Source organism: Rattus rattus, chromosome 7 (genome assembly GCF_011064425.1).
Source record: "Rattus rattus isolate New Zealand chromosome 7, Rrattus_CSIRO_v1, whole genome shotgun sequence".
Classification (NCBI taxonomy): Eukaryota; Metazoa; Chordata; class Mammalia; order Rodentia; family Muridae; genus Rattus; species Rattus rattus.
The window spans coordinates 90,509,696-90,653,874 of record NC_046160.1 but is presented as its reverse complement, the minus strand read 5'-3'; the positions used below and the strand labels follow the sequence as shown (position 1 = coordinate 90,653,874).

Sequence of the window (144,179 nt, the reverse complement as noted above, 5' to 3'; positions counted from 1 at the left end):
CTCTTTTTTTCCCCCACCTCCTCCTCCTTTCTGAGGCAGGGCCTCCATACCCCAGGGTGGCTTTCAACTCATTATCTTGCCGAATGACTTTGAACTTGTGCTCTCCCTAGCTCCCCGATCCTGAGGGCTGGTATTTCAGCCATTTGCATCATACCCAGTTTTATAGGACGCTGGGAATCTAGTTCAGGGCTTTGTGAGCACAACTAAGACACATACATGCCTAGCCCTACATTTTCTTCTTCTGGAGGCATTTCTCTGCCTTCAGATCAGTGCTGACGACACCCCCCCACACACACACTTCATCCACCCCAGAAGCCTAGGGCCTAAGGAATCCAATACCCACGGACACCACCCTCCCTCAAGCCCAACCTCTCTTCTCTGTTTCTCTCCTCATCCTTCACCATCAGTCATCTTAATGTCTGTGCCCCCAAACATCCAGGAGCTGCAAGGCCCTTCTGCATCTACTGCATGTTGAAAGGCCACACTCCAGGAACGGGTATCCTCGGGTCTACCAGAGAGGCAACTTGGTTTCAGAAAGGAGGGCAGAGGCCCAGGGGAGGAGAGTAGCAATGCATAGAAAATATTCCTTAGGGATACGAGCTCCCTTCATGGGAGAACTTTTTCTCAGGGTTATTGGCTCTTTGACAAAGAGACCTTAAACTAATGGTTCTCAACTGTCCTAATGCTGCGACCCTTTAACACAGTTCCTCAGGTGTGGTGACCCCCAACCATAAAATAATTTTGTTGCTACTTTGTAACTGTAATTTTGCTGCCATTAGGAATTATAGTGTAAATATCTGATGGTCTTAAAGGGTCTTTTGATCCCTGACAAAGGGGTCCCAAGCCACCATTTGAGAATCCTTGCCTTAGGTTATGTCAATTTTTTTCTTTTTCCTTTTTTTGTTTTTTGTTTGTTCATTTGTTTGTTTTGCTTTGAGACAAGGTCTCCTGCAGGCTGCTGGGACAACAAAACCAGAAAGCAATCTTCTAACATTTGCTTGAGACTGGAGACTGAATTTGGAGCCTTTGTTCCTACTAATATTTTCTCTTAAAGAATTGTTTTCTTTATGATGCTAATGATGTTTTGGTTATTTTGGGTCTTTGAGACAGGGTTTCCTCTGTATAACCCTCTTTGGCTGTCCCAGAACTTTCGCTGTAGACCTCAAACTCAAAGAAATATACCTGCTTCACTCTCCTGAGTTCCGAGATTAAAGGCAATAACTGCCGCCACCACCCAACTTAACTTTTTCATTTTTTTGAGGCAGGATCTCACTCGGTCACTGTGTAGATCTGGCTGGCTCAGAACTACTGTGAACATTAGATTGGTCTCGAATTCAAAGAGGTCTGTCTACCTTCGCGTCCCAAAAGACTGGGATTAAAGGCGTGTGCACCACACCACACCAGTTCCTAGATCATAGGTCCTAGATCATACTGTTTTTATTTTTTACATACTTTTTAATTTTGTGGGGGGTGCGACACACACGTGCCGGCAAGCCCAGGTGTGTCAGGCTTGACAGCAGGAGCCTTTACCTCTGAGACTTCTTACTGGTCCCGAGATCATATTTCAACCTAAAGAGAAAGCACACGAACTATCTTCTTTTCTGGTGGCCCCTGAGCATTTGTTTTCTTGTAAAAGTTTGGAGAAGGCTGAAGGCTCAATCCCAAAGAATGGACAAGTGGCTCGCTTCTGCCCCCTAGAGGACATGGAGAAAGATGCTGGGGAACTAAATACGTGCTCCGAAATCTCTACATAAACAAGAATGAAAAACCCTCAATCTAAAGAGACCATCATTTAGTTCCGGAAAGGAAGGTAGGCTGGAAGCAGGTTATCCAGACCAAGAGTAAGAACACCATATCAGGGTAGACACAACCAGACAGGGAGCGCTCACCCCCACCCTTCCCCCTCTCACCCCTCCCACCCCCACCCCCACACAGTGTTTGTCTGTGTAGCCCTGGCTGTCCGGGGTGTCACTCTACAGACCAGGCTGGCCTCAAACTCAGAGATACCCGCCTGCCCCTGCCTCTTGAGTGCTGGGATTAAAGGCATGAACCCCAGCCCCCAGAAGCACTCATCTTAACACAAATCCCAGATTTTTTTTTTTTTTTAAGATTGTTTTATTTCATGTGTTTGAGGCCTTTGCATGTGCACCATGCATATGCAGGTGACCATAGGGGTCAGAAGCCGGCATCGGATTCCTGGAACTGGAGCTAAGAAGAACGGTTTGAGTTACAGTGTAGGTGCTGGGAAAGGAGCCCGAGTCCTCTGCAAGAACAACGGGTTCTCTTAACCCCCGGAGCTATCGCTCCATCTCTCCAGGCTCTCTGCTCCCCAACACCTTTATACCAGGGCAAGCCTGGGAAACAAACACACATCATTCATGCACCTACAAAAGCTACCAGAACACCTCTCATCTACAAGGTTACTGTAGACTGAGGGGTGGCGGGGGTAGGGGTGGGGATTTAACTGAGCTGAGTCTCGGGTCCTTGCTCTAGGGAGGATAGGCCAAGTAGATTATCTTGAGATACTTGGCTTGCGATTAAGAAAAGAGACCATGGGGTTGGGGATTTAGCTCAGTGGTAGAGCACTTGCCTAGCAAGTACAAGGCCCTGGGTTCGGTCCCCAGCTCGAAAAAAAATAATAAAAAAAAAAAAAAGAAAGAAAGAAAAGAGACCATTTGCAAAATGCTGTGGGAGTTAGGATGCCACCTCGTGCTTGCTGGCATGATTTCACCTGTTCTATTCGTCCTCAGTTTCTTTAGTTATAATAGCAGAATGTAGCTCACTGGACCTTCCTGCTCTCTTCTGCAAAGCCTTTGTTAGTGCCTTCCGTCCCTCAAAGAGGCCTCAGGGAAACTTGTCTATGTGCACTGCCTAGAATGCTGGTCTCCATACCTGTGCAGATTTACCTCCCCTCAAATAGTTTCTGAAAATCCGAGCAGCTGCGGGAGCCTGTGCCCTCCCTGTCCCCTACCCTCACCTCTTTGGGTGTCCCTGTTGCTGGCATTCCCAGCCACGCTGTAGCTTTCTTTTTGCTGCTATCTGAGTTGGAATGTGGATTTTCGTTTCACAAGGGAGTCCTTGGGAAATCCAGAAATTTTGAGATCTGAAATCCATTAGCCCAGGCTTAACCCTACTTAATAAACATGTGATTTGGAACAAGTTACCCAATCCAGGCTTGGTTTCCTCATCTATAGAAGGGGCATAAGAAAAATGTCTAAACGCTGTGGGAAAAGAGACAACCACATTGTACTTGCAAACAAGGTGGGTGGTTTACTTTTTCTCCCCAGACCTCTGGGTTTTTTGTCTGTAATAACCAGAGGATGTGGGCGCACACATTTCTGCTTGGAATCCAAAATGTCTACTTGTAGATCCTAAGCATCTCCTACCCACAGCATTTGGGGGACTGAAGCAGGAGACAGGGGGACTTTGAAGTCAACCTGGGTTGCGTAACAAGAACCCCTCTCAAATCATCACACCCACTCACACTCATTCACACACATAAACACACATAAACACACATAAACACACACATATACACACAAGCATTCACCCACACACACACAAAGATACACTCATAAAGACAACACACACACACACACACACACACACACATAAATACTCTTCCAAACACTCACACACAAGCACTCACACAGACACAGACACAAACATACACAAGCACTCAAACACATACACAAACACAGATATCTCCCCCACACACACACACACAAAGACACACAGAGACATTCACACACAGAGACTCACATGGACATCAGAGGACAATTTTTCCTTTCACTGTGTGGGTCCAAGGATGGAACTTGGGTCATGAGGCTTGGTGGCACGTGCCTTTATTCCCTGAACAGCCTTGAAGGAGCCGGTCTGGATTTTCTCATTATTTTTCTGCTTCTCAGAAAGGGTCTGTGCCAAAGATCTGTCCTCTCTACTTTGCCTTAGAACAGAAACATCCAAAGAGACTAGCCCCCAAAATGTCATTTCTTCAACCAACAAAACAAGGCCCTCTGAACACATCTACAGGGAAGTGTCTGCCCCTGCTTCTTATATCCATGCTTCTAGGCCTGGCACTGTACACAGCCATTTTGTTGGGTGTGCTCGATTGCTTCAGAGCAGAGACCACCAGCGTGCTTCCTTTCACCTCTTAGGTAAATGTGTCACCAACAAAGTCAATGACAATTCCACCTGGGACTTTTAACACACACTTACACTTCTCTCTTTCACATACACACATACACTCACACATATGCCCTTTCTCACGCATGCACATACAGTAACACACACACACACACACACACACACACACACACACATATGTTCACATGTTCACTTGCCTGTTTAAAATGATGTATTTGGCCTGAGGTCAGGTAAGGGCTTTTTGTTAGTCTGAAGTCATTTTCAGGACTGGGAGAAGCCATTTCCACCTCTGACTTCCTCTCTAAAGGTTAATAAAAATGTCAGTGATGGACCAAATCCAGGGGTTGCTGGCAGCCCTTACAGCATCACTGATAAAGCCCAGCCACACCCTTTTCTCACACCAGGTGCCAACACGGCAACCTTCAGAGGAAAACTTTTCTCATGAACTGGAGCTAGCAGGAAAATCCAGAAAGGCTGGGGGTGGATCCAGAGCCCTGATTTGCTATCTTTTCCAGCGATGAGTCACTCACTCATCCAGCATATATAAACATAAGGCAGTAGATGAGTCACTCGCCCATCCAGCATATATAAACATGAGGCAGTGGGTTTTTTCTCCCTGAACTAGGAGACAACTCACATAACAGATTCATCATTTTAAAGTTTACAAGTCAGTGTTTTGAATATGTCAGTCCGCATACCACACCACCACACTCATGTTCTTGAGCCCTTCCATCATCAGAAGGAGGCCAGTACCCAACCTCCCATCTCTCCCTGGTACCTTCCTCCCCCAGTCTCTGGCAACCAGTACTCTCCTTTCTGTCATTATAATGCTGGTGTCTGGAAAATTGTATGAAAATGCAATCAGAAAATATGTGCTCTTTTATATGTGGCTTATTTAGCATAGTGTTTCAAAAGTTTGTTAGTGTCTGTGGTATCTGACAGCACCATCTTATTTCTTATTTCAAAAAAAAAAAAAAAAAAAAAAAAACCCATTGTATCTACACACACCTTTTATTTATCCATTCATCAGCTGATGGACATTTGGGTTGTTTCTACTTAATAGCTTTCATGGATTCTGCCTAGATGTATATGCGTGTACGAGTGTTCCAGTGGTTTTGATTCTCTTGGACATTGTCTTTGTGCTGTGAAGAGACACCATGACCAATGACCAAGGCAATCTTTTTTTTTTTTTTTTTAAGATTTATTTATTATATATGAGACACTGTAGCTGTCTTCAGACACACCAGAAAAGGGCATCGGATCTCATTATAGATGGTTACCATGTGGTCGCTGGGAATTGAACTCAGGATCTCTGGAAGAGCAGTCAGTGCTCTTAACCATTGAGCCATCTCACCAGCCCCTGGCATGGACTTTTGAAACTTCAAAACTCACCCTGAATGACATACTCCTCTAACTAGACCACACCTCCTAATCCTTTCCAAACAGTTCCACCAACTGGGCACAAAACATTTAAATACATGAACCTATAGGGTTATTCCCATTCAAACCAACACAGACATACACCATGAGAAAAACTTCTGGGCTGCATGGTAGAGTTAACTGAGAACCTGCCAGGCTGTTTTCATCTCTCCCCTGTGGCTGTGCTAGGAGGCTACAGTAAAACAGTGGGCCAGACAGCCTGGTCACTGACTGCTAGAGTCTGGAACTCAGCACAGTGGGAAGCATAAAACAGACAAATGCAAAAGTAGGTGTTAGTGTAGTTGCAGAAATGCCAGGATGGGGAAGTGTAGGCTGCACTGAGGCCGTCCTGTAAGAAGACCTATCTGAGGGCATGGTGGTGTCCTAGTTTGCTTTCTATTGCTGTGATAAAGATCATGAAGAAGAGGGACTTGGGGAAGAGAGGGTTTATTTAATCTTACAGCTTTACAGTCCACTGGAAGGGAAGTTAGGGCAGGCGCTCAAGGCAGGAACCCAGAGACAGGAACTGAAGCAGAGGCCACAGAGGAACACTGCTTGTTGATTTGCTCTGTACACTTTCTTATACAATGCAGGACCACTGCCCAGAAGTAATACTGCCCACATCAATCACTAATCAAGAACATGCCCCACAGGCTTGTCTTTCACTGATCAGATAGAAGCATTTTCTCAGTTGAGGTTTCCTCCTCACAGAAGACTCTCAAGCACAGAGAGCATAAACGCAGATCTCCTGGGACCATCAGCCCCAAGGCTAGCTGCCACAACAAATGGAACCACTCCCAATCAACCAACATGGAGGAGTTCTGATTTGGTGGTTTTCAGAAAGTCCCCACCATTTGAGGGCATAGAAACTCTACCCAGGGGCTCTGGGTAACCTTTGAGTAATTTATGGAAACGTTTAGAAATGGAAATACAAGTTAGAAAATGGGGATAAGGCATGAGAGTGATTATTATATTCTGTTTTATTTGGGATGCTGGGGATTGAACCCAGGACTCTATGAAGGCTAGGCACATGCTGTGCTCTACCACTGAGCTACACCCTATACAAAGGTGTCATTGAAGAGCCTCTCATGCTGACTTGCTCTGGGTCACTCATTGTGAAGAATCCCAGGCCACACCCCTCTTTAAGGTCAAAGAGAACCGATTCCTCTCCTGGCCCACTCACCTGCAGCCTGAGACCGGTACCGACGTCCGTCAGCTGTTCTCAGCCTTCATCCTAAAAGCACCTCCCTCCCATCATGTAAAGCAGGATGCATTGGTCTAGCTCTCACTGGGCAGATAGAGGGTCACTGTGAAAATGTTAGCTATCCTCCAGTAACATGGAACTTTAGCCTTAGAGGGCTAAAGTTACTTTTTTTTTTTTCTTTTCAAGACAAGGTCTCACTATGTAGCTCTGGCTGTCCTGGAACTATGTAGACCAGGCTAGCCTTAAACTCATAGAGATCCACCTGCCTCTGCCTTCTGAGTGCTAGGATGAAAGGTGTACACCATTATACTTGGTGTGGTGAGTTTAGTTTTTATTTTGTTTGCACTTAAAGTTTCTAATTTAAAATTGGTCTTTAAGAGGGGCCAACTACTATGATAGAATGACAAGAAAGGAAATGGTATGTGGCCTCTTGCACTTTTTCCCAAACTTCACCCTTGGTGTGAGAAATGGCCAATAAACTGAGGGGCCCATCACAAAGATGATAGCAGGTATTGAACAGGATCTTTGATCAATTGCTTCTGGCTGATGTAAGATCCCTGGGGTCACAGGTTAGGAGTTCCTCCGAGGTTTCTGGAAAGGTAGGACTCCTTTCTCACCATGATCAGCAGTTCCTCCCGATCAGCTGTGGCGTCATTGGCTGGTTTTTTTTTTTTTCATTACCTTCCCTTCTTTAGTGGGTCGCAGTGGGAGCATTTTAGAAATTCACAGGGACCTTTAGCTATTACCCCCTCACACTCACTGGCTCAGACGAGAGAGGGGTTAGTTTGGGCTTTGGATGGGAGAGACAGGACATCTGAGTCCTCCTGCAACAGTTAGGAAAGTACTCAAAAGTTGGCCCATGCTGTTTGTATATCTTTCTATGATGTTCTGAGCCTTAAAATCAAACTCCACCCTTTGTTTCTTGCCCAGCTCTGGTGGGAAGGCAACCATCACAGAAACAGAGGGAGCATCGACCTCATCTTGTGAAGAAGTTATAGTCATCTGTTTAGAGTCCCCGTCCTTTGCCCCCTCCACACCCACAGCAGCCCCTTAGTCTTCTGGACTTACAGTGCTCACATTTGAAGTGACTCTGGGTACAGTCACAGGACCTCTGGCTGTTCTCCTCTATCTTCTGTGTAGCCCTGTTGCATGTGCCCCGGACTACTGGCTGCCCGACCCTATCTGCTCTTAGGGATTGGAGGTCAACAACATAGACTTGGGGAGTGGATGAGAAATGCTATAGGAAGCTCATCTGAACACTGATGCAAGCTCCCTTAATACCCTCCACCCATGCTCCATTGGTCCCAAGAAAGCATCTCTTCTAAACAGCAGTTCCCGATTGGCTGGCATTGTCTGCACCAGCAATCCTTGGTCTCTCAGGCAGTCCTCAATTAGGTCCTCCTGTAGAAGATGCTTTTGTGGCTGTAGCCTGAGGTGTTTATGAAGAGGTGGCCCCAACATTCCTGCTACACAGCCTGACCTGGAACTCCTATTGAAAGACTTAACATTGTGCATCTCTGTGAGTTCAAGGCCAGCCTGGTCTACAGAGCAAGTTCCAGGAGAGGCAGAGCTACACGAGAAATCTTATCTCAGAAAACAAACAAATAAACACATTTCATTATAAACTTTTTCTTACAATACAGCTGAGTGTGCGTGCCAGATTGAATTCCCCAGAGTTGTGACACAGTTACACCGTGCATCACTCCTCACACAATACTGCCATTCCTGCTGTGAGAGAAGACATCCATAGTCTCTCCCCGGGACGCTGAATGGACTTTTATAATTGCCTCTGCTAATAGAAATCAGCACAATTATGATCTACAGCTGCTGAAACCAGGTGAGGCAGTTTTATGGCTGGACCACAGCGATGCTCCCATGAGGGTATTTTGAGGCCCTGTATATATAACACCTCATGGAACTCTTAAAATATCCTCTAAAGCAGGTACAGGATGAACTCCATCACACAGATGAAGCAGCAGCTTTGGACTTCGGTGCTGGTCCAATGGGTGCCCCCTTTCCTGCCTAGCTCAGTCTTAGCCCACACCCAAAGGCAGAGTGGTCTTTCAGACACTAGTATTTGTCTGTGACTTCCCAGATATGAAGACATGTTGTCACTCGGCCACAGCACAACTACCACAGCATGACACTGACACCAGTTCAAAGATACCCTCTAATCCATAAACTGCAGTCACATGTCACAGTCCGCCGACACTCCAGCTGGGATCCAGGTCTGCATCCTGCGTCTAGCTGTAGTTGCCATTGGTCTCTTTCAGTTAGAACAGCCCCTCAGGCCCTGCTCATCTTTTATGACCTTGACATTCTGCAGAGCACGGGGATGTGCCCCAGTTTGAATTCATCTGATAGCTTCCTCGTGGTTTTTGTATTTTTGGCAGGGAAGCTACAGAAGCTGTAGTCGGTCTTGTGAATGTGTCATGCTCTGAGGCTTGTGACATCTATTAGGCTCATTACTGGTAGTTGCTGGAGGACTTTCAACCAAGGACTTGGGGTTGTATAATGAAAAAGAAAGCTACAACTGCTGGGAAGTCTGTTAGATTGTTACACTGTTGCACTGCTTGACTTAGACTGTTAGACTGTTACAGTGTTGCACTGTTTGACTTAGACTGTTAGACTGTTACAGTGTTGCACTGTTTGACTTAGACTGTTACACTGTTACACTGTTGCACTGTTTGACTTAGACTGTTAGACTGTTACACTGTTGCACTGTTTGACTTAGACTGTTAGACTGTTACACTGTTGCACTGTTTGACTTAGACTGTTACACTGTTACACTGTTGCACTGTTTGACTTAGACTGTTAGACTGTTACAGTGTTGCACTGTTTGACTTAGACTGTTAGACTGTTACACTGTTGCACTGTTTGACTTAGACTGTTACACTGTTACACTGTTGCACTGTTTGACTTAGACTGTTAGACTGTTACAGTGTTGCACTGTTTGACTTAGACTGTTAGACTGTTACACTGTTGCACTGTTTGACTTAGACTGTTAGACTGTTGCACTGTTACTGGTGGGCTATTACTGTTCACCTCAACAAATCCTTTAAGGATATGGAGAGTGGTCCAGTTTGACAGAGGACAGAGGACAGTGTGTAAGGGGAGCCGCCGCTGCCACCCTTAAAGACTGGGTGTGTAACCTTCTCCCAGGAGTGGTTGAAAGGAATTCTTCAGTAAGCCACTCAGAGATGAGGGGAGACCTCACATAGCGTTCTCAGGTAGAGGAGAGAGTAAGGAGCTGGGTGCTGGGTAAGAGAGGATGAAACTGGCAGGATACAGAAACAAGTCAAAGGGAAACAGTAGCTCAGAGGGCAATAGGAGGCAGCAGAGGCAGCTACAGAGGCAGAAAGACTGGGAGATCCAGGCCAGCCTGCAACTCTGACTCATAAACAAAATTACACAAAAGCAAAATTTTGAGGAGAGCACAAAACTGAGCAGCTCAGAATTCTTTTGTTAAAAGTTGTGATAGAGCTGGTTGTGGTTAATCCCAACACTCAGGAAACAGAAGCAGACAGATCTCTGTGAATTCGAGGTCTGGTCTAAAGATAGATTTCCCAGACCAGGTCAGGACTTCTTAGAGAAATATTGTCCCAAAAAACCAATGATGATGATGATAATAATAATAATAACAACAACAACAACAACAACAACGATAATTACAAGATCGCTATACTGATGGAAACGGAAATGCTGTTAAAAGAAATTAAAGAACATCAAATGAACAGACAGCCATTCAGAGTCTACCCATACTGAGCACTCAATGCTGTTAAAAATGGCAACTTTCTTTTTTGGCAACTCCTGACAGTTGTAGCCGCATATTTAGCTCTCCCTCTCCCTGCCCGCCCTCTGCCTCAAAAACACAGTATCAAGACTGCACTCCAGAGGCAGAGGCAGGTGGATCTATCTAAGGGCAGCCTGCTCTACAGAGTGAGCTTCCTGTCAACGAGGGCTACACAGAGAGACCCTGTCTCAAACAAGCTCATATACATAAAATAAATAAATAAATAAATAAATTTTTAAAAAAACAATATAGCTCAGCATTTATTATTTTATTATTTATTTATTATTTTAATCATTCATAAGTGCACAATCCATGGCCATTAAATACGTCTGCCATATTTTGTAATCATTATGTCTATGAATACCTAAAACCCTTTATTGTCCCCTAACAAAGATTCCATACCCATCAGAGGGCCCCCACATCTGTCTCTGGTGTCTGCTGACCCCTCCTCATCCTGCTTTCTGCCCCTCTGAGCTGATAACTTGAAACAGTTTGCCTCACCCACCGATAGTCAAGAGCAGAGAAATAGCTCGATGTTTCCAGGGCTCAGCCTGTCTCTACATTTCCACAGTCCAGGACCCAAATCCGGGGACTGGTGGTGGCCATAATGGGTGGGTCTTCCCATTTTAATTAATGTAACCAGGAACAATCCTGACAGGCTTGCTATACACAGGCCTACCCAATCTGTTGCTCTGAGACTCTCTGCCCAGGTGATTCGAGATTGTGTCAAGTTGCTAATTAAAACTAGCCATCCCAGCTGCTACGGACGTCAGAGAACAGATGTCCAAGTCCTTGATGTGAATTCTCTTAGGTCTACCCGTGGAAATATAATTCCTGGTAGCTCTCCAGTTGCCTTGTGTGTGTGGGAGGTGTGTTTGGGGGTGGTTCTGCTTTGGGGTTTTTATTTGTTTTTACTTTAAATATTTATTTTATTTTTATTTGTGAGTCTGTGTGAACGTAGGCCCTGTGTGTACAGGTCGCTCAGAGTCGAGATAGGGCATCAAATCCCCTGAGCTGCTGCTGGGAACCAAACTCGGGTTCTTTGCTTTTGTGTCTTGTATTTAATCAGGCTGAGCCACTGCCAGGCAAGTTCCTTCTCATCCTTCGCCAATGCCTTCCACAGGACGATTCCCCTCTGGGGTCTCTATTTCTGCTGGAGCCCTGCTGCCACTCCAGATCAAACACTTCATACAGGCCTCGCAATATGTGAACCAAGTGGCTGCTGCACCCAGACCTCAGCCCCAGGCAGCTTTAGATGTTCTGAGGGCAACCTTCTCAATTTCCAGAAGAGAAAAGAGTAAGACTCTAAGAGGTTAAACGTCCTGTGGAAAGACATGGCTGTGTACAGAGCAGTCTGAAATTCAAACTCCCAGTCCTCACACCAATGCTATTCTTCCTGGATTCTACACCCTTTATTTCCATAACATGCCTCCCTTTGCTCAGCTATGCAGACTTTGTTTGGGAAACATGCAGGCCGGCTGCATAAAGACCTTATTTTCCTCATTCTTTCAAAAGTATTTTAGAGTTACTCAGCTGTACGCTCCTGTAGGCCGACAGTACTATTTCGTGCGTGGTCTTGAACGTGGAGGGGAAGGCATCAGTTGTGATGGGGTGACATGTCCCAAGCCCCGCTGCTGAAGTTGTGTGGCTTATTTTAGAAAGTTTTCCATCAGTTGCTTCCTCAGAGAGAAGTGTTGTTTCCTGGATTCCTTGGATGATTTTTAAATTTCTGTTTAAGGGTTAGTACACAGACGAGTCTACGTGATCTCAGCACAGCCAGGCTTGGGGGGGAGGGTGGGGGCGAATGTGATATTAGCAGCCTGTGAAGGAGCCTGCTTCACAAATATTTACCCAGTTCCCTGTCATAGTAGCCTGGGACAGGTCTACAGTCTGCTGCAGCTGGCCTTCTGTCTTGATGTTAACATGAATTCAGCTGCTTGCTTTTTTGTTTGTTTTGTTTTTCCAGACTGGGTTTCTCTTTATAGCTCTGGCTATGCTAGAACTCACTTTGAAGACCAGGCCGGCCTTGAACTCACAGAGTTCTGTCTGCCTCTGCTTCCCCAGTGGGAACTAAAGGCATGTGCCACCACTGCCCACCTGCCTTTTTATTTCCTACCATATTTTCTCTTTTCCTAAGTCTGCTCCTTCAAAGACACAGCCACTCCCCAGCCCACCCCCACTCACGTGCCTGTAGTCACTATAGATGCACACATTGGTTTGCAGGACTTCTTGTTATTTTCCCATGTATGTCTGGTACACGCAGATGGACCATCCCTAGAAGCAGCCTGGCAGACCCTGGCAGAATATTTCATCATCATCATCATCATCATCATCATCATCATCGTTATCATTGTTATTTAGAATGTTATATTTATTGATTGGTTGATGATGTACATGTGTGTGTGGGCACATGTGGGTACTTGTGTGGAGATCAAAGGTCATCTTGCAAGAATTAGTTCTCTTTTTCTAACATGTGGGTCTGGGGATTGAATTTAGATCTTCTGGTTTAAAGCAAGTTTAGTTTAGTTAGTGTGTATGTATGTGTGTTCATCACAGTGTGGGTGTGTGTGTATGAGTGTGCTTGTGTGTCTGTACTCACCAGGGTATGTGTATGTGCATGCGTGTGTACATGTGCATGGTACATGTGTACCATGATGTGTGTATACATGTGTGCAGCCTCACCACAATGTGTGTGTATGTGTGTATGCATATGTGTACACATGAACTCACCATGCTGCTTCGACTGCTGGTGTGTGTATGTGAACAGCCATCAGGCTCAGCTTCAAGCACTTTTACCCACTGAGCTGTGAGGATCTGCTTTCTGGCTGGGGCAAAGGATCTGGCAAGTTACACTGGCTGTGATGGAAGGCTCAGTTGTTGCTGCATGGACTCTACAGGACCGTCTGAGTCTCCTCATGGCGCACAACAGGCTTACCTCAGCCGGTGATCCCACAGACCAAGGATGGCAGCCTTAGAGTTTCACGGGCTGTCTGATTTAGGGTTTTACTGCTGTGAACAGACACCATGACCAAGGCAACTCTTATAAAGGAGATTTAATTGGAGCTGGTTTTTCAGGTTCATCAGCTAGTATCATCAAAGTGGGAGCATGGCAGCATCCAGGCAGGCATGGAACAGGAGGAGCTGAGAGTTCTACATCTTCTTCTGAAGGCTGCTGGGAGAAGACTGTCTTCCAATTAGCTAGGAAAAGAGTCTCAAAGCCCATGCCCACAGTGACACACTTCCTCCAACAAGGCCATACCTACTCCAACAAGGCCACACCTCCAATAGTGACACTCCCTGAGCTAAGCATATTCAAACCACCACAATCACTTCTTGGCCCCCAAAGACTTGCTCAAACACGAGTCAATGGGAGCCATTTATAGCCATAGCAAAATGCAGAAATAAATTTAGTACAGATTCAAAAATTCCATAGACTATCACAGTCTGAATAATGCTAAAAATCCAAAGTTCAAAGTCTCTTGTGAGATCCATGCAATCTCCTAACTGTAATTCCCCTATAAAATCACAGAAGCACAATTCTCTTTGGCTGGTTCTACTTCCTGTTAGCGGCTTTCCTCAGCAGGTATCCCATGGCTCTAGCATCTCTAACATTTTTGGGTCTCCAAGGCAATTCCAATTTTATATCTTCTTGTTTCAATGCCTAGGATCTACATGTGATCTCCTGGGTTCCTCCAAAGGGCGGTGTCACTTCTCCAACTCTGCCCTCTGTAGGCTCTGGTTGACTCCATTCCACTGCTGCTGCTGTTCTTGGTGATCATCCCATGGTACTGGCATCTACAGTACACTGGAGTCTTCAACTGCAACTAGGCTTCACCAATAACCTCTTATAGCTTCCCTTCACGGTGCCAAGCCTCAACATCTTTGCATGACCCCTTCAGTCCTGGGCTGTCTGCAAATGAGGCTGCACCTTCACCAAGGGCCTTCCCTGACTTCTCACAATGCCAAGCCTCAGCTGCTCTTCATGACCCTTTCATGCCTTCAAAACCAGTACTACCTGGGTGACTCACATATTACCAAGTCCAGCTGCAGCATGAGGTACAACCTTGGCTGTCTCTGGAACACAGCTTCTTTGTGCTCTCAGAAAACACTCCCCAGATTTCACCCCAGTGATGCTGGTCTCTTCTTTTTTTTTTTTTTTTTTTTCTTTTTTTTTTTTTGGAGCTGGGGACTGAACCCAGGGCCTTGCACTTCCTAGGCAAGCGCTCTACCACTGAGCTAAATCCCCAACCCCTGCTGGTCTCTTCTTAATCACCACTAACTTCTTAGCTCCAGCTGACCAGCATCATCAATTTTCCCACTAGTCTCCTACTACTCTTGATTCTAAAGCCAGAGCCACATGGCCAAAGTTGCCAAGTTGTACTCTTACCGGGGCTGGAACATGGCCCCCTTGTTCTATTACATTATTACCAGTTTTCTGTTTTCCAGTGGTTTCCTTCACTGCCTAAGCTTAGCTGTCCTGGAACTTTCTCTGTAGATTGAACTCAGAGATCTACATGGCGCAGTCACCTGAATGCTGTGATTAAAGACGTTTTCTCTACTTAGAACTTGCTCTGTTCCAAACTAGACTTGAACTCAGGGATCTGCTTGCCTCTGTCTCTTGGAATTAAAGGCGTACTACCACGCCCGGACCTAAGCTTTTCATGGTCACTATCCCTCAAGATCCAGATCAAAAGTCTGTGTCTTCCAGCCTCACGATCTGGATCACAAGTGTTCCATCTATTTCTGGTTTGTAGTTCAATCCAGATTAAAAGTCCAAACTTTTCATTCCCCTTACAACAGCAAATGCATAAACAATAAACTTAGCTGGGTGGGATCTTGCCCCAAAGTCACCATTCCCTTAATATGTTTCTTTTCTCGAACACAGGGTTCAGCTCCGTTTCACTTCCTGGTGCCTCTTTGTGAGGTGAGCATCCATTCTGTATTTACTCGTCTTAAGCTTGCTGTGCTTCATCAAAACATTCTTTATGAATCTAAACCACAGTACAGAGTTTAAATTGGATTGTTTTGCAACCTTCTTTGTCAACGCAATTAATCTGAATCTCTTCACTTTAGTCTCAGGCAGACTCTTCAGACGAGGGCAAAAAGCAGCCACATTCTTCTCCAAAATATCACAATAACAGTCTCTAGGCCACACACACTAACATTCTTGTCCTCTGGGCCAGGTCTGCACAGTTCAAATCACCCCCACACCAATCTCTTCCATATTCCTAGGATGGCTCATTAAGCCCCACTTAAAGCATTCCATGGCTTTCCAAATTCAAAGTCCCCAAATCTACATTCCTCCAAACAAAAGCATGGTCAGGTCTATCACAGCGATACCCCTGTCCCTGGTACTAACTTCTGCCTTAGTTAGGGTTTTCCTGCTTTGAACAGACGCCATGACTAAGACAACTCTTATGAGGAGATTTAATTGGGGCTGGTTTACAGGTTCAGAGGTTCAGTCCAATATCATCAAGGTGGGAGCATGGCAGCATCCAGGCAGGCATGCTGCAGGAGGAGCTGAGAGTTCTCCATCTTGATCTGAAGACCTCCAGGAGACTATCTTCCAGTCAGCTAGGAAAAGGGGCTCAAAGCACACGCCCACAGTGACACACTTCTTCCAACATTGCTTTCCCTGCACTCTCAGATCTCAGGCAGGTATTTCTTCTGAGTGTAATCTCATGCTAAGACTGTGCAGCACCCAGCATCCAAGAAAGCCCTGGTGGACCTTGCTAGCATCATGCTCTCACACTGTCGCTTCTGTGCTAACCTTGGAGGTGGTGTGTTATGACTGGCTGTTTCAGAAGGGGAAAGGGGAAATTCTGAGGCTGCCACCCTCATCACAACCTCCAGTCTATGGGGTCATCTGCCCTCAGAGGAGTCTGTTGTTGTATTGTGAGGAGATTTGAATAGCCTCATGGAGGAGTCCATGTTGCAGCAAGCAAGCCTCCCCCGCCATAGCCAGAGTAACTTGTCAAGTATGTGAGGACATCTTTCGGCCCCAGCCTAGAAGAGGGCTGGAGTCCCTGATGCCCTGTTACAATTGCCCGATATTCTTGAGCCAGAACTGTTCAATGGAGCTACTCCCAAATGCCGAATTGTGTGAGACGATAAACTCTTACTCTTCTTGTAAAATGAAGTTTTCAGAGTCTTTTGCTATACATCAATAGGTAGGTAAGTAAAGCCCTGGGCACCATGCAGACAACTTTACTGAGGTTACACAGATGTGGCCAAGTTTCTCAGGCCATCTCAGTCATGGGTACAAGAAAAGAACACAGTAATGTACAGATCTCATTGGCTCTTGATGCTAACACCAAAGCAAGCAAGATCTTCCTGGAACATGCTTGTGAGATGACATCATAACCTAGCAGTCACTTTACCTTTCTTTCTTTCTTTCTCTCTTTCTCTTTCTCTTTCCTTCTTTCTTTTCTTCTTTTTTCCTTCCTTCCTTCCTTCCTTCCTTCCTTTCTTTCTTTCCTTCCTTCCTTTCTAAATATTTATTTATTTCATGTCTATGAATACATTTTAGATGTCTTCAGACACACCAGAAGAGGGCATCAGATCCCATTACAGATGGTTGTGAGCCACCATGTGGTTGCTGAGAATTGAACTCAGGACCTCTGGAAGAACAGTCAGTGCTCTTAACCACTGAGCCATCTCTCCAGTCTCCACTTTAAATTTCTAATGTAAGAGTTGACAAGTTTTGTTTTGTTTTGTTTTTCTGGAAAGGACTAAATAACATATATTTTAGCTGTTGAAGGCCCCATGGTTTGTCTTATAAAATATGATTTGGCAAGGGGGTACCTGCAGACCCCTGCCAAGGGGAACCCCTGAGTAATTTCACCATTCAGCAGAGCTGATATAAGGAGGTTTATTGGGGGAAGGGAGAAGAAGGAGGACCTGGAGAAGGGGTAGAGACAGATGGGTAGACATGTAGACAGGCAGACAAATGAAAGAGAGAGAGAAAGAGAGAGAGAGAGAGAGAGAGAGAGAGAGAGAGAGAGAGAGAGAGAGAGAGAGGTAAGCAGTCATATTCCACACATGGCACATCTGGCCCCTGTGGCAGGTGATGATGTAAGCTGTTACTAGGTCCCTGGAAGCACCTAGTGGAATCTGTAAGTAACCAGTTTGTCAGTTCTTCAGCCTTGAGGATGCCGTGCAAAAGCAGGTATAGATAACATGCACACGAGTGGGCATGGTTGTATTCCAATATAACTTTATTTATAAATCAGGAAGCAGGCTTCCTTTGGCCCATGGCATGAGTTATGGTTTGCCAGTTTCAGCTCTATTGAAAAAACAAAACAAACCGAGAGAGGTGAGGAGGAGAACAACAAAGCGTTGACAGCCATTGAAAAGTTGGGGACTGGGCCAACCCAAAAAGTGGTGGTTCGTGGCCCACTTCTCCCTGTTATTTCCCTCACACCCTTCACTTCTGCGTACAAATGCTTTCATTTCAAGCTGGTGTTTAATCAGAATGAACCTCCCAGAAGCTGAAGAACGCAGCAGAACTCTGCAGTCTTGTTGAGGTCTTGTATTTCCCAGGAGGCTCACAGACGAATTTCCTTTCGGAGTCTTACACCCTGGTAAACAGTTTTCCAAAAATGGAGATTCTAGTGCTCAGGGATGGAGCTCACCGCCCTCAGGGAAGCAGTGTTGTTCTCTTATTTCTCTGTGGGAAATCGGAATGTCCCGGGGTGGACTAGAAATTCACCAGAAGCTCTGTGAAGCACTGGGAACTCAGGAAGTTGGACTCTAGTCAGAACATCTGGGAGTTTAAAGAAGAAAATAAAGTTAAGCTATTCATCAGACTCCATAAATTCTCTCAAAAGCAGATACTGTAATTACACAGAGACGAGACAATGGACCATGTTGTCAGCAGAAAGGAATCACATGCACCTCAACTGAAACTGTGCTGAGTTCTTACCTAATTTTGGATCATGGGTGGCAGATCTTTTATTTTAAGAAAGGAATCGGTCTCCTCGCTCCCCACAAGGTTTTTCACAGTGCCCGTGGAAGCTGGTCTTTATCACCTGGTCCCCAGCAGGATCTGTGCAGTTTGTCCTCCAACAGGGTCAGCCCCATGCCTCCGTGCCTACTTGGCAGGATCTCACTCCGGAAACTGCATAAACTCTACTCACCACTCGACTCCAGCCTCAGCTAGGAAGCCTCAGAAGTTCTTTTGTTTTGGTTTGGTTTTGGTTTGCTTTGCGTATTCTGACACTACCTGCCATTGTCCTGTTAACTGTGAATGGCCCTGTCAGTGACCTAGGGTAATTAAATTAATGCTGCTGCCAGAAAGACCACCCCAGTGGGCTGGAGAGATGGCTCAGTGGTTAAAAGGACCGGCTGCTCTATCAGAGGAGCTGGGCTCACTTCCCAGCGCCCACATGGCATCTTATAACCATCCGTTAATTCCAGTTCCGGGGGACCTGCTGCCCCCTTCTGGCCTCCAAGGGCACCAGGCACACATGCGGCACACAGACGACGTGCAGGCAGAACACCCGTACACACAAAGTGAAATGAATGCAAAAAGATGTTACTTCAATTTTTTAAAAAAGACTGTCCCCACTTTTCCGTGGCTTGGCATGTTAAGAACTGTTTTTGCTCATGTCCTAATGCAGTACAGGTGCACATGTTGTGTGTGCCGGAGGTCAAGCTCCTTGTCCATGGCTCCAGTGTCGTGGAGTCTTTGTCACTTTACTGCCTTTATATGTTATTTATTATTATTATTATTATTATTATTATTATTATTATTATTATTGTGTGTGCGTGTATGCAATGCACACCTATGAAGGTCAGAGGACTTTGGGGGCCTGGGTTCTTTCCTGCCACTCTGTATTCAAGGGATGAAGCGTCGGTCCTTGGGGTCACATGGCAATGACCTTTACACACTGGTGAGCCTCCTTACCAGCCCGGTGTCTGTCATTTTAGCTGACAGATGAAGAAAGACAGCCTCAGGAAGTCACACTCACTTACTCTGTGTAAATTGCATCTGTGAGAGTCCCCTGAGTTGTGGTTTGATACGGTCCTCTATTCGCTGTAATTGCTGGAAGCAGTCCATTGCAGTCTTCTTATTCTTGCTCTTCACAATGGGCACTGTACTGTTTTCAGTTTGGGGTATTATCAATAAAAAAAGATTGCGAACACGTCTTTTGGTTCACTATTTCTATTGAATAGAATTGCTGGGTCTTAAGATATCAACAACATCGGGCTGGAGAGATGGCTCAGTGGTTAAGAGCACTGACTGCTCTTCCAGAGGTCCTGAGTTCAATTCCCAGCAACCACATGGTGGCTCACAGCCATCTGTAATGAGATCGGATGCCCTCTTCTGGTGTGTCTGAAGACAGCGACAGTGTACTTATATATAATAAATAAACAAATCTTAAAAAAAAAGATATCAACAACATCAACAAATACTGCCGAATAGTTTTCCAAAGTGATCATAGGCATTGACCTGCCTTCCTACCCCCAAGTATTTCATGAGACTTTCACCTGCTCCAAATACTTGCCAGCACTTGGTATTGTCCGTCCTTTAGCGATTCTGAGTGTAGGTGAGGTGATGTTTTTGTGGTTTGGTTTGCGGATTCCTGATTGCTGAAGCTGCTGAGCACTTTTGTATACACTGCCCACTACATCATTCTGTCTCGAGAACGTCCGGTCTGAGTCATAGCTTCTGTTCTTTAGTGCGGGTAGTCTTTTTCTGAGTGATTTGAAGAAAGTGTCGGTACGTTTGCCTTATGTTAAGTATTTTGATGCAGCTGTATTCTTACTTCCTGTAGATTTCCTTTTCTTTCTCTTAAAAGTAGTTTTGATTAGCAGAAGAAGTTTTACATTTTAATGAACTCTGTCGTTTTCTTCAATCTTTAATGGCTAGGAATTTTTGTGTAGTGGCTCTTCCAAGATCATGAAGATGGTTCGTGTTATCTTTTAGAAGTCTTATTCTTTTACCTTTTACTCTTAGGTCTGTGATTGATCTGGACATGGTTTTTGCATTCGGAGTCATATAGGGAACAAGGGAATACTCAGGAATCAGGGTCATGTGTTGAAAGAACCATGTTTCTTCCTAATGAGTGACACAGGACCTCGGTCTTAAGTCAGGAGATTACCTACTGTTGGTCTATCTAGGGACACCTGATTTATCTATGTTTTCACTGACATCACATGTTTTCAATTGTGGTAGTTTAAAAACTGGTAATTTAATTGGGTGTGGTGGCACACACATAATGTTAGCATTTCTCCTAGGCTCCACCCAACAGTTACCTAGCAACAACAGGTAAGTGCCCGGCTTGCTATAAAAGGACTGTTTGGCCTCTCTCATCCGCTCTCTGACCCTCCCCCTCTCTCTGGCCTCTGTCGCCTTCTCTCCCCTTCTTTCTCCGTGTGTTCCTGGCCCCGCCTTTCCCCTTCTTTCTCTCCCTCTCTGTTCCCTCTTTCTCTGCCTCTACTCCCTTCTCAAACCCCCTTCTCCAGAGGAGAGGAGAGGAGAGGAGAGGAGAGGAGAGGAGAGGAGAGGAGAGGAGAGAAGAGGAGAGGAGAGGGGGGAGAGAGAGAGAGAGAGAGAGAGAGAGAGAGAGAGAGAGAGAGAGAGAGAGAGAGGTGTTAAACAGTCTTTTTATAGCAAGCCAGGCTCCTACCTGGCTGTTGCTAGGTAACTGTTGGGCAGAGCCTAGAAGAAATGCTAACACACATAATCCTAGGATTCCTGAGAGTCTGGGGCTAGAAGATTAAGAGTTAGGGGCCAGCCTGGGCTATATAGTAAGATTCCTGTTGATCATGCTTCAGGGATGGTATCGCACCCAGGAGTCTATGGACAGACACAAATTAGACTCAGTGGGCTGTTTTTTTAAAAAGGACCTGAAGATAGGGGTGGGGAGATGGGAAATGGGTCTGGGAGAGTTAAGGGGGGAGTTGGGATAGACATGATCAAAGCACATTGTCTAAAGTTCTCAGAGAATTAATAAAAATCTTCCTTACAAAGGGGCCGGTGGCTTTCCCTGCCGTCTCACAATGCTGCAAAGGGAGGTAAGGCTCCTCGGGTCTGGAAGCCATGTCCATTCCTCCAGCACACTTCAATCTGAGAATACTGCATTGAAGGTCAAACGATGAACCATGGTATGACTATTACCCTGCGGGAAATGAGCTGTAAAAACATGGACCAAGTAGGTGTGGTGGCTCATGCTGAGGCAGGAGCATGATGAGTAGGAAGCTAGCCTAAGATCAATACCAAAACTCAATCTAAAAACAATAAGATAGGTTGTTAAGGGTGAGAGAGAAGTGAGTCACAGCACAAAGGGTTTCAGGCAAGGAAAGTTCCGGGTTGTTTGGTTTTGTTGTTGGTTTTCTTTTGTGTTTGTTTTTTGTGCGTGTTGCTATATTGGTTGTTTCGACAGAGTCTCCTGTAGTTCAGGCTGGCCTCAAACTTGACACGTAGCCAAGGCTGGCCTTGAACTCCTGACCTACCTCTCAAGTGCTGAGGTTATACGTGTACACAACCACACCAGCCTCCAAACTATTCTGCATGGTATTGTGATGGTGGGCACTTGCCACCAAGCCTGATGACCTGAGTCCCTGGGACCCATGTGGAGGAAGGAGAGACAGGCTCCTGGAAGTTCTCTTCTGATCCCTCTGATCTCCACACTGGAGCTGTGGTGCACACACACACACACACACACACACACACACACACACACACACACTAAATAAATAAATAAATAAATAAATAAATAAATAAATCCAACATAAACTGTGGACATTAGCCCTAGGTTGTATGTTGGAGGCTCACTAGTGGTCATTAATGAACGCCCTTTTTGGTGGAGAATGTGGGTAAGGGAGAAGCTGTGCTCGCTGGGCCAGGGGCACATGGGAATTCTCTGTGTTATCTACTCAATTTTATTATAAACCTCAAACTGCTGTTTAAAGATGAAGTCTGGGGGTTGGGAATTTAGCTCAGTGGTAGAGCGCTTGCCTAGCAAGCGCAAGGCCCTGGGTTCGGTCCCCAGCTCCAAAATAAATAAATAAATAAATAAATAAATAAATAAATAAATAAATAAAATTGAAGATGAAGTCTGTCCCCTGCACCCAAGGCTCAGGGAACACTGTGGAAGAGGAGGGTGAAAGACTGCTGGAGTCCAAGGATGGGGGTTTTCTGGGAGTCTGTGCCTCCTGCAAGTGGAGCTCAGAGGAGCTCCACCCATGAAGTCTCACCACCATGGCTGCCTAAGCATGATTTGAACAAGAAGGACACTGATGGACACACTATGGAAGTCAGGGAGCTCACAAGGCTTCAACCTAAACAAAGAACTACAGGCAACCAAAAGAATGCTGAAAATTGGAGAAATAGTCTTCCGCAGGGACGAGCGCACCAATTGGCGATCCAATACCAAATAGTCAGCCCTGAAAATAGACATTGTACAGTGACAGTATACAGCCGAGCACCTTGTATTTATAGATTTAAGAAACCCCCACACACACATGCACTAACGCACATAGAGCATCACTACCACTACCACCACCATGAACAAGAACAAACTAAGGGAAAAGAGACCATCAATTTGAAAGAGAACAAGAGGATAAATGGGCAGGACTGAAGGGAGGAACAGGAAGGGGGAAGTGATGTAATTATATTATCTCAAAAAGTAAAAGTTATAATTATAAAAAATAAATAAAAATCAGGTTGCTTGCATATTTTTGAAGTAAAGTCAACAATAACATTATTATTATTATTATTATTATTATTATTATTATTATTATTCACCTTGGATAGTTGTCTGGTGTCCAGGTCATTAAAAGCATATATACTACCACCTTAGAATTATGCCCTAGAATTCCATCCACGACAGCAGACATGGAACTGGCCCAGATTCTGCTTGTGTTTCTATGAGTTTTAGTTTGGCGTGGACACTGAGACACAGCACACGCTCCGTAGCCATGCTCTCTACCCAAAGCCACTACTTGTTTCGTTGTAACCTGCAAAGCCAGTGTCACATAGACATAGACAATGTCACAATCCATCAGACCCTGCCACCACCGCTGGCCTCATGTTTTGAATGATACAGTTCACATCTTTTGCTCTTGTAATGTTTCCGTCTAGGTTTTATTTAATTTCTGCTGCCAAACGCCAAGACCTGCTTTTTAGACTGAACTAATTTTCTTACAAAGCGGTGACACATAGGACCATGGTTCAGTCACTGAACTCAGATGACCCGCCTCCAGTACAGCTGAGCTCTGATTGGCTGAATTTGAGGGCGATCCTCAGACTGTCGATAACGCCCGATTATGAGCAGGCAAAACACTGCCAGCGGCTTGGTAGTGATCAGACTGCTCCTGCTTTCTGTTTTACACAGACCCTGATTATGTTTGGGTAGATGCCTGCAGTGTTTATTTCAATGGCTTCCAGAGTCGGGATATTCCAAAATCAAGTGTCTTTTTAGCCACCATCTGAAAGCACCTGTTTCCACTCTGTGTAAATTGTGTTTCTGCAGACAAAGGAGAAAGCTGCGTGTGAATGTTCTCACGCTAAGGCCAGATGTGAGCGAGCCGGCTCGCACCTGGAGCAGACTAGTCCATTGTCTGAACCCCACGGGAGGCTCCAGTGAGTTTGCTATCCAGAGCACACTTTACCTTTGCGGCCTCAGGTCACGCTGCGTGTTCCCACATCATGTCCAGCATGCAGAGGAGGCAGAGGAAATTGAGGGGTTCCCTGGAGAGCTTCCTTCTTCCTTTCCCCCAGCTTCCCCCATCTCCAGCCTCCTCTTCCCTCTCCTTGTCTTCTTGGCAGATGTGTGACAGGCTGAGCTTGCTAACAGTACTCTCTCTCTCTCTCTCTCTCTCTCTCTCTCTCTCTCTCTCTCTCTCTCTCTCTCTCTCTCTCTCTCTCTCTCTCTCTCCAAGCCTGACCACCTAAGAGTAATCACTGGGACCCACAGGGTTGTAGGAGAGAACTAACTCCTAGGCCTCCCCACTTCCCCACCCCCACAATTCTGGTGACCAGTCTAGTTCCTGTTTGACCTGCTCTGTTCTCTCTCTCTCTCTCTCTCTCTCTCTCTCTCTCTCTCTCTCTCTCTCTCTCTCTCTCTCGTCTGCAGAATCGCATATGAGCTTTAATCAGTAGCCTAGACCAAAAATTCTTAAACCAGAAATGAAAGTGTTGAAGGCAAACTGGCCTCCAAGGGTCCAAGAAAAAAAAAAAAAAAAAAAAAAGCCTTGGGCCGCTTCTCCTCCTCTGCTGACCTTTGGGATGGTTTCAGGTACACACGTTCTGCTGGGAATTCTTAGTGGGTGCCCCAGGATGTGAGGTTATTTTGATTTGTTTGTTTTTATTTGCTTGGTTTCAGGAACCCCAAGGCATGGTTACTCCAGAATAACAGGAAGGTAAGACTGTAACGGAATATCCCCACTGTCTGTATCTCACTGAGGGGTTTGTTTGGAGTCATAATGGGTCACTATGCTATCGTGCTTGAATAAAAGCAGTAACCGATCAAGCACTTCTGTGCCACAAGTATTCAGTCCTTAAAACAATACAGAGTAGATGTAACTACGAAGTTAAGGCTTGCCCCATGCCCTATAGCCATCGAGGAGAAGTCTAGGAAAACATTTTGCTTATTGAATCTAATATTGTCTTGTTGGTTGCACTTTGTTTCTTTTTAAAAAGATTTATTGATTTTTACTTTTGTGTATATCTTCACATTTTATGTATGTATGTATGTATGTATGTATTACATGTATGTGGATGGCCAAGGAGATCAGAAGTGCTTCTTTGGATCCTCTGGAGTTAGAAGCACTATGGAAGTGCTGGGAAAGGTGCTCAGGGCCACTGTAAGAGCAACAGGCCCTCTTGATGACTGAGCCATCTCCAGTCTCGCTGTGTAGCCTCTGTCTGGTCTTCACCTTGCGATCCTTCTGCCTCCTGTGTGCTGCGATTACAAGTATGTGCTGTCATGCCCAGCTGTGGTTCTTATTTGTCTGGAGACACTATAACTGTCAGAAAAAATGGGTCAGTTCAGAAAGCGTTACATTTTTCATTTAAAACAGTAATCACCAAGGTTGAAATGAACTCTTAGCTGAATATGTGTACATTCTGGTTAGTTGAATAACTTCTCGGAAGCCATTGTGAAAGTCAGCCATTAGACCTGGAGTCCTGTCTGCTTCTCCTCTCACTCTGGGGAGCAGAGGGGAAGATTGGTTTGGGGTGGGAGACGTGGGGGATAAGAGGGGAGGGTGTGGGAAGAGTATGCCGATGTTATAAAGATGCCCAGCAGGTGGCAGTGTTTCCCACAGCCGCAGCCGCACAGTCCACGGAGTTCACTGCCCAGATGCTTAAGAGACAAGAAGACAAATTTGTGGGAGAAGATCATAGCTCCTGCTTGCATTTTTTGTGTGTGCTGGGAATTGAACCCTTGGCCTTGTAGATACTAGGTAAGTGCTCTACCACTGAGGTACACCCCTAGGCCTCAGTTTTAAAATTTTGTCCATTACATATAATTTTATTTTTATAATTAGCTAATTAATTAGAGACAGGGATGTGTGCTCATCATAGCTAAACCCTCAACTTCCTTGTTTGTTCCCAGCCTGCAGAACTTAGCAGTTTGCTTTGTACTGCCAATGGCTCCTGGTTCCCCCTACAAGTTTGGCACTTATCTGCATCTCTGACAAGGACGCACTAGGAGGTGCTGAAGTTCAGAGTTGGGTAAGGAATGACAAGCGTTAACACGCTGGTGTTCTGATGAGAACAGAGAGCAAGCTCGCCCTGACTGCAGCGAGGCAGGGCAACTGCTCTCAGGCCTGGCAGAAAGGCCCAGACCATTGGGTTTGGCTGCCACAGAACGGGTATGACACTTCGGAATACATTGGACTGGTGTATTTTCTTTCCATTTAAACCAGGGTGCTCTGCGGGTTTCTGTGCTTCAGGGTAAGGGACAAGCCATTGAGAACAACTAGGTCACTGTTCTATTTCAGCTTACAGATTCCTCTATAAAAAATTCCTTGTCTGTAAGTAGTAGTGGGAAGAGGTCGTCAAAGTGGGGTGCATTCAGCATAACACAGAAGGGTCGTGGGAGGAAACTAATACAACTTCTATATTTTCTTCTCATCCTTTAAGACGTCTATTTGTGGGCATATATTTTATGTGACATACACTGTTGGTATAATAAGTATATATTGCTTTGAACTACACATTAATATATACATGTAACATCACCATACATACATATATATGATGGGCGATCATAGATATTACATGTCTACAGTTGACAGTCTATATATCCACACATCCTCAAAAATGTTTAGGACAAAGAGCATTCATACAGACCAAATGACCAGAGGGACCAGTGACACAGAACGACGTAGCCGGGTGACTGAGCGCTCGGCAGAATCAGGAGGTGTTTAGAGAGAAGACCCCCTAACTGCCCACAGGCTGGGTTTTTCACCTCCTGAGGACCCGGCTCATCCCTTTCTCTCCAGATCCACAGGGCCAGACACCATGTCATGGCTTGAATTGTGACCCTTACCCTATTTTCATATGTTGATTTTCTAACTCCTGGGACCGTAGACTGTTGATCTTACTTGGAAATAGGGCTGTTACAGATATCACTAATTAAGATGAGGCCATACGAACGTGCGCCTCTCTTCGGTGTGATCTGTGTGCTTACAAAAGGGTTGGGGATGGGTCTGTTGGTACAGTAGCATGCAGGAAGCCCTGGGGTTGATCCTCAGCACGAAAGAAACTAGCTGTGGTAGCTCTCTATAATGTCTGCAGTCAGGATGGGGAGGAAAGATCAGGAGTTCAAGACCGTTCTCAGCCAAAGAGCAAGTTCAAGGTCAGGCAGCATTCCTCAGCGGGGAGACAAGAACAGATGGACAGAACAGTCTGAAGCGACGGTGCAGACAGACGGCCGTCTACAAGCCAAGGAGAGCAGCCTGGAACCGAACCCATCCTTCCTGTCCTACTGACAACTTGAACTCAGCTTTCTAGCCTTTAGAACCATGAAGAAATATATTCGTATTGTTTAAAGAGGCACACTTAGTTGTGCTTTGCTATAGTAACATTAGCAACCCAAAATACCATTTGCTAAGAAAGTCATAGGGAGGGGAGAAATCTGAAAACTGGGACTCAGGTTTAAAGATATTTAAATTCACTGATGCCTTCTTCAGGTTTCCGACTAGACTGCAGACCAGCGGCTTCCAAGAAAACTCAAGCCTGCAGCACCAGTTCAGGATCACTGAGACATCCAGTCTCATGGACTGTGCAGCCAGGAGGCTCTTAGTCTCTCCCGTGTTAGCCAGCATTTGGTGGGCTATCCAGACGATCTAATAGCCTGCCTCCCTCTCACCGTGTAGCTTTCACATACCTGGGACTCTAAGTGTAGACTAGGCTGGCCTCAAACTCAGAGATCTCAGAGATCCTCCTGAATGCTGGGATTAAAAGTGGAGGATACCACGCCCAGCAGTAATCTACTTTTAAAGTATATGAATTCTGGGTTGGAGAGGTGGCTCTGTGGTTAAGAGCACTGACTGCTCTTGCAGAGGTCCTGAGTTCAATGCTCTCTTCTGGTATGTCTAAATATATATATAAATTCTATCAGTTCTATTTCTCTAGAGAACCTTGACTAGTACACCCTATATAACTCCCTAAAATCAATACTGAAATCTCTTAGAGGCTTGGGTTTCCTGGGTGGCCCTCTTGTGGCCAGAGCCTGCCTTTAGCCTTTCCAGGCCAATCACTGCCTTATGATCCGCTTTGCCACCACACTTCTAGCAGCTCTTCAGTTGAGAGCCACTTGCTGAACACAACCTCTGTTAAAAACGAAACTCCAGAGCCTGGGGGTGGCTCCGAGGTAGAGCACACGCTTGGCATGCCTGAGGCCTTGGGTTCAAACTCAAGTGCCAAGAAATACAAGACAGACACACAGACAACACCTCTCTCTCTCTCTCTCTCTCTCTCTCTCTCTCTCTCTCTCTCTCTCTCTTAACCTTTGAAAGAGGGAGGGAAAGAGAGCAGGACAGACAGACAGGCAGACAGGCTAACTTCTATATCCTTGACTAGCCTCAAACTTGATATTTTCCTCCAACTTATGATTCCCCTGCTTCTGCCTCCCAAATGCTGGGTCACAAGCATGTGCCACTGGGCCTAGTTTTCGAGCAACTAATTTTTTTTTTCCTTTTCTTTTTTTGGAGCTGGGGACCGAACCCAAGGCCTTGCGCATGCTAGGCAAGCGCCCTACCACTGAGCTAAATCCCCAACCCCGAGCAACTAATTTTTAAAGTAATAAGTGACAAAATATCCATTGCTTCTTAGTGTATAGTGAACTCTTACCTATGCTCCAAGGGCACTTGAATCTACGCATCCGTCTGTGGAAACACTGGGAGCTGAGCTATCTCTATGCTCCTCCCTTCTTGACTCTAGGCTCAGTGAAGTCAGGTTGGTTCCTTGAAATCATCTACAACAAAAATGCTTAACCCAGGGAAGTTGTCAAACATGGTAGATCTGCCTCAAGGAGAGCCCGTTGTGAGTCATTTCCCAGCATACCATTCAGCAGATTTTTTTTTTTCCGGAGCTGAGGACCGAACCCAGGACCTCTCGCTCCCAGGTGTACCTGGGAAGACACCTGCTGTGTCTTCTCACAGTGGGACGGGACAGAATGAACAGCTGTCCACTTCCATGCCTTCAGTATGTTTTACTGCTATGGGGTGACAGCGTGGAAGAGGAAATCTCTGAGCTGGCTTTCCTCCAACAACTCTTATGACTGTCAAATGTTAGAGGGACTTTTTCAGTCCTGCTCTAGGCAGCGAGAATAGGGGACCTCTAAAGGCTCAGACTTCCAGCACTTGCAACCGGTGTGTGAGTGCTCACAGATAACAGATAGGTGTTCAAGACCCGAGCACAGTCCAGTTCTCAGGGCAACTATTGCTGGGTATAGCAGCAGCTATAAAATTAGCGGGTGACCCCACTTCTGCAAGAAGAGTCAGGCTAAGTGTTTCCAGACCACAGCAATTACACTGTATGCTGTAGACATTGCAGGGACTTGAGGCTGACCTGAGCTTGTCTCCAACCTTCCCATTGGCCAACTGTGTCCTAGGCAGGGTTTGGCTTCCTCCAGCCCCCATTCTCCTATCTGCAGTGGTGAGAAATGAGAGAGTCTAGAGTTGAATGGCTGGAGGGGGAGGAGCATGGAGAGCAGTGGGGGAGGGGGATAGTGAGAACAAAGTATAATGACACCTATGTATGAAGATGTCATGATGAAACCCACTACTTTACATGTTGACTTGCGAAGTTGAGCAGAGACTCGTGTGTGTGTGTGTGTGTGTGTGTGTGTGTGTGTGTTTCATAGTTACAGTGCTTATTGATATAATAAACAGAAAGGTGGTAATTCAACCAACTATGAAGAAGAAGTGAGACGCACTAGACAGAGATAAGGATGTGACTCAGTCAATAGGGTGCTTGCCTAATATACACAAATCCCTGGCTTCGGTTCCATAGCACTGCATGAAGACTGGGCATGGTGGTATATGCTTGTAATACTAGCACCCAGAAGACAGAAGCAAGGGAATCAGCAGTTCAAGACCATCCTCAGACACATAGTAAATCTGAGGCTAACCTTGACTATCTGAGACCCTATCTCAAACAAACAAATAAATAAGCAAATGTGGGTAACATGGGTGATAGCATATCTAAATCTTTGCCTATTAGAGCAGAGCATGAAAGAGTGAGTGTATTATTTAAAGATGCCAATAACAGAACGAAGACATTAGCCTTAAAGATCCAGGTGTGGTGGCGCATGCCTTTAGCTCAGCACTGAGGAAGCAGAGGTGGGTGGATCTCAGTGAGTTCAAGGCCCGCCTGGTCTACACAGTGAGTTACAGGACAGTTGGGGCTATGTAGTAAGACCCTGTCATGAAAAAACAACCAAACCAAATCAACAATGACAAAAAAAGTTAACCTTAAAGGGCATGCGGGTTGCGTGGGGTGGGGCAGATATGTCTGACTTCCTGTGGAGGTTTTCCAAGCCTTTTGCCCTAAATTTTTTCTTTTATATTATATGTGTATGAGTGTTTTGCCTGAAAACATGTCTGTGTACCACATGCATGCCCGAAGAGATCTCCAGATTCCCAGAAACTGGAGTTGCAGATGGTCGTGACCTGCAATATGGGTGTTAGAATTGAACTCAGGTCTTCCAGAAGAACAGTAAAGGTTCTCAACCTCTGGGCCATCTCTCCCACCCCACTGGTTCATTTTTTTTTTTAAAGATTTATTTATTTTATGTATACATTGTCACTGTCTTCAGACACATCAGGCATCGGATCCCATTACAGATGGTTGTGAGCCACCATGTGGTTGCTGGGATTTGAACTCAGGACCTCTGGAAGAGCAGTCAGTGCTCTTAACCACTGAGCCATCTCTCCAGCCCCCACTGGTTCATTTTTAAAAGGAAATATAATTATGGTCACCTGCACAAGATCAAGTCATTACAAGAGCAGCCAGTGTCCCAGCAGACAGCACTAATTGGACTCAGTGTGTATGGGGGGTGCAGAAAGTGGGGGGAAGGGAACCTGTCAGGAGGGGTTGGGGACAGGGGGAGCACGGAGCTGTGGGTGGATATGCTCAAGGCACGCTATATACCTGTATGAAACCGTCAAAGAGTAAAAGCGAGGTAGAAAGAAACCCACTGTGCATCCTATGGCTGGGTTTCCAATCTGCCTCCCCCTTGAGCAGTTGTTGAGTTCAATCTGTTCTTTTCTCTGAAGTCGCGTTTACACGCCTCCCTTTGGGAGTGCTGGAAACAGTTCTTATTTATAGCCCTTGTCTCTAGGATTCCGTAACTCCTTTAGGCCGGCTGTGTCTCTTGACTTATACTATGTTGATAAATCATTCCCAATAAGGCCTTTCTTCTCTTTCAAAAAAAAAAAAAAAAGAAAGAAAGAAAGAAAGAAAGAAAAATGTGAAGAGATGGAGGGAGCAGTTTTATCTCTGCAGTTGAGCAGAGAAGCTTCAGGAAGGAGCTGTGCTCAGTGGAACCTGACCTCATGGCCTCTCATGGCCTCACAGCCAGGCTGTCTCCACCACGCACCTTCCCTCTCCAGACTCATACACAGCTGCAGACCTTGGGCCCATTCTCTTTAAGTTTTCAAACCTGTCATGGGCTTCAGGAGACCCCCAAACCCCAATAGTTACCTATGCGACTTCTGGACTTTGGATCTCCACAGCCTCAGAACTGAAATGGCCTGGCTCTATGTAGGTCTCCAATACTCCCAACAAGACAAATTTAAGTGGCTTTCGTACCTAGGGACCCAAGCAAAACTGTGCTGTGCCTATCACCTTGTCAAGATTCTAAATGTATGGTGGTGGTAGGGACCCCAACTCTGGAGCAGACTGCCTTGACTCTCTCCTAGCAGGGGGACCTCTTTGGAACATTTGACCTCTTTCTGCTCTTTCTTGTGAGTTATAAAGTGGGACAGATAAAAGTGCCTGTCCTGTTTGACAAGTTAATAATATAGGGTAAGTGCTTAGAACAACCTGGCACCAGGGCAGTGTCACGTTGGTCTCTGGTCCGTCACTGTACGGCACGATGTATCATAGTGCTTACCTGTTCTTTCTCACCATGGAGTTTCTGTGTTGGGGAGACATGTCTGAAGAACCTCGTAGGGTCAGTGTAGCATCTCAGAGGGTCCTGTATGCACAAGTGACACTGCAGTGATGCTGTAGAGAGAGCAGAGCCTTCTAGTGGCTCTGTGTGTGTGTGTGTGTGTGTGTGTGTACATTTGCATGTGTGTGTGCATGTGTGTATTCATCTGCATGTGTATGTATGTGCATCTGCATGTGTGTGTGTTCATCTGCATGTGTGTGTGCATGTGTGTATTCATCTGCATGTGTATGTATGTGCATCTGCATGTGTGTGTGTGCATCTGCATGTGTGTGTGCATGTGTGTATTCATCTGCATGTGTGTGTATGTGCATATGCATGTGTGTGTGTGTTCATCTGCATGTGCGTGTCGTACCTCCTTCTCTTCCCTTCTTCACCCAGGCTAAGATCCTAGGCTGGCCTGTTCCACAGGCTTAGGGAAAACATCAGAGAAGGAAGCTGGAGAGAGGAGACAAAGCTGGCTCAGGATCAGCAAAGACTCAAAGCAGACACCCAAGATCAAATGCGAATACAGCAGAGACTCGGGATTGCCCAGAGACTGCTTGTCCCAAAGCTTACGTATGCCCTTCCTATTGTTTCCTCTCCACGTACAGTGTATGTGCGTGTGTGCATGTGTGTGTTTGTGTATGTGTGTGTTGTGTATATGTGTGTGTTTGTGTGTATGTGTGTGTGTGCATGTGTGTGTTTGTGTGCATGTGTGTGTGCATATGTGTGTGTGCATGTGTGTGCTTGTGTGTCTGTGCTTGTGTGTGTGTGTGCGTGTGTGTTGGGGATTGAACCCGGGGTCTCGATTGTGTTAAGAATATAGAACCTGAGCTAAACCTCAGCCCCCATCCCAGGACATTATAAATTTAATTATTTTTCTTTACATCATTGTTATAGTTTTTCATATCTCTCACTATAAGTCCCTCTCAACATTTGTTTTGCAAATATTTTCATTTCTATTGGTTGTCTTCAAATTTTGTTGATATCCACATTAAAATATGTTGAATAATCATTTTTATTTAAATGTTTATTTACGTGAGACTCACGTGCCATGGCTCATGTATGAGGTTAGAGGACAACTTTTGGCAGCAGACACTTTTATTTCTGAGCCATCTTGGCAGGACTTTCTCCCTAAAGACAGCAGTGGTACACTGTAAAGCGCGCACACACACACACACACACACACACACACACACACACACTTGTTATTTTGTTATTTTATTATTTGTTTTATTGGTTGGTTTTGAGATGTTCTTGCCATATAGCTGTCTGGCTTAGAACTCACTGTGTAGACTAGGCTAGTCTCAAATATTTAGAAACATTTGTTTTTGGTTGCTTGTGCTTCAGGATCATATCATAGGAATGACTACTACATAAACCAAAATCACAAAGATTTATGACTGTTTTCTTGTAGGAAATTTGTAATTTCAGATGTTGTAGTTAGATCTACAACATATGTAGTTTTAATTGTCAGTTTGACAGACTCTAAAAATCATCTGGCACATAGGCTTGTGGGAATGTTTGTGAGTATTATATTGATTTCACTATTGAGGTAGGACTGCCTGCCCACTGTGGGTGGCACCATTCCCTCAGCAGAGGATCCTGGACTGCATAAGAGTGGAGAAGGCAAGCTGGCACCAGCGTGCGTTCAGTGCTCTCTTCTGATTGCTGTCATAACCTGATGCTTCAGGTTCCTGCTGCCTTGTATTTCCAGACATGTCAGTCTATGCCTCAAGCTATTTCTAGCTTCGGCTGCTCATTTGAGAGCGTTTAATCACAGCCACAGAAAGACACCAAGAGGATGTTTTAGTTCTGCTGTATTGTGAGAAGTAGAAATCCAAGTTCTCTCTTTTGTATGTTGGTATCCAGTTACTTTTACACTCGATTGTTGCATGGATTCCCTGAGAGAACTGTCATGATAATCTTCTCAAAATCCACTGACCATAAATGTGACATTTATTCAGACTCTTCCTGCTTTGTCCTTCTTTCAAAGCATTGCACTGACAGGCTTTCTGCATTCACCTCTTCTGATCCTGGCACCCTGTACTGGGCACCCATACTATACCTGTGCCAGGTGAAGACAGGGACCTGGCTGTCACCTCAGGGAACTACACAAGTGTCCCTTGTCTTAGGGTTTCTATTGCTGTCAGGAGACACCATAATCATGGCAACTCATATAAAGGTAACATTTAATTGGGGATGGCTAACAGTTCAGAGGTTTAGTGCATTATCATCATGGCAGGAAGCATGGCGTGGTGGCATGCAGGCAGACATGGTGCTACAGAAGGAGCTGAGCCTTCTACATCTTTTTTTTTTTTTTTTCTTTTTTTTTTTTTTCTTTTTTTTTTTTTTTTTTTTTTTTTTTTTTTTTGAGCTGGGGACCAACCCAGGGCCTTGCGCTTCCTAGGCAAGCGCTCTACCACTGAGCTAAATCCCCAACCCCTTCTACATCTTAATCCATGCGCAACAGGAAGAGACCCAGACAGAATGGCCAGTCTTGAGCATCTGAGATCTCAAAACCTGTCCCCAGTGACATACTTTCTCCAACAAGGCCACACCTACTCCAACAAGACTACACCTCCTAATAGTGCCACTCCCTATGAGCCTAGTTAGGGCCATTTTTATTCAAACCACCATATCCCTCTACAAATTTCCTTTTTGAATGGTTCTTTCAGACAAGCTTACTACATTGTAGCCCAGGCTGGCCTGGAACTCAGTATTATAACTGTAGCCCAGATTGGCCTGAAAGTCATGATTTTCTAGGAACCCGCCCTAAACCTGTCTCACATATTAAAAAGCTGTGGCAAAATATAAATAGCGTTACTTAGTCATGGTGAAGAACCGTGAACTCTACTTCCCAAACTTTCCCCGACCCACCAAAACAAACAAACAAATAAACAAACAAACAAACAAATAAAACCTTAGTAGCAGTAACTCCCCATTGTTTTCTGGCTTCTGCCTCCAGCAACCTCATATCTCCTCTCTGATTCTGAGACTCTGTGAGATGAGTTATGAGATGGGTCATACATGTGAAATCACAGCATACCATTCCTTCTGTGGTTGGCATGTTCTCCCCCTGAGGCCAGACAATTTGAACCATTTAGAGGAATGGGATCCACAGGCAGGCAGGCAACAGGCTCAGGGACAGCTCCTGCTCCAGTTGTTAGAGGACCAGCATGAAGACCAAGCTGCTCATCTGTGACATATGTGCAGGGTGCCTAGGTCCAGCATGAGCTTGCTCTTTGGTTGGTGATTCAGACTCTGGGAGCCCCCAAGGGTCCAGGCAAAGGTTAGTTGACTCTGTTGGTCTCCCTGTGGAGTCCCTGTCCTCTTTGGATCTCTCAGACTCTTCCACAAGACTCCTCAAGCTCCATCTAATGCTTGACTGTGGTCTCTGCATCTCTTTCCATTGGCTCCTGGGTGAAGGCTCTCACAGGACAGTTAGGCTTGACTCCCACCTGCAAGCCTAGCAGAGTATCAATTAATAATGTCAGGGATTGGTTCTTGCCCATGGGATGGGTCTCAATTTGGGGCACAGTCATTGGTCGGCCATGTCCTCCATCTCTGCTCTTTGTCCCTGAACATCTTGTAGGCAGAATACATTTTGAGTTGACGATTTTATGGGTGAATTACTGTCCTTATCCTTTCACTGGGAGTCCTAGAAGAAGGGGTCATTTCTGGATCCATAGCCCCCACTGCTAGGAGTCTCGGCAGAGTCACCCCATAGACCCTCTGGGGCTTCTACCCATTCCAGGTCTCTGGCATATCCTAGAGATTGCCCCTCTCCCCCAACCACTTTCCTTTCTCTCTTCCCTGCTCTCCCTACATCTGATCCCCACCCCTGCCTTGCTCCCCTCCCCACCCCTTCTCCTGGCTCGGTTTCTGTTATCTCGGGTATTTGCTACAGTGCTGGGAACTAGCACTGTGACTCAGCCTTGACTCAGCCTCTCCAGTCGCCTACCCTTTCGGGCAGACAGAGATCTCTTTGTCTGACCCCACACCAGTTCTGCTAATCAGCCCTTGTTTCTGTGGTCCCTCCTACCATGCACCTTCCGTGCTGACCGGCTTTGGACATTCAGCGGTTTGTCTCAGCCTCCTGCCCACCCCACCCCAACCTCTGCACTCAGCTAGTCTTACTTGAGTGCCTGTTTGTGCGTGCCCTGGGGTCACTTGGGGGAAGTAATGAGATTTAAGGGCCTCTTTACCTCTGGAATCTAGAACTGCTCTTGAAGAGCTACTGACTAGCAACATTGTTTTCCTTGGTTAAATGAGCTGAACCGGAGACTCCGGAGGAATCCGAAGGAGGAGTGCCTGGAAGTGCTCAGCTTGCCCCTACCTTTAAGATACACCGAGACATCAGAAAGAGGGAACCTTGACTGAGATAGTGCCCCATCAGGTTGGCTAACATTAAAGGGAGAACAGCTCAAGAACTCCCTTCATTCCTTTCCCCTCAGTCTGCAGTGACCCTGAGTCGCTGAGTATGCAACAAATTTAATTTAATTTACCACAGGCTCTCTTCTGGGATGAGTGCTATCCTGTTCTGGGCAGGCCAAATGGGTCTGGACCGAGACCCATACAGACCCATATCTATATATCTATAGATAAATGTATTTTTGAAAGGTCAAGACTTTATTGTCTTCATAACAAAAATCAGCTTAGAACTGGATCACTTGGCCCTTTCTCTTCTTGTCACCTCCTCCCAGTTCAAAATGCTTGCATCTCTTAATAGCCATCGTCCTCTTGGATCTGCAGTTGGGCTCAACGCAGTCCAGTCTCAGCACCATCGTCTTTGTAGTTTTAGCAGAAAATGGGCCTAGTCTGCCCACCATAGCCACTCTGTTTCCTGTCATAACGCCGCTTTCCTGGGCAGACAAAGAACCTGTGCCCTTCTTGTACTTCATCACCATGTGGGGTTGGTCCTTCCGCATTTTTTTGCCGAATGTCAGGCGTGTCTTAGGAATGTTCGCCATGTTTGCAGGAGCGCTGTCAGCTCAGAAAGAATCGGGCTGAGGCTATATTACAAGTGGAGTCCAGAGGTCTCTCTGGAAGCGGAGGGCAGCCTCTACCTTGTGAACTCTCATGGCCTCTTGGCACCTTCGTCAGCAGGCAACAGGTCTTTGCTGCCAGCTGATGGACCCCTGATGATGGACATTGAATGGGTCATCGGATTCGTTTTCCTGATAAGGCAGGGTGGAGCTTGCGCACTGGGGCGGGGCCCATGCTCACTCTGCACTTTGCAGATGTGCTGGCTCAGCAAAGCTGAGGCTGACTCAGACCGTGGAGGAATATAGAAATTACAGGGAAGGATGTATTTTTCTAGGCCTAGACTCCAAAGTGAGGACAGAGCGTCGGTCCTCACATCCATCTCCAGCTCAAGGAGTGAAACAGATGAGGCAAGTGAGAGAGGCCTCCACAGGCCCAGGGAAACCTCATCATGGGAAGGTAGTCTCAAGAATACAGGCTTCTGGGATTGTGTCTTAGTCAGGGTTTGTATCCCTGCACAAACGTCATGACCAAGAAGCAAGCTGGGGAGGAAAAGGTTTATTCAGCTGACATTTCCACGTTGCTGTTTATCACCAAAGGAAGTCAGGACTGGAACTCAAGCAGGTCAGGAAGCAGGAGCTGATGCAGAGGCCATGGAGGGATGTTACTTACTGACTTGCTCAGCTTGCTTTTTTTTTTTTAAGGTTTATTTATTAAGTACACTGCAGCTGTCTGCAGGTATACACCAGAAGAGTGCATTGGATCCTGTTACAGATGGTTGTGAGCCACCATGTGGTTGCTGGGGAATTGAACTCAGGACCTCTGGAAGAGCAGTCAGTGCTCTTAACCACTGAGCCATCTCTCCAGCCCAGCTTGCTGCTTTTTTTTTTTTTTTTTTTTTTTTTAATAGAACCCAAGATTACCAGCCTAGGGCTGGCATCACTCACAATGGGCTGGGCCCTTCCGCCTTGATCACTAGTTGAGAAAATGCCTTACAGCTGGGCCTCATGGAGGCGTTTCCACAACTGAAGCTCCTTTCTCTGTGATAACTCCAGCTTGTGTCAAGTTGACACACAAAACCAGCCAGTACAGTTTGTTTTGGAAGAAGAGACTCGGGATTATGTCCTGGCTCCTACAAGAGACCCGACATTGGATTTGACCATCCAAATATTAAAGCTGTAATTGCATGTTGTGGGCAGGGCAGGTTTGGTTTCCCGTGGCCACATCCTGTACTGGGCGGCAGCGCTACACAAAGCCAAATTTGATCAGTTTGAGTAGGTGTGATAGAAGCCAAGAGGAAGGGCCCCAAAACACAAAGCAAGTCATACTGCCTCCCACAAGCCCACTGGGGCAGGTTTTACCCAGAAAGTCCATTTTTAATGGACAGAGAGCCAAGCCATGGATACTGTGTTGGTCCGGTTTGTGAAAAGCAATCTCCCGGATGAAGAAGACTGGGGGTTGGAACAGGCGAGGAGGAACCTAGGTGGACCCAGCCAGGAAACACCTAGGCTGACTATGCTGTCTCTCTCCAGACCTACCCAGGAGCGTCAAACCACTTTTGAGCCCTGAAATGTTGGGGTCCTGGGCCAGTCCTTTCTGGTGACCTTGGCCCTGCAGCCTGTTGAGGGAGATGGCTCCCTCCCTATGAAATCAGCAGAATAAGACAGAAGAACACAGCAACCTGCAGACCTACGGAAAGGGAGAGGAGTCACAGGGGGAGAAGCTGTGGTCACTGGTTTCAGAAGATAGGGAAGAGATGGTTGTTGGGAGAGTTTCTTTGCAGAATGTCTTTCCAGTGGTGTCACCAAGGAGTGGAGACCAGAGTCTATATCTCTTTAAAGAACTGGAGAGATGGCTTAGCAGCTAAGAGTGCTCGCTACTCTTCCAGAGACGTGTTCAGTTCCCAGTGCTTTGTTACCATGAGTAACTACAGCTGCAATGGCTTAGGCGTCCTCTGCTGGCCTCCCCAGGTATCTGAACATGCATGGGATACATATACAGACAAGAACAAACCTTAATTAATTAACAATTAACTAATTTGTTAATTTGTGAGTTAATTAATTTTGACTTTCAAGACAGGGTTTCTCTCTGTAGTAGACCTGGCTGTCCTGGAACTCACTTTGTAGACCAGGCTGCCTCTGCCTTCCAAACGCAGGGATTAAAGGTATGAGCCATCAGACCTACTTCAAAAAAGTTCTTGTAACCACATAAGCTAACTGCTTTTCAGTTAATATTGCTTCTAATACTATTTCCCTCTGCTTCACTCTTTATTTTTAAAATCAAGATCTCAATTGGGCCCACACCTTTAATTCCAGCATTCTGGAGGCAGAGACAGGTGGATGTTTGAGAGTTCCAGGCCACTCTGGTCTACAGAGTAAGTTCCAGGACAGCCAGGATTGTTACACAGAGAATCCCTGTCTCAAACAAACAAACAAACAAACAAACGGTCTCGTGTTATAGGAATACTGTGTGGTGTGTATACTCTCTCTCAGGAGATTGGATACAGACACATATACCACTGTATGCTTGTGGAGGCTAGAGGACAACTTTGTGAAGTCTACATACCCCTTCCACCCCATAAGGATGGAATCTAGGCCTTGAGGCTTGCAAACAATGTGCCTTTCCCCTGAGCCATTTCTTTGGTCCTCTTCAGTTTTTGAGATAGGGTCTCATGTAACCAAAGTTAACTGAACTCCGGATCTTCCAGTCTCTGCCTCTTGAGAGCTGAGATTACAAATGTGTCTCACTGCGCCCAGCTATACATGCCTTTCGCTTAGTTACACTACGAACAGTGGCAACAATGTTTCTTTGTAGACTTACAGAACTGTTGCTGGTGGTTGGGGCCAGTTGTTTTCCAGGTTCTCAGCATCTTACTCAAGAATGTAATAAAAGTGCACAGGAATTTCAAAGCAGCAAGAGAACTTTACTCAACACAAAGCAATAATCCAGGTTAGTGTATTCACTGTCAAGATTTACAGTGGGACTCATGAATGAATTACTCAAGGTCTTCAATTCATTGGCCAATCTTTCACTTACAGGATCTAAGCAAGTTGGGGGCTGGTTAGGCAATAATTCAGATGGCTCTCTATTTTTATTGACAGAATAAATTATATCACTGTGGAGATTTGAATAAGAATGACCCCCATAGGCTCATATGTTTGAGTCCTTGGTCCCTAGTTAGTGGAACTGTTTGGGAAGGATTAGGAGGTGTGGTCTTGTTGGAGGAGGTGGATCTTGTTAGAGGAGGTTTGTCACTGGAAATACTTTTTGAGGTTTCAAAAGCTAGGCCCAGTCTCTCTTTCCCTCTTTCCCTCCCTCTCCCCCTCCCTCTCTACTTCCCTCTCTCTGCCTGCTGCCTGCAGATCAGGATGTAAAGCTCTCAGCTATTGATCCAGTGCCATTCCTGTCTGCTTCCCACCATGAAAGTAATGGAGTAACCCTCTGAAACTATAAGCAAGGCTCCAATTTCTTTTATAAGAGTTTTCTTGGTCATGGTGTCTCTTTACAGCAATAGAACTAATAGTGACTAAGACAACCGTTGACTTCCCTCTTGGAAGAAGGGGTTGGAAGAAGTCATGGGACCCTCACCAGAGCATCCAGCCACCCTATCTAACAAGTTGTATGCAATTCTACCCTATCAATTGCACATGGCCTTGTGGTCTCTGGGAGGGGCTCGAGTATATAGGGGGGGAAGATGAGAGGAGGGAGCTCCCCCAAAACATACATGGGGAAGTCACCATCCCTGCTGGGTGTAGACCTTCTGTATGGCTGCTTTCAAATCTATAGTCACTCACCCACTGCTCTATAAGTAACCTAAGGAGTTAGTTCATTGGTTCCCCGAGGGGAACATTGGTGGAACCATATCTTGGTTTGTCTTTGTGACCTTAGAAGGTGGGTTAGGGGTAGGCAATGTCTTTGCCTTTCACATTAGATCCTGCATGTTACAGAATCTCTGAATGTTGCACTGTGCTTTATTACACAGGTGAATACCTTTACATAAGGCAATTGTTTTGTCTTACTTTGGTTTGTATATTTAGTGAGTCAGGGTCTCACTGTGTAGCCCAGGCTGGCCTGGAACTCACAAAGATCTGCCTGCCTCTGTCTTCCAAGTGCTGAGATTAAAGGTGTACACCATGATGCTTGGTAAACATTTATTTATTTAACTGTGTCCTTGAATGTTTTGCTTGCATGTCTGTGTACCATGTTTATGCAGTGCCCTTGGAAACCAGAAGAGGGCATTAGATCACCTGGAACTGAAGTTACAGATGTTTATAAGCCAACAGGTAGGTCTTGGGAATTGAACTTGGGCCCTTTGGAATTGTAGTTACTAGCGTTCTTAGCTACGGGGAGCCACCTCCCCAACTAAAGCAATTCTTGTGGGCGAACATCTACATTGTTTGTAGTTTTCTTCATAACTAATAATGTTAAATCATCTTCTCCAGAATCACTGGCTCATTTCCTTACCGTAAACTGCCCAAGAAATCTTGGCATGGGAACAATACACATAAAGGAAGCAATATAGGAACAATACACATAAAGGAAGCAATATAGGAACAATACAGATAAAGGAAAAGGGGGGGGGAGTAAATATTGTGACCTTTAGAAAAACATCGTTAACATTTTGGGTTAGATCTTTCTACCCAATTAGTTAAGTAGCCATCTACACATTTGTGTGGAGGTCAGAGGACAACTTCAGAGATTGGTCCCTTCCTTCCACCATGTGGGTCTCAGGGACTAACTCAGGTTGTCAGGTGAGCTGGGAGGAGCTCTTATCCATTGAGTGATTTGCTGGGTGCAGTACGAACTCTGCATGCACTTAAATTTGTGTTTAGACGTTGACTTTGCTAGTAGCTGGCTGTGGCCTTTGTCAGTCTCTATGTGATTCAGTTTCTCTATTCATAAACTTGAATGTGTATTACTTCGATCTGGAGTACTGTGGAATCACATTAAACATATCTGAAGTACCCGAGGGGATACAGCTCAGCTGGAAGAGTACAGGAAGTCCTGGGTTCAGTCTCCAAACACAGGCATGGTGGAACAGGCTATACAAGTTGTTCCTTCTTCTTGGTGTTTCACAAAAACCAGCACTCAGGAGGAACAGAGATTCACGGTCCACCTTGGTTACATAGTGAGTTTGAAGTCAGTCTGAGCTGGATGAGATGATACTTCCAAAATAAAACAAAAACAACTGTTTGTTCTTCAAGAGGACCCATCTTTGATTACCAATCAAAACTCCAGTTTCAGGGGATTTGATACCATTTCCTGTTCTCTGAACCAGGTATGCACAGGATACACAGACATACATGTAGACAAAATGCCCATACACATAACAACAACAACAACAACAACAACAACAACAACTACTACTACTACTACTATTACTACTACTACTACTACACTACTACACTACTACTCATATAAGGGCTGGGTGGTAGTGGCGCATGCCTTTAATCCCAGCACTTGGGCAGCAAGTGAATCTCTGTGAATTTAAGGTCTGCCTAATTTACAGAACAAGTTCCGGGACAGCCAGTTACACAGAGAAACAGATTTATAGAGGCTCAGGGGATAAAGGCCTCATGACCTGACTTCAGTTCTCAGATCCTACAAGATGTCAATAGAGGGGGCTGGAGTGATGGCTCAGCGGTTAAGAGCACTGACTGCTCTTCCAGAGGTCCTGAGTTCAATTCCCAGCAACCACATGGTGGCTCACAACCATCTGTAATGAAATCTGATGCCCTCTTCTGGTGTGTCTGAAGACAGTTACAGTATACTTATATATAATAAATAAATAAATCTTAAAAAAAATGTCAGTAGAGAGTTTAGTCCCGACATTTGCCTCTTGACTATTCCCACTCCAACCCTAGTTTCCTGCTGAAAGACTACATTTCCCAGCTTCCCTTGTGGAATCTAGCACCTTGCATAGGCCAAGAACCTAATAAAGGCTTACTTAATATTACTTGCATTTGTTTTGTGTGTTGACTTTCTTCTTCCTTCCTTTTGGTGTTGCTTGTTTGTTTGTTTGTTGTTTGTTTTTGATACAGGGTTTCTTTGTGTAACGGCCGTAGCTGTTCTAGAACTCTTTTTGTAGACAGGCTGCCTCTGCCACTCTGCCTGTGCCTGTGATGGTACACACACCATCCCTGGAATGTGTTGATTTTCTTTATAGTTGTTTTAAAAAGGGATTTGAGAACTATGTAGGAAACAGAGCTACTTCATTAGCTTCCTGTTCCTTCCTTCCTTCCTGAGTCCTAGGCAGACATCCCTGATCAAAGAGGTGTATCTAGACTCATTCAGGTATACTCTTTCTTTCCCTCCCTCCCTCCCTCCCTCCCTCCCCCCTCCCTCCTTCTCTTCCTCCCTCTCTTCCTCCTCCCTGCTTCCTTTCTTCCCATATTCTTCCCTTTCCCTTTGACTTCCTTTCTCTTCATTCCCTCTTCACTCCCTCCTTCGTTCATTCTTGTGCATGTACATGTTCTTGCATGCATATTCACATATATGTACATGTGTGTGGAAGCCAGAGCCCAACACCATGTTGTTTTTCAATGGCTTCTCTATCTTTTTGTTTTTAGTAGTGAAAAACAGGAGGAGACTTATTCAATTTGGCCACACTGGGAAGAGGAACAAAGAGACCAATTCCCCCAAGCCCACTTTGGGTATCCGGACTTGAGGGTAGGGCTTATACATTAATTTATTTTTATGTTTATTTTCATTTATTTATTTTGAGTTAGGTCTCACTGTGTATCCTTGCCTGGCCTGGAACTTAGTTTTCAGACAGGCTGGGTTGGAATTCACTGAGCTCCGCCTGCCTCTGCCTCCTGAGTGCTGGGATAACACATCCCGTTGTGGGTAGGTTTTAAGCTGAAAGCAGGAGATATGTATAACTAAACTGTGTTCCCAAGTGTGAACCCACCACTGTCTCAACTCCAGGTCTCTCAGGTAATGTCAGTGTCTCCTGCAAGCTCAGATAGCAACTTGTCTTTGTAGCTCCATTGCAGCCCCCAGGACTTCTGCCATTTCCTTTCCCAGTAGGAGATTCCTGAGGAAATGCTAATTTGGAGGGATCCATTCTTTGAGCACTTCAATAGACAGATAAGGGAACACATTCTCTTTAGAATACCGCCATTCCTGCCAGACAGGCTGGGTACACACCCCAGCTCTTTATTTATAACACCTCAGCTTGTATCTGAGACATAGTATAAACAGAACACAGGGAAGAGACAAGGCTTAATCACATCCAGTGTGAGGCTAGGGTGCATAAGAACCAGTTCTGCGGGGTTGGGGATTTAGCTCAGTGGTAGAGCGCTTGCCTAGCAAACGCAAGGCCCTGGGTTCGGTCCCCAGCTCCGAAAAATAAAAAAAAAAAAAAAAAAGAACCAGTTCTGCACAGCCTCCCGACTTTTAGTTACTCTGGAAGGGTTGGCACAAACAGTTCTGTCTCCACAGATACTGATCAAGATCTCAAATTTGTCTGTCCCGACACTGGATGTCTTTGTCCATCCTCTGAAAACCCCTCCATTCCTGTGTGTAGCTGGCAGATCTTCATTCCTGAAGCTTTGCCCTTCTTTCAAACTATATTGTCCTCAAGCTTCCTTTATGAATTCTGTTCCCAAATTCCTACAAGATCAAGAACCTGTAACAGGAGTGGGCTGTGATAGTGCACGCCTTAATCCCAACACGGCAGGCAGAGGCATCTTTGTGAGTTCGAGGCCAACCTGGTCTACATAGAGAGTTCAGCCAGAGGTACATAATAAAGAGACCCTGTCTTAAAATAGAAAAGGGGGTGGGTGGGGAAAAAAAGAAGCCATAAAATAGAACTCTGATCCTCAGAAAAAGCTTAGAGGTTAAAATGCATTATTTTGTAACACAACATAATGTATTCCCTCTCAGCCACAGACGTCTTCCATATTTTGTGAGACAGGCTCTCTCACCTCACCTGGAGCTCACTGATTCACTGGCCAGCAAGCTCCAGGCATCCACTTGCCTCTGCCTCCCCATCACTGGGGTGACAGGGGTGTACTACAGAGTTTGGTTTTCACATGGGTTTTGGAGTCTGGGGTTCAAACTCAGGTCTTCATGTTTGCACAGCAAGCACTTACAGACAGAGACATCTCCCTAGCTCTGTCTTGTTTTTACACAGATAATCTTCACACTTTTGTTAGTCAATTGGAGGTTGGTTCTAATAATAAAATCAATCTACTACTAAGGGATAACAAATCCTTTTTTGGCAACTACACCTATTATCTGAATTGGCACACATCCCCTCTTACTCTGATAACTTTTAATTTTACTTGCCAAAACTGTCTTGAAATGTGTTGCAAAGGAAAACTAAATTCTCACTCAAGGGAGGTTATTTTTGGCATTTGTGAAACCAGAGAGAGAGAGAGACAGAGAGAGAGACAGAGAGACAGAGAGAGAGAGAGAGACAGACAGACAGATAGAGACACAGACAGACAGACAAAGACAAAGAGACTGACAGACAAAGAGACTGACCACTGGGGAGTGGGCCAGAGATCAGGGCATTGAATTCTTGTTCTAGAGCTGGACACAGCATGTGACAAGGCTGTGGTGTCTTGTGACAGGTACCAGCTATTCCTCCTGGGACCTTGGGTATCATTTAGCTATCAAGGGACAAAAGACAATCTGTCTTTTGCTTGGAACAAAAGCCTTGACCTTGTATCATAAGAGAGTGCTGATCCCTCATCCAGCTGCCTCTCCCTAGCCCAGCTTTGAAGAAAAGACTTCCTATTAACAATTCTCTCTCTCTCTCTCTCTCTCTCTCTCTCTCTCTCTCTCTCTCTCTCTCTGTCTCTCTGTCTCTCTGTCTGTCTCTGTCTCTGTCTCTGTCTGTCTCTGTCTCTGTCTCTGTCTGTCTCTGTCTCTGTCTCTGTCTCTCTCTCTCTCTCTCTCTCTCTCTCTCTCTTGCCATTTCCAGAGACTTGTGGTGCCCAGGATGTCCATAAGCTCTGTCCCCTCAGGATCCTCAGTCACTGGGCTGGGGCAGACCTCATCAGTGGCGCCCACTGCCTTCTCATGACTCTCTGGATGATGTGTAAAGACTTTGCTCTGCACTTAGAGAAACATTTAAGACAATAAGCATACTGCCTGGACAGAAACTTCAAGTGTAGACTAAAGGTGGCCCCTGTCCCCCTTCTCTGTCCCCAGCCTGATCCTTAGGGACACCTAGAGTCATCGTCATCAACTGGCAGCTCCTCCTCGCTGGTTCTGGGCTTCAGCTGTTCCTAGCTTTTCAGGGAGAGCTGTCACCACTTTCAGGTTTGGAACACCTTGAGTCTTCCCAGACGACAATTCAGAATATGCTAAAGCAGGGCTAGTGTCCCCTTACTGTGCTTGTCTATGGTTTGGGGTGACATTTCTAGTCTCTAGAATTAGGACTCGAGGAGGGAGCTTCCCTCTGTTGTGTTTGTCACAGAGGGGATGTCCCCTTCTAGCATTGCCCTTTAGAAAGTGGTCTTGAGGGGCCGAAGAGAGGATAGTTCAGTGGTTAAGACCTCTTCCAGAGGTCCTGAGTTCATTTCTCAGCAGCCCATGGTGGCTCACAGCCATCTGGAATGGGATCTAATGTCCTCTTCTGGCATGCAGGCATGAGTGCAGATTGAGCATTCATATGCATAAAACAAATTAATAAATATTTTTTAAAAAACGCAAGTTCACGAAAAGTAAAGAGAGAAAATGGACTCAACACCCATGTAAACAAACACACACAGATTCCTACTGGTTCTCTTTGCGAGGCTGAGGTAGAGCTTAACCTCAGATTTCTGGTAATGGCAATAAAAATCTTCAAACAGGAACCTAAGGATGACTTATGGGACAAGGCGCTTGCCACACAAACATGAGGACCTGGGTTCAGAGACCCGGCACATATGTAGGCACACAGACACAGACACACACACACACAGACACAGACACAGACACACAGACACAGACACAGACACAGACACACACAGACACAGACACAGACACACACACACACACACACACACACACACACACACACACCTGTAACACGCCTGTCACATAGCCCTAGCCTACTTCCACAGGGGGCAGTTCAGATTCAGGAAGAAGGACTTCCCTAGAGAAATAAGGGTCAGGGGCTGGAGAGATGGCTCAACAGTTAACAACACTCGTTGCCTTTGCAGAGAGGACCCAGGTTCAGCTCTCAGCATCCATGTAATGCTTCACAACTCAGGATCCAGTGTCTTTTTCAAACCTCAGCAGGCACCTGGCATACGTGTCATACACATATACACAAACAGGCTCTTGCAGAGTCTGGATGCCCACCACCATCAGCCCCTCCAATAAGTTGCCCCTGTCCCTCCGAGGGCCCCCCTTCTCTGTGGCGTCATGCATTGCACTCCAACCCTGCAACATCCAGTCCCTGGACCCGAGAGAAACATTCTCCCAGCCTTCCTTGGCTTTGCCTCAAGAAATGCTCTCTTCTTCTCACACTTGCTTTAAGGCTCACTGAAGTATCTGCCTTCAGTTGGCTGTCGGTGACTTCAAAAGCAAAAATCATCAATCAACAAAGTCCTGTCTTAGGGTTTTAATGTTGTGAACAGACACCGTGACCAAGGCAACTCTCATAAGAACATTTGATTGGAGCTGGCTTACAGCTTCAGAGGTTCAGTCCATTATCATCAAGGCAGGAGCATGGCAGCATCCAGGCAGGCATAGTGCAGGAGGAGCTGAGAGTTCTGCATGTTCTTCTGAAGGCTTCTAGCAGAAGGCCGAATTCTAGACAGCTAGGATGAGGGTCTTATAGTCCACGACCACAGCGACACACCTACTCCAACAGAGCCACACCTTCTAACTGTGCCACTCCCTGGGCTGAGTATGTATAAAACATCGCACCCTATGTTTCCATGGTGATTGTAATGGAAATACAGTGTCTATCGCAGGGTAGCCGAATGAACGACTTTTGGTTCTTCTCTTCCTGTTAGTTAGGCTGTAAGGTCCACAATTGCAGGGAACAAGTGTTATTTGTCTTTCTAAGCACCTCCCACAGGGGCTCAGTGATGGCTAGTTGAACTGAATGCAATTTTAATTGAATTACACTGGCTTCAGAATAACACAGAATTCTTATATGAGTACAATCCACAACATGTTATGAAGATTAGTTATTACCACTCGAATATCAAAGCACCAACAAACATATTCTCTCATGAGCCACTTGCAGGTTTAAAATCCATGGCTTAGTGATTGCTGGGTATGGTTCCTATAATCCCAAATTCAAGACCAGACCTGGATGACACAGTGAGTTCTAAACAGCCTGGATCAATGTGTTGCAATTTTATCACAAAATCAAGATCAAAGGACTGGGATGTGGCTCAATAGAAAAGTACATGCAGTGTGTACAAAGCCTTGAGTTGAATTTCCAGCCGTTGTGAACCCTACAAAAGGAACCACGTGGTTGAATATCTGTGCCACATGCAGGAAGCCACAGTTGGGTTCAAGGACTATAGTTTTGTGACATAGAAAATGAGGGAAGTGGGTGGTTGAGATGGTTCCCTCATGAAGGTGCTTGCTCCTGAGCCTGACCACCTGGGTTCAATCCCCAAGACCCGCATAGTAGAAGGAGAGCACCAACTCCTGTTCATTACACTTCAATCTCCAAAAGCACACTCTGGCATGCTCACACACACACACACACCCTGGCATGCTCACACACACACACACCCTGGCATGCTCACACACACACACACCCTGGCATGCTCACACACACACACACCCTGGCATGCTCACACACACACACACCCTGGCATGCTCACACACACACACACCCTGGCATGCTCACACACACACACACCACACACACACACACCCTGGCATGCTCACACACACACACACCCCTGGCATGCTCCACACACACCCCTGGCATGCTCCACACACACACACCCCTGGCATGCTCACACACACCCTGGCATGCCCACACACACACACACCCTGGCATGCCCACACACACACCCCTGGCATGCCCACACACACACACCCTGGCATGCCCACACACACACACACCCCTGGCATGCCCACACACACACACACCCCTGGCATGCCCACACACACACACCCCTGGCATGCCCACACACACACCCCTGGCATGCCCACACACACACCCCCTGGCATGCCCACACACACACACACACACACACCCCTGGCATGCCCACACACACACCCCTGGCATGCCCACACACACACACCCCTGGCATGCCCACACACACACACACCCCCCCATGCTCACACACACACCCTGGCATGCTCACACACACACACACCCTGGCATGCTCACACACACCCTGGCATGCTCACACACACACACACCCTGGCATGCTCACACACACACACACCCTGGCATGCTCACACACACACACACCCTCGCATGCTCACACACACACACACACCCAGGCCCACACACACACACACCCCCCTGGCATGCCCACACACACACACACCCCCTGCCCACACACACACACACCCCCAAGCATGCCCACACACACACCCCTGGCATGCCCACACACACACACACCCCTGGCATGCCCACACACACACACACCCTGGCATGCCCACACACACACACACCCCTGGCATGCCACACACACACACACCCCTGGCATGCCACACACACACACACCCCTGGCATGCCACACACACACACACACCCCTGGCATGCCCACACACACACACACCCATGCCCACACACACACACACCCTGGCATGCCTCACACACACACACACCCCTGGCCCACACACACACACCCCTGGCATGCTCACACACACACACACCCTGGCATGCTCACACACACACCCTGGCATGCTCACACACACACACACCCTGGCATGCTCACACACACACACACCCTGGCATGCTCACACACACACCTGGCATGCTCACACACACCCTGGCATACACACACACACACCCTGGCATGCTCACACACATACACCCTGGCATGCTCACACACACACCCTGGCATGCTCACACACACCCTTATACACAAACACAGTAGTAATAGTAAATAAAAAATTTAAGTGATAAAATGAGGCAGTGATAAAGTGATAAAATTTTGAAATTGTAACTGAATACTATGTCGGTACTGTGTCTGACAGAGAGACCATGAGAACTTGAACTTAACCCTAAGTTGAAGACAGCTTTTAAGTGTCAATAGACTTTGGGATCCTTCTAGAGACCTTTCCCAGAGGCTTATCATCCACTGTGATCATATGACTGCAGGTTGTGGTGGTGCCTGCCTTTAATCTCAGTACTCCAGAGGCAGGCTCAAGGGTAGCCTGGTCTACAGTGAATACCAGGGATAGCCAAAGCTACATTGAGAGACCCTGTCTCAAACAAACAAATAAAACAAAACATACAGGGGTTGGGGATTTAGCTCAGTGGTAGAGCGCTTGCTTAGCAAGCGCAAGGCCCTGGGTTCAGTCCCCAGCTCCGAAAAAAAGAAAAACAAAAACAAAAACAAAAACATACAATTGTCAGAGTTTTGCATACAGCATCCTCAGCACCAACTATGAGTGAGCAAACACTGCTCATCTCCCTATTAAACTGAGGGAAAAAGAGAGGCAGCTTTGAGGTAAAGTGACAGCATCCACACCTAATGGTCCCTCATCGGATGTAGAGGGAGGTGCCGGGACTCAAATCCACCCTCTTGCAAGCCTGTCTTGGGATCTGGAGGAATCTAAATTCTTCCATATTTTATTCTTGTTTCCACTTGTGTCTTCCAATAAAGAGAGAGAACCCCGAAATGCTCAGCACGTGACTACTGCCCACGAGTACCTGAAGACTTTTAAACAGTTTTCAGTTTAAACAGTTCCAATTAGCTTGAAATTCCTCCAAGAGACCGTCCCTTCCCGTATCTTAGCCCACCCATCTTTTCCAGGACCTCATTTTTTGGGATGTTTTCCTATATTGGAAAGCTTCACAGTGGTTAGGCGTGCTCTCCAGTTAGGCCCCCGAGGTTGCCATATACGGGAAAGGGAGTCAGGAATTTTGCTGGTCATTTCCTCGTTCGCATGCCAGCATCAGCCTGCTGTGGGGGTGCGTGCCTGAGAACTCAGCACTGCTCATGGCCAGACTGGCTCCTAACCTTCAGGCCAAGCTGGGGCACACAGCACGGTCCTATTCAAAGAGGGATCCAGCACCACCCTATTCTCTCTCCCCAGCACTTCCTCTCTCCTTTTTAAAAAAATTTTTATGTGCATGAGTGTTTTGTTCACATGTATGTCTATGCACCACATGCATGCTGGTGTCCTCAGAAGTCAGAAGAGGATATCAGACCTCCCCGAACCGGAGTTACAGATGGTTGTGAGATGTCACGTGGGAACCCAACCCAGTGCTCTGCAAGAAGGACAAGTGCGCTTACCTGTTGAGCCATCATCTCTCCAGCCCCTGCTGGTTTGAGCATTCACCTGCTCCTTGATTCTGTACGTGGGGACAATGTTGTCACCCAAAGCTCTGAGAAACCCACTCTCGCTTGTGTGTATGTATCTTGTTTCATGGTGTCCGTGACAGTGTGAAAGGTCCTAGTGAGATTAGCCCTCGATGTCTGGGATGTTAGCAGCTCCTAATTTGGTATCATTCACTGAACACAAAATTCTCAGGCCCAACCCTACCATACAGGTCACTGAAGAAAGTATTTATACAAACGTCTTTCCTCATAAATATACTCTCCAGGCTTCCAGATAGCTTTGGAGGCGAGGAGATCCATTCACATTCTTTCTAAGAACCGCCGCTAGTTATCTGAAGTGTTTGCTTCTCAGGAAGAAAACAGTCTCGATTTGTTTCCAAACCTGAAGGAATAGCGATGTTTGGCCACAGTGCAGCTCCTGGAAGACAACCAATGCTGAATTTATCTGAAGGCAGGAGACAGCAGTGCTCTTTGGAAACCAAGGCTCGGCCTGGCTCCGTGGAAGCTTCTGAGCGGCCTCTGTGCCTCATCGTGTCCACAGACAAGCTCTGCTTTTACCCAGCGCTAAGCAGAGAAAAACTGCCATCTGTAGCCAGCCAGGACCACGATGAGCTCAAGAACGGGGTGTTTTTAAACACTGGTTTCTGTAGTGCTTCGTTTATAGCCTGTCTCCAAGAAAAGTAAAGACAGACCCTTTAGGAGTGGGGGTTGGGGTGGGGGACGGGGGTGAGGATCAGGGACTTCTGAATTGGCCTAATGTGATGACACTATTGAGGGTAAGGGAAGAAGATTATTTTTTAAATTTCCCCCAAATTGCGCTTTTATTGATTATGGTTAAAACCATGTAGCACAGCACAGAAGCAGTAGCTCTAGAAATTAAGTCTAAATATGCCAATGCATGAAGAGCTCATATCAGCTATGTAGAAGGTCTAGTAAGTTTCTACTTGCCATCAACTTGTTATGTGTGTAATCAATGTGTGTAAAAATACTTCTATGTATTTGTCTTACTTAGGGTTTCTCTTGCTGTGATAAACCACTATGACCAAAAACAACTTGGGGAGTTTATTTCCCTCACAGTTCTATATACCAGTTCATTCTCCAAAGCAGTGAGGGCAAGGATGCGGGCGGTGCGGGAGCCTGGAGGCAGGAGCTGATGAAGAAGTCATGGACCAATGATGCTCACTGACCTGCTCCCCATGGCTTGCTCAGCTTGCTCTCTTATAGAACCCAAGATCACCAGCCCAGGGATGGCCCCACCCACAGTGGCCTGGGCCCTCCTACATTGATCACTAATTGAGAAAAGCCTTATGACAAGAATGCATGGTGGCATTTTCCCAGCTGAAGCTCCTTCCTCTCCGGTGACTCTAGCTAGTGTCAGATTGACATAAAACTAGCCAGTACAGTAACGGTATTTACCACAGTAACCTCTGTGTGTGTGTGTGTGTGTGTGTGAGAGAGAGAGAGAGAGAGAGAGAGAGAGACTATATAGATGCCTGCCTTAGATTAAAAACATTTTTTGAACCAGAGAGATAGAAAAGGTATAAATATTACACATCTAAAAGCATGGGAAATAAAAATCCGCTGACTGGAACTATGGAGTACCTCAGCCTGTAGAGCAGTCAGCAGGAAAGCATGCTAATTGGACCCCAGAGCCTATGTTTTAAAACCCAAAAGCTGGGCCTGACGGCACCCACTTGTAATCCCAGCATCAGGGAGGCAGACACAGGAGCGTCACTGGAGTGTTAGGTCAGCAAGACCTTTCTCAAGAAAAATGAAACCCATGTGCTAACACCCGAGTTTGCCAGCGGCCACTCGGATGGTTAAATGTTAACGTTATTTCTGTATTTCCTAGGCAGAATGAGAGAAGCAGACACGGCAGGTTATATAGTCTTGTTCTCTGATGAAACGAGCACATTAATTTTTAGGAGAGCCATTCTTTCTGCCGGCCCTCAGTTCTGAGAACGAAGTGGACTTGGTCTCACAGTGTAATCCCAGGGCGCAAGGTGAGTTCCACAAGGCTGAGCGTCGTGAGGCCCAGGGGTATTCAGTTTAATGTTTGAGGAGTGGAAGATCACCCAGGAAGCGTGGCTTAAGGGAATTAAGGAAGACTGTCACACGCGGCTAACTTTCCTGTGTGTGGCATTAGAGTTCAGCGCTGTGGAAATTTTTGCTTCTGGGCGCCAGTGTTGAAAATTCAGGGGCCAGTGAAATGACTCAGCGGGCAAAGACATTCGCAATCAAGCCTGGGTGTTGGGACCCACATGGTGGAAAGAGAGAATCAATTCCTTCATGCTGTTCCCTGACTATCAAACAGGCACTGTGACACACATGCCGTGTACACACAGATAATAAATACGGTTTGAAAATGTCCACCTTGTTCAGGTGATATACGGAGAGGGGCATCTGGGCACTCAGGAGCAACACGGAGAATATGGGAAAGACATTAGAACCCATGCCTTCCCATGCAGGGCTACCCCTAACGTGGGCTTCTCCCACACGGTCTCAGAAACCTCATGGGCTCCCCACAAACTAGACCATGTGCATTAAAATACTAACACGAGGACTGGCTCAGAGGTTACGAGCACTTTCTGCCTTCCCTGGAGAACCAGGATTCCCAGCACCCACACGGTACCTCACAACCAACTCTAACTCCACCTCTAGGGGATTTGACACCCTCTTCTGGCCTCCATCAGGCAAGCACGTGGTACACAGACAACCGGGCTAGCAAAACAGCCGTTAGCATTCTGTCTAAGCTCCACTCCCACAGTTACCTGGCAACTGCCAGGAATGGTTGACTCACTATAAAAGGGGCCACTTGCCCCCTCCTCCCTCTCTTGTTCTCTCTTGCTCTAGCTCTCTGTCCCTTTTGTCCCCTTTTTCCCCAGTTCCCAACTCCCTTCTTTCCACATGCTCATGGCCGGCCTGTACTCTACTCCTCTCCTCTTCTCTACTCTCTCTTTCTCTGCCCTACTACCCTCTTAACTCCCCTCCCCATGCCCTGGATAAACTCTATCTATACTATACTGTGTGTGGCTGGTCCCTCAGGGGGAACCCACTGAGGCACCCCCTTTCCCAGACCTCCAAAGAACATAATTCCCCTCTCTTTTTCTATTTATAAACACATCAACAGCCATATACATTCAGTTTTGTAAAGTACACATATGTTCTGGTAACTCCTACTTCTGAAAAGCCAGACACCAAAACAAATCAATAGCAGGGCTCCCAGCAGCATAATGTGTCTATGGTCAACCTGAGCTTAGCGAAATTCTATCTCAAGGAACCAACCAAACAAACAAACAAACCAACTAGCCCCAACTAACCAGCAATCAAGACACCGGTCCAACAAAGACGGACTCTCACCATCTCTTAGCAAATGCATCATCCCTAGCCCCCCCTACCCCCCACCCCCCCCCCACCCCCACCCCCACCCCACCCCCCACCCCCCCCTTGGAGCACATCAAGCCTTCTTTTGACAATCTTGGTCTCTGCTTACTCACCCCTGTATCAGAGGGCTCCACTCCTGCACTCCTGCACAGTTGACTGCATGGTCTCACATCTGATGGTCCCTTTTCTGTGGCCATCTCATCTTACCTCAATGTCACCCATTGCTCCCTGGATCACAGCATTTTTATCTTCCGTGACCCCCTGCTCTCAGCGCCTCTCCTACTTTATTGGCCACTGGTGTTGTGAAGTTGATTTGCGATGTGGGAGCAGGAAGGGATGTAGCACCTTTTTCTGCTTGACATCTGCCTCTTGCAATGTGTAGAGAGCCCTGTATCTGGGTTCTTTTGTCTTCTGCCTGCATTCTCCCCTTAGCTAGTCACACGCAGTCCTGTGACCAATTGCTTCCAAGTCTCGATTTCTAGCTCAGAGAGTTCCCAAGAATGTGGCACTGGTGCAAAATCCAACTAATCTGTATTCCCTTCTCCTGTCACAGTTCTAAATGTCCCAGTTCAAAGGAGAGCCCAAGATGTTCCCTCCTCAGCCTGTTCCTCATCCACTCTCCCCTATTTGGAAACACAGGATCCCCAACTGCTCAAACCAGGAAATTTAATCATCCTTCCTTGTATTTGTTATCCCAGCAGCCAACCAGTCAGTCCATCTGCAAATTTTATCAACACTGCCCAGTCCAGAATCCATCACTGGCTTTGTCTCCTGGGAACCTATGGAGTTTCTACGTGCCCCCACCTGCCATTCCCCGTTCTCCTCACCTCCAGCTCACATCCCACATAATAGCCAGAGAAATTCTTTCAAACGCAGATTAAATTAGGTTGCTTCTTTCTCTAGAACCCTCTACTCTCTCCCCGGCTCACTGTGCAAAACCCTAACACCCTACAACTTGCAAAGCACAAGCCATTTGTCACTGTTATCTCTCATCCACCAGGAAATGCGTGCCCCATGCCTCCTCATCTTCCGGAGCATTCTTGGGGCTTCATGTAGCAGGTGCACAATAAACACTCGTGGTGAGTCAATAAACCAACAGTTCCGAGCAGTGGTTCTCAACCTTCCTAATGCTGCAACCCTTTAATACAGCTCCTCGTGCTGTGGTGACCCCCCCCCAACCATAACATCATTTCATTGCTTATAGCTGTGATTTTGCTAGTTATGAATTGTAATGTAACTATCTGTGTTTCCCATGGTCTTAAGCAACTCCTGGGAAAAGGTTGTTCTCCCCCCTCCCCACCCCCCACCCCTGCCCAGGGGTCGCGACCCACAGGTTGAGAACCTCTGTTTGAGTGGATGAGGGCCGTATCTGAAGCACACCGTGAAGTTGTGCACGGGTCCCTGCCTATGCAGGATGCTGCACATCTTGTGTGAGGGGGTTTACAGTGGTGGGTGGATGCCATCCCTCTAGAATGGATTTCTTTTTTAAAATCGATATCAATTTCTAGTTGTCAGCAGCACAGATTTTCACATTGTCAGAGTGTAATATTCTTTGCTATGTAGTTCGTGTCTTTGTATGTGATATGTGTTATAATGTAAATATTTGGGTTTTGTGATAGTCTTGGGGGAACCCCTGCAAAAGAGTTGCTTGGATCAACGAGGGTCTCGACCCACAAGTTGAGAGCCACTGATTAAGGACAAACTTAAGGGAGACCTGAGGTGGCACGTGGGGTGCTCCCTCCCTTGCCTGCCTCTTCATGTGACAGGCACACGTCCTCAGCACAAGTGACACAAGTGAGTCCTGGGTCCTTTTTTAGTATATATTTATTTTGTATATGAGTACACTGCAGCTGTCTTCAGACACACCAGAAGAGGGAATCGGTTCCCATTACAGATGGTTGTGAGCCACCATGTGGTTGCTGGGATTTGAACTCAGGACCTCTGGAAGAGCAGTCGGTGCTCTTAACCACTGAACCATCTCTCCAGCCTGAGTCCTGGGTCCTTAAGCGGATGCTCCCGCCCTGCCTTTCAACTTTGCACTTGGGCATGGTTATCAGCACTCAGGAAGGGAAAGGTAAGAGGAGACAATGAAGCAACAGCATTCGGCTGGGAACTGGCACCATTACACAGTTGGTGACTCAGAGGAACCACACAAAAGAGCATACCTTCCCCACCCCACCTCTCCAAAGAGAAAGTGCCTGTAAATCCACGTGATGGAGGTCTCACACCCCAGGCCGGCATGCTTGGCACAGAGGGGAGCTGCTGCAGTTTGCTTTATGGAGAGGATGATTTTGTTTGTTTTAAAATCTTTCGTGCTCTGATCTGCGCTTAATGGAGAGAAGAATTCACTGGCAGGGGGTGCAGTGGCTTCTCACATCCAGGTCTCTCATGGGCCTCATGATGCCAGCTGCACCTAAGATTCTTGTCTAGGTCTGTTACTCTATTCAGGTTTTGCAAAATGGGCCACCAGAGAGGTGACTCAGCAGGTAGGAACACTGAGTTCAATTCCAGCACCCACAGGCAGCTCACAACTGTGTAACTCCAGCCCCAGGGGACCCAATGTCCTCTCAGGCAGTGCCTCTCCATGATACACAAACATTCAGTCAAACCACTCATACCCAGAAAATAAAAGTAGTATTTTCAGTTTTTCAAAATGATAATATTCTAGATGGGACTTTTTTAATTTTGCCAAATGATAACATTCTAATGGGACCATCCCTTTCTAATTATTACTTACAGTGGATCTATAAAGAGAAAAATTTCCATCATTAACTATTTGGGTTGCCCTGAGATACGGTTTGAAAGGGAAATTACTGCCTACTGTTTTGAGGTTTGTTGGGTTTCAAAGAGCACAGGGAAAGAGGCACATCTCAGATGAACAGCTGTGTTCCTCAGGAAGCGAGTTATCTAGGCTCCAGTGCAGGGGAGTAACTCTCCAGTGGAAAGGAGAGGCCAGGTCCTCCTCTCCTCAGTCCTCATCGAGATTTCATGGATGGTCGGCAGCCCACTGCTAAGTCCCTAACCTCTGCCTCACAATTCAGCCTGCCCCACATGCTCTCTGTTCTGTTTCTGAGCTGAGCTCTGGTTCTAGCCAGTGCTTCCACACATAACCCACTTTATAACCCACTTTAAATTTCCTCATGGACCTAGCAAGGCACAGAGTACTGGCAGGTTATTAAAAAGTGATTGCATATAATCCAAGGTGATGAGAGTTGTCCAGTCATCCTCCAAAGCACTGGATAGTATCTATATGTATCTATAGTTCCAATCTAAAGTATCTTGATGGAGTATTGAAGTAGAAAAGGCAGGGCATAGGAATATGAGAAGCTGGCTGGTCATATGCAGTCAGGACACTCTTAAAAGAAGTTTTAGTGTTCTGCTTTCTCCTTTTTCTTTATTTATTTTACATGTACGAATGTTTTGCCAGTATGCATGCCTTTGGATCATGTGTTTGCCTGGTTTCTGTGGGGTCCAGAAGAGGGTGTTGGAGTCCCTGGAACTGAACTTAGAGCTACTTGTGACTGCCACAGGGGTGCTGAGCCATCTCCCCATCTTTTTTATTGATTCTGGAACCCCAGCCTAGGGGATGGTGCCACCCATCCTCAGGACTGATATTCCGTCCTCAATCATACCTTTCTGGAAACACCTTCACAGACTTACCAGATGTTTTTCCCTATGGTGATTCTAAACCTGGCAAAGTGGACAGTGATAAAGAGCCATCCCATCCCAGTGAGGCTGGTTCATATTTCCTTAATTCTATGGATCCTTTGGTCACATTCTGCCTTTTGTCCTGGAACTCCTAAATAATTTTCTGAATTCTGCATACATTAAGATTCAGTCCTTAATACTGGAAAGTTTTATGAGCTTTGACCAATGCGAGTGCGAATGCACAATGTGCTGGTCGTCATGGCGTTACACAGAATAATTTTGCGACCCTGAAAGCATCATTCTTTACTACCCAACCTTCCCCAACTTAGGTCCTCAGAACTGTTTGTTCGTTTGCTTGTTTGTTTTGTTTTTTTCTGATATCTACTATCTTCCTATTTTTGTTTGTCCTGGATATTATGTACTTAGAATTATCTACAGATTTCCTAACTCCACAATATCTACTTAATATTCACCTGTATTTTTGTTTGTTTGTTTTTCAAGACAGAGTTTCTGTGTGTAATAGCTCTGGCTGTCCTGGAGCTTGCTTTGTAGGCCAGGCTGGCCTCAAATGCACAGAGATAAACCAGTGTCTGTCTCCCGAGGGCTGGGATTAAAGGCATGCACCACTACACCTAGCCATCTGTATCTTGTATAGCTTGATGGATCACTCCTTTTATTGCCAAATAACACTTTATTGTATAGTTAGACTGCAACTATCTACTGGCCTATTAAATGGCTTTGTGGTTGTTTTGGCTACAGATGACTATGAAATAAAATTATTATAAATATACTTTTGTGTAGTTGTATAAATTATTTTAATTTTACTGTTAGGATGTGTGTACCTGTGTGTGTGTATGATGGTTATGTGTGTGTGAAGGCTATGTGTACGTGCCACAGCATATATGTCAGGTCAGGTGGCAACTTTCTCTGGAACACACACACTCACACACACACACACACACACACACACACACACACACACTCAAAATGTCTAGGAACATCCATTTAAAGCTGTAGTTATATAAGTAACAAAAAAGTGTCTTCCTCTGGAATTATAATATATATATGTATACACACACACACACAGTATATAGTATGTGTGTCTACTCTTTAGGGAGGAATGACAGGATTGTCCTCTATCCTGAGCATGCACAGGCACACAAGTACCATGTACAATTGCACACACAAGTACAACTCACACACATGAACACAAAGAAGAACCAGTACAAGTAGGAAGATGTGCTTTTTAAGAGCTTTCTAAAACTCTTTATTAATCAAATTGTTAACTTTTAATAGAACTTGAGACAAAAATCTACAGTTTAAATAGCTATCTTATGGTAATAAACATTAATCCTGTAAGTGCTGTGGAGAAGCAGTTACTCCACATATAGAGACCTAGGTCAGGAATTGGAACCAACTAGATTACTTAGGGAAGGAGTTTTGCGAAGTTAGTTTTGACATGACCAAATTCAGTGTGTTCTGAATAGTTGTGTTATTTCTCTCTACTATAGAAGAATTTCTTCCGCTTGGTTTTCCATTTTCTTCTGATTCAAGGGGGAGGAGAGTATGCGGGTTGAACAGATTTCGAGGTTCCCCCAAGATGCCAACTCTGTAAAGAGAATTTATTGCTGTATGACTGTGAATATCAGTCTGTGAAGACTCGTGCATACGTGCACATGCGTGCACATGTACACACACACACACACACACACACACACACACACACACACACACGCTAAGACATACATACACTTTAAAAAGCCAGTCCCATTTCCATACCACCACTGTGGTCTTATATATCAGTCCAAAACTCAGTCATAGCATGATTCTGTTCCGGCTCTACTCACATCTCCCCAAAAGGAATTCTTAGAACAGACCCTGAGCCCTAAAGAGTATGCCCCTCACTCCTTCAGCCTACAACTACCTGACGTCCAGCACAACTTCTAGGGATTTCTTTTTTCTAATCCGGATGGGCCTAAGTAGAGATGCTTTGGTCAGGAAGGCAGGGGCTGGCATGGGAACAGATGATTTCTACTGCCCAGTAGAGGAACCGCAGTGCCTGATCCCTGGCCATCCCAGGCCTGCCGAGAGGGACCACTCAGCAGTCCCCTGTGACTCTCCATGGGCTACTTACACGGGCATAACCACAGACTCCAGATTCGTTATTTCCTTCTCCACTCGGGGTTGGAGTTTGATGCCTGCCACGTACTTTTTCTCAGCGATATGCTGAGCTTTTTCTCTGAGAGACGGCAGCAGTGTAGACAAAACTGGGGAGCGCATGTCCATGGCCTTTTTAATGGCTGGACGTTTTGCCATCATTCTCCTGTGGGAGGAAAGGAGGACAGTCATGTCCCATTGTTCTGTTTCTGAGCTGAGGAAAGGCCCAGAGGTCGTAGCTGAGCCAGGTGCTGTGTGCACCTCTAGAGGCTGCGTCTTCAGCTGCTTTAGAGGACGAGGCACATGGGTTATGAGTCCGGGACTGGCCTGAGCTGCAGACAGACTTCTTTCTCAAGAACACAGAGAAAATGAGCGAGAGGCCATACCTGAATTGTACCAAGGTCATGCGCTTCTTCTCTCCTCCTGACTCTTCGTCTTCACGCTTCCTTCGAGGAATGTTGAACATATTGGTCCGAAAAAGCCTGCCCACCTCTTCCTCAATCTCTTTCAAGTACTGCCGTCGGAAGACGATCCAGGCTATGCAGGTACAGAAGGTATAAAAGGACTGAAAGAGAGAAAAGAAAAACTCCCAGGACTCTGGAATGCTATGAAAAGCTCCCAGTGTCCCACAGTGTCACCATGTAGGCAGGAGCCCAGGTCATCCAGCTGGTCCGTGTCCCTGGAGCTGTACAGTTACAGGGGTCTTCACATTTGTGGGTGGAAAATCAGGCCAACATTCTAAGGTTGTTCTAGCAAACAACATCTTACCATCCTATTTAAAAATGGATGTTTCCTTTTTATTTTTTAATAGCTATCTGTCAAATGGCTGTTGGTCACTGCTTTGTGCTGATCTCATAGCAAATGAAAAGTCCCCAAAACAAGGGCCTTACCTCAAAGAATTTCCAGTCTTTTTGTGTGTCTGATATTTTGTCCCTGAAATATAACAAATCACAATTATGGGTGATAAGTTCATTGTCCCCAAAATGTAGGATTCTAACTGGCGGCCTTATTACAATTTGGTCTGGAAGGTCCCCTGAGGCCATAGGCCCCTTTGCCAGCTGATGACATTATCAGGTGGCGAGGCCTGGCTGGAGGAAGTGGGTCACTGGGGATGTGCCAGGCAAGGCGGCTCTGTCTCTCGACTCCACTCTGCCTACTTCCCAGATGTCACAACACAAGCAGCTTTCTTCTAGCATGCCCTGCCCCCATGATGCTCCTACGCGCAGGCCCAGAACACGTCGAGACCTTCATATTGGTTATTGAATTTCATCCTTCCTCTCTCCCCACGAGGGAGTCGGCATTGTGATTTCCACGCTACCCCGAGGAAGCTGAAGTTGAGGCTGAAGTCCAGTTTTCTCTCTGTATCCCCACAGGTGCTAGCCAGCCACATGTAATTGCTCCTGATGGCCCTGCTACCCCGCCTACTCCTCAAAGATGGCTTTCTTTGTACTTTATCCTTGGAGCCACCCTTTCTGCTGGATGGTCACTGGGTGTGTGTGTGTGTGTGTGTGTGTGTGTGTGTGTGTTGTGTGTTGCTTGTTTTTAAATTGTGTGTGTGTGTGTGTTGTTGCTTGTTTGTTTTTAAAGAGAAGGGGTAGGGGGGGAGAGAGAGAAACAGAAACAACTTGAAGTTGAATGGGAAGGGAGTAGGGAAAACAGGGAGTGATTAGAAGAGGGAAAGTATGATTGAAATATATTTTATAAATTTTATAATTTTTTCAAAAAATGTTAACTATTAAAAAGACAAACAACTGTTTGTTTAAAACAGAAACACCAATCAACAAAATTCAATATGAATTTCTCAGATTGAATTAAATTATTAGAAAAAAATCCATAGCCAGTAAACAAAAAAAGTTGTATTACAGAAAAACTCAATAATCAATTGTGTTGGAAAATGGAATACTGTTTGTTAAAGAAGTATCTTAGATTCATAGTTCATCTGATATATATAATGATACATTTCAAGTAGAACAAAATGTAGCATTTTTATGTGTTTTTTTTTAACTAAGAAAGAAGGATAGGCAACTTAACCCAGGAGGAACCTGTATGATTATCAGACAGCATCGGGGACAAGATGGACAAACTCACATCCGTGAAAACATGGACTATCTTCCTAATGTGTGTAAGTGGGAAGAAACCAGGGGAGCAGGACATGTGACCAGTGCTTGTCATGGGACACAGAAAAGCTACACAAATTCCCATTTGGTCATTGGCAAAGGTAAAAAGTAAATAAGTAGATGGATAAAACACCTTGAAACACATCTCTCTCTCATCTCTCTCTCTCTCTCTCTCTCTCTCTCTCTCTCATCTACCATCTATCTATCTATCTATCTATCTATCTATCTATCTATCTATCTTTAAACTTTCAAAACTATTTATCATAAACCCCAAGGTAGCCAAGAAAACTTAGAATGAAGGGGAGTAGATTTCTTAACCGTCATAAGCTAAGGTTCCTGGCCCCACATGTGGGAAGGCTCCCAACTATAGGCAAGCATTACCGACACATCATGTGTGCCATTAGCCTGGCATTATAGAACAAGAGCGTTTTTAAAGGTTTGCACCTTTTAGTTAAACATGTTCTGGATGATAAGCCATAAGGAAACAGTCCAAATGTAATGTGGATAAAGATATTCAACACAAAAATATTGCAAAGCAAAACAAATCAACAACAAAATAAACCTCGAACTGCACAAGTGTTCACAAAGAAATAGTGAGTCAAATGGACTAGCACACACAACAGAATCCCCATAGCCATTGAGACTGTGTACCAAGAATATATGTGGATAAAATACACGTAAAGGACAGTAAAGATTGGTGGGTAGAATGATTTCTCACACACAATTGCATGTGCACGGCTGCTATTGAGACTATACAAGAAAAAGTAAAAGCAAGCACACAGAAAATGTAGATGGAGCAGGTATCCAGGGCAACCGATTTGGTGCGCTCAAAAACAAACCTGTGTCTGAAAACGAGGGATGTCTTATACTCCGCTCTTTTCCAAGTTCACGGTGTGGCTCTTGGGCTGATGTTAAACTAGGAACTGCAGAGTTAACCACCAAAGCTTCCCATCCTGTGAGCCTCTTTAAATTTTAGCTACAGTATGTCAACCTGAGGTAAAAATGTCCCATAGGCAGTGCTGTCTCAGTGGTGGTCCTCACAGCTGCGGTTGATGCAAGAGAAGCAGATACTGCACCCCACCCCCTCATCCCACCCTCCACAACACTGGCCATCACTTGGCCACCTCCTGAGACAGCCATGCACGCAGCCCAGGTCCTCAGGCTGAGAAAGATTCCAGAGAGAACAAGTGCTGTCATCCAAAACGGGATACCATTTTTAAAATGAGACTCTGGAATTGTTTCCATACTTACTTGGCTCTGTCAGAGCAGTTACCGTTAGCGCTTGGGACAGATTCTCACCTGACCCCCATTAAAGGAAATACTGTCTCAAGGGTACCAGAGGTCAAATGAAAAGGTGCCTAGTGGCAGCAAACGCGCATGCGTACTTTCCACAGTTCATGTGATGCTTGTCCGCCATGCCGACGCCCAGCACGAGTTTGCAGTACTTCTGCGCCAGGTACTTCTGTGCGTCTTCTAACTTGCTCATAACCAGCTCTATCTCTTTCTTCTCTACCAGGCCTCTGGGGGTGGGGAGACACAAGGCAGATTAATTCTGGTCAAAGTCTGTATTAATGAGCAAGAAGTACAGGCTACTTGGAAAGAAATAGTAGCGAGTCAACAAACTTCACTCACCAATTTGACTTCCTTGAGTTTTGTCATAGGGAAGATCCTCAAAATCTCCCTTTCTCTTTTTAAAAAAGATATATTTATTTTTACTTTGTTCGCATGGGTGTTGTGCTGCATGTATGTTAAGTGCACTGTGTAGATGCCTGGTCCCCACATTAGCAGAAGAGGGCACTGGGTCCTCTGGAATGGGAGTCATGGACAGTTGAGAGCTACCACGTGGGGACTGGACCTGACTCCCGGACCTCGAGAAGAGCAGCCAGTGCTTGTATCTGCCAAGCCACCTCAGTGATCCCCCAAAGTCATTTAATGACTGCTGCCCATTGGAGTCAAGTTTAGGGTGAATGTCACTCGTATAGATCCCTTAGATTCTTTATGTCTCCTCAATATATTCACATTGAATCCTACTTCCTACAGAACACTGTAACAAGTTACCTGGGCTAGCTGCTGGGGTATCTGGTGGCTCCCCCATTCCTGCGAATTCCTAAAGCACACCGTGGAGACTGCCACCTCAGCTTTCCTCAGGGCCCTGGTGCTGCTACTAAGCTGAGGGGTCCGTGTCTTAATACAGGCTGCTCCCAGCTCTGAGCTCAGCACCATTTGGAAGGGAACCACTTGCTCTGTCACTACTCTGTGGCTTTCAGCACAGCCCAGCTCTGATTGAATTGCAAATGAGCTTTGTAAAAGACGCTCCTAGGTTACAGCTTGTCTGCAGCCTCGTTTGTTTGGAGTACAACATAGTCCTGTTGACAATACTGTCAAGTGTCACTGGAGAGCAAATGGAATGTGCTCTCAGTAGTGACAAATGACTGCCCCTTCTGAAGCTACACCAACTATATGAAGACAGCAGGCTGGCGGTGTCACAGACCTTTGATCCCAGCACTTGGGAGGCAGAGGGAGGTGGATCTTTGTGAGTTCGAGGCTAACCTTGGTTGCAGATCAATTTCTAGGACAGCCAGGCTACACAAAAAATCCCATATGAAGACATGCCTGAATGGAGAGGGATGAGTTAAGGATACCACGGCCTTCAAAAGGCAGTGTCATCACAGGCCATGAAAAGCCTGTGAGTCACTGGAGTAAAATGAGTTTCTGGAATAAAGTGAGCCCAGGTGTTGTGTAGTCCAAACACAGCTTCTACAGGCAACCTGCGGCCTGCAGGCCAATCCCAGTGCCTGCCTCCCAGCTTTCTTTAAATCCCTTACCCTACTTTCCCAGAGGCACCACTAGCTAATCCTCCCATTGCAGAAACAAACCAAATGTCACCAAAGCGATGCTTTGAAACACTGTGGGGGGCTGGAGAGATGGCTCAGCGGTTAAGAGCACTGACTGTTCTTCCAAAGGTCCTGAGTTCAATTCCCAGCAACCACATGGTGGCTTATAACCATCTGTAATGAGATCTGATGCCCTCTTCTGGTGTGTCTGAACAGCTACAGTGTAATATAAATATAAAAAAAAAAAAAGAAAGAAAAGAAAAGAAACACTGTGGACAATGACTCACAACCTTGACTCAATTATAAAGGACAACTATCCTGAGGTACTTGCTCAAAGTACAGATTCTCAATGTGACTCCCCTCCCAGATTCCAGAGAGCATTCAGAAAAAATTAAAGCAATTGTTCCTAGTGATAATGAAGCGGAAACTCACATGGTAATAATATACATCGGGAACCTGTGTGTTGGTGTCAGGATGGCTCAGCGGGCTAAGGGTGCTTGCTGTCAAACCTGATGACATTAGTTCAATCCCCGAGACCTACGTGGTGGGGAACAGACTCCAGCAGATTGAACCTAGGGCTGCAGAGATGTATCAGTAGTTAAGAGCCCTTGTTGCTCTTCCAGAGGACCCGAGTTCAGTTCCCAGCACCCACATGACAGCTGACCTATAGTTTCCTAGAGTGCCTGGACTCACATGCACATACTGCCATGCAGACACACAGGCCCACACACCATTAGGATTAATACATCGTTTAAAAAACCCTGCTGAAGTGGAAAGAAGGGGGAAGCCATGAAGCCAAAGTGCACAGGGAAGTACAAAATTCCAGAATTCCAGGCAGAGCCCATCTTCTTGCGCCCATATTCCGAACCTGAGAATCACCCCCTAGGATTTCAGTGTTTTCAGTTCTGCCACATTGCTTCAAACATTTATGTGTGAGGGTGGAGGAGACTGAGCGTCATGTAGCCCAGGCTGGCCTTGAACCTACTGTGTAGCTGAGGATAGCTATGAACATCTGTTCTTACTGCCTTACCCCCAAATGCTCGGATTACAGTTGTATCACCACAACGGGGCTGCGTGTATTAGGCGAGCACGCTACCAACCGAGCTGCACACCCAACCCTTAGACATCCTTAGACACTTAGCACAGTGAGCGGCCCTCCTGGATTGACAAACATAGTCCTTAATAACAACAACAACAACAACAACAACAACAACAACAACAACAATAATAATAATAATAATAATAATAATAGAGGCAGGGATGCAGCTTGGGCACAGGATCTCGTGTTCAAGTCCCAGCCTCACCAAAAATGAAAATCGCAAGACTGACAATTTTGTTGAAAGTAAAATATCGCACACATTCCTGCTAAAATAAAATTTGCATATTTCTATGGAAAAGAAACATTTGAAAAGGAATTTAAAGAGACATGGAAGTGATTATCAGTTTTGGTCTCATAAGATCTCTCTTAGAAATTTATTCTTTAAAAAGCATTATCCAAAGTCAGACAGAGAGATTTTATGACTGAAAATATACAGTTCTAAAACAATAAAACAGAACAAAAAATATTCAGTTCTGAAAATCTGAGCTAGACATGGCAGCACATGTCCACGATCCCAGGCCTTGACAGGCTGAGGCAGGAGGATTAGGAATTCAAGATCAAAGAGATATATTGATTTCAAGGCCATCCTGGACTAAATAAGACCATCTCAAAAAACTTTAAAAAACCCAATATATAACAAAATTAATATATAAAATAAGTTATCATTAGCATTAGCATTAGTATTAGTATTAGTACTATTAAGTCAGAGTGTCTCACTATGTAGCCCTGGTTGCCCTGGAACTTACTATGTAGATGAATCTGGCCTCAAACTCATAAATATCCACCTGCCGATGTCTCCCAAGTCCTGGGATCAAAGGCATGCACCAGCTGGTCTACAAATATTATTTACCTATCAAAGAAACAGGCAAGGCTCAATCCACAAACATGGAGGGACGAAAGAGAAGCTCTCGTACAGCCAGTTGCGATTTAAGGACCTGGCATTAACTAGCTCCCCGTGACTGAAATCAATTCTTTTCCTCTATGCAAAGACCCCACACAATCTATATTTAACTCTCTTATACTGAAGTAAACTGACTAACTTCTAGACACTTGAAAAATGAAAGGTTGTCGTCATTTTCCGAACCCATAATTGAAGATTTGGGCTGGCTTGTTTTCCTGTTCGGCTGTGCTCTGGTTAGTTTCCAGCACATTTAAAAACTAACCGGGAGTCCTTTCTTCTCTGTTACTTATAAACTAATATATAAAAGAAATGTCTTTGCTAGATTAGTAATAAGGCTCAGAGTTAGAAGGAGCACAAGAATATAACCAGTCCAAGAGCTGGTTATACGAATCCCCTGAGCCCAGTTTGGGACTCGGACGGCTCCTGCAGCCTTGTAAGCCGCAGTTGGCTTCAGCTTTTGATGCTGCCATAGAAACGCTTCACGCTCTGGCTGTCCTGCTGGGAAATGCCACCCTGAAATAACACTCATGTTGCATATCTCGTGGTGGCATCACAGGGACAGCAGTGTCAGAAGTATTTATCTGGTCCCTTACAAAACTGCTATCCAGGGTCATCTATCAGTTCACAGAGTGTTTCTCCAACTGCTTGATCTGATACAGGAGTTCTATATTTTAAAAACATTCTGTAGCAACAAATTAACGGCTCTACTCGGCATTCCTAACAGCTAAAATCACTGAGCTGACTCCACGTGTATGGGAGAACAGCCTGGGCACTTGGAAAGTTCCACGGCTTGCGAAAGGTCACCAAGCCTGAGAGACATTGTTGGGTTCTGGGCTCCAAGTTCCCAGATTTTTGCTCTGAAGTTTGTCTTTCGGCCACCGCTGACTAACAGTGCAGTTAAGTTTTCTTCGGGCATTTTACCCCCAGCTAAATCTACTTAAACAAAAACCAAAAAACAACTACTTAGCTTTTTGTTATCAGATGCTTACAAACCTTTTAGCATGAATTTTGTAAGCATAAAAAAAAAAAAAAAAAACCATGAGAAAGGTAAAGTGGGGGGTAAGGGGAGGTGCAGGGAGGGAGGGGGAGGGGTCGAGCTACATGGTTCTGTGCTGAGGTCACTAGCTATACTGCCTGCTGAGCACTTAGAGTAATTCATCTGAACTGAGGCCATTAGAGATACCAGACTCAGACTGTGGAGACGGCTCAGCAGTTAAAACATCCTAGGGGCTAGGGAGATGGTTCGGTAGGTAAAGTGGTTGTTGCTCAGGCTTAAGGATCCCAGTTTGGATCCCCAGCATCCCTGTGTAAGCTTGGCATGGTGGCAGGCATCTGTGACCTCAGCTCTGAGGGGAAATGAGACAGACGAATCCCTGAGGCACTTGGCCAGCCCGTCTAGCTGAAAACCAGCAAGCACAGACTACGGTGAGAGGCCCTGTCTCAAAACGCATGGTAGAAAATGATAGAGAAGGAGCCCGATAGAGACCTCCTGGCTTCACATGCACAAGCATTGGGTGAGCATACTACCCCGCCCATACATGCACATACATGCATACAGCACATGCACACACATGCATGTACTACACACACATATGCAAATGCATGCACACACATGCATATAACACGCGTATGCACAAAGAATACAACTTTTTAAAAAAGAATTATTTTAAAATACTAACATCCTAGTATTGATTACGTCTTATCACTGGAATGTTTTTAAGTCAATAGGTTGGATAAAATAATTATTTAAAATAATTTTAGATATATTTCATTTTGTATGTTTAAATTTTTAAAATTTCTTATCATTAAAAATATTAAATAATATTTTAAAATTTCTAATAATGTGTCTTAAGGATATAAAAAGAAACTTGTATATCCTTAAGACAACACATTATTAGAAAATTTTGGGCCTGGCAGTGGTGGCACAGGCCTCTAGTTCCAGCACTTGGGAGACAAGGCAGAGGCAGGTGGAGCTCTGAGTTTGAGATCAGCCTGGTGTAAAGAGCAAGTTCCAGTACAGCCAGGGCTACATAGAGAAATCCTGTCTTGAAAAACCAATATAATAATAATAACAACAACAACATCAATAATAATAATAACAATTTTAAATTGCAAATATGGCTTTCATTGTATCTCATCATTGAACGGGGCTGATCTATGCTTGCCAGACTGTTTGTTTTTGTTTTTTTTATTTTATGTATGTGAGTACAGTCACTTTCTTCAGACACCAGAAGAGGGCATCGGATCCCATTACAGATGGTTGTGAGCCACCATGTGGTTGCTGGGAATTGAACTCAGGACCTCTGGAAGAGCAGTCAGTGCTCTTAACCGCTGAGCCGTCTCTCCAGCCCCGGACTGTTTTGTTATGAGAACTCCTGTGTGAACTGCTCAGTGAGCATTAAAGCAAAGCAAATTCTCCTGTATAAATGTTTCCTAGACCAGACAGACTGACAGGATGCCACCATCCTACTCAGCCAGTAGTAAAACACTAACGCACACTATGAAGTCTTACTCACACCATGTAGCTTTGGGGCTTCTTTTCCATTGAGAGTCTCTCCAGGTAATAAGACAGATAGTACAACAGTGCCATGAGGAAGCTGTCGAGACTCTTATTCCTATGGGGGAAATTGAAGAAAAAAGAAAACCAGAAAACAGCATCGGGTTTCTCATGAAGAACAATGGGACGCAGTATGAGAATAAATAGAAAGATACAGTTCTATCACACGGTTAACTTACTACCCGTTGTTATGGAGATGTAAAAAGTGCCTGAAAAAAAGACTCAGTCCTGCATAGTAAGATACCAAATTATTAATGTATTGTTAATCATTTCACTTTACAAGTATTCATTCTTTAAATAACATATTTCCAATGTTTGTAAAATGTATGGACTGGTCATGGCGGTTCATTCCTGTGACCCCTGCAATCGAGAGGATCTCAGGTTCCAGGCCAGCCTGGGATGCTAAATGGAATTGACAGAAAACTTCTGCATACCATAGCCCTATTTCAAAATACAAGCAAAAGTACAGAAATCTATGAAGCAAACACATGCCTCTCCCATGCTTTTGTAAACATCTCATTCTTGAGACGAACTTGTAAACACTGGCTGTCCACATGCAAATTGCTCCTTGCTCTGGGACTTAGCAGCTCCTGTGGCCTCAGGTAGCTCTCCCAGACTCCACACTCTGCATACAGGCACTATATGCTCTTTCTCTCTAAGGACAGACCTGTAACCACTTATTAGGCAAAAGTTCCCGCAAAAGGGGAACGATGCATGCCATCTGGTCGGCTGTACCTCATAAACGTTGTGAAGGAGCAGACCCTCTGCATTTCAGTGTCTTGGAGGGAAAGCAGCGCAACAACTGAAAGAAGAGAAGAAGGCAGTTAGACAGAGAGGGAGAGCCACACTGGAGGCCGCGCCAACTTGGAATGGGAGAAAGAAAAGTGGCTCACACTTGACGTCATCCAGTGTGACGTTGCCCTGCTGGCCTCGCTTCTCCAAAGTCTTAGTTGACTTTTCATCCCTTGGGACAAACCTTTTATCTGTCAATCTGTTTGAAAATAGAATAGTTTCAAGTGATTTTTTTTATTTATTTTTTTTATTATTCGTATGGGTGTGCATTACATTCATGCGGTGCTCGCTGAGGCCAGAGGAGGATGCTGAATTCCCCTGTACAGTTACAGCAGCTTGTGAGCTCCCGGAATCAAATCTGTGCCTTCTGGAAGGGGCGGCCAGTGCTCTTAACCTCTGAGCCACTGCTCTATACCTCAGAGAATATTTTAAAGATTTAGCCGTGTCTAATGTATCCTGAGATGCACAAGGAATTGGCTTGTAAAGTGATAAGAGCTTGAGTGTTATGCACAGTTCCATTTTATGTAGTATTATTTCAAAATGCACTTTATTGAACATTGTATCTATCATGCTAGAAGTAGAAGCATGCAGGCTGACATAAAAGGTAAACTCAAATAGAGCATTTGGGTTTAGTTTATTTGGTTTGGATTTTCAAGACAGAGATTTTCAAGGTCTCTCTGTGTCATCCTGGCTATTTTGGATTCACTCTGTAGACCAGGCTGGCCTCCAACTCAGAGATCTGCCTGCCTCTGCCTCCTGAGTGTTGAGATTAAGTGCACAGGCTACTGCCCAGCTTTCAAATGGATCATTTAAATCACTTAATGAGTTGAGGATGTGATCCAGTTTGCCTAGAATGTATGAGGTCCTGGTTTAAGTTCCAGTACTGCAGATGGATTGACAGATGGATGGATGGATGGATGGATGGATGCATGCATGGATAGATGGATGGATGGATGGACGGACAGACACGGATAGAAAGATGGATGGGTTGGTGGGTGGGTGGATGAATGGAAGAATGGACCAATGGGTAGGTGGATGGATGGATGGAAGGAAGAAATTCTAGTGTCATTGCTATTTTCAGATTTTAAAAAAGCCATAAAAGTTTGAAATGCACTAGTAGCCATGTTATAAAAGGCATGTCTAAATCCCCAGCCCTGAAAAAAAAAAGAACCAAAAAAAAAAAAAAAATAAAAGGCATGTCTAGGGGCTGTTTGTAATTCTGGCTGTGACTGAGACGCTGCCTGTGTTTCCCTTGATGTTATTTTCATGACAACCTAGGAAAATGGGACTGGTGTTTCTTTGTGTTTGTAAAGACAAGTGAGTCCACTGAGAAACGCCGTGGTCCAAGTGAAGCCACCTTTCCGAGGCTGTGCCGTCCGTCTCAGCAAAGTGAACCGCCTTCCCTTTCTTGCCTTTCTCCTTCAGTTCTACTGCAGGTGTGAAACTGCAACGAAAAGATACAATTAGGGACTTAACCTTTGCCCAGGGGAAGGCAGATCCCGTGAGGGGCAGAGCTCATGTAGTCTGAAGATTGGCATATATTAGCCGTGTTCAACTGAGGACGAGTTTCACACGTGGAGCCACTATCAAGAGGAAGATTTGGAGGGCAGGGGTAAGAGGAAGATTCACACCTCCAACTCATATTCAGCTTCTAGAACATCACCATCCACAGAACATTTCTGTCTGAACATCTTGCAGTAATGTCATAAATGCAGAAGACTTCCTATGTTTATTGAGTACTGTGACAAGCTAGGCACTCTTAGGCACCATCTCATCCCTCATAGTAACTTTATGAGGACAATGTTACTGCCATCAATTTCTCTCCTGGGAACTGGTCAAGCCAGAACAGGCTCCAAGGCACAGAGTGTGTACTGAGTCACCAGGCAGTTCTGCCTCCCAAGCCATCATAGTTTCCCTGCCCTGGAAAGGTTTTAGCACATTGACACTCTCTCTCTCTCTCTCTCTCTCTCTCTCTCTCTCTCTCTCTCTCTCTCTCTCTCTCTCTGTGTGTGTGTGTGTGTGTGTGTGTGTGTTTTCTTAAAGGGAAAGCATAAAAGATTTTATTCAATGTGATGGTGTTGGGAAGGGCAGAGAGATCCAGGGCAGGGAAATTAGAGTTTGACTAGAGGGCCAAGGATGTGCACTTCCAAGCGGTCCCAGTGAGGTGTGGTCTTATCCTCTATTGTCCCCACTGTCCTGGCTTCAGTCTCCTGCTGTAAGGTATTCTGACAAGTTGCTAGGACTCAGTGAAATCTCTTCTCTGTGACAAGCTCCGGCAACCACATAACACAGGAGCTATACGGGAGTAGTGAGTCAACAGACCATGATGAACAAACACATACTGAGGCCCTACTATGTGCTGGAAATGTCTATGGACAGGAGACTGTGTCTTGAGTAGGGCCAACACATAGACTTTGGAATGCCATGTCAAACACAACAGTTTGGTGGCTTACTGGAGGTTACAGCTTACTTTTCTAACCCAATCAAGTAGCTTCACCTTTGCCCAAAGTCATGTCTTTTTATTACATTTAGGCACACATGTGGTAACAGGCATTTTTTCCCCACATTTGATCATCCTCTAAAGATGAAGACCAAGCTTATAAATTCCCATTATCTCCTTCCCAAATCCCACAAAAGGAAATTGTTTGAGAAATAATAAAGTTACTATTATTACTCACAGGAATAATAGTTAGTTTGGTACTTTTTTCTAAGAGGTTAGCCAACCTCTGTTCAATAGCCATGTTGTAATAAAACGTTAGCGCCTAAAGGCTGGAGAGATGACTCAGTGGTGAAGAACACTGACTGTTCTTACAGAGGACTCAGGTTCTATTCCCAGCACCCACATGGTGGCTCACAACCATCTGTAAGTACAGTTCCAGGAGATCCGATGCCCTCTTCTGGTCTCTGTGGGTACTGGGTACATATGTAGTGCACAGACATACAGGCAAAACGCTCTCACACATAAAATAATAAAATAACCTTTGAAAAAGTCTTCCTAGAGCCAGGCAGTGGTGATGCACACCTTTAATCCCAGAACTCAGGAGGCAGAGGCAGGTGGTGAGCTCAAGGATAGCCTGGTCTATAGAGCCAGTTCTAGGACAGCCAGGGCTACACAGGAAACCCTTTGTCTTGAAAAACAAAAAATAACAAAAATACAAATAAGAGTTCTTTCAATAATATCCTTAAAGGGTATGCTTTCTCTCAGGAATCACATGAGGAATATTTACTGAAAACTTTTAATGTTTCAGTAAATAACACTAACAAAGGGATGACTGGGCAATTGTAATGTTTGAGCCTTATCTGAAGTCTCATCAGAACAAACACAAACTATATCAGACACTAGGAGTCAGATGAATGCTAATTGAATATTTTATAATAAGGCTTATATCTAGGCATGCACATAGAAATTTGGTCGGCTTTCTATGAAAGCACTTACAGTTTGAAGTACATGCTGAAATATACTCTCCAAAATCCAAATCACTGTCGGTCCAATCAACCCATACATTCAGAACAATTTGATAATAAACTAATAAAAATTTGGACTTACCTGGCCTCTATGAGCACCTCACACTCATACACAGTTAAGTAAAACCTAAAATATTTAGTTTATTAATATATTTCATGACTATGAAAGTATATTTAACTTTTTTACCTTTAAACTTATTAGTAATCTTAACTATGAAATACTATGAGATGAACACTAAAACTTAGTTTGAAAAGTACTGCCAGGCTGGAGAGGTGGCTCAGTGGTTAAGAGTACTGACTGTTCTTCCAGAGGTCCTGAGTTCAAATCCCAGCAACCACATGGTGCCTCACAACCATCTGTAATGGGATCTGATGCCCTCTTCTGGTGTGTAGGAAGACAACTACAATGTACTTATATTTAATAAGTAAATAAATCCTTAAAAAAGAGAGAGAGAGAAATACTGTGAATTATCCTTCTTTTTATAGAAATTCAGTACATAGAGCTGGGCAGTAGTAGCACATGGTTTTAATCCTAACTCGGGAGGTAGAGGTAGGCAGATCTCTGTGAGTTCAAGGCCAGTCTGGTTTACAGAGTGAGTTCTAAGACAGTCCAAGCCAAGGCTGCAGAGAGGAAACTTGTTTCAAAAAAAAAAAAAAAAAAAAGGAGGAGAAGGAAGGAGGCAAAGGGGGAAGGGAGGAGGAAGGGGAGGAGGAGGAAGGGGAGGAAGAGAAAGGGAGGAGGAAGAGGAGGAGGAAGGGGAGGAGGAAGGGGAGGAAGAAAAAGGGAGGAGGAAGGGGAGGAGGAAGGGGGAAGAGGAAGAAGGGGAGGAAGAGAAAGGGAGGTGGAAGAGGAGGAAGAAGGGGGAGGAAGAGAAGGGGAAGAAGAGGAGGAGGAAGGGGAGGAGGAGGAAGGGGAAGAGGAAGGGGAGGAGGAAGGGAAGAAGAAGAAGGAAGAGGAGGAAGAAGGGAGGAGGGGGGGGGAAGAAGAGGAAGGAGGAGGAAGGAGAAGAGGAAGGGGAGGAAGAGGAGGAAGGGGAGGAAGAGGAAGGGGAAGAGGAAGAGGAAGGGGAGGAAGAGGAAGGGAAGGAGGAAGGGGAGGAGGAAGGAAGGGAAGGGGAAGAGAGGAAGGGGAGGAAGAGAAGGGGAGGAAGAGAAGAGGAAGGGGAGGAAGAGGAAGGAAGGAGGAAGGGGGAGGAAGGGGAAGAGAAGGGGAGAAGGAGGAAGGGGAAGAGGAGGAAGGGAGGAGGAGGAAGGGGAAGGGAGGAAGGGGAAGAGGAGGAAGGGAGGAGGAGGAGGAAGGGGGAGGAAGAGGAAGGGGAGGAAGAGGAAGGAAGGAGGAAGGAGGAGGAAGGGAAGAGGAAGAGGAAGGGAGGAGGAAGGGGAAGAGGAAGAAGGGGAGGAGGAGGAAGGGGAGGAGGAGGAAGGGGAGGAGGAAGGGGAAGAGGAGGAAGGGGAGGAGGAGGAAGGGGAGGAGGAAGAAGGGGAGGAGGAGGAAGGGGAGGAGGAAGGAGAAGTTCCTTCAGTACCTGGAGAGCATACACAGAAAGCACGGTCACATTAGTATTTAGTGTCAATGTTGGTAGTTAGGATTGTACCTATTTTCTCTTGTGCTGTAACTATTGTCCCTTCTGTGGCTACCCTCCCTGTCTAACCCCCACGCTTTCCCTACCTAGTTCATAACTCACTGTGTGTGATGTCACAGGATTCCTTGACATCTCAGAAGAAGAAAAGACAAACCTAAATGACTGCTTTGGAAATAGCAAGCTACTCAGAGATGCTGAGAGAAACTTAGTCTATAAAATGCAGATGCTTGCTGGGATGCACCTTAGTGGTAGCATGCTTGCCTGGCCCTGGGCTCAGTACGGCATGACAAAAACAAAACAGAAACATTTAATTTTGACTCTAACGTGAAGTCTTGGAATTATCTGACAATATATCTAATGCCTTTATATTTATAAAATCATATGTGCTTAACCAACTCCTTTCTGAACCATTTAGCTTCACCTGACCAACAGCTTAGGAGACATTTTTATATGAGCCTGTGATCTTTTTTTTTTTCTTTTTTTCGGAGCTGGGGACCGAACCCAGGGCCTTGCGCTTGCTAGGCAAGCGCTCTACCACTGAGCTAAATCCCCAACCCCATGAGCCTGTGATCTTAAACACACAATTATTTTCATAACACCCAGCCCAGTCCCAAACCACTGGTAATATAAGGGTAAGGGCTGAGATTTGTGCAAGCAAGTGCAGCTGAGGGATAGAGTGCCTGCTTCGAATGCCTGAGGTGCTGAGTTCAATCCCCAACACAACATAAAACGTGTATCTTTAATATACAGTTGTTTGGTACATAACTGTGCTACCCAGCCTGGCTTAGATACAAACTCATAGTCAGCATCCCGAGGATTAAAACTAGGGTTCTTTTTAAAGCTGATCTTTTTTAAATTTACTTATTTTGTGAGTACACTGTCGCTGTCTTCAGACACACCAGCAGAGGGCATGGGATCCCTATTACAGATGGTTGTGAGCCACCATGTGGTTGCTGGGATTTGAACTCAGGACCTCTGGAAGAGCAGTCAGTGCTCTTGATCACTGAGCCATCTCTCCAGCCCTAAGCTGATGATTTTAATCTTACAAAATTTACTATAAACTGCAGAAGGTGTAATGTCATCTCATTCATTTAGAGTGTAATTCTAGAACTTAAAAGCCAATTTTACAAAGTAGTTAAGAACATGACCTTAAGCAAAGCAGATCTCCGTTTAAACCATCTCACTCACCAGAGACCTGTGCAAATGGGACACATCATTTGATCTCCCTCCGGTGCCTTAGCTCTTTGAAAATCTCAGCTCCTTAACTGTAAAGTGTTGGGATGTTTCCAAGGGTTGCTTAAATGATTAGCACAACAGCTAGCCCCTAGAAAGCAGCTCACTAGACATTATCAAAAACCAGTGTCTTTCAGACTGTTCAGCGAAATCATTATCTTCAGATAGTGGGATTTAATTCTATTTTTTAAGACTTTTCTGGTCCCCACCCCCAAAAAAAAAAAAAAAAAAAAAAAAAAAAAAGACTTTTCTGTATGGCTAATCCCTGCCCCCATCACATGTAATTGTCATAAAAATGCTTTTTTAAAAAAAAAGTTACATTAAACTTTACCTTCTAAATTCCAGAGATTTTGTTTCGTCTTTCCAGTACCACATTCCTAGCCGTAATCCACATTGCTGTAAAATGAAATGATTGTGTCATATATAACTAAAATTCACTCTACAGCCTGCATGTCCCCACAAACCTTTAATAATTCCTAGTATTCCCTCGTTAATTCGAATTAATCACATTCAAGATGTCCTTGAGTTTCTGATCCTCTTCTCTGTATCTCTCCATTGCTAGACTTACAGACATTCGATGTTAAGCCTGGTTTATGTGAAAACAGGGATGGGTGCGTGCTAGGATATCACTCAATCATCTAAGTGACACCCCAGTCTATTTCATTTTATTTTTATGTGTATGGGTGTTTTGCTTCTTGTGTATGTATCTGTACATCGTGTGTGTGTGTGTGTGTGTGTGTGTGTGTGTGTGTGTGTGTGTGTGTGTGTGTGATGCTGGAAGAGGCCAGAAGAGGGTATCAGATCTCCTGGAGTTGGAATTAGCAATGGATTTGTTCCTGCTGGGAATTGAACCTGGCTCCTTTGGAAGAGTAGCCAGTACCTTTTTTTTTTTAAAAAAAGATGTATTTATTTATTCTATATAAGCACACTGTACTTATATATAATATAGCTCTCCTCAAACACACCAGAAGAGGGCAGCAGATCTCATTATAGATAGTTGTGAGCCACCATGTGGTTGCTGGGATTTGAAATCAGGACCTCTGGAAGAGCAGACTGAGTCATCTCTCCAGCCCATAGCCAGTACTCTTATTTACTGAGCCGTCTCTATTGTTTTGTGTTATTTCTTGTTTTTATCTGTTTTGTTTTCAGATGTGGTTTCAACATGGAAAGGGGGAAAGGGGTGAAGGAGAGAAAGTGGGACAACAGGCAAGGGGAAGGTAGGAAGAGAAAGGGGGAAGAAAATTTAGCGCAAGGATAGTCACGGGCATTCAGAAGATGTCATACAGCAACCTTTAATCTAGATTTAAGTTAGACTTTCAATAAAAAAGGAAGGAAGGAAGGAAGGAAGGAAGGAAGGAAGGAAGGAAGGAAGGAAGGAAGGAAGGAAGGAAGGAAGGCAGGCAGGCAGGCAGGCAGGCAGGCAGGCAGGCCTGACAGTTGTCTCTGACGACGTTGTCCCTACTTTCAGGGACAGATTTTCTCAGGGAAGCAGGGCTCAAACCATCAGCCCTTGCTCCCCCGGGGTCCTACCCGGAGCCCAACCTCTCCTGCAGGACTGCCTGTCTCATAACCACGTATGGAGAGGAGTGGACTTTTATAATGATCCGCGTGGGAAGCCAACAGAATTCAATTCCGACAACACACCTCTTTACTTTTGCGTTTTGGGGACAAATATGTTCAACTGTTCTTTAAAACTGCAGGTGTCAGACGAAGGCGACGACCCACCTGCGGAGGAGCCCGAGCGCAGAGCACAGGACCAGGACGCCAAGCGCTGCCCTGGTCTCCCTATAGAATCCCACTGGACTCCCACGGTGCCTGCTACAACGCCCGCCGCGCCGAGGGCGGGTCCCGGTCAACACTGCCCTCCGGTTACCCGGCCCGGAAGCGTGCGACCAGGCGGCACTTACGTCCAGTCGGGTAGAGGATTGCCCGACAAACTGCTTCCTCCTGGGGTACAACTCTGGGATGGAGAACAAGGTCTCACCCCTGTACATGGTGGCCGCGTCACCTAGGATACAGCCTCGCCGCCGCCCGGCTGGCGCCGGAGGGGCGGGGCTTCCGCCGGACGAGGGACCCGAAGGACTCCGCGGTTCCAACCCCTGCTGCGCTCGCGGCCTGCCCGGACTTGACGCTTCCTGCAGTAACCCCCCATGAAACCCTCACGCTGTGCTTTGACTGGAGTAACTGGGTACAATCCTGTAGGACAGACCTGTTCCAAACGGCCTTGGCTAGCACAATGAAGCTGAAACACAGCGGGTCCTAGCTTGATTTTGGGGAGTTCGATTAATGGAAGAGATTATGGGCACGGAAATAAAATGTTTCTGGGCAGTTCTGTTTAACTCGTGGAACCCGGTTTTAACCTACTTCAGAAAATATCCATATCTCCAGGACGGTGTTGGCGTTAAGCCTTTGAGGCAGAAGTACACATCTCTGAGTTGGAGATCCTCAGCCTGGTCTAAAGAGTTCCAATACAGCTAGGGCTACACAGAGAAATCACGTCTTGAAAAACAAAAAATAAAGCAAAACAAAACAAAACAAGCTCAGCCTGCTTTCTTATAGAATCCAGACCACTAGCTCAGGAATGACCCCACCCACAGTGGGCTGAGCTCTCCCCCACCCTACAGCCAGATCTCACAGAGGCATTTTCTCAGTTGAGGTCCCCTTTTCTCTGGTGACTATAGCTTGTGTCAAGTTGACATAAAACTAGCTGGTACAGTGTGTAAAGCATTAGCCTTGGTAATTACTCTAAATTAATGCTGCTCTAAAACAAAAGCACTAACCACTTGCTCACCGTGATGGGTATTCAAACGAGGTCGTGCTCACACAGGTCACAAACTTTGTGCTTTTCTCTTTGCAGTTGAACTGACCAGCAGATTTGGGTTATTTCCCCCGATGTAAGCAATACTAGATGAAGAGAAGACCTGGGAACGAGTCTGCCTTTGTATCTCCACAGCTGAATAGGTGTGAGACGCACAGTCGATACCTGAGTACCCATAAACTTTACAGTGACGGTAGCATGCGTGTCACTGCCTGCCCTAGTCACCCAGTCTTCCAGTCACTGACTGTGGAGGTCTAAAACTGTGATCAATACATTCCTGTCCTATTCACTGGAGCCAGTTCTAGCTGTTGATCAGGTTAGTTCAAATGCATGGGAATCTATCTGTGTACCTCCGGTGTTAAGTTTGAGGAGAAGGGAAAAGCCTGCTTCCTAATGGAAAAGGGAAAAAGATAATACCCTAGATGCCAAGAATTATTTAACATAATTCCAATTCATAAATTGGAGTGGAGAGAACCAGGAGAAAATGAGATACAGTTTTAGAAAAGGCTAAGACCAAAGAATCTAGTTATTCCACAGCCGGTAGAGAATGTGGAAATAAACCCAGACACCCCTCTAAATGTATTAAATGCTAACAGAAAATCAAGGGTTTTATAGTCCTCAGCCCTGTCTAACCTCAGTCTAAACTAAGGTGAACGGAAGCTCCTGAAAAATTAAAAAGTATTTAAAATTAACATGAAAAGCAAGGCATGTGGTTCAGGCTTGTAGTCCCAGTACTCTGGAGGTGAGGCAGAGGCCAGACTGGGGCCTGCATGGCAGAAGTGAGAGCTGACTGCAGATGGTGGCCCCCTGACATCCACAGGCCTGGGAAAACTTGTTAAAGTTTATACTGTAATAAAAGAGAAGTATCCTTTAAGTATCCTGTGGAAGAAAGAGCTCTTGTTTGTGCCTGATCAAGAGACCTGCCTTAAGAGCTTATAGACACCAAGGAGAAGGGCTTGAAAAGACCGATAAGCGGTTAAGGATACTCTTGTACAGGACCTGGGTTTCTTTCCCACTGCCACATGGTGGCTTTTAACCCCTTCTGTAACTCCAGTTTCAGAGAGCCAACCCCTTCTGATGTCTGAGAGCAGGAGGCATGCATATGGTATACATATATATATACATACATAACACTTGTAATGTGTAAAATAATTTTTTTAATTAAAAAGCAACTAAGAGCATATAACACAGAACGAAATTTCTGGTCTCAGACTTTCAGACCCAACATTAGCTGCACAGAAGCATGGTAGCATATGCCTTAGTCCCAGCACTCGGGAGGCAGAGGTGGGCAGATGTTCGTGAGTTCAAGGCCAGCCTGGTCTACATATTGAGTTCCAGGACAGCCAGGGCTGTGTAGAGAAACTGTTTCAAAAAAAAAAAAAAAAAAAAGAAAAGAAAGAAAAGAAGGAAGGAAGGGAGGAAGGAAGGAAGAAAGAAAGAATCATACGTTTATTTAGTGAAAAAGTCATAGTTTCACAGTGTTGTAATTCTGCTGAGGAAAGAAAAGAATAAGGCTTGAGACAATCGTGGTGCGCATGTCTGTAATTCCAGCCCCGGAGACACGGGCGGGAAGACTGGGTTCAAAGACTGCCTGTGCTACACAGCAAGTTAGACTCTACAAAGCAGAACCCTTATGATGCCAACTGTTGAATTAACATTCCTGACTGCTTACTCCTACCCTTCCCCTACACCCAACCTTCTCGCACTGAACGTGGTGAAGAGGAGTCCTTGGGTCTTAATTTTTTTCTAAAGAGACATTTTAAAATTAAGTATTGCCCCACTAAGCCAGAAGTGAATACGATCTAAAATATTTACATCCCGAGGATCATACCAAGAATGAGACTGGATTCCTTTAAAGACCTGTAATTTTCACTCAGGAACGAACCTTTGTATATCATCCCTAGTTGACAACATTTACTCATGCCTATTTATGAACTAAATATACAGAAGCAATTGAACACTCCTACTCTCATTTAAGATTCGTGTGTGTGTGTGTATGTGTGTGTGTGTGACTGAGTGCGTGTGGGGGGGGGTAGGTATGTGCACATGAATGCAAGGGCCCGCAGAGGTCAGAGCAGTCAGACTCCCCTGCAGCTGGAGTTGCAGGCAGTAGTAATCCAACTGCTGTGGGTGCTGAGAATGGAACTCCAGTCCTCAGGAAGAGTCTGTGCTTTTTTTTTTTTTTTTTTTTTTTTTTTTCTTTTCTTTTTTCCGGAGCTGGGGACCAACCCAGGGCCTTGTGCTTGCTAGGCAAGCGCTCTACCACTGAGCTAAATCCCCAACCCAGTCTGTGCTTTTAATTCCTGAGCCATCTCCCCAGCTCCTTCTCCTCTCATTCTTTATTTTCCTTTGGTTTTTCTAGACAGGATTTCCCTGTGCAGCCCTGTCTGTCCTGGAACTCACTCTGTAGATCAGGTTGGCATCGAACTCACAGAAATCCACTTGCCTTTGCCTCCTGCTGGGCTTAAAGGTATGAGCCACCACCATTGCCCTGGTTCCTAACCCTAATTTATGTCCCCTTAGCAACCTTGTAACCTCTGTGTTTAAATGAGATCTTACTTTCATTTACATGTGTAGTTACATGTATGTGGCAGGCAGTGTACCAAGAACATGATTGTCCTCTCCTTGTGATATGGAGCCTGAGGATGGAAGTAAGGGGTTGGTTTTATTTTAATCAAGGAGGGGTGTGCTTTACAACTTCTTTTTTCTTTTTTTTAAGACTTATTTATTATATATAAGTACACTGTAGCTGTCTTCAGACACACCAGAAGAGGGCATCAGATCTCTTTACAGATGGTTGTGAGCCACCACGTGGTTGCTGGGAATTGAACTCAGGACCTCTGGAAGAGTAATTGGGTGCTCTTAACCACTGAGCCATCTCTCCAGCCCGCTTTACAACTTCTACTACCTCCAGTTTCAAGTGGGAGTGCATTATGTACCCATCCACAGAGTCTCATAAAAGATCTTTTTATTTTATCCAGATATTCTGATTGCACTCCTGTTTAAGATATAAGATTGAGCCAGCACAGTGGTGGCACATGCCTCTGATCTCACAGGCTGATCTGAGTTTGAGGCCAGACTGGTCTACAGAGCAAGTTCCAGGACATCTAGGGCTACACAGAAAAACCTGTCTTGAAAAACAAAACAAACCCAAAACAACAAAAGAATACGATTGATAATAACGGGGGTGGGGTCTGAGGGGCTGAGAATGTAGCTCAGTTAGCAGAATGCTTGCCTAGTGAGAGCACTCAGTGGGTAAAAGTGCTGGTCGAGATGCCCGAGTTCAAGCCCTAGGGCTCATGTGGTGGAAGGAGCGCTCCCACTCTCACAGGTTATCTTCTGACTTCCACATGTGCACTGTGGCAGGAATGCAAACACACAACAACTCTAAAACAGAACAGGCTGGAAAGATGGCTCCGTGGTTAGAGCATTCGCTGCTCTGGCAGAGGACCCAGGTTCAATGCCCAGCACCAGCATGGAAGCTCATAATTGTAACTCTAGTTCCCAAAGCTCGGATGCCCTCTTCTAGCCTCAGTGGGTACCAGGCACACACATGGTGTATAGATAAACATACGGGAAAAATATCCATACTCATAAAAATTCTCAAAAATTATTCTCATTAAGCCTTTTGTGAATATTGAGTGGGTGATCAGTTAAGTATCATGTAAGCTACATTAATATCCCCTAAGATGCATACAAGTGTTCGTCCCTTTCCGTTATACAAACAAAATGCTGTAAGAAATTTAGGGATTTTTAGGGCTGGAGAGATGGCTTAGCAGTTAAGAGCACTGACTGTTCTTCTAGAGGTTCTGAGTTCAAATCCCAGCAACCACATGGTGGCTCACAACCATCTGTAATGAGCTCTGATGCCCTCTTCTGGTGTGTCTAAAGACAGCTACAGTGTACTCATATACATTAAATAAATAAATCTTTTAAAAAATTTTTAGAGATTCTTTCAAAATGTCACAGATCTCAATTACTGTAAACAGTATACTTTATTTTGATAGACTGCCTCCATTTAAACCGGAGACATAATCAGACATTCAGATACAAATGTGCCTGTTTTAAATGACCCTTTTTAATCCCTCAGCTTCTACTCTTAAACATGTTGCATTTGCTTTGGTTGCTCCAGCTACTACTTGGAAGTTCGAATGATGCTAATTATTCTGTGGGCTGTAACTTAACCCCCGCTAAGAGCAAGCATTGTTTCCACTGTTATTTGACCAGGGCTAGGATCTCATCTGGTAAGGAGTTCCCAGGTGTTCTTGAGTTACTGGTTTCAATTAACTCCTGGAAACAGTGGTTATTTTAGTGGCTTTATCTTAGTAATATTCAAATCTAGATACATTTGAGAAGATAGAATTAAAAGTTTAAAAGGTCCCCCACAAAAAGGCTAGTTTTGGACTGGGGATTTAGCTCAGTGGTAGAGTGCTTGCCTAGGAAGCACAAGGCCCTGGGATCGGTCCCCAGCTCCGAAAAAAAACCAAAAAAAAAAAAAAAAAAAAAAGGCTAGTTTTTACAAATTACGTTTCAAAATAACAGGAAAAGAGGTATGTATACATCCAGGTTGGTGTGATGGCAAGAGGTCAGAGTTCAGAGGTCAGACCACATCGTAGTGGTCATTCTTTAGAGACCCGAGGTGAATCATACCAACTCCACTTGTAGAAAGGCCTTACCGTTTGAAGTTGGAGCAGGGATGTTTTCCTTAGAGGCCAGGGATTCTGGGTGCTCAGCTAGCATGAACAAAGTACCAAGTTCAATATTGCCCTCAAGTAACCCACTCCTCAAGATTGGAAAATAAAAACCAAATCAACCAAACAGCCTTGAACTAATACAGGACTAATGAAAGAGCAATAGAATGGATATTGTCCTGGTAAAACTTGTGTTAAAAAGTCACTTTAAAGCCTTTAATCCCAGCACTTGGGAGGCAGAGGTGGGTGGATCTCTCGTTTGTAAATTAGAGGCCAACCTTGTCTATGTGAGTTCCAGGATACCTAGGGCTGTCTTAAAAAAAAAAAAGTAACTTTAGGCCAGGGGTGTTGGCCATGAAGTTGAGATGGCAGCATCTGGGAGATGAAGGCATCAGCAGCTCAAGGTCATCCTCAACTACACAGGTTAACCTGTGTGGCTCCAGGCTAGCCTGGGCTACTTAACACACTGTCTCAACAATCATTCTAAATCTATTAGTACCAAAGTACTTCACCAAATGTTTATGGGATAGCCTGTGTAGTCGTTTCACCACATCCTTTAATGTCCATTGCTGGAAGCTTTCACTAGTGTCACACCAGCATAGATTAATTAATCTGCCTCCACATTTCCAAAGTATAATCTTTGAAAATGTTGTAAGTATTCTGAAGCAGTTTTACAACTGTCTATTTATCTTCCTTCCCCATCTAAGTGAGCCTTGTTAAAAAAAAATAAAAGGGTCTATCTATTACATAGGGGTCAACTATAATGTGACAGTCATTTCTAAACCCAATATCCTTGCTTCTAATTTAAAAAAAAATTTCATATAGGTACACTGTCATTCTCTTCAGCCACAAAAGAAGAGGGCATCAGATCTCATTATAGATGGTTGTGAGCCACCATGTGGTTGCTGGGATTTGAACTCAGGACCTCTGGAAGAGCAGTCAGTGCTCTTAATCGCTGAGTCATCTCTCCAGCCCCTTGCTTCTAATTTTTAAATTAACACAACTATTTTTCTAAAAATAAATCTGTGACTAACAAAGAAGGATCCACAATAAGTTGGAAATATAGCTTCTAAAACTCACTAATATTTTAAAAATGAAGCAAAATTTTATGTAAAAAAGATAAAATGTCTATGTGTGCTGTTAAAATTATGCATCTTCAAATTAACTACTAAAACTCCCCCAAATTCCTCCTAAATGAACTAATGTAATTCCATTAAAAAATAAAACCTAGCCAGCCAATGGTCATACACACCTTTAATCCCAGCACTCAGGAGGCAGAGGCAGGCAGATCTGAATGCAAGAGCCAGCCTGGTCTACAAAGCAAGTTCTAGGATAGCCAGGGCTACACAGAAACCCTATCTCAAAAAACCAAACCAAACCATGCCAAACAAAACAAAACAAAACAAAACAAAACAAAACAAAAGAAACAACAAACAGGGGTTGGGGATTTAGCTCAGTGGTAGAGCGCTTGCCTAGAAAGCACAAGGCCCTGGGTTCGGTCCCCAGCTCTGAAAAAGAAAAAAATTTACCAAAAAAAAAAAACAAAAAAAAACCACCGAAACAAACAAAACCCCAAAAAACTAAAACCCAAATGGATCAGCAGGTAAAGATACTTGCTACCAACTCAAAAACCTGAGTTCAATCCTGGGGACACACATAGTAGAAAGAACCACTCACACAACTTGTCCACCCCTAAACAAATGTGATTTTAAAAAAGAACTGTAGTAGTGATTTGAGACAGGTAGTGTAAAAGCTCTAAGATCTTCAAAAGGGAAGTAATTAAAACTCCCACTCAGGTTCTTAGGGAATTTGCCATAAGCTCAGACAGTTGAGAGGCTTTATAGGAAGTAAAGACAAGTCCCAACACACTGGGACTCAACATTGCATCATCTTGAAACCTGCCTGCTGGCTCCTGTTTCAGGACCCTGCGTATCAGAGCCCATGTTTCTGTGCCCCTTGGGCTATTGAGAAAGATGCTGTCATTTTTGTTACTCTGGAGAAAAACTACTTTGTACAGGACTGGAGTCCCGCTTGTACTTCCCTGCAACATTCAGATGGCCTTGTTGCTGTTGTCTTAGAGCTGGATACTAAAGCCAGGACTTAGGAGTTTAGATTCACCTGAAAAGACCCCATCAGGTTTCTGTATGCTAAAGGTTAACCAAGATTCTTCACCCCTTAAATTGGTGATTTGAGGCAGGCGCTTCGTCTGAGAATTAGAGAAAAGTGGATTAGACAAACTTCACAGCACATTTTCTTAAAGAGCGACGTGAATCAAATATAAGAGACTGAAAACAGCAGACAGCAATTTTGAGATCAATTTCAGCTTTACTTTGAATGTGCATTTATGTGTTTACAGAATATACCTGTCTTTATTACCGCAGTGTTTACTTTCATCTCATAGTACATAAAAATAATTCAAGCTTCTCTGTATCTTAGTGTAACCAAGCTTCCATAGGACAGGTGTGCAAACATCAGGTTTCTCATTTCAAGCAAATCTCCACGTACATACTTAAGCTTAACAACAACAACAAAAGCTCAAATCAGCAATCGCTCTAAATGCATTAAAGAGAAACCTCATTTTTCCCCCAAATCAAACTTTAGAACTAACTTTTTATAACTAAACTAAGTTGTTGCACCTTTCCTTTCATATGTATGCACCAGGCTAAAGACTTCCAACAACAGATCTTACTTGGCACAAGGACATTTCAAAGAAAACCAAAACAAAAGGGAGAAAAAGAAAAGAAAAGAAAAGAAAAGAAAAGAAAGAAAGGAAAAGAGGTTTACGCGGACTCCAGCGCAAGCCTAGTCCACTTCCTCAATGGTGGGTCCTCCAGAGGAGCCGCCGCCGCCTGGACCGCCTTGGTAAAGTTTGCTGATGATGGGGTTGCACACTCTCTCAAGCTCTTTCTGCTTGTGTTCGTACTCATCTTTCTCTGCCATCTGGTTTCGGTCAAGCCAGTTGATCACCTCCTGACACTTGTCGATAATCTTGTTTTTGTCCTGCTCGCTAATCTTGCCCCTCAGTTTCTCGTCTTCCACCGTCTGCTTGATGTTGTAGGTATAGGACTCAACCGCGTTTTTGGCTGCCACGCGATCGCGATTAGCTTCATCTTCCGATTTGTACCGCTCTGCCTCCTGCACCATCCGGTCAATGTCGTCTTTGCTCAGACGACCCTTGTCGTTGGTGATGGTGATTTTATTTTCTTTGCCGGTGCTCTTGTCTGCAGCAGTGACGTTAAGAATGCCGTTGGCATCGATGTCAAAGGTGACCTCGATCTGGGGGACCCCGCGGGGTGCTGGAGGGATCCCAGTTAGGTCGAACTTGCCCAAGAGGTTATTGTCCTTGGTCATGGCCCGTTCGCCCTCGTACACTTGCACCAGCACGCTGCTCTGGTTGTCTGAGTAGGTAGTGAAGGTCTGCGTCTGCTTGGTAGGGATGGTGGTGTTTCTCTTTATGAGTGGGGTCATGACACCGCCAGCTGTTTCGATGCCAAGCGACAAGGGAGTCACGTCGAGTAACAGCAGATCCTGCACGTTCTCAGACTTGTCGCCAATGAGGATAGCCGCCTGCACGGCGGCGCCGTAGGCCACCGCCTCGTCGGGATTGATGCTCTTGTTCAGCTCCTTGCCGTTGAAGAAATCCTGCAGGAGCTTCTGGATCTTAGGGATGCGGGTAGAGCCGCCCACCAGCACTATCTCCTGGATCTGGCCCTTGTCTAGCTTGGCATCGCGCAGCGCCTTTTCCACCGGCTCCAGAGTCCCTCGGAAGAGATCGGCGTTGAGCTCCTCGAAGCGGGCGCGGGTGATGGACGTGTAGAAATCCACGCCCTCGTACAGCGAGTCGATCTCGATGCTGGCCTGCGTGGACGAGCTCAGGGTACGCTTAGCGCGCTCGCAGGCGGTGCGCAGCCGGCGCACGGCGCGCTTGTTGGGCCCAATGTCCTTCTTGTGTTTGCGCTTGAACTCCTCCGCCAGGTGGCTGACCATACGGTTGTCGAAGTCTTCGCCACCCAGGTGGGTGTCGCCGGCCGTGGACTTGACCTCGAAGATGCCATCCTCGATGGTGAGGATGGACACATCGAAGGTGCCCCCGCCCAGGTCAAAGATGAGCACGTTCTTCTCGCCGCCCGCGCAGCCCTTCTTATCCAGGCCATAAGCGATGGCCGCTGCTGTGGGTTCGTTGATGATACGCAATACATTGAGACCGGTGATGGTGCCCGCATCCTTGGTGGCCTGGCGCTGCGAGTCGTTGAAATAGGCAGGAACAGTGATGACCGCGCTCTGCACCTTGCCCCCCAGGTAGGCTTCGGCGATCTCCTTCATCTTAGTGAGGACCATGGAAGAAATCTCCTCAGGGAAGAAGGTCTTCATCTCCCCTTTATATTCCACCTGCACTTTGGGCTTCCCACCTTCGCTCACCACTCTGAACGGCCAGTGCTTCATATCCGACTGCACCGTGGCGTCTTCGAACTTCCGTCCGATCAGCCGCTTGGCGTCGAAGATGGTGTTTGTGGGGTTCATGGCCACTTGGTTCTTGGCGGCGTCGCCGATAAGGCGCTCGGTGTCGGTGAAGGCCACGTAGCTGGGGGTGGTCCGGTTACCCTGGTCGTTGGCGATGATCTCCACCTTGCCATGTTGGAAGACCCCCACGCACGAGTAAGTGGTGCCCAGGTCGATGCCGATAGCCGGGCCGCGGGCGGACATCCTGACTGAAAAACAGGCAAAGCAACGTTAGGACGAAAGAGTCAGGAGAGGCAAGCCGGGACCCGAGCCAACGGTCGCTTCGCACTACTCTTCACGAGCGCGACTAGCGTCTCCCGGATCCCCCTGCTGGGCTTCTCGGTCTTATAGTCGTCCTCCCACCCCACCCCCTGCCTTCTGGAAACTCTCAGAGCCAATCGGTCCCCGGGCCCGCCCGCTCCAACCCGTCCAGCGATCCCACAGGCTTGCCTGGTCGGAGTGACCAGCCGGTGGTCCAACAGATATCTAGGTGGGTGAGAGCGGGACTCCAGCCCCCAGCAGGGAGACCAAGGGGCGGCCGTTATGCAAATGAGCCCCGCCCAGTGCCTCCAGCCGCTTGGGGGCGTTAAGCTCGCGCCAAGGGAGCCAGCGTGAAAAGCCCCCTTTCCCCTCTCTCTTTGCCTTTTATAAAGCGTGATTCGTTGACATCCTTTAGATTGGCGGGGCAGATGCCCAATGAACAGCGCGGAACCCGAAGAGTGTGGCGCTGGGGCGCGGCGCGGGGCGGGGCGCGCAGGGGCAGCATGGAAAGGGCGCTGGCCTCCCGAAGGCTCCCGGGGTCGAAATTCTTTCTGAGACGGTTGCATCGAAAAAAGAACGGCTGGGATCGGCTCTCGTCTTTCCCGCCTCTGCTGTTCCTGCAGCGGGGACCGGAGCTGGGTGCGGGGTGGTTCCAGGGCGGGGACTGTGAAGTTGGGCGGGTGCGAGTTTTTCCCCTCGCGCGTCTCCGAGAGTGCGCGGCGGGGGAAGGCTGCGTGCGCGGTGCTTACCCGGGAGGCGGGTGGCTTTCCCGCCAGTGCGAGAAGCACGGCCCCCGAGCCACCTCCTTGCTCGGACCCGCTGTCCGGCCTCGGTCCAAGCTTCTCCCTCCGCTTTCCTGGTTTAGCTTCTTTCAAGCGCCCTAATAGGCAGTTTTGACTACTTCGCGGCACGGCGTAATAAGCCAGTGTCACCCTCTGACTCCGGTCCCCGCATACGCGATCCTGTTTAGGAACTAGTCATTTGGCGCGGAGTTCGGTTGAATGAGACTTTTTCCTGCGGAGAAGTTAGGTTGGCAGCACAGACTTGTGAGAGGAGGTAGATGAGAAAGAGTGAACATCTTTGGCTTTTGTTTAGCCGGAATATGAAAATAATTCTGGAAAGTACTCTCTGGTACCAGGGGGTGGGCAGAAGCTGGCTCCTGTAAAAGGACTCCTGGAGGAAAACGGAGACCTGTAATGTAAAGCCGCCGCCCGCTTCGCCTTACGGATGGGAAGCTGAGGACAGTCGTCGCCTTAAAACTGACAGGTGCCCAATAGGAGATGAGAAGAAAAAAGGAACTGATCCGTCCTTAGGCCATTGTGTGAGAAGGGTAAACAGAAATCGGGAGAAGTCCAGTGAGAACACAAGGCAGAGAGGGGCACACTGAGCCTGAGGGAACATGTCAGAGCATCCCTGAGGAGGTGACATGCCTAATTCTGTTGAGGACTGTAGGAAAAGCATTCTTTACCAGGTTGAGTGTGGGCAACGTGAGGGCAGATGAGTTAAGAATTGAAGACTGGAACCGGGATATGTTCAGCAGCTTTTTGTGCTGTTGGGATTTATTTTTGTCTTTGAAGCCTCAGGAGAGAACCACCCCTTTGAAACTGGCTAGTAAGTTATGTGAGAGACAGTAAAGGAGAAGAATTTTTGTATGAGAAACACGAACGTTTTCGTTGTCTAAAAGGTAATGTTGACAGATTTCTATAAAACATCTAAAAGAGTTTCTTATTTTTAAAATGTGTGTGTGTGTGTGTGTGTGTGTGTGTGTGTGTATAACAGTAAGTGGGCTTACCCTCTGAGCCATCTCTCCAGCTCAGAGTTCTATAAAATTTAATCAGGAAAAGTTTTAAAGATTCTTTCTATTCCAATATGTAATTTACAGTTTCAAAAACACGGTTGCCATTGGTAACTGCAATTCTCTATTTTCTATGAAAGAAATTGAAGAAAAACTTGAAATAGGAAAGGATTAAAGAAAATATCAGAGCATAAATGGTAGTCCGTGCTTACTTACCTAGCACTGGGGAAGTTCAATGGAAGAGGAGAGGGGGTGGAGATGAAGAGACAGTTCAGCAATAAAGAGTACTACCTACTCTGGCAGGGTCCTGGGTTCTGTTCCCAGCATACATAAAACCACCATTAACTCCGTTCCAGGGAATGTCACTGTTTTCTGACGTCCTTGGGCTCTTGTACTCAAGTGCACATAAACTCATAAAAGCAAGCACATACATAAGTAAAACAATAAATAAACCTTAGGCAAGCAGAAAGTACACATCCGTGTAGACAGAACACCTTCATTATATTTGTACTATTATAAATATATTTTAAAATGAATCTTTAAATAAGGAAGGTAGCGGACTGCAGAGATGTCTCAGCAGTTAAGAGGCTTGAGGCTTGCTCTTGTAGAGGACCTAGGTTCTGTTCTCAGCAGCCACATGGTGGCTAACAAATATCTGTACCTCCAGTTCTGAAAGATCCAACGCCCTCTTCTGGCCTCCAAGAGCACTGCACACGACTCAGGCTCTCTCCTTATAATTTCAGCAAAACAAGACTGAGAGCTGCCTGTCCCAAACCCCCTTGGAAAATACAGAGACCCTTAGACCGTCAAAGGGAGACGTCCATTTCTGAAGTAACTATGTCCCATTTATGCAGTTGTTGCAGACAAAACTTGCAGTCTTCCACCAATTTTAACAATTTTCTGAGGTGACAGCTGCAGTTATACCTGTGTTTTTATTAGCTGAATTTTTCTGCTTTCACTTTTCACCTGGTAAAATTACATGGTTCATACGGAACACCGTATCTTGAGCCTTCTCCATAAAGATACGGTAATAGGACTTTCAGGTGACACTTCTTCAGTCATAGAATATTAACACATACTCATTGTGTCAATACCTTTTATGTTTCCTGTGTATTATGTTTTAAAACAGGCTCTTTTTCTTTTGATAATTATAATTCAGAACACATTAAAAGCTCAGCCCAGGTGGGAGTGGTGGCACATACCTAATCTCCACAGTCGGGACCAAGAGGCGGGACGATCACTGCATAGTGAGTTCCAGGCCAGTATGAGCCAGAGACTGAAACAGGAAACCCAAAGTAAGTAAAAAATTAAAACCACAGTCCACTACGCATTAGTAAATCAAGTTTCTTACCAGATAATATTGTGTTACCAGTGGTGTAGCAAAGCAGGCAAGCCCTCCCAAGACTGCCCACTACTGCAGTCTTTCTGGAGGACTGTGGGGCAGTGTTTCTGTTTTCGCCTTGAAGAGACCATCCCCTTTATCTGATGTTAATTTGTGTGAGGTTCTTCCTCAGGAGATAATAGAAAAAGCCTGTGCTATTATGGTGGTAACAGTAAATTGGAAATGGCGTAAATATCTAACAGAAAAAAACAATTATATATGCTATGGTGAATTATGTGTGTGTATTATATATGTATATATGATTTTTGTGCATATATTTAACATGTACATATATATTTATGATATTTTTTTCTTTCCTATTAGCCTTGGCTGTCTCAGAACTCACTATATAGACCAGGCTGGCCTTGAACTCAGAGTGATCCGTCTGCCTCTGCCTCCCAAGTGCTGGGATTAAAGGCATGCACCCTCTGTCCAGCTACCCAGCTAGTCACAAGATTTTTAAAACTAATGCTAGACTAGCATTAACACTAGCATTTAGCATCACATCTCTTTTTTGCTTTTTAAGATTTGTTTTAAATGTGTGTCTTTGTCTCTGTATGGTATGTATGTGCCTACAGAGGCCGAAGAAGCTGGGCTTCCAGGTAGTCGTGTGTTGGTTAGAGGTGGGTGCCGCAAACTGAACTCAGGCCCTCTGGAAATGAAAGTTTGCAAGGGCCTCCATTGCTGAGCTATCTCTCCAGCCCTGTTTACAAGATTTTTTTTTTTTCTTTTTTTCGGAGCTGGGGACCGAACCCAGGGCCTTGCGCTTGCTAGGCAAGTGCTCTACCGCTGAGCTAAATCCCCAACCCCTGTTTACAAGATTTTTAATAACACAGGAAATTGCCCTTGATATAATTAAGTGAAAATGAAGATACTCAACTTCTGTATGCTTTTATTTTTAAGATTTATTTATTTTATGTTTGTGAGTACACTGTTGCTCTCCTCAGACACACAGAAGAGGGCGTCAGATCCCATCACAGATGGTTGTGAGCCACCATGTGGTTGCTGGGAATTGAACTCAGGACCTCTGGAAGAGCAGTCAGTGCTCTTAAGCGCTGAGCCATTTCTCCATCCCTTCTGTGTTTTTATTTTTTATTATCTGCCAACATACATTCACCTGAATGCATGTCCATTCACTCGCACAAGTCAGAAGACTCTGAACTTAAACTATTTCCCAGTCACTCTCCTCTCACTCCTATGGGACAGGTTGTCTTGCTGAACCTGAGGCTTTTGGTGGTTGTGTAGACTGGAGGTCAGCAAGCCCCAGCAAGCATCCTTTTCCCACATCCACTCAGAGCCTCAGGGCTGGAGTTATGGATGTGTGGGGCGCATTCATCCTGATATATGTGCTGGGATCTGAACTCTGGGACTCATTGTTGTGTTGTTGTTGTTGTTGTTGTTGAGGAGACAGGTTTCTCTGTGTAGCCCAGGCTGGCCTCATACTTAGAGATCTACCCTTGTCTGCCTCCCAAATGCTGGGATTAAAGACATGCACCATCACAGCCCAGCAAACTCTGGTACTGTTAATCATGCAGCAACTTTTTTTTTTTTCTTTTTTCTTTTTTTTGGAGCTGGGGACCGAACCCAGGGCCTTGCGCATGCTAGGCAAGCACTCTACCACTGAGCTAAATCCCCAACCCCGCAGCAACTGTTCTTAAACAACGAACTATGTTACCATCTCCAACTTCTGTATCTTATTCTACTAGGTATGAGAACTATGCCAGAATTTAGATAGCAGGATTATTAGTAATTTTATCTTTATTATATTTTTATAATTGATTTTTTTTTTGAGACAGGGTCTTGTGTAGTCCAGACTGACCTCAAACTCACTATGTGGCTGAAGATGACCTCAAACTCCTGATTCTTGGCCTTACCCTCCCAAGTGCTAAGATTATAAGCGTGTGCCAACATGACTAGTTTATTCATATAAGGATTAAATGTAGGGCTTCATGCATACTAGGCAAGCTCTCTGTCAACTGAGCTACCTCCCTAGTCCCTACAATTGACAACTAACATGGCAGTTAACATTCAACTGAAACAAAATTTTTCAGTCCCATTATTTACATATAACCAGTACTGACTTCCAGCAGGTAAAACCTCTCCCTATCAGATCATACATAGACTGTTTTCAAAATATTTTCTAATCCAATTTTCACAGATTCATGAAAGGCTCAAGAGCTTTAACATACTGTAAATACTCTTAAATCAATCCCTCATACCCAGAAGAGTATCTGGAAGACATAGGAATTCCTAGCCTGGTGGGTTTTGATTTTTGACTTGGTGGTGTTGATTGAACCCAAGTTTTCATGTTCACAAAGCCTGTAATGCCCCTTATCTATCTCTAGACTGTATTTGTAGCTCACTCACTTTATTATACATTACCCAAGGCACAGCATTTCAATCTGAAAACAACTTCTCCTTTCCCCTGGGTAAGGAAAAAATCCTCTTACACATTTCTGTATTAAATGACACTGCAGAGCCAAACAGTAAGACAGGTTCCTATCTGAAAACATCTGTACTGGAGATCTCAAGCTAACAGGAGGCCTGAGGTGATGTGTGTGCTAGTGTACCAGAGGCCTGACGTGATGTATGCACTAGTGTACCAGAGGCCCGAGGTGATGTATGCACTAGTGTACCAGAGGCCCGAGGTGATGTATGCACTAGTGTACCAGAGGCCCGAGGTGATGTATGCACTAGCGTACCAGTACCAGAGGCCCGAGGTGATGTGTGCGCTAGTGTACCAGAGGCCTGAGGTGATGTATGCACTAGTGTACCAGAGGCCCGAGGTGATGTGTGCGCTAGCGTACCAGAGGCCTGAGGTGATGTGTGCACTAGCGTACCAGTGTTCACTGGCAGTAGAGGACAGGGCTGAATTGTCCTGGGACCTTTTAATCCCACCCAAGCCCAACCTCTCTTAGGGTTGGCATTGTTTTGAGGAGGCTTGAAGAGAAAATGAGTAAGAGTTTGCAACTTGAGGTTGTATAAGCAGATTGGAGTTCAGCTAATGTTTCTATTTAAGGTCTCTAATAAACAGTGCATTTTATAAATCTTTGAAGTGCTCCCCATCCCTTTTGGTGACAGGGTCTTGCTACATGAGACAGGTTATCCTTGATCCTCCTGTCTCAAGTATCCTTTGTTGGTTTTCCCCTCATACATTTTTACTGTGTGTGAATACACATACACATGTCCTTGTGTGTACAGAGGTCAGAGGATGACAACTTGAGAGAGCTGGTGTTCACATGGTTCTGGGGACCGAACTCAGGTCTTTAAGTTTGGTGATAAGCGCTGTAACCTGGTGAACTACTTCATCAGCCCTAAAGTGCCTGGCCTTAAAATAATCCTCCAGTTCCTTGTCCCCACAGGAGGAAAAAAAAATCACCACTTGTTTTCTTTCACTCTTAAAACTGCCTTATTTGGTATAGTGATTTAACCTATAATTCCAGAACTCCGAAGGCAGAGGCAGAACCAGTTTAGGGCAGCCTGGGCTACAGAGTGAGACGCTGTCTCAAAAAAAAAAAAAAAAAAAAAAAAAAAAAAAACCCCAGCAAACCAAAGCTTAGTGTTAAGTTACAGCTAAACTGAAGATACACAGGACCATGGGCGAGGAGACGGCCAGGTCCCGTGTGCCCAGCTAGAATCCTGGACCCAGAGGGATGCTTTTTGGGAGAGGTGCCCAGAACCTACAGGAAAATTGCTTTCTTCATTCTGTGCGACCCTGACTCGTGGTCCTTGGGGAACAGTCCAAAACAATCTGGCAAAGCAAGGCTGCCCTTTCACGGGGACAGGCAGACCAAATACTCCATTATTGTCAACACATAAAAGATTCCTTACCTGAAAATAGGGAAAGCAAATTATACCGGATAAGTTATTTCTTTGAATAATAAAATGTTTGCTATTAAGTAAGTCAAAGATTTTTTTTTTTTACTTTATCAGATTTTTATACATCACTATTTTGTCTCAAGGGATACACCAATGAATTTGTTTTCAAGTTGGCCATGAAACAATATTTTCCAATTGTTCTTCTGTATCAGAAACGAATAAACAAAAAACAGGATTCAGCAGTAAAGTTTAGCCAATTCTCTTTGGGCCACACATAACCACCTCTGGTGACATCACAGTGACACTAGAGGACAGGAGGGATTGGTAACTTATCCGACTAATTATGTTTTAAAAAGAGTCAGCTTGCAAAACAATGCAATACAAATAAAGTAATATACAGACAGCTTAACTTCCGGATGTAGAGGAGGGACTTTTATTAGGTAAAAGCAACGGACTTTAAAATGCAACAAAAATAGCTGTATGTAATCCAAAAATTACAGTTAAAACAACATACAGAAAATAATCACATTATAATATGCACGTATGCCACTTATAATTATTGTAATTCATTACACATGTGGTTAGTACAGTCAAAATCCAAGCCGTTTTCTTTAGTAAATCTAGTGTGATAAAAATGTAATCAAAAACTGTTGAATCATTTCTATCTTGATCTGTTTTCTTGAATTACTGGAAAGTTTCTCTGTCTTCTATGTATTTTAGGGAGTCTGCAGTTCTATGTGCTTCCTTAATGTTCCCTAAAGAGATTAACTCTGGTGGGTGTTTAAACTAGTGTTTTGTCTGTGATACGGTTTCAGGAAGCCCAGGCTGGCTTTGACTTCAACTCTATAGCCCAGGCTGGCTTTGAACTTTTCTTGCCCCTCCCACCTCCCAGGCACTAGGACTACAGGCAACTGTCACCATGCCTGGCCTCTGGCTTTGCTCTGTGGGGACCTTTCTTCTTTGCTCTCTTTTCTTCTCTATCACCAGTATGCTACCGGGTGGACTCTTTCTCTGACTTTTCAGCCAAAGTTTCTAGAACAGTATTCAAGTTCTTGCTACCTCAGAGTTAGGATTTTCTTCCATTTTTAATAAAAAAAATTTTTTTAAGACAAGTCTCATTATATACCCTTGGCTAGCCTGGAATGCATTACGTAGACCAGGCTGGCCATGAACTTACAGAGATCAGCCTGCCACTGCCTGGGATTAAAGGTGTGTGCCACTACATTTTTCATTTCCTAAGACAGGTTTCATTGGGTAACTTATTAAAATATTTGAAGAATTTTGCATGAAAACAGAATAAGCATTTAAACATTTGATAGTACACACACACACAAAAACAAAGCAATCAGGAATTAGTCACATAGTTAACAAAAAGTAAAAGAAAGTCTATTCACAATAAGGAAATAATATGCTCCTAGGATTCCTATGGTCAAAGAGTGCATGTGCAGCGAAGCATTTGTGGTCATAGCCAGACTCGACTCTCACTGAATCCTTCCTTCAGGATTCCCACGGGCATGTTACCGTTTCATCTAGTGCTTAGCTTTATGTTGAGACATGAAGAGCGTGTCTACACGGCACTACACACTAGTTCTGAGATTAACAAACAGTCTACACTAAGGGGTCGTAGTGGTAAGTTCCGAAGAAAATTATGTATGATTTGTGAAAACCTACCACGACTGAACAATAATGCTCCTCTTCTTCAAGAGACTTAGAAAGAGGCTGCACTAATATCCACAAGCAAGTGCGTGACTGGTACACGGTGAGAAAGGAAGACCAGTGTTCTGTTGCCATAATAGCTACATTATCTTGTTAAAGGACTGGCCTTGGATTTTCTTTCTCACTACCCATCTTTTACTTACACTCTACAGATATTTTTAGTATCCTTTTAAACTGCTTAAGTACATTTCATAATATATAAGCTACAATTTTGGTTATTTTTAGAATGATGTTTTTATGGAAATACATAATTATCTCTCTCTCTATAATGTATGTAAGAAGTCTAGCAAGCCCTATTATTCTAGATCCGTGAAGATACATGACAAAGTTTCATTTTAGTGTAGCTTTAATCATTGATGTCACATGACTTTTACAGTAGCCTTTCTTTAGCAGATTTCCCATAAGTACTGGGAGAGTCACCGTGAATCAGTTTTGTTACAAGGTGATTCCAAAGTGATGTTTATTGAGTTTTCTTGGATCTTTGCAACTGGAACTTTAGGGATGATGACGTTTGTCAGGAGGACAGAAAAGACGGTGCCGCGTCAGACCTGACTTCCTGGGTCTGCACTTATAGATTATCTGTTGAAGAATGGTTCTTCCCCATGTCCTCTCCAAATTCAGATCTGTCACTTCTCCAGAGGCTTAGAAGGCCCTACTGCACCACTGCCACACAGAAAAAGACAAAACTCAAGAAAAATAGTATCACAAGTCAACTGCTCTACAAGACAACATCATGCTTAGGTTATAATATTTTAGCTTTGGCACAGAGTAGGAGCCAGAGAACAGCTCCTAGAACTCAAACTTACTTCTCAAATGCAATGCACTGTACCTTTCAAGTATAAAGTATCATAGTGATATCATTGTTCAAATACAGGCACCCTTTATTTTTATTATTCATACGATTTAAGTAAGGATGGCTGGGTAAGTCTGTGTGACGGATGGAGAATTACAAGTGAGAGGGAAGGAAGTGCTTCCCTTCAAATGAGATCGTTCACAATGTGTTTGCTAACGACAGACATCCGACTGACATACAGTTTAATGTTCGTGGTTTTAGTCTGCAGCCATCACACAAACACTACTCTCTTCAGGTGGTAGGTATATAGTCTGCAAATGAAAACCAAGTACAAACATGGCCAGGGTTAGTCTTAGGTCCGCCACTCCCCTAACCTGTCCCCTGGGACTGGATACAGTGATATTTCTGCAGGAATGTTTTGCCCTAATATTAATATCCTTTAAAAAAAAAAAGTTCCCTAAAACGTCTTCTCACATTAGGGAACATAAGCATTTGAAGGAAAAGGTGCTTTTTGTAATCTGTGTGTTTAAGTTTGCTTCACCAGAAACAGTACTGTGGTTGTGCATTCACGCTTGTGATACTGGCACTTGGGAGGTAGAGGCAGGAGGATCAGAAGTTCAAGGCCAGGCTGGGCTACCTGAGACCATCTTCAAAACAAAACAAAACCCTAGCTCTATCTATTCACTTGATAGAGTGAATAACCAGGTATAATAAACTGTTGGTTTAAGGAGAAAACATAACATTCTTTTAAGGATAGCTTAAAGGCTGTATGTTTAACCCTAGTCATATCTATATATGGAGAGAGAGAGAGAGAGAGAGAGAGAGAGAGAGAGAGAGAGAGAGAGAGAGAGAGAGAGAGATTTTCTCTGTGTAGCCCTGGCTGTTCTGGAACTCTGCAGACCAGGCTGGCCTTGAACTCTGGTCTGCACATGCCACCATGACTGGCCTTGTTTTTAATGCAAAATTTCTTATACGAAGTTATTAATATTCTTGGTCCTGAAAGGCTTCTTGTCACCTTCCTTGGGTGCTAGCCTTTCCAATGCTTTTATACTTAACTTGATGATCAGCACATGACACATTTGAATATAGACCATGTACTGAATTGTAATTGCCACATCGCATTTCAGTTAGATGCCTCCTGCCCTCCGGCGATCTGTGTGGGCTTTGATACAAAGAATATCATTGCTAATTTGCCTCAGTGATTTGGTTCTCCTGAATATAAGGAAATTAAAGATTTAAACTCAGTGCTAACTTCAGTTACTTTTGTGTATGTCTGTACAAATGAATGTTGGTAATAAGTTGGTTCAAAACTAGGATGGATCTACAAGCTGTCACTGTTCTCTGGTTCATTTTTATTTACCATCTGTCACCAACACACATAAACATGAAAACCCTTCTCTTTTTGCCTTTAGAAAGAGCTAGGTTTCGTGTTTTAATGAGATCAGACCCTTACCTAGAGTTGACAGGGGTTAGTGAAGAGCAGGCCATCTAAATGACTATATCGGTGCCATTAATAGAACCGTCTCCACCCCATCCTTTTACTTAAAACAAAGGATGCATAGTGTTCTCCTTAAAGCATTACTTAACTATTTTTGTTTTAAGTGCTGCTAGACTGGCGTGGTTAAGAGCTGTCACTTCATGGGGTCAACTCTCACTTCTTTTGAGGAGCTTGCCTGGAAATCTATAGACATTTTCATAAGTGGGATTATACACTGTAAGACTAACCAACTTTTGTTTTCAAGCAGATTCCTTCAGCAAAGCAACAGTACTGTACCAGTGGGGGAAGGGAATGTGTTTGCTGGCCAAAGGAAAAAAAAGGAGTTTCCACATCTATGGGGTGAAAGGAGGAAACCGGTTATTCTGTTATCTTGTTCTGTTCTCGGGGAGATCTAACTTCAACTCATTAGTTCCACAGCCAGTATGAGGAAATAGAGGCTGGTGGAGACAGACAGGCAGAGCAGGAACAGAGTAGAAAGGGAGGTCCCAGAAACAGACATGTGAAATCTGAACCCAAATCAATTTTCAACTGATTACTGGGCCTCCAAAGAACTAACCATCCTGCCAAATATTTTAAGCTTAAATGAAGCAAAATGAAAAACATTTCTCGGTACGTCATATTTATGTCTTAAACAACTCATTTAATGACTTGTTATAATCCAGTCTGGCTTTCTACTCTCACACTCTCCCTCATACAGTTCCTGAGGTCCCACAGCTACCAGCCACCTTACCTAAGGCACCACCGATGGCAGATGACCAAGGAGCACAGCCTCACACGATCTTTCTATGTGTCCTAAGCTGAAAGGCACTTCTTTGTAGATGGAACAGAACTTCATGATTACAGACAAGAATGTAGTCTAAGTCAAAGATTAAAGTTCAAACCCCAGGTCTAACGTATACAGTTTGTGCGCTTTAGGAGAAAGTCTGTCTCTGGACCTTAGTCCCCCACCTGGAAAGTTAGTATACTTACCTCAAAAGGAATGAGGCTTAATTAAAACTGTGCATGCAAGACGCTGAGTCTAGAATCCTGAAGCAAGGGATGCTGGGACTGCAGAGAACCCACCTACAGGCTATGGTTTCCCTAATCCGGGATGTAAACTTCAAACTCTTAACGGCAAGGATGTTGTCACTTGAAAGTTTCCTAGCACCCATGCTTGCAGCCCTAGTTTACTGAGCCACAGCTACAGAGCACGGAGGACAGCATTCTACAAACATGCTCCCCTTACCTGCCACTACTCTGCAATCCTAGTTCATGGTAGAGAATTTTCCAATTTTATCATTGGAAAGCACTTGGGAAAGCATTGGTAAAGAGAGGATGGTAAACACATCTGAGGAACTGATCAAAACAGATCAATGGGATTGGGAGCTTTTTCTTTCCTTTTTTTTTGAGACAGTTTCTCTGTATAGCTCTGGCTGTTCTCAGAGATGTCTTTTCTTTTCTTTCTTTCAAACAACTTGTGACAGGTTATCACATACTCCAGGCTGGCCTTGAGCTGTTAATGCTCTGGTTTAACTTCCCAAATGCTGTGTTTCTAAGTTTGTGACATCATACCCAGCTCTCAAGTTAGGATAAACTCAGTTCAAATCAGGTATGTCCAACTTTAAACTTTTCAGCCATATGTACATAGGCATGTTCAGGTGCTTTTCTTTTGGTACTGATTTTTCTTGTGTTAATGACAAGTTTTACTTTCCAATACTAAACTATTACACTGGTTCTTAGGGAGATTTCTCAGAGGTAAAATGTAAAGTGATTTAACCAGTGAGAAAATTACCATCATCCACTACCACCAGGCATTTGGGGCACACCCTGGGCATGCTCAGAACCACCGGGAGCTGGGTACTTCAGTTATAGCTGGATCAGCCTAGTCAAATGTCTTGAAAGCCTATGCCTCCTCCTACAACTTCTATATATTGGTGTATGCTCAAATTCACACTTTGTTTTTGTTTTGTATTCAGTTTTCTGAGAATGTCTCTCTGTGTAGCCCTGGCTGCTTCCTGAGTGCTGGAATTAAAGGGGTACACTACCACACCCGGCCTATGTTCATATTTTTGCAAGCCCATTACTGTCCTGTCTTAACAAGCTGTATACATTAGTGTCTTTAACTTTTCTGAGACGATCTTACCACGTAAAGACCAATATAGCCCTGAACTCAAGTGGTAACCGTGAACCTAGCCTAGCCTCTCTGCTCGCTGGGGTTACAGGTATAAACTACCACACTCAGTTTAAATCTTTTACCAGTACCCTCTGGAATCCTTTCTTCTAATTAATTTTTTTTTTTTTGCTCAGAGTTAAAAGTTTAAAAGTGAATTAAACTTTTGCTAGAGACCATGTTACCCACATGGGTCATTTCTCTGAAAATTCTCACTTTAAAAATATGTGAAATTAGCTGGGCACGGCGCTGCATTACTGTAATCTCAGCTCTCCTGGAGGAGGGCTAAAAGAATGGAGACTTCCATTCCCTATTCTCTTGAGCTATAAAGCAAGACCCTGCCTCGCAAAACGAAGAACCTAAATGTGTCAGCTCACATCTCTACAGAGCACGGGACGCTAAGGCAGGATCAGCAGGATCAGCAGGATCCCGGGTTAGGAGTCACAATTCAAGAGAACGACAGAAGGGAAAGGGGAAGACGCTGAGGTCTAGTCCTTACAAAAACATTATCTATCCACGTTGTAGTGTCAGCCTTGTTAGAGACAGATTATTTCTCTAGGGTTTTTGTCGTTTCCAAAAGGGGAACTCCAGCACATAGCTCAGGAGAGAAGAGCCGTCTAGCATGTTGGCGGTCTGGGTTCCATCTGGACCACCAGGGGGAAAGGTCCAATTAGACTGTTCATTGTTTATTGAAGTTCTAGAAATGGGCCTTCAAATGAAAAGTATCATGAAGAGGGAAGATACTATGCTTCTCTGGTTCCTCTTTTCCTCTCCAGATCTGAAAATCTGGATCCTCAATGTGTATGAAGTATCAAAGTCAGAAGCAGCAGCCAATTCCATCCCAGCTTTGACAACCCCAGAGGAGAGGCAGCATGCACAGGAGGTGGGGCTTTTCTGGGCCCTCCCAGGAAGGAAGGTGAGAGAGATGGGAGGAGAGGAAATGGCTCTTTTCATTCACCTTAATTTTACAAGTTAAGTAACTTTGCCTGAGCCCTGTCTTGTTAAGGAAAATTGGACATGCCGCTTGGAGAAACCTGTGCTACCCTGTGGCTTAATTCCCCCAAACCACGTGTACTACGTAGTTAACGAAACAGATCTCATCGTCAAACCTACCTCTTTGAAGCAAGTGTCGTAGCTGGGTAATGCTAGATTATGTTTATACATTTGCTTGCTAATTTGTTAATTGACAGCATACACTAAAACACTAAATTAAGCCTCTCTAATGAAAAAGAGGATTCCCCCCTTTGACTTTAACTGTGGGAAAATCTTTTCAACAGAAATTCTGACAGGAAAAGTGACCACAAGAAAATCAGGTCCCCTCAGACACTGTATAATTTGAACATTTCAGTTTGTCTCCTCTCCCTTCACACTACTCTCTGATGTCTGGCTTTGTTAGAGAGCATTTATCAGACTCTTAATAGTAATCTAAACATACACCTCATATTTCATCTTCAGTTTTAAGTATTTGTTAAACTATTACATTCAGAACATTTGAAAATGAACTTTTCCAGTTTTTTTGTTAACTATGTACCTGGGGGGCACGGGACAAAAAAACAAAACAAAACCAGCTCAAGATCTCATTTGTGCATTGTGCTTCTCCTCACAGTCATGTTTAACTCTGTCCCGGCCCTGGTGCATCCCATTTGTCCTCACTAGCAATTCAGCACGCGGCCACAGGTCTCTGCGCTCACCCTGGACTTTCAACTCGCTCCGCACCAGCTAAGCCGTTTCTCCAATCTCTTGGCAACTTGTGCTTTTATGCGAATAGCATGTGAAAATGTGATTTGCACATCTTAAAAAATCAGGAGAGCAAAGAGCAAAAATGAGCAATGCTTTTAAACTGTTGTCCACACTCAGTATACTTTTAAATATAGATGTTAACTAAAACCCTTTTCAGTATTAAGAAGGGTGCTCAAAGTAATTCACATTAAAAGGCATTCTATTTGGTAGATGTGTTTATTGGTGGGTTATTTTGCCAGTGTTTTAGTTCACACATAACTGATAGACCCTGTCAGTGACTACGTTACCTGAAAGGTAGAAGCTGTTTCCATTTGTATGCTGTGATTACTTTATAGTCCTCAAATCTTGCATCTTTTACAGAAAATGATATAGAAAGCATAGTAACTGTAATTTGCCACAACACATTTTCTCCAAATCTTAGTGTAAAACACAACACACTTTTGTGTACTCTACTTTTATAGAACAACCAGATTTATAGTTGATTTCTTTATTTTATTAGATTTATCAATATACATGGCAGCTTTTTCAAATTTCAGTTCCAAAGTAATTTTAAAAATGAAAAATCATTTTTCTTTAGATGTCATATTCCTAAAGAGCTATTAAAGTCTATTTATAAACAAAATAATTGATAAACTAACACACTTTAGAAATCAGAATATTTTTAAATTAAAATATTTTAATGAATACAAGATGTCTTTTTTAATTAACTATCATAGTTAAGTTCATTATCACAAAACAAAATGGCTTATCCCCACTAATTTCTCAAGTGAGGCAAAGTCATTGGGATTTACACTTAATATAAGTTTTAAATGTGATTATTAAATGATAACATTTTATCAATTATAGGAAATGTTCGTTTATAGGAGTTTCCTTAGGTCCATCAATCTCAGGCCAAGATTGAGCCCATGTCAACCTTAAAGGTTAGATTCAGTGCACCTCACCTGCCTAATAAGTTTGTCAATTTAAGAATATAGATTTCATTTATAAGGGAGAATAGTAGCCACCCCACTATACAACTGACAAAAAGCCACCCGCCAAACAAACAAACAAACAAAAAAAAACCCCAACAAACAAAAAAACCCCAAAAACCCAAAAAGCAAAAAACAAAAAGTTAAAAACAAATAGAATAGTTTTAAATAATTATTTTAAAATTCTATAAAAATTTAAGCAGGAATGGTAAATAATCTTGGGTTTAAAATTTCATAGGATGACCTTAAAATGAAAGTACATAGAAATAGCAAAGTTATTACCTTATTGGTTAAAAAAAACAAACAAACAAACAAACAAAAAAAAAAAAAAAAAATTAAAAAAAAGAAAAACCAAAAAACTAGTTTTAATAGTCATTGAAGGGATAACAGCCACTTAACAGTCTACATCGAAAAGTAATTTTAATGGTAGTTAAGAAACTAGGAACAAAGAATGCTCTCAAAAACAACAAAAATGATAAACATTTAATGCCTAAAATATACTTAAGGTCCTAAACAAAAACATTCAAAGTAAAAGGGCCTTGAAGATTCCCTCAACACTTGTTATAAAATCAGTTCTAAATAGCTCATCTCCTCTTTGCTTTGGTGTTCTGCCTAGCAACTAAACATGTGTACAGGAGAAACCCATCAGGTTCTTTTCAAATGCTTGGCATTATAATGTGATCTCATATCCTTCCTCAAATTAAACTTTGCTCCACATATTCCACACGTATACAGATGGACATCCATGTGTTGCTCCAGTTGTTCATTATTTGGGAATATCTGAAAGCAGACCTGGCATATAGTCTCACCACCAGACAAATGCGAGATCATATGCCGTACATGGTCATGTTTTCGGAAGTTTCCTTGATCACAAATGGAACAGACATACCTGGCCATGCCTTTGTGCATATCATTGTGCAGACGCAACTGGCGCTCTCTTAAAAACTGCTTCCCACATGTCTGACAAACAAACTGCTTTTCTTTAGTATGAACAGTATAGTGCTCTCTCAAATGACAGCGCTGATAGAAGCCTTTTCCACACAGGTTACAGAAATGTTTCCGTCTGTGATCTCGCTCATTCTCCTCCATGACGGCGCCCTTAAACATGTCTTGGTCTAGGCAGCTAGACATATGCTCCACCACTAGATTTTCAGTTTCAAAACGCTGGCCACAATTAGGACATCGAAAAGGACAGGCAGAATGTTTAAATAACTGTTTTTTCTGGATACTGTTTATTTGGTAATGATTGTCTCTGAAATCATCCAGCATTTCAACAAACATGTCTCTTATCTCAGACTGCTCATCTGGGTTCTCTTCCATGTCCATCTTCTCGTCAGTGTTCCCCAGCCCGTTCATCGTCAGGTCCTGAGGTTCGCCACACCTCTGAGCGTGTTCCTGGAGCTGTCTGCCCTTGACAAGTATCTGCCCACATTTACCACACGCGCAGATATTTTCAATGTGCTTGGCTAAGTAATGAGAGGACAGGTCCTCCTCGGTTATCGTGAGCCCACACAACTCACAAGACGCATTCTCGGCGTCCTCCTGTATCGGGCTGCTGTTGTTTGGGGGTCTCATGTTCTCCAAACCACCCCTTTCATCCACGCCAATGGACATCCGAGGTTTTAGGGTTTTCCTCCCACTTTTTTTAATGCCAACGTCTTCCTCGACGTAGTATCTGTAGAACGGCTCCTCGGGCTCGTCCTCCAGCTCATCGTTGTCGGTGGACTCGTTGCAGTCTTTCTCAGTGACCTTGACGATGGTGAAGTCTTTCATGTCGTCTGCAGGGACGTCCTCCGGCTCCATCTTGATGACAACTCTTTTTGTCTCTGCAGCTCTGCTCTTCTCTTCACCAGCTGTGCCGGACTCCACGGTGCTTTTTCTGCCCCCGGTGGTCGAGGCTGAGTCATCGGGCGCCTGGCTGGCGTCTTCTCTGTATTTGTCTGTCTGTGCAGAAAACGTTGTAGGAGAGCCCTTGTCACCGAGTTCAGCTTTGATGGCACTATCTTTCCCATCTCTAGCATCCACCATTCGGTGGTAGGCTCTCGCCGTGCTCTGGTAGGAGTGCCTGTTGGTGCAGGTCAGCACGTGTTCGTCCAGCAGCTTTTCACAGCTGAAGCCAAATCCACAACTGTCACAGGTAAAACTCCGCCCAAAGCGTCTCGACACACGTTCTTTTGGAGTAGATAACTTGGACACGGAACTTTTTTTACACACGTCAAACAGTGGCTCAGGAAAGTTGGCCAACGGTAAAGACTCCTCCTCAGGCTCTCTGTTATGTGGCGTATTCACCGTTGAACTGGGTTCCGCACTCCACCGGTTGGCTTCACTGCCGTTTCTAGCCACTGTGTCTTCATACATCCTCACCCCAAAGATCATCTTGCTGTTGTGTTTGCTGGAGGCGGAAGACGAGCACTTTGAGCTGGAACAGTCTGAGTCCTGTATGTCTTCTAAGCAGTCGGGAACATTGTAGAGCTGGAGGTAGTTCATGGCCACTTTGAACTGCTCAAAACTGGAAGGAGCGGTCAGAATCTTCCCTAAATACATGAACTGCAAAATGAGATCAAAGCACTCGGCGCTGATCTTCATGTTGCTGAGGTTCAGCTGGGCAGTGCTATGCTGATGGTTCATGAAAAACATCCTGAAGTAGGAGCTACAGGCAGCTAGCACAGCCTTGTGTGCTTGGAAGTAAATGTCGTCAATGGCGATGCAGCAGTCGCAGAGAAAGCCCCATTCTCTTTGGTTGTTTAGCTGCTGCAGGACATAGCTGCTGTGACTGGGCTTTGCCATCTTCTGTTGGTGAGACCTATGTAAAATAAAGACATGACAGTCAGGCAGCAGGAAGGCACTAAAAAGGGCACTTTAGCATGATTTTTGACTGGTGTACTTTTGCTATTACAATCAAAGCATGGTTTTCTATACTAATGAAGCAAAAGCTGGTAATTTTTTTTAAGTTTGAAGATGAAAATACCTAGTTATTTTTTCAGTTTTCTCATATTGAACAAAAGAAATCAGAAGCAAAATCTTTAATATTTTTTAAATTAAAAATAAATCCAAACCCAAGATCTCTTGGTTGGTGGAGTACTTGTCTTAGAAAGTGTGAGGGCCCGGCTCTGACATGGCTGCTGTGCTGGGGCAGTCTTTAGTCCCTTACAGCTGAATTCAGGAGGCAGATGCAGGCAGGTCTCTTATGAATTCCAGACTAGCCTGGTCTACAGAGCAAGTTCCAGGCCAGCCAAGGCTACTCATGAGACCTTGTGTGCATACAAACAAAGAAGCAGCATGAGGACTACCAGAAACCACAGGGCATGGGGCAGACCCACCAGACCCACTGCAACCGGCCAGCCTACTTGCGAAGTACCAAGCCAACGAGAAACCATCTCAAGAAGCAAGGTAGACAGCACCCAAGGAATAACACCCAAGGTTGACCTCTGGCCTACACACACACACACACACACACACACACACACACACACACACACACACACACACACACAGGCCTCTGTACAAAAACGAACATATACACACCAAAATTGTTTTCATCCTAGAGGAAGAAACACGTAATAAATCTGAACGAGACCAGACATTAATTCAAAAGATATAAACAACAAAAGTAAATAAAACAGCAATGTAAAGTTAATGAATTTGAGCGACAAGCACTAAAAGCCCTTAAATGATTTCATAGTATGGAACTGCTGCTTTTTTTAAAAGTGCAATATGGGTCTTTTACTGTGCTAAAAGTCTTCTCTTTTCAAATAGACTTTTAAAAAATTATACACACACACACACATATGTGCACCATATACATTCAGGAGCCTATGGAGGTCAGAGAGGGCATTAGATTCCTTGGAACTGGTGGTTTAAGAGCACTGGTTGCTCTTCCAGAGGTCCTGAGTTCAATTCCCAGCAACCACATGGTGGCTCACAACCATCTGTAATAGGATCCAATGCCCTCTTCTGGTGTGTCTGAAGACAGCTACAGTGTAATCATATACATAAAGTTAATTAGTTAAAACCAAAACCCAAAACAAACAAAAAAACAAAACAAACTCCATAACCATAACGAGTTGTTCAGTGAAATAAAAATATTCACTCTCTTATTTATTTTTTTCTTTTTGAGACAGGGTCTATTTAGCCCTGGCTGTTATGGAACTTGCTAGGTAGACCAGGCTGGCCTTGAACTCACAGATACTCCTACCTCTCCCTCCAGAGTGCTGGGATTAAAGATGTGAGCTGCCACAATGTAGCTCTAAAACCTTTCTATCTCTGTCATAATAATCAAGAAAATATCAAACCCACTCATTTCTTCTTGCTTTTATCTTTCCTCACAGAGCAACTATAGATCACATACCCTGTTGTTCACGCTTTCCTGCTGTAGACAGGCCCACGCTGTCCTCCTTCCCTACCCACTCCTCAGTTGTTGGACTTCCCTAGAAAGACTAGGAAGAGGTGAGGACTGTGAAATGGAGAAGCCACCATGTCTCCTGGAACCCAAATCAAGTGTTTCAAGAAGGTAATCAACTTCAAACCCATATCTCGGATGTCCATAGCTAAACTGAGGACAAGCCTAAAGATAAAAGAGGTGCATGTTCAAAGACATTATCTGTGTTATCCATGCGAGTTAATTACACTAAGGTTAGCCCACTAGACTTTAAAATATATTGATAAAGAAGCCTGGAGAGATGGCCCAGCTGTTAAGAGCACTTGTAACTTTTGTAGAAGACCTAAGTTTGATTCCCAGCGCCTGCATGGAGACTCACAACCATCCCCTGGAACACAATGGTCTCTTCTGGTTTTGCAAGGCACCAGGAAGGCATGTGTGCAGTCACATGGGGGCGACTCACTAGTGCACCGGAAACTAAAGAGGCCTTAAAATGTTTAAAAATAAAGTATGTTGATAAATGAAGGTGCAGAAAAAAAAAAACGTTACAGCTAGAATTATGTAAAACACAGTAATACAACCAAACGCAAAAGAAAGCCTACAACAACGCTGACTCAAGCCGACTTTAAGGGTGAGAGTTTGAGGTCATCGGCTATTCCCCTGTAGGATTCACAGAAAAGTTTATAAAGACTAGAGAAACAAGCAAAAAGAAATCAAAAGCTCTAGGAGACTTTCTAGTAGTAACAGTTACTGGAAACTGAAACAAACCAGAGTGGAACCTAGCGATGCCCACACAGAACAGGGAGGAAACTGAGTGGGGCAAGCAGGGGTTGGGGGGTGGGTGGGTGGGGGCCGCTTGCCTGCTCTCCATTGTGCAACCTGCTTACAATCATTTGCCCCAGCAGTAAGGTGGGAAAAAACAATGACTCCAATAACAAACGTAAAGAATCACACAAGTAATGTGTAAAATGTGGCACTGGCCATGTAATAATTAAGGGAAACAATACTGGCTGCGGTTGCAATGGTGGCAATGTTTATCTGAGCACCAGGAGGTAAATCTAACTAGATAAGTTTCCTTCCAAGTAAAAGAAATGACAGCGTCAAAAAACTCCAAGACCCCTTCTTAGTTAAATGAAAAACACTGACTCGGCCACTAACAGAAATGAATGTAAACATATAGAAAGCCAAGTACACACGTGTAAAGCTACAATCACTTAAAATCCACACACTCTGCATTAGCCCAAACAAGCACTAGCTAAGCAGTATGCTCCAGCCTCCAAAGCACGCGGACGCACATTCATGCATTCAATAAATCTGCACACACCCCTGAAACTGCACCGGTGTCCCAAAGGCCAAGAACACAAGGAGCCGCTTCCTTCCCTACACTCCGGGTTTCCCACAGCACGTAACCAGGAAGAGTCTGCTCAAAGGAAGGCAGCCTGCTGTGCGGGAGAGCCCTCCAGGGCAGGTGTGAGCCCCGCGCGTCGCATTCCTGTCTTCCCACCCCACGGTGAGATGCAGAAAGCAGCTGGGCGTGGCGGCACATTCCGTCAATTCTAGCTCCCGGGACGCAGAGACAGGAGAGTCCTTCGGTTTCAGGCTAACCTAGTCTGTAGGGCGGTCCAACAAGCCCCTCCCCCACTCCCACAAAGAAATTGTATTAGGCATTTACTGTCATTAAACAATTTCAGTCAAATCCCAAAAAGCTTGCTTTCTTTTTAATTTTTTATTTATGACTTATAAAAATGGGGTTGGGGATTTAGCTCAGTGGTAGAGCACTTGCCTAGCAAGCGCAAGGCCCTGGGTTCGGTCCCCAGCTCCAAAAAAAAGAATAGAAAAAAAAATTCACTTTGAAAATGTTTACCAGCTTATGTTAAATGTCAAAATGGTCAAGAAACACAGCAACAATGTATTAAGCAATTCAGACAGTAATAAACCTATAGAGAATAGATCTTAATCTAAGCCCAAGAGTCGTATCTCATAAAAATCAAACATTTAGGACTATTAAACATTAAATCAGGCTACAGTTAACTGAGGTAAACTAGGTGCTGGGCCTATAGACAAATATTCCTATGTACCTCAGATAGCACAAAAACTTCCTTGGTACTCTTATCTAGTATGGTCCTCTGCAAAGACCTTTAACTAAGGGCAGGGTGCGAGCCCTGAATTCAGGTGCTAATGAAGAAGTGCCAAGCCTCATCTGAATGACAGCTGTAATGTGGCTTTATTGACGAGTCCTAAGGATACTGGGAAAGCTCTCATATAGGGCCTCATAGAGCCTAAACTGCCCTCAAACTCTATTTGTAGTAGAGGATGACCTTGAACTTCTGATCATCTTCCTTCTGCCTCCTCCCAAGCTCTAGAATTACAGCCCTGAACCACCATGCCTCGTTTATTAAGTGCTTGTGACAGAACCCAGGACTTCCAGCATGCTGGGTAAGCACATTTGTCAACAAGCTATAACCCCAGGCTTGTAGAAGTTATTTTAGTAAATTTCTCACTGACAAAGTAAAATATGAGGAATGATTTTCTCTGTGGATAAATCTCTTGAATGGTAATTAACAGGTTTTGCCTGATTATATAAGGTGTGTTAAATACCTACATAAAGTTGTGGTGGCATATGCATCTTTAATCCCAGCAGTTCCACACCACAGGGACACACAGCGATCGAGAAGACAGACACTTGTGGAAATAAACAGTTGTAGAGATTCCTCAAGATAAAAGGTTTTTTACTCTGAGCCACTTAAGTGACAAACACAAAAATTATTCACTATTTAAACCAGGCGTTCTGGCTAGCTATTAAATTCGGTACTTAGTACAGGAAGTTCTGAATTTATAATTGGATAATGTTCCAAAACTTATTTTTAAGTTATCTGGAACCTGAAACACACATTCCCATAGAAACAATGCTATAAATGGTGGTTCAATTTTGTGCTCACACCCAAAAGTCTGTTAAAGCCACCACGCTCCCTGCATTAGTCCTAACAATGCTATGTCATCAGCACTCACTGATGTAAGGAGCAGTATGGTACAGTAATGCCCACTATACGCAGCCCGCGAGGACAGGGACGAGGCTTAAAGGCTTTAGTGTTCTTGTGCTCATGTTCAAGTGCTACATGGCTGGCACTTCGCTTGTTTGTTAAGTGAAAGGAAAAAGAAAAAAAAAAAAAAAGTCCTAGAAACAGGCACTACTAGATATGGGTACCAGTTCTACCCGCTCAGTAACTCCCAGCAACCTTCCCACCCCTTGAATCCTACCTCTCAACCACTCACATTCAGCCAAGGACTCCTGCATTGACTAGCAACAACGGTGTTTTTGGCAATCTAATTTTTAAAAGCTCATCATACTGAACACAACTTATACAATTTCATGAAAAGTCAAGCTCAGTTTACTACTTTGCAGATCAGAAGGCACACCAGGCTTTAAGGCAGTGATTACCAACCTTCCTAATGCCGCGCCCCTCAAATACAGTTTCTCATGCTGGGGTGATGCCCAGCCATAAAGTTATTTCTGTTGCTACTGTTTTGAGTCATAACGTAAACATCTGATTTGCACGATATGTGACCCCTGTGAAAGAGTCATTCAGCCCCCCCAAAGGGGTCCTAACCCGCAGGTTGAGAAACACTGCTCTATAAGGTTAAGCTACATGCTCAGTTGTATCTCGTTCTGGTGGCTGTAAGGGTCAGACCCGGGTCTCCAGTACCAACAGTGCCTGGACTGCACCGCCTCACCTCTCCTCACCAATAGGCCTCACCTGTTTGCACCTATTCAAAACTTGAGACTGCTGCTCTTTGGCCTGCTCGTTTCTGTTCCCCTGGTCAAGCCAACAGTTGTCACTTCTAAAAGGCTCGCTGATCTGCTGTCCACCATTTTAATCTCCTATAGGCCGTGAAACAACTACATAATTTACTTCTTTGAGGTCCTTTGTTTTGTACTATGTAGAAGGTAACCAAACTATCTTTTGGCTTCATGGCAGGTCAATGGATAATAAATGTTACCAACTAACAGGAATGAGCCATTTCTGTAGTTCAACTGGACTCCATGTCTAGAAATGGAATTCATCCACACAGAAGGCAGAGGGAAGAAAATGGAGTTTTGGACTCTGCTTTCTCTCTGGTATAAGAGGAAAGGTATTTTACACATCCATTTTTAACCCTCTAAACTAGAGGCTGTACAGCCATGTTCTGAACACCAGAGGGCGGTGTGTGCACCTGTGACCTTTAAAAGCAGCTACACCAAGTTGGTTCCCAGCACATGGCATCTGTATTGCTGGAGTTTATTTTGTAGTATTTTTACTTATTCCAAAGTATTGGCTCTGTGAGCTCACACTGTCTGCTACAACTGTTAACAACTTGAAGGCAGGCCGTTTTAGAACTTAAGTGTTCAGTAAAATCTGCTGTGTGGCCTGCCAGGGAGCTCCCCCGTGATTATTTGCTTCCTCTGCTCGCAGAGCCTGTAAGCTGAATGAAGTATCCGTTTCCAGCTCTGCAGCTCCAGGGCTTCCTGTCAGTTCTAACCAAGGCTGAGAAAACTTCTTTTCTTTTTGGAGAAAGGGTCTCTCCCTATATTAGGCTGGCCTCTAGAGGTCAGCCTGCCACTGCCTTGAGTGCTGGAAGCTATCACAGCTATTCAAACTCCAAAATTTTATCTAATTAAAATAAATGAAATAAAACCAATTAAAAGTACCAGTAAAAAAGATCCATTCTAAACACAATTCCATTCCTAAGCCTTACATCTCTTAAGACTTCCTCCATCCCCAATCACGGAAAAAGTGGAAGTCTTCCTTACTTCATAAACACCATTCCTTTGCTTAGAGCCATCTTTGGGGGCCCTTTCCTGACAGCATGAGGCAGGCACCTCTTTTCTGTGGGAGCCGCAGGGAGACAGGAGATGGGCCATCTAAACTGGAGGCTGTATGTTCCTCAAGATGAAGGTGTTGTGTCAGGCATCATTACAACCCTGGATTCTAGTAGTTGCTTGGCATTTAAATGATAACGAGTTTTTCCAGGAACAAATGCTGAACTGGGCAAGTCTTGTTTTGCTCATCAGTTCTTACTTATGGCCGTCACTGAAACACTGTTGTCAATTTATAGGGCCTCTTTCACACATCAGCGCGCTGAGACAGGCCTTTAATTATCCATGTTTTTTGTGAATGAAGAAAACACGTGCAGTAGTTAACTACCCATCTTGTAAACAGAAGCTGGGGCTGAAACCCTAACTCTTGATTCAAGATGCACAGTTTCAGTTTCTGTAATCCAGACAACACTTTCTGGGTATGATTATTAAGTGAAGTGCCCCTCTGGAACATTCTAAGCCTCCCACAGTCACATTTTCCATCGCTGTAAAAGCTCCCATCATTCTTGCCGTCTTATCTAACAGGCAAGCAGAACGCACCCCTCTCCCCACCTCCTTTTCCATCTGCTGACCACCATGGCCACCCCCACTGCTGTCAATTTCAAGTGGGAAGGAGTTAGCTTTTAAAAAGACAACATGCACCTCACAGAACAAACTAATAGAAAATATAATTAGCAATTTATTATTTTTTAATTTTTTAATTTATTTATTTATTTTTGGTGACAGGGTCTCACTATGTAGCTGGCTGGAACTATGTATACTAAGCTGGCCTTGAATCCACAGAAATCTACTTGCCTCTACCTTCCAAATGCTGGGATTAAAGTCATGCACCCTACACACTGCTATTCTTTATGTTTTAATACTCATATTTTGTAGTGCTGGGGACTGAACCTAGGGCCTCAGGTGTGATAGGCAAGCACTCTTATACTAGGTTATACACCTCCACGCCTTCAGATGTGATTCTGAAAACAATGTATATTCACATAGTAGTGTTTTTACCACCCCCCCCCCAAAAAAAGCAGTTGGTGACAGATGGATCTCTGTGAGTTCCAGGACAGCCAATGCTACAGAGACCCCCTTCTCAAAAAAGCAGCATGTCCTCAACACCTTCCAGGAATTACTGTGATTAAATCTGAACCTGCTATTTTGGAGCTTTACTAGGAAATCGACCCCACAGCTCATCCTTCTTGAACACACCGGCCTAAGTAGCTTTGTAATGACTATGCAGGACAAAATATCAGTATACTTAGAAATTACCTTAAATATGTAAGATGTCTAATGTGGGTAGAATTCAGGCTAGTCTTTGCACACACACACACCCCATTCCTTCCCATAACTTAAAACAACAGTAATTAATGCCCACCATTACTCTAATTTCCTTTCTATCACGATTTTCTTGGATGCTGACCATGAGGAACCCACACCATCACAAAAGGCACAGGGATATCTTGGCGGTGGTCTTTGTGGCAAGTGTCCCTACTCATTCCCAATGATAAGCTAAGAAGTTCTCTCCACTCGAGTGTAGTCTGCACAAATCAATCAGATAACAGATTGCAACATTTGCTAAGGGTGAGAAGAAGCCCACCAAGGAGAATGCACGAGGACTAACCTAAAACAGCAGCCCTATTAAACATGAAGACTTTCACACGTCACTAGGTTATAGAATTTGACATCAGCTCAATGCAACCCCCCACCTGCCTCAACCTGGGAATTCTCAACAATCTGAGGTAGGAGCAGAAAGCACCAGCCTGTGAACAGGAACAGGCTGGGGTGAGGCACACACAGCAAGACGCTCTGATGCTGCCTTCATGTTTTTAAACAAGGGATTGATTGTTCACAGTGATTATCTCTGGGGAGTGGGAGTCAGAGTGACTTTCAGTTTTGTATTTTATGTACTTTAGTATAGTTGGAACTTTTATAAAGGGCATGTGCTTTTATCATTGAAAAGGTATTCCACTTTGAGAAAAAATAGGCATAAATAACTTAATTAGGCTAACATAAAAACATATGAATAGCAAAGCATTTTCATTATTTTATAACACAAGAAACTATGAAAAATATTACAGAGACCTAAGTGAACGTCAAGCAGATGTTTTACACATTTAACCCTCCTCCGAGACATCAGACTGCAGCCTCTATTTTTTTCTGTATTCTAACACAAAGGTTTTTTTTCCCCTCTTTTCTCTAGACAGTCTGTGTCCTGTATAGAGAAAAATAGGCCTTTAAAAAAAAAAAAAAAAAGCAGCAACATTTTCTCCTGAATGGTGTTGCAAGGGACACTGGGCACTTTGAAAAGGCCCTAACTGTACCAGAAACTGACAAAAGTGGGGGAATGTGGAGGAATGAGGAAGCAGAAGGTACAAACAGTTGGCAGCTATCATGAAATAAAAACACAAGGTCATGAGCAGGCGTAGCAGCACGAGTCTTTGATCCTAGCACTGTGGGTGCAGAGGCAGGCCTATCTCTTAAAGTCTGAGGTCATCCAGGGCTGCACAGTGAGACCCTGCTTCACAAAGACAAAAAACCCATGTCAGAATCCTGTATGGAGGTGCAGACCTGTTATCCCACCACTAGCTGAGAGGTCGAAGCCAGAGGACGGAAAGCTATGGCTGGCCCTGGACCAAACAGTGAGAACCTAGCTTTAAAAAACAAAACAAAACAAAACATAAAACAGCCATTGTGGTGGTCCACGCTTTCAATCCTGACACCCAGGAGGCAGAGGCAGGTGGATTTCTTCAGCCTTTGAGGTCAGCCTGGTCTAGAGTGAGTTCTAGGACAGCCAGGGATACACTGAGAAACACTTGTCTCAAAACACCAAAAACCAACATAACAAGGTGAGGAAGCTATGCTCATGCCCTGGTCAAAAGTGGCTTCTCTTTCTTCACAAGGATGCAGCCACAGTGGTGCAAACCAGCAGGCATAACGTTAGGAACTGGAAGAACACAGCCAGCTGGAAGGACTGCTCAACCAGGGTTTACTCCGAATCATGAAAATGAGGCTTTGGGGTTTTTCATGTTAATTTCTGATTATGTGTAGTGGGGGGGGGAGGGGTGCGCACATGAATACGGATGTCCTAGAGTCCAGAAGAAGAGTGTGGAGTTCCCTGGAAATGAAGTTACAGGTAGTTGTAAGCTGCCTGGTGTGGGTGCTGGGAGTCAAACTTAGTCCCTCTGGAAGAAAGGCAAGCGCCCTTAACCATTGAGCCATCTCTCCAGCCCTGTGCTTTGTAAAGGGTCTTGCTCTGTATGCCACATCCAGGCTGGCCTCAGGCTCCTGATCCAACCTCTTGAAGTGCTGGGATCACAGGCGTGCACAACCACACCCTGTAAAACTCTGTCTGAGAAGAAATCCTGGCGTTAAAATGAGTGCAAGTGGCTATAACACAACATTACACTACAAAACTGTAAGTATTAACCTTCGGAAAGGCATTTCACCTCGTGTCTACTTTAAGTCTGTCTATTTCTTTAAGAGGAAGAAAGCCCATGTGGCTGCCACTCAATATTACTGAGACTTAGGGAGATAACAACAGCCAGTGATTCAAAAGGGAAGTTTTACAGTTCTGGGCAAATGACCAGCCATCCATCACTGGGGCTTCAGTCTCTTGTACCTTCATTCTCCCCATTTAAAGTGACAAAATTCCAGAAAATCTAGTTTATACCTTTTAAAAACCGTGGTTGCTTTAAAGTTCTCATAAGAACTACATCGTTCTCACCAATTGACTTGGTGGTGCCTCAAACTTTGGCTCAAGAAATTAATTCTAAGTGGTCTTGGAAAGTCTCAGAACATGCCTATCACCCCAGAATTTAGGATTTCCTGAGGCAGGAGAATTCTATCCAAACGATCTTGGGCTATCTAGTCAGACCTTGTCTCAAAAAAGGGGGGAAAAATGCTTGGAACGCTTCGTGGATTCCAGTGTCAAAGGGGAAAATGTTGCCGCAGCGATAGATACTGTACGGAAATACATTCTGACCAGCGGAGAATCTACGTGTACCGTCACAGCGACACTCGATTTAGGAACATGATCGAACACAAATACAAATACCCTATACCCTAGAAAACTACGACTTTCATTAACCTGTTCCAGACACGTCCGAGTTGGAAAATGTCTTGTCAACCTCTCGGATCACGTGGACGGGTGGCTAAGGTGGAAAGGGAGCCTGGGAGCGGCGGCTGAGCTCAGATCCACGCCTGCACGCTTCAGCAGCAAGCTCCAGATCGCCACCCAACTAGCTCATCGCCTCCACTAGAACTTCTACTTGTAAGCGCCCACCACTGGAGGCAAAAAGCACTTTCTTCTCGGGACTCCGGGGAGGGGGGGGATCTCGTACACAGAAAAACCCCCAAACCCCTGAGACCTACCACTTTGGACCCGAACAAAAAGCGTGTGTGCTGAGGAGCGGGGGTGGGAAAGAGCGAAGCAGGAATCCGCGCGGCCCAGCCGCCTCCTCCCTCGGAGCGCGCCCAAGTCTGCGGCCTCCGGCTCCGGGACGCTCCCCTCCCACCGGCCGCCCAGCCGCAGCTGGAAGTTAGCGAAGCGCGCTCTGGGCCCGTCAATCAAGCGCGGCCTCCCGCCTCCACCTCCCCCCCCCCCCCCCACCACAAAATAAAATAAAGGGAAAAGAAGTAATTTGGGAAGTCGTCTGGAGAGGGGATTCGCCCCGGACCCGGGGAGGCCGCGCGCACCGGACTGACGGCCGGCACCGAGCAAAGCGGCTCGGCAGTCCCCCGCCACCGGCTCCTCGCCGCGCGCTCTCCACGCTCCGGCTCCCCGCACCGGTCGGCGCCGCCTCGGCCACGCACTCCGCCAGGCCCGTGGCCCAGCTCTGGCCAAAGTTGCGCAAATAGCCCCGACGACTGGCAGATACTCACCGGGCGCGGTGGGACGCGCGGCTGCGGAGGTTTTATGGAGTTTAGGGCAGCGGGGCCGCGGGGAAGGCGGGCGGAGGCGAGGGGCCGCGGGCTGCAGTTGACGGCGCGCGGCGCTCCGCTGGGCTGCGCCGAGACACTCCGGCTCTGCCAGGGACTGCGCTGCAACAAAGGACTTCCGCTGCCGCACAGCCGCGCCTGCCGCACCGCACTGAGCCGGCCCCGCTTACGCGGCGACTCCGGGTCTGCCCACCAGTTCGCGGCGGCGTCCGCCAGCCTTCCCCTCCCTCTCGCCCGCCCACCCACTCCGCCGCTGGCGGCTAGGGGCACCCGCGGTCGCCTGTTGGTTGCAACAAGTTTCTGCGTCGGGCCGGGGAGGCTGGCACTGCCCGCAGCGCGGGCGCCCGGGCGGCGGCTTGAACAGCACTCTCGCCCCTCTCCCCTGGGTCGGCTTGGCCCTCCTCCTGTTTGCACAGCTGGACGCCACTGGGATTCCCCCCCGGGGCTGGATGCTGATCGCCCTCTACCCAGATGTCAGACCCCTGCCCCGCAGGTCCCCGCAGTTGGACCCGCCCCCGCGCTCCACCCTGGACGATTTGGGGGGGCTGACACCCTCGTCCCGTCCAGCCTAAAGCGTGTCCGCTCAGGGTCGCCCGTTCCCTGTGCCCCCCGACTCCTCCTCGCGCGGGCCCGCCGGCCTCGGGCCTGAGTCACTTCCCCCGCCATGCCCCGCCCGGCCCGCCTCCCTCCCTGGCTCCCGCCGCATGTGGCCGCCTGCCCCGCGCCCTCGTCCCCCTCCCGCGCCATACGCCGGTGCATCCTTGCCCGTCCCCACCCAGGGCCGAGGGGGCACCCGTGCTTTTGCACTCGTCGGGGAAAGTCCCCGGGTCACGCTGAGACGTGTGGGGAGCCTGTGACGCTCAAACTTGTCCCCACACTTCCGCCTCCAGTCACGACTGGGGACCGTGGCAGAGGCGCCCCAAGCGCGGGCCGACCCCCGCCTTGGCCACTCCGGCCGGCGCGCACGCACGCACGCAGGCACGCACACCAGCTGGGGTGCCGCTTGCTTCCCAGCAGCCCGGTCACGTGGGCCGGGCGCGGGAAGCCGCGCGAGAGCAGCCCGCCGGGTGCGTGAGCGGGCGCAGCCGCGTGTTGTGCGCCGCGCGGGAGCCCGCCCCTCCCGCACAGAGAAGCCCGCCCGCCGCCGCGGCGGAGTCTGGGTAAGCAACGCGGCCCTGCCCCTGTGGGCTGCTCCGGGCTCAGTCCCTCCCGCCGCGAGCCGCCGGGGCGGCGGCTGCAGCTGCACCCGTCGCGGGACAGATGCAAGTAGCTGGGGAGAGGGGTGTTTTTGGTCCGTTGGAGATGTCAGTCAGGGCCCAGGAGGAAATTAGCAACGGCGAGCGAGTGCTAGGCGCGCGGAGCCGCCCTTGGCCGTGGGCCGCCGGGGCCTAACGCGGGCGGGATGGCGCGCGCGGGAACCGCACAACCTTGGAGCCCATCCCGCTGCGGGCCGGGCCCCGACCGGGCGCAGAAGCTTCAGTCCGTCTGTGTCAGCTAGGTCCCAGGCGGCCGCGCCAGGCCTACAGGCTCTAGCTAGTGGGCGGGTATCCAGTTCTGGCTGCGCAGCCCTCAATATCCCCTCCCCCATCCAGTTTGTGAGTACCTAGCTTCTAGGGCAAGTAGCCCCCTACCCCAATAATTAATTTTTTCTCACGTATTTCCTCTTAGCCAAATGATTTTCTTTTCGAGTTTTGCCACCATCTTATCATCATCTCCCCAGCACTCATTTGGAGAAATCAAGCCGTTATCAGTTGCTTGGGCAACGCACAGCGCTGTACCTGGAACCTGATAGCAGCTAGTGTTGTGTGTTTTATAAATTAACTCCCATCTCCCTCTAAGGGATTAAACTTGGCCTTCTTCCTCTAGAGACTCGAGCAAGTCCTTTAAAAGCTGCAGAGCTGTTGATTGACAGGATCAGATAAGTACATCTTAGAATCAGGGTTTTCAGAGCTGAAAAAGATCTTAAGTTCTATCGAGTCCATCCCTCGTTTCACAGCCAACACCCGGAGCATAGTGTTGGTCAAGTTTCTGCACCTTCCATGATGAGGCTTCAGGGCTGCAGACACTTTTTGCCATCGAACTGGCCGTTGTGCCAAGACTGCAGTGCCACTTTATCCTGCTTTGGGCAGTGTGTACACCAGAAGTGATTACATCAGGTTTACAGGACTTCTCAGGTTGACACTCCAGGCTAGTGTAGACCTAGTGGTGGACCTTACATCAGGCTCCTGCGTGCAGGGACGACAGGTGTATGCCACCTCGCCTGGCCACTAGTTCTTCCTTAACCTAGATATGTTTTAGATAAGGGTACACGGCCACTGCCCGACTGAAGGTAGGACGGATAGACATGAAATAGTTGAGATGGTTGGGATGCAGTTAGGAAGCAGTGAAACATCAAGGGTGGTCGACAGGAAGACCCACCCACCCCCCCCCCACACTACTAGACTGTCATAAATGTCTTCTTCTAGCTATAGGTTTTGCCAGCTGTTTTAATAGGTGAATTCCCTAAAACGGTCGTATTGTCTTGTTACAAATATGTTTTAAGCCTGCAGAAGTGAGCCAGAGAGCGATACCTGACTGCGGTGACAGGGTATTTTGCAAAGGAATGCAAGTCTGGATCACTTTCTTCCCAGTCTAGTTGGTGCTCTTTTGCATTATGTCTTGCTCCCCAGGAAGGGGGTAAGAGAATCGCCTGTGGCTCATTTATTGGCGCCTGTGGTTGCCCAGAGAGGCCAAGCAGGACTTTCAGCTGCCCTCTATGCCTTACAGAGTAGAGCTATGTACTTCCACCCTATCTCCTGAGGGGAATGCAAAGGAGCCAGGATGTCTAGCTGAGGAGGAGGGGCCCAAGTGGCTTGGCAGTAAAATCTCCTGCCATGGCTGTGCTGCTGGGAAGTGTTGCATAATGCCTTCCCTACCACTGACCCAAAGTGATTTATTCCCTGCAAGCCGTTGGTGGTATCTGACCAATTTGTCCATTTTTGAAGTAAGAGCTGGAGAAGAGCTGTAGAGCAGTATTATTATAGAGGTCCCATAGGAAAGCAGTACAGGTGTTCTTATTTTGATGAATTGTAGTTCTGCACCACTTCCTGTTGCGCCCCCTCCCCCCATTCTGTTTATTTATTCCACAGAGCATGTGCATCTGAATCCTTTGCCAGACAGCTAAAAAGAAAAGACTGCTCCAGTTGATAGTTACCTGCACCAGCTATGGAGTTAGATCCCTTGATCTCCACTTCATACCATCTGTTTAGTTAGGTTCCTCAGTCAAGGTTTTTTCCCTTTAGACTGTGGAGATGGCTCCTCAGTTGAGACAGCCCAGGTTTGATTTCCAGCACCTGTGTGGCTCCTGACAACTTTCTATAACTCCAGTTCCAGAGGCTCTGTTTCCTTCTGGTTTCCACAGATTCCTGCATACATATGGTGCGCCTGAACTCATTCAAGTACACATATATTATGTTTTGCCAGGCATGCTAGTGCACACCTTTTAGATCCCAGCACTTGGGAGACAGAGGCAGGCACATCTCTGTGAGTTCAAGGCTGGCTTGGTCTTCATAGTAAGTTCCAGGACAGCCAGAGCTACATAGTGAGCCCTGCCTTACCATTCCACAAAAAGGTGGAGGAAAAAGACAGTACTCAAAGCCAACATGAAATTCGGTTATTAATTTTAATCGTACTTGGTTGTACTCTGGGGATCAAACCTGGCATCTCGTGAATGCTAGGTAAGGCCTCTATACATTATATCTCCAACCCTTTGTTAGGTTCCTGTCCTCATTTTATTGAACCCTTTTTCTTTTCTTTAAAAAAAAAATTAATCTTATTTAAGAAAAATGTGTTTATATTATTAAAGTTTTGAAATTTTTATAATTAATTGCTTTTGTAGTTACAGATCAAAACCAATATCTTATTCTGAAACACCAGACTTTTTAGGCAGAGGATCTTATTCAGGCTAGGTTGATAGTGTGTTCATGGAGCTGTAATTTTCTGGCAAAGGAAATGGTAGTTTACTTATACACAGAAGCTTAGTCACTTGCCTGCTGTGCTCTGGGTCTCTTCAAGTTTTGCCCTCTTTCACTTTCCCTGGTCTGTGAGTACCTTCTTTTGCCTTGATTAGAATACAGTCTTTATAATAAATCAAGAAGAATCTCCTTTTTATTTCTAAGTTGTATTGGCTTTGTGCTTTATCAGACAGACGCATGCATGCACTCATGCACACACTGAGTGGGAAGGCTGCTGCCTGCCCACAGACCAGGGCTCTAGACTGCCCTATTGAAGGTTTCTAGAATGTACCTGCCCTTTCCTGTGTCGTCCACATCTCCTTCTCTAACATTCTCTGTGAGTGGGTTCCTGGCAGGTTTTATCTCTGCCTGTATTTTCCAATTTGGCAGTTCCTGTATCATTTTTAGACACGATGGAAATAAATTTAAAGGGGTATAAGAATAAATGCTTCTTTTTTCTAGATACTTTTCACCAAAAAGTTTGGAAATAATGTGACCCTTCCTCGTCTCCAACCACTCTACCAATGTATTAGTTTAGTTCATTTCTGTTCCTTTTCTTTGAGGAGTGTGTGTCTGTTTATGTGTGGATATGAGGTCAAAGGCTGACCTTGGGTGTCTTCCTCACTGAACGTGGAGCTCACTGATTGATCTAACCTGGCTAGCCAGTGAGCTCTGGGGATTTCCCTGTGTGTGCAGGCGTGTGTGTGTGTGTGTGTGTGTGTGTGTGTGTGTGTGTGTGTGTGTGTGTGTGCGCGCGTGCGCGCGCACGCATGCATGTGTACAGCACCCTTGAGGACAGGAAGAAGGTGTCAGATCCCTGGAGCTGCCATTACAGACACCTATAAGCTTCCTGACATGGTATTGTGGGTATTGGGAATGAAGCTCAGGTCCTCTGGAAGAACATCTTAACTGCTGAACCATCTGCCCAGGTCCCACTTAACACATTTTTAATTTTTTGAAAAGAGTTTTTAAGTTTTTATATGTATGAATGTTTCGTTTACATGTTCATGTGTACTGCTAGTGCCTATGGAGGTCAAAAAACTGTTAGAGCCCCTGGAACTGGAGTAATGATGGTTGTGACCTACCATACATGTACTGGAAATTGAACTTAGGTCTCTACAAGAACAAATGCTCTTAACCACTAAGCCTTGTTTCCAGCCCCAGCACCCCACACACTTTTTTTTTGTTTATAAGAGTACTGGGGATTTGAACTCAGATCCTCATATGTGAGTGGCAGACACTTTACTGACTGAATTATTTCCCCAAGTCTCCTGTTTGTTTTCTTTTTGAGATAGGTTTTTCTAAGCTCAGGTCTCATGCTTTTATGAGCTGGAATTACAGGTATATAACAGCATGTCTAACTACTTATATTCCTTAAACCACCTAAGTTTTTAGTTCAAGTCTTACTTACGATAATCACTGATACTTGTCTATCTAATGTACTCAACACGAGTCTTTGGAACACTTATGAAATAGTAAACATTTCCTTACTTGCTGGGAATTATGGTATGTGCTAATGATCCCACTATTCAGGAGCGTCAGCCTGGGCCACGTAGTAAATTCTAAGCCAGTCTAGGTTATACTGAGATCTTGTCTCACAAATAAAACCAGATGAGTTCATTCATTCCTTAGGTAATCAAACATCCACAGTCATCTAAAAGTGATTACCATTTTACAAATACCAAGTTATACTTGTTGTAGAGAGCGTTTTATCATGTAGTACTGGAGATTTTTAACCTCTGTATTTATAGCCATGAGTAAGTAGCTCAAAAAAGCTTCACATTCCTCTGCCAACTTTCCTGTCTTTTACTGATAATTGATTAAGAGTCTGATAAAGATTCTGAGAGAACGAGCAGCTGAGTATTCTAGGCTGTTCTGCTGCTGCTGATCTGAGAATGCAGGTCAACCAAAAGGAGTTATCTAGAAAGTAAATAAAGCTTTTATAGTTTCATAACTATCTATATTAAACCTATTGTTATAAATATTACTTTGGGTGTGATGCTTGGATGGGGAGGACATTATGATAAAAAAAATACCTTGTATGCATGTATGAAATTCTCAGAATAAAATAACTAAGAATAATAATTTTGTAATAAAGATGTTTTTAAAGTTTTTAAACTCTTTGCCTCTCTAAATAATGAAGGGTAAATTATTTTCTGCAACCTATTTTACATCTTTTTTTTTCTGCCAAAAATCTTTTCTGTTAATTTTTTTGTTTTGTTTTGTTTTTTGTTTTTTTGCTAGGTAGGCCCAGGCCAGCCAGCCTTGAACTTACTCTGTAGCCCTGGCTTACATTGAATTTGTAGAAATCCTACTTCAGCTTCACAAGTACTGGGACGACAAGTGTTTAACACTATATCTATCTTTCTAAATTTTTTATTGTTTTTATGTATGTGGGTGTTTTGCCTGCATTTATGTTTTGTCACCATGTGTGTATCTGAAAACTGAATTGGCAGAAGGGTTAGCAGTGGTCGTTTCTGTTTTTATGGCCCTGGTGGCACAGTGGCTGACTAAAACTGGGGTAACTATTGCTAGAAGAAGAAAAAGGACAGAGCACACAACATGCAGGTGGAAAGTGAGGGAGATACTCAAGAAGTGGTATGTTGGGGTGATGTGTATATACTCTGAATCTTGTCACCACTGAACTGGGCATGTTTACAGCAGCCTCCAATGAGTGCACCTAAGGCCAAAAGCCACGGATCTCAGTTGCAGCTCAAGATCAAGGGAGTGTTAAGTTCAGCCAAGTTAATTATAAAAACAAAAACATCACTGTTTGGAGGAATATTACTGAATAAGAGGCTCTTCGTCATCCATAGTTTATTTTATATGTATGGGTGCTTTGCATGTATGTGTGTATACCATGTACATACCTGGTGTCCATGAAGTCAGAAGAGGACAATTGATCCTCTGGAACTGGACTCAGAAAAGGCTGTGAGTTGCTGTGTGGGTCCTGGGAACTGAACCGAAGTGTTTTACAAGAGCAGTTAGCTTTTCCATCACTAAGCCATCTCAACAGCCCCAAATCATAGTTTTTAGTATATAAATGACTAGACATGAGAGAAAAAAAAAACCAGAAGACGAGGAGGCCATCACTCTAATCAATGAAAGCCGACCCCGGGGTTGGGGATTTGGCTCAGTGGTAGAGCTCTTGCCTAGCAAGCGCAAGGCCCTGGGTTTAGTCCCCAGCTCCGGGGAAAAAAAAAAGAAAGAAAGGAAGAAAGCCAACCCTACAGTAACACAGAAGTTAGTAGATCAAAGATGTAAAATAAGGCTGTAAGCAAACAGGAAATCTCAGCCTGGAAAAGGCTTCTAGTAAAAGGAATGACACCAAGGTCTAGGAGGGCACGATGGCCAGGTTGGGGTTCAGCATCTTCCTGAGAAATTCTGGCAAACTTACCTGAAGATGGAGGAAAGGAATCATGTTGGGGAGAAGTAAGGCAAGAGGTGAAATAGTTTTAGACCTGAAAATAAAAAATCTGGGATCTCATAAAGTGGGTTTAACCACTTAGAAAAGGCAGGCATCAGTGATTATGAGGATAGGTAAATGGAAACTAAAGTAGGAAGAAATTATTGCGCATGAATGTTCCCTACACAGCTTAATTGGCTGCTAGTATTCTAGGTCCCCTTTCCCTTTCCATATAGACTGACTTCACAGTTTGTGAGTTAGCACATGCTCCCTCCTCAGTCCCTCCAGCTAACATCCTGGTTTAATCTGGAGCTTGTCTTCTAGCTCTAAGAGGACTCACCTTCCACCCAGAGCTCTTAGGTCTGCAGCTTCCTCAGGGCCCCACCCTGACCGTACCTCCAATTTTGTTGCCTCTACTCTGAGAGGTCCTCTTGAGTCAGAAAGTTTGCTTCAGCCACTTCCCTGCACTTGGAGTAGGTCACATGCCCCCCTGGCCACCACTGCTCCCTCCTCTCAAGGGTCTGCCTTTTCCTCAGTCCCCAGGTTTTCTTGGTTTGATTTATTGTGTCCTTTCTGTTTTTCAAGTTTTCATACTTTTTAAAGTACTATAAAGTGAACCTGGGGGCTCATGCATGCTAGGCAAATCCTCCACCATCATTTAGACCCTTTTTAAAAAGTATTTTTATTTTGACACAAAGTCTTAAGTTTCCCACATCAGCCTTAAGCTTATGTTCTCTCCCAGGCAAGCCTTGAATCTGTGAATACAGGCCCTAGTATTCAGGGTAGCTTACAGCATGTGTGTGCCACCATGCCCAACCCATACTTAGCTTTTTAAAGTTGTTTTTTGTTGTTGATGTTTTTTGTTTTTTTTTTTTTTTTTTTTGTTTTTGTTTTTTTTTAAATTTGACTTCACTGTATAGCTCCATGCATATTTAGAAACTTCAATCTTGCCATTTCAGAGGCCTCCTCCCTCTTTGGCTCTGCTCTTTCTAGAGCTGTCTCCACTCATTACCAGACATTTCTACTTCCCTTTCCTGGAGTAGACACTTTGAACTGCCTGTGTAAGAAACCTCCTCCTCTAAGCCAGTTCCTGTGGCTAGCTCCGGTGTTTTACCTTAATCTCAACACCAAAAACATGGCAGTTACTGTGAAAATGTGCGCTGAAGAAATAAATGACATCTTCTAGTAACCCACTCACCTTTAGCCTGCAGCCTGTGGTTGACTGTGTCCTGCCTGCTGCCTGCCTGCTGCCACGTCGCCTCAGTTCTGTGTGGCTCTCGTGCTCTCTTCCTTCATCCCACTGCCATTACGTGGCATTAGTTGGCTCCTTGACTGACAGACCTAGATGGTACTGTCTAGTACTTACTGAACACTTACTACATGTTCTTCTGTCAAATATATATACCCCCCCCAACACCCTCATTAACAAAGTCTCACTAGAGTTCAGGCTGGCCTTAAATTCCAGACCCTCCCGCCTCAGCCTCCTGAGTGCTTATCTGACCCCTCAGAACATACTTCATCAGTGCTATGGAGGCCTGGGGAACTGAATGTCCTGTCAGGAGCACAGACCTAGTTAGTGGCTGAGCTGACAAAATCTTTAAGTAGTTGGGTCTCAGAGTCCAAGATTACAGTACTATGCTCTTCTCCCTGCCACGGAGTAACTGTCAGGTTCCTACACAAGCATCTTACACAGCTCATTGCAAACGGCAGGAGAGTTTAGGGGGTGGGGGCGGTGGGGGATAGGGAAGTGGGGGGTATGGGGGGGGAAGTACCTTCAGGCACAACTGGGATACACTTATACTTCGAATCCTCAGTGAGCTGAGCCTGTCATTTCCTTCTGTTTACTCCTTTTCTCCTCCCCCCTTTATACTGAATTGGATTCTGATATCAAAATATTCACACCCCTCCCAGTAACGTTACTCAGTTTTATCGGTCGGTCTGAGCCAGTTTGTCTTGTTTTCCTTGCCTTCTCGTGCTCATCTCCAGCTGTTCTGGTGCCACTTTACACTTTTAATTTGTAGTGTGATTATTGTCTTGTGTTTTATCTCCTTGCTAAGACTGTATTCTTGACTTGAGCATTTATGCTTTTTTTTTTTTTTGGGCCTGTAACTTAGTGCAACGCGTGCTTTTGATGTGTGTGTTTCAGTATCTGCTGAGGAAATGAAAATTTTAACTGTTACTCGACCCATTAACCACAAGATCTCCGTATTGTAGCTTTGTGTATACTATTTCTCATTTCTGTATGGCTCGATAGATGGTTATGCCAGTGAGTATATATAAGCTATTTTTGAAAACCTGGTGAAAATACCTATGACCCAAGAGTTTGGTGGGGGTTTTTTTGTGAAGCATTTTTTAAAACAACTGACTTAGAGTATTTTACTTTGAGCCACTTTATTGATTTTAAAGTGTTTTTGTATGCTGAAACTTCAAATATAGATCTTTTAAACATCTCCTTGTCATCAGTGGTATTTTAGAAGCAAGCGCGGTGATGTAAGGAGTAACCTTTGGTCAAATAACCTCTTGGAATAAGACCCGAAGTGTGCAGCTTTGTTGTTTCAGAGGACAGGCTCGAGTTTCTGTAGATTCTGTTCAGTTATTTCAGTGATGCCCAAAGGGTTTTGTTTTTGTTTTTTGATATGAGGAAGGACCAGCAAGATGACGTAGCATATAAAGGCACTTGCTCAAATCTGATGGCTTAAGCTTGAGCCCTGGAACTTATAGAGTAGAGAGAGAACCAACTCCCACAACATTGTACTCTGACCTTCACATGCACACCGTGGTATGCATGGCACACGCAGGAATAAGTGTGTTTACTGACAAGCTTGACAACCTGTGCTTGAACCCCTGGACCTACATGGTAGAATTATAGAACTGCAACACATCTTCTTCAGCTGTCATTGTCCCCCATGTGTGACACAGAGTACTTACACACACACACACACACACACACACACACATTGTTAAAAATTCTTGTAGTTTATTTATGTTTGCATATGTTTGTGTATATGAATGGGTACATGGAGGCCAGAAGCTGTAGGTAAAGGCATTTTGCAAGAAACCTGGTTTGCTATATCATTGTTGGGATCTGAAACCTGATCCAATGACAAGGAGATTTTTAAAAGGCCTGTATTTGAAGTTTCAGCATACAAAAACACTTTAAAATTCCTGTTCAATTCCTATCAACACAGAGTGGTTCCCAGACCACCTGTAGCTTTGGCTCCCAGGGATCCAACACTTCCAGGAACATCCACACTCTTGGTCAATGTCCACACACAGACACTTAGACACATAATTCAAAATAAGTAAAACCTTTCTTAAAATAATGTCCCGAGGATAGAGTTACAAGAATCAACTTATGGAATTCTTAAAGTTAGTTAATTATGAAGAATAAAACTTGTAAACAATACTGACCTTTGGTCAGGGATAAAGTCCTACACAGAATGTGATGATATATAAGAAAGTCAAAAAGGGGGTTGGGGATTTAGCTAAGTGGTAGAGCGCAAGGCCCTGGGTTCGGTCCCCAGCTCCGAAAAAAAAAAAAAAAAAAGTCAAAAACACTAAATTCAAGATGGTGGTTATATTTGAGGCAAGGTAGGAGGAGGGTGAAGTAAGGGACATGCCAACGGATTTCTTCCGTGTGTAATGATTATTTACTGTGTTGAGGGTGGGTGTGTAGGCTTATTTTTTATTTTTATTTCATTTATTTTTAAGATTTATTTATTTTATGTATCTGAGTACACTGTCACTGTCTTCAGACACACCAGAAGAGGGCATCGAATCCCATTACAGATGGTTGTGAGCCACCACCTGGTTGCTGGGAATTGAACTCAGGACTTCTGGAAGAGCAGTCAGCGCTCATAACCACTGAGCTGTGTCTCCAGCCCTTATTTTTTTATTTTTATTGTTATCTGAACTGTTTATAATTTTGAGTTGAGATAGTATAGTCCCCCGCCAGCCATTCACCTCTACTCCTTAGTTTCTTACCCAGAGTTATTGAGGAGTGAATCAGAACCTTTCCAGTGACATATACACAGACAGGAAGTTAGTTATGGAAAATGTTTTCTCCCATGCTTAAAAGTAAAATAACAGCTCAGCTCCTTTCACATAGTTTTCTTTATGTATATTCTGTCTCTTATTGTGTCACAGCAGTATATTGCAGTTTTTAATAAAGGGTTCTTTTGTCAATAATAATGTTATCATTGTTATATTTAGACTTTCTTTGCATATATAGTTGTTGTATATCATCTGTTTAACCAGCAGGACATCCAGGTCTCTCCAGAACTCCTCCTTGTTAATGTTCCTTAAACTTCCTGTGCAGTTGTTGTCAGTAGCTCCTCTCTCAGGGCTTCTCTAACCTGTGGGTCATGTTTCCTTTTAGGGACTATGGGGAATTTGGCCTTTGGAGCTTCTGCCCCTTACTAGCAGTGTGATCTTGGGTGTCCGTCATTCAGTCCTGACTTGTAAAGGGACCCTAATATTCCTTTGCTTGGGAAGTTCTGTTAAGAATAGAATGGGTTAAAGTGCCTAACACACAGGAAGCACTGTAATGGGTTATCTATCTTTATTATATCATCATGAGTTGCTCACCTGTCTGCTACCCATGCTATTGCTAATCTCTTGATGGTTACCCCAGCCTCAATCATTGACCTCAGACCTCGGTCTCTGGCTCTAGAAGAAGCCTCATTCTCACTTTCAGAATCTGCTCTTTCAAAGCTTGTTCTCCCAGTTCCCTAGTGTGTTAGGGTTTCATTGCTGTGAGGAGACACCATGGTCATGGCAACTCTTGTAAAGGACATTTAATTGGGGCTGGCTTACAGTTTCGTTCAGTCCGTTATCATCATAGCAGGAAGCATGGCAGCCTGCAGGCTGACGTTGGTTCTTTAGAAGGTGCTGAGAGTTCTACATGTTGATCCAAAAGCAGCCAGGAGGATTTCACACAGGGCGGAGCTTGAGCATAGGAGACCTCAAAGCCCACCTACACAGTGATGCACTTCCTCTAACAAGTCCACACCTATGACCAAGCATTGAAATGCATGAATCTACCGGGAGCCAAACATATTCTAACTACCACACTTAGTGACACCCATTGAATTGCAGCTGCCTTCCTCCCCCAAAGCACCAGGCTGTTTGCACAGCTAGGGCAAAGGTGGTAGTGAAGAATAGCCCCCACCTGCCTGAAACTGACTTTCCTGTGTCTTTTTTTTTTTTTTTTTTTTCTTTTTGTTCAGAGCTGGGGACCAACCCAGGGCCTTGCGCTTATAGGGCAAGCGCCTACCACTGAGCTAAATCCCAACCCCTTTTCCTGTGTCTTTGTTGCTTACAGTCACAGTTACACAGTCTGTTGTGGCCAGGACTTACTTGCATATCCTCATGCAGGATTTTCCCCTTGAGGCCCATTTGCCAGGTCTTCCTTTTCTTACCACGGAGAATCTGCATCCTGGTGTGTATGAAATCAGGTTGTAGATTCTTTCTAATGAGCTCCCAGACCCCATATAAATAAGGGTATAGCTTGACATCTGTGACTGCTAAGTCCCACAAACATTTCATGACAGTCAGGAGGCCAGTGTCTCCGGAATGCCAGAGGATCTCAGAAGAAAATGGACAGTTCTAGTCCAGGTAGGATGCCCACCAGGCTGGAGAGATAGATGACTGAGGCTCACAACCAGGTAGGGTGCCCTGTTATTCCCACTTACAGGTAACATTACAACCCAGTTTTCACTAAGTTATCTCATGTAACTCTGAGTCACATATCAGTATCTTATTTCATCTCTCCAGTTAAGAAACAATGTTAGAAACGTGATCTAAAGATGGGGGTAGAGCTCAGTAGTAGAGTGTTTCTGGTGTAGACAAAGCCCCGGGTGCTTTAAACTGAAGGAGAGTAGGAGTGGGGCTCGCCTAGCATGGGCAAGGCCCTGGGTTTGATAAGGTACACATACAGGAAATTGAAACATGGTCACATGGAAAAGCATGAGCATTTCTCTCCCTTACACAAATCACCTTCTACCTTGCTTAAAAAGACTGTCTTACTGTCCAGTAGAGTTTATCTCAGTGTCATAATTAAGGGATTTAATGGTAGATAGCGAAGTCAACTGTGTTGAATATTTTCATTTAAAATGAGGCCTTAATGCTCTAGGTTTGTGGGAAGTGTAACCAGGTTTGTGTATGTATATATATATGTATGTATGTATGTATGTATATGTATATGTATATGTATATACATACATATGTGTGTATATGTGTGTGCATATGTATACATGTCTGTATGTATATAAAAATCTATATATCCCAAACATATATTTGTGTTGGTTTTTCTCAGAGCCACAATGGATACTGCTAGCCATAGCCTTGTGCTTCTGCAGCAGCTGAACATGCAGCGAGAATTTGGTTTTCTATGTGACTGCACAGTTGCTATTGGAGACGTTTACTTCAAAGCCCACCGAGCAGTACTTGCTGCTTTTTCTAACTATTTCAAGATGATTTTTATTCACCAAACAAGGTAAGAAGCGGCTTTTGTAAATGAGAAGAATTTTTTAATATTGTGATATATATGCCTTATAATATCATTCAAGGCAGTGGTTTCTCAACCTTTCTAATGCTGAGACCTTTAATACAGTCCCTCGTGTTGTGGTAACCCCCAACATTGAAATTATTTTGTTGCCATTTCATAACCGTAACTTTGCTAACTGTTATGAATCATAATGTAAATAACTGATATGTAGGATATCTGATAGTTGACCCATGAAAGGATTATTTGACCCCAGACGGGTTTCAACCCACAGATTGAAAATCATTGGTTTAAGGGCTTATTATTGGGTTATCCTAATAGAAATTTTTATTTTATTTATTATATGTAAGTACATTGTAGCTGTCTTCCGACACACCAGAGGGCATCAGATCTCATTACAGATGGTTGTGAGCCACCATGTGGTTGCTGAGAATTGAACTCAGGACCTCTGGAAGAGCAGTCAGTGCTCTTAACCACTGAGCCATCTCTCCAGCCCCCACAAAATTTTAATTATACTAACACACACATGCACACACATACACATATATATTTCAGTATTAAGCTCAGTACATGGTATCTGTGGTAGAACATACTTAATGAAAACATGTATAACTCAACTTGATTAAAGGCTTAGCCCAGTCCAGTGTGGGGCTGCATTCCTTTCATCTTACCTCAGGTGGCAGAGGGAAGGGGATCTCTGAGTTTGAGGACAACTTGTCTACATGGTGAGTTCTAGGCCAACCAAGGCTACCTAATGAGATCAAACCCTCTACCAACAAAAAAGTCTTAACTAATACCCAACCATCAAATCCTATCATGTAAATTCCACTGTTATCCTGGTGTTAGGGAAAAGGCAACTGAGACTGAGCTGTTAAATGGCCCATGCAGGGTTAAATAACTGATCAGCTGGGCTCAGGTATAACTAACTCTGAAGCTAAACTGTGTACTTAAGCACGAGGCTGTTGATTTCTGTGTAGCATCCTTTCAGTGTCACATTGTACCATCACATACTGGACATCACCAGTAACAGAGTATTTGTTTCACATTGTTTTAGTTTTGTGTTTTTTTTAATTCTTTTTGCATTTTTTGAATTTAGATAATATGGGAATTCAAATTCTGAGCTCTGGGAAAAGATTAATTTAGTCTAGTCTAGGCTTAGACAATTCTAGAATTTTGCTTGCTTATTTATTCATTATTTTTTATAAATTTTGAGATAGAGTCTCACTAAGTTGCCCAGACTGCCCTTGAACTTACTCTGTAGCCCAGGAGGACCTTGAACTTGTGATCTTCCTGCCTCAGCTTTCAGTAGCTAGAACCATAGGCCCAAGCCACCAGGCTTGGTTCCCTGTGTACTGGGTGGGTTGTTGTTTTGTTTGTTTTTAAAGGACCTTACATGAAACTGAGGAGTCAAATCCCAATTATATGTTTATTTAACTGTTCAAACATTTAAATATTTCCTAAGTACATATATATTAGAGATTGAGCTACAGTACAGTCATAAGTAACTTATACTCTGCCTTTGAGAAATCTATAGCCTGATAGAGAGTCAAATGTAAAGCAAATAGTTGAGCTGTCTTGTGCTAGTCACTCCTGGTGCTGTGACAAAATGCCTAAGAAAACAAGGATTTGTTGTGCTTACAGTCACAGGCTTTAGCCCACTTGCAGCTGGCCTGCTCCCCATTACTTTTAAGACTGGGAAGACAGAGATAGCATGAGAGAAAGGATAACAGAAAAGCTACCCACTTCGAGGTAGGCAGGAGAAAGCAGGAACAGTGCAGTGACCAGGGACTGGATAACAGCCCTGGCAGGTGTGCTCTTAGTGACTCTTCTTCCACCTTGGCCCCATTTCCTAGTGTTTCCCATCTCCAAGTAATGCAGTCACATGACATGTGACTTCTTGAGTGGTGAGCACACCAGTGAAACCAGAGACCTCGTGATCTAGTCACTTCCCCAAAGCCTGTCAGATGGCCACCATGGTTGTGAGATTGTACACCTGAGCCTCCAGGGAACATTTCACCTTCAAACCCTAACACTCAGCTCTCTTGTCTGTTAAATGCTACAGTATATACTCTCCTTTTGGGTACTAAAAGATTAAGTGGATTAGTGCCATTAAAATGTTTAGAACAGGGGGTTGGGGATTTGGCTCAGTGGTAGAGCGCTTGCCTAGGAAGTGCAAGGTCCTGGGTTCGGTCCCCAGCCCTGGAAAAAAAAAAAAAAAAGAAATAAAAAAAAAAAATGTTTAGAACAGAGCTTTGCTCTTGGTAATGTGGTGTCAGACATCAAGGTGTACTCAGAGTAGAAGAGTTCTAGCAGGCCCATTTTGAGAAGTGTGAAACAGACTTTACAAATCTGAGAAGTGAAGAGTCTTTCAGAGGTTGCAGACGGATATTAGGAAGAGTGTTGCAGTTGGAGGGGAAATAGCATGGGTCATGGTTTGGTCTGTAGCTTTTATGTATCTCTGTTAAACTCAGTACATGGTATCCATGGTAGAGCATAGTCATAAAAACAAGCATAACTAAGGTTGATTAAAGGCTTAGCCCAGCCAGATGTGGTGGCTAATGTAATCCTAGCATTTTAGGTACAGAGACAGGAGAATCACTGTGAGTTTGGGGTCAGCCTGTACTATACTGCAAGTGTCAGGCCTGGACTACATACTAAAACCCTGTCTAAAAAAAGAAAGAAACAGGCTGTCTCAGTTAGGGTTCTACTGCTGTGAACCGACACCATGACCAAGGACAACATTTAATCAGGGCTGGCTTACGGATTCAGAGGTTCAGTCCATTATCATCAAGGTGGGAGCATGGCAGCATCTAGGCAGATACAGTACAGGAGGAGCTGAGAGTTCTACATCTTCATCTGAAGGCTGCTAGCAGAATACTGACTTCCAGGCAGCTAAAGTGATGGTCTCAAAGCCCACACCCACAGTGACACAGCTACTCCAACAAGGCCACACCTACTTCAACAAGGCTACACCTCCTAACAGTGCCACTCCCTGGGCCAAGCATATACAAACCACCACACAAGCAAAGGTAATATAAAATGCAGATATGACCATTCAGACAACAGAGTAGATAAGATGGCTAGAAAGTGTGGCATGGTACAAAGATTGGGTTGGAGTGAAATCCTGCTAGAGGAGTTTTGTCTCTGATGTGACACTGTAGATTACACTCACAACATTACAAATGCCATCTCCCCTCAGTCTGCTCTGAGCTGTGAGCTGGTTAGCTTCTAAAGCACCTGTGCTATCTAAACACAGGCATTGTGAAGGTGAGGCCTGCCTTGGGCTGTGTTTGTATAGATCAAACACCTTCACATAACAGAATTTTGAATTTACACCCCCAGAATGCATGTCACTGAACATGTAGATAAATAGACAGTGCAGATCAAAGAGTGAAACCTGCGAGGGGAAGCAGGGATGTCAGGATTAAGGACCCGAGAGACTAGATTGTCAATATGCCAGCTCCCAGAATAAACTGCTTCAGGGGAACTGAGTTCACCGATGCTGTCTACTGCTGCTTCAAGTGCATCAGCTGCTTTTGGCGTTCTACTTTAATTTCACAGAGGTCTGCTATGTTATGCTATGTACCATATTGAGTTTGAAATTACTCGAATGCTTTTCAGAAGTATACTTGTATTCATTGGTAATTTAAAGATTTAGAAGCCAAAACATAGCGTCATTTACATTTTAAATATTAACAGTTTCCTTGTATACCTTTAAAGTTACTAATATTTTTATTTGGTTTGCTTTGCTTTTGGTTGTTTTGATTGTCATTTTGTTTTTTGTTTTTTAAGATTTTTTATATGTCTGAGTGTTTGGTTGTTTGAAACTGAAGCCAGGTCCTCTGTCAGAGCAGTTAGTGCTCTTAACCACTGAGCCATCTCTCCAGGCCCCTGGTTTTGGTTTTCAGAGGAGGGTCTCTCTATAATTAACAATTTGAAATCATCCATCTAAATGGCAGTAATTGCATTCATAATGTTACCCGCAACTGTCACAGCTGTTTGCAAAACTTTTTCATCACTTCTACCAGAAACACTGTACCTAGTAAGGAGTAACTCTCCATTCTCCTTCAGCCTCCTGTAACCACCCCGTATTTAACTGAGTCTTCCCCAACCCCATATATCTCTGTCCTTGTCCCTTGTATATGGGTGTGTGGCCTGAATGTATATATTTGCTTCACTTGCATGCCTGGTGCTCACTAAACCAGAGAGGGCATCTGGTCCCCTGGAACTGGAATTACAGACAATTATGAGCCGCCATATGGGTGCTGGGAATCAGAACCAGGTCTTCTAGAAGAACAGCAAGTATCTTTAACCACAGAACCCTTTGTCCAGCTCAGTTCCGTCTCTTTGAAAGTGTTGTCTTAGATATTTCTCCTTTCGTTGGTTTGTTTGTTTGTTTGTTTGTTTTTCCAGAGAGGGTTTCTTTATTCCTGGCTGTCCACGAGTGCTGGGATTGAAGGCCCTGCTTTGTTTTAGATAATTCATGGGCATGGTACCATACAATTTCTGGCCTTTTTTTTTTTTTTTTTTTTTTTTGGAGCTGGGGACCAACCCAGGGCCTTGCGCTTTGCTAGGCAAGCGCCTACCACTGAGCTAAATCCCCAACCCCAATTTCTGGCCTTTTATGTCTTTTTTTTTTTTTTTTAAACTTATATTTTTTTCAAGAGTTCAAAGTTATAACCCATACCAGAACTTCCTTGTTTTTATGGCAGAATAACATACAGCCCACTTGTTTACCTGTTTTTTGTCTCTTTCTTTTTTTGTTTTTTCCTTTATTCTTTCTTTTTTGAGACAGGGTCTGTCTATATAGCTCTGGCTGTTCTGGAACTCTCTCTTTAGACCAGGCTGGCCTCAATCTCAAAGAGATTCACCTGCCTCAGCTTCCCAAGTGCTTGGAATAAAGGCTGCACCACAATACCTGGCTCCATTCATCTATTGGTGGGTCCTTAGCTGTTTCTAGCTTTTAGCTGCTGTAAACAATGGCACAGTGAACAGCAGCACATAGGCAAGCCTTCGAGTTCCCGTGTCTAGTCCCTTTCACTCTATGTTCACTATAAAAGCAGATCACCTATTCTAGTCATTCTCTCTGTCCTCCTGCACCTAGAACAGATCGGACTGCTTAGGAGACCCCTGGTGCTGAACTAGTCTGAACAGCTCAGTCTTTCCTGCTGTTAGCCAATAGGTTGGGCACATAAAGGCTTGTTGATGGACTGGAGAGATGGCTCAGTGGTTAAGAGCACTGACTGCTCTTCCAGAAGTCCGAGTTCAAATTCTAGCAACCACATGGTGGCTCACAACCATTTGTAATGGGATCTGATGCCCTCTTCTGGTGTGACTGAAGACAGCGACAGTGGACTTGTATATAATAAATAAATCTTTAAAAAAAAAAAAAAAAAAGGCTTGTTGATGAACTGTAAGAGCAGTCAAATCAAAAAGTGGTGTTTGCTGTTGTATTTCATCAAGGCAGATTGCCAGATTTAAACCTCAGAGGAAGAATTTGTTTTAACCTAAAATTGTTAGAAACCAAAAGGCCAACTAGGTTGTATTTCATTTTGTGTGGGTTTGTTTTTGTTTTAACAGTGAATGCATAAAAATACAGCCAGCTGACATCCAGCCCGATATATTCAGCTACTTGTTGCATATTATGTACACAGGAAAAGGGCCAAAACAGATTGTGGATCATAGTCGTTTGGAGGAAGGGATCCGATTCCTTCATGCTGACTACCTTTCTCACATTGCAACTGAAATGAATCAAGTGTTCTCACCAGAGACTGTGCAGACATCAAATTTGTATGGTATTCAGATTTCAACAACCCAGAAAACAGCTGTCAAACAAGGGCTGGAGATCAAAGACACTCCTCCCAGTAGCAGTGGAAATAGAGCTGCTGCCCCGGGTGACCACCCCCAGCTGCAGCTTTCCCTTGCAATTGGACTAGATGATGGCGGTGCGGAGCAGCAAAGGGCCCATCCTGCTGCCCAGGCCCTGGAGGAGCACCAGAAGCCCCCAGTGACCATCAAACAGGAGAGATGTGATCCAGAGTCTGTGATCTCCCAAAGCCACTCCTCGTCCTCATCAGAGGTGACTGGCTCCTCTTTTACAGAAAACAGTGTCAAAGTCCACTTATGCCATTACTGTGGGGAGCGTTTTGAGTCCCGAAGTAACCTGAGACAGCACCTCCATACCCATGTGTCTGGATCTCTCCCGTTTGGTGTCCCTGCTTCCATTTTGGAAAGTAATGACCTTGGTGAAGTGCATCCACTTAGTGGCAGCAGTGAAGCTCTTGAGTGCCGGAGGCTCGGCTCCTTCCTTGCCGAGGAGGATGGGCAGCAGCCGCGTCCGCCTGAGCACTCAGGCCGGGGCCCCTCAGAGCCCTTGCAGATCAGCCAAGTGTCTGTGATCTCCAAAGACACAGAGCCGGTGGAGTTAAACTGTAATTTTTCTTTTTCAAGGAAAAGAAAAATCAGTTGTACCATCTGTGGTCATAAATTTCTTCGAAAGAGCCAGTTACTGGAACACATGTATACACACAAAGGTAAATCCTACAGATACAACCGATGCCAAAGGTTTGGAAATTCACTGGCCCAGAGGTTTCAGCAGTATTGTGACAGCTGGCCCGATGTCTCCTTAAAAAGCTCTCGCTTGTCACAAGAACATTTAGACTTGCCTTGTGCCTTAGAGTCAGAGATGACACAAGGAGGTGTGGACACCATCCTTGTTGAGTAGCACCGTCTCCTTTAGAATGTTTATACCAATCTTGGAAGAGATTCACGTGCCATTTCTACTTCATAAGTTAGTTACCTCCTAGTGGTCTTTGACTTAATCTGTCACTAGTTTTGAGGTGGTACACACTAGTTCTCATCACAGACATGGCTATAAACGTAACCTTCAAAGTATCCTATGAGCTTTTTTATAAATTAAATCATTATTTGAAAATCAGAAGTTAATGTAGAAACTTTAGAGTAAGTGATTATTTATAAAATCTCTTTGTTTTTCCAGGTTGTAGGGTCAGTAAAATGAACTTGAATATGAAGCAGATGAGATCTGTTTTAAAGAATATTTTAGAGACTGGAAATGAAGCTGCTCTGTAGAGTGCTTGCCTAGCATGTGTGAGGCCCTAGGTTCAGTGTCCAGCACACATTCACATGCTCACACACAAACACACTTCTAACCTGTCACTCGTGTCTTATGTTTCATATGAATTATGTTCTTAGGAAAATGATTTTTAAATATTTTCTGCCATATAGGAAATCAATAGTTATTTTAATGTATAACTATATATAGAAAATAATCAGTTATTTTAATGTATAACTATATAATGTATAAAAAGTTTGCTTTGTTTCAAGACATGGCTATACCAAATCAAGAGTAGTTTTAACTGTATTTACTAGCATTCCAACCTCCTACATGGCCTTTTATTTACTAAACATCAAGTATACCTCATTTTTAATAAAACTATCTCAGCTAAAAAAGGAAGGATAGGAGAAGTCAGTGGTAAAGAAGTCTTGAACTGAGAAACAGAGCATTGACATAAATGGAGCACAGCTGCGGGTCTGTGTGAGCTAACCTCGGCAAACCTCGGTAGGAGTAGGCAGATCTACAGTGTGTTCTTAGAGACTTTCAGATGTTTATACCAGGAGGTTCAACTAGGTTTGAAGAGGAAAATCCTAAAATACACATCGTCTCCCTGACTTAGTGTCACACACTTGTCAAGGCTGCCTGGGTTGATGGTAGTTTTCTGAAAGTCACTCCTGAAGGTAATTTTACAGTGGCGTGACTTTCACTTTTCTGTTAGTAAAACCAGTGGAGTGGATGCCTTAAGTGTTCCAGGCCTATTTAAAACCCATGCTGGCAGCTCTCCTTTTGTGAATATACTCACTTCCCTTTTATAGTGGCGACACTTAGAAACTTAAAACTCCAGGAAAATGAATGTTGTTGGACTAAGTGATGCATTTTCTGTACCTAACAAGTCGTCCATCAAATTTCATTGTTTCTGAAGTGTTATTTAAACTTGAATTCTGTTCTCAAGGATCAGAAGGCAAGAGAGACAGTAGAACAGCCCCCCTCCCTCCCCTCTTAAAGTCTAAGCCTCACAGACATGTAAAGAACATTTGAGTTGATCTTGACATACACACACACACACACACACACACACACCCTCACCCTCCTCTCAGATTGTAAACTAGAGTCCTGCTATGTTACCAGGTTGGCCTTAAAATCTTGGACACAAGCAGTTTTCTGCTTGAGCTTCCCAGGTGGCCAGGACCATGGGGCATGTGCGGTCTCTCAGATACCTCAATGTATCCATTTAATTTCGACCCGATGCTAACCCCACTCAGGTGCATACCTCTGAAGACATTTAAGAGTCCACCTCCTCTGTCTGTCAGCAGGTCAGAGTGACTCAGCTAATTCTGAAACAAAAGTTTGTTTTGTTTTGTTTTATTTTTTCCTGGGTAAATGGTGAGTTCAGTTGAATAACAAAGTTTCAGAGATGGTGGCTTGGGCCTTTAATCCCAGAACTTGTGAGGCTGATCACTGAGTTCGAGGCCATCCTGATTTATATGGTGTGCTCCAGACCAGTTAGAGTGTCATAGTGAGACCTTCTCTCAGACAGAACAGACACACCCAGATACCACTCCAAAACAAAGTAGTTTTAACATTTTTGAGACATTCTTGCTATTCGGCCCAGGCTAGACTTGAACTCACATTGTTTTCTCCCTGCCTCCTACCGCTGGCGTCATGGGCTGTATGTAGCCCGGGCCAGCCTTCAGACTGGTAACTTTCAGGGGCTAAGTGAAGTACCCAACTGGGCACTGTTCTAAGGTAACTGAATTTCTGATTAGAGAATTAGCCTCTGGGATCAAGACTGATACGTGTTTTGAGAGCAAAACCTAGCTAGTGGTAGAACGGATTGTATTGGGGGTGGTTAAACTAGTGTGGTGTTATGGGGAGGGGGTCATAATTACATATTATCTTAAACTTAAGTCCTCAAAGCAATTACTCGGTTACACCACCTTCAGTGATTTAATCTTACAGAAACTCGAATACTGACTTCATGTATTTTAGGTTATTTAGGATATATTCCCTACCTTTAACTTTTTGAGGGATAGAGTTATATCTCAATATATTTATAATGAGATAAGGGGTTTTTTGAGATAGAGCCTGGGCTGGCCTTAGACTCACAACATAGCTGAAGTTGGCCTTCAGCTCCTGATCTGCCTGCCTCCACCCCCAAGCCCTGGTGTTACAGTATAGGTGCACCCTCCTCACGTCAGGCTCCTCTAGCCTTCTCAAAGTAAAACTTTACTCTTCAGCTTTTCTAGTCCTCCCTGCATACCAAGTCTGACCCACAAAGCCCTTATTAGGGTGGGAGTGGAGATATGCTTTCAGGGTAGGTGAGTGGGTACAGCAGCTCAAGACAATCCAGAGAAGTGCTAAAGGAGTTTGCCAACGGCTGGTGGCCATGTTAGACACCAGGCACTGTCTGTTTAAAGTGGAACTATATATATGAAGGTCTCAAAGAGTTAATAAAAAATGTATCAGTAAATAAAATACCTAGTAAATACCTAGAGCCTGGGGAAATGGCTCTGTGAGTAACGTGATTACTGTTTATGCATTTGAACCTGACATAGGTGTGGTAAGGTCCAGTGCTGGTCCAGTGCTGGTTGGGGAGCAGAGACAGGAAGATATCAGGGGCGCTCAGGCCAGCCAGCCTTACAGAAAGAGCAAGCTGCAAGTTCACTGAGACTCCGAGGCAGAGATCGATTGAGGGAGAAAGTGATTGATTGAGTCAGTCTCTAGTCGCAACATGTACCCACATGGGTGCACACGCATGCACATACATACTCCTCACATACAAAACTAACGAGTGGAACTCTATTGCTAGGGAGCTTCAAAAAATATTGGTTCACCTGGTGCCCGTTATTAAAGTTCTTTAGCACTGAGAACTTCACCTGATTCTTGTTATTCATAAAGTTATTTTTATACTGAGAACTAAAAAGACAGAATGCTGGGTCTTGCCCGTCTAATCCCAGCTGTCAGTAGACCAAGGCAGGCTTGTAAATTCAGGACTAACCTGGAGCTATATGGCAAGACCTGTCTCAAGAGAAACAACAACAACAACAAACAAGCAAACAAAAAACCAAAATTTTCTCAGTCTTCAATAATGTTTTGTTTTAGGAAGTAGAGATGTGTGTTTCATTTAATAGAAAAAGTTCCCTAAAGCTAATTTCTACTGAGGCATGTAGTAAGTGGTGTGGGACTGCTGTTGCTTTGTTTTGATTTTTAAGAAAGATATATTTACCTTTATGGTATGTGTTAGGGTGTTCTGCCTCCACGCGTTTCTCTGCACAGCATGTACACCGTAATTGTGGAGGCCAGAAAGGGCATCAGAACCTTTAGAATTCATGTGGGTGCTGGAACTGAACCAGGTTCTCTGCAGGAGCAGCAAGTACCCTGAATCACCAGTCCTCTCTCCAGCTCATTTGGGTTTCTTTGAGATTGGGTCTTACTGTATGGCCCACGCCGGCCTGAGACTTGAAACAATCCTTATCCACCTCCTAAGTGCCTAGGGTAACAGGCATACACTATAACACCTACAGCCTGGGCAGTTTTGGTTTTGGT

The 144,179-nt window shown here is 44.8% G+C and overlaps 4 protein-coding genes across 7 annotated transcripts in view; 1 reads left to right on the top strand and 3 right to left on the bottom strand.

Annotated features, from left to right (window-relative positions):
* Window positions 1–59,869: 59,869 nt before the first annotated feature.
* On the bottom strand, window positions 59,870–79,690 carry Ppp1r36 (protein phosphatase 1 regulatory subunit 36). Its single transcript, XM_032907967.1, has 11 exons — window positions 79,275–79,690; window positions 77,699–77,763; window positions 72,444–72,530; window positions 71,188–71,285; window positions 71,030–71,096; window positions 70,254–70,352; window positions 64,289–64,423; window positions 61,677–61,719; window positions 61,173–61,351; window positions 60,764–60,952; window positions 59,870–60,238 (listed from the first exon to the last, which is right to left on the bottom strand). Exons 1-11 carry the CDS (start codon window positions 79,359–79,361, stop codon window positions 60,052–60,054), a joined length of 1,236 nt encoding a protein of 411 aa, XP_032763858.1. The 5' UTR covers window positions 79,362–79,690; the 3' UTR covers window positions 59,870–60,051.
* A 7,491-nt stretch (window positions 79,691–87,181) lies between these two features.
* Hspa2 (heat shock protein family A (Hsp70) member 2) lies at window positions 87,182–89,702 on the bottom strand. The gene has a single exon (XM_032907966.1). It carries the CDS (start codon window positions 89,578–89,580, stop codon window positions 87,679–87,681), a length of 1,902 nt encoding a protein of 633 aa, XP_032763857.1. The 5' UTR covers window positions 89,581–89,702; the 3' UTR covers window positions 87,182–87,678.
* A 7,335-nt stretch (window positions 89,703–97,037) lies between these two features.
* Window positions 97,038–108,474, bottom strand: Zbtb1 (zinc finger and BTB domain containing 1). Its single transcript, XM_032907965.1, has 2 exons — window positions 106,386–108,474; window positions 97,038–99,011 (listed from the first exon to the last, which is right to left on the bottom strand). The coding sequence occupies exons 1-2, from the start codon at window positions 108,281–108,283 to the stop codon at window positions 98,975–98,977; spliced, it is 1,935 nt and encodes a 644-aa protein (XP_032763856.1). The 5' UTR covers window positions 108,284–108,474; the 3' UTR covers window positions 97,038–98,974.
* A 12,006-nt stretch (window positions 108,475–120,480) lies between these two features.
* Zbtb25 (zinc finger and BTB domain containing 25) overlaps window positions 120,481–144,179 on the top strand; it is a 24,932-nt gene continuing 1,233 nt past the window's right edge. Inside the window, exons 1-3 of one of the 4 annotated variants that reach the window (XM_032907961.1) lie at window positions 120,481–120,815; window positions 133,370–133,549; window positions 139,139–140,373. In XM_032907961.1, the coding sequence (XP_032763852.1) occupies window positions 133,377–133,549; window positions 139,139–140,282 (1,317 nt within the window). In that variant the 5' untranslated portion in view covers window positions 120,481–120,815; window positions 133,370–133,376 and the 3' untranslated portion in view covers window positions 140,283–140,373. The other 3 variants (XM_032907960.1, XM_032907962.1, XM_032907959.1) reach the window with 3 other exon arrangements.

Coding starts and splice junctions, on each gene's coding strand:
- Zbtb1 (XM_032907965.1), bottom strand. CDS start 108,283: ATGGCAAAGCCCAGTCACAGCAGCTATGTCCTGCAGCAGCTAAACAAC. Junction 99,012..106,385: donor ATGCACAAAGGCATGGCCAG/GTATGTCTGTTC, acceptor TCTGTGTGGCAG/TGGTGCAGTAGGGCCTTCTA.
- Hspa2 (XM_032907966.1), bottom strand. CDS start 89,580: ATGTCCGCCCGCGGCCCGGCTATCGGCATCGACCTGGGCACCACTTAC.
- Ppp1r36 (XM_032907967.1), bottom strand. CDS start 79,361: ATGTACAGGGGTGAGACCTTGTTCTCCATCCCAGAGTTGTACCCCAGG. Junction 71,286..72,443: donor GACGGCACAGCCTCGGAAAG/GTGGCTTCACTT, acceptor ATTTTCAAACAG/ATTGACAGATAAAAGGTTTG. Junction 60,953..61,172: donor ATGACCTTGGTACAATTCAG/GTATGGCCTCTC, acceptor TTCCTCCCACAG/GAGAATGATGGCAAAACGTC.